Raw genomic sequence first — 144,179 nt, forward strand, 5'->3', positions numbered from 1 at the left:
TGAAGTTCAGTGCAATTATGACATGTATGACTTACAGGTTCTGATGTTACCGTCACCTCTGTTGTAAGTTCATTCACACCATTCAAGCTCTTTGAAACTTTTGTATCCTTCTTCTCTTCTTTCACAACATCTGCTTCTTCATCTAAAGCACGACCTCCTAAACTCTGTCTTGATGAACTCTGATAACGTTTTTCTAAAGCTTCCCACACCTCTCTAGAAGTCCCATTTATCTTGAAGGCATGTTTAATTCCCTCAGGCAAGGACTTCTTGATCACTGCTAAAGCTCTCTTCTCAGCATCAACCATAAGTTTCTCAGATTCATCCATCATCTCATAAGAAATCACTTTCACTCTTCCTTCAATACAACGTGTAGGAGCAACATATCCATCAATCATACAAGTCCACATCCTTGCATCCTCACTTTTCACAACTACCTCAAACTTGTCTTTCCAGTCAACATATTCTTTGACGTTTATCAACTTTGGCCAATTTTTAACTGTCTTACTAACATTGTCCATTTTAACCATCTTTAACACGTTTTACCGTAACCGTACTGATAAAACCGTACAATATTTTTCCGAAAACTGTTTTTACCAAATTACACCGTTAGAATCGTCTCAAAATTACGTATCCAATGATATATAATGGCCAAGCTTCATTTCGTACGAAATGGCCAAACACCCATTTCGTGTGAAATGACTTACATACACGCATAACTTTATATTTTGACACTTTTGACCCTATTACAAGCTACCGACAAGACCTAAACTGTTGACGTAGGCGATAGACATTATGCACCAACAAACCCCAAACCCTTTTTATCAGTACTCTTTTTCAAACTTGCTTGAATTTGAGTTCTAACTAATGAAGATTTTCCAAATTTGTCTAACTTTCCTTTAAGTTCAACAATTTGGTCTTGTGCAACGACCAATTCCCTGCACTTATCAGAAAATTCATTAGTTTTATCCTTTACAGTTTCATGAGCTAAATCAATGACCTGTAACAGTTCATTGACTTTGCTTGTTTCGTACGAAATGGCCAAACACCCATTTCGTGTGAAATGACTTACATACACGCATAACTTTATATTTTGACACTTTTGACCCTATTACAAGCTACCGACAAGACCTAAACTGTTGACGTAGGCGATAGACATTATGCACCAACAAACCCCAAACCCTTTTTATCAGTACTCTTTTTCAAACTTGCTTGAATTTGAGTTCTAACTAATGAAGATTTTCCAAATTTGTCTAACTTTCCTTTAAGTTCAACAATTTGGTCTTGTGCAACGACCAATTCCCTGCACTTATCAGAAAATTCATTAGTTTTATCCTTTACAGTTTCATGAGCTAAATCAATGACCTGTAACAGTTCATTGACTTTGCTTGTTAAACTGTCGATTTCTTGTTCATTTGATTTGAGTTCATTTAAGCAATTTGACTCTCTTTTAATCAAAAGAAGATTTGACTCTTTTAATTTTTCCAATTCAGCTAACAGAATTTTGTTCTGCTCCGATAGTCTGTTAACTTTACCTTGAAGTTCAGTGCAATTATGACATGTATGACTTACAGGTTCTGATGTTACCGTCACCTCTGTTGTAAGTTCATTCACACCATTCAAGCTCTTTGAAACTTTTGTATCCTTCTTCTCTTCTTTCACAACATCTGCTTCTTCATCTAAAGCACGACCTCCTAAACTCTGTCTTGATGAACTCTGATAACGTTTTTCTAAAGCTTCCCACACCTCTCTAGAAGTCCCATTTATCTTGAAGGCATGTTTAATTCCCTCAGGCAAGGACTTCTTGATCACTGCTAAAGCTCTCTTCTCAGCATCAACCATAAGTTTCTCAGATTCATCCATCATCTCATAAGAAATCACTTTCACTCTTCCTTCAATACAACGTGTAGGAGCAACATATCCATCAATCATACAAGTCCACATCCTTGCATCCTCACTTTTCACAACTACCTCAAACTTGTCTTTCCAGTCAACATATTCTTTGACGTTTATCAACTTTGGCCAATTTTTAACTGTCTTACTAACATTGTCCATTTTAACCATCTTTAACACGTTTTACCGTAACCGTACTGATAAAACCGTACAATATTTTTCCGAAAACTGTTTTTACCAAATTACACCGTTAGAATCGTCTCAAAATTACGTATCCAATGATATATAATGTCAAAAACCAAATTCGGGATTTTCCAGAGTCTTCTTTTTCTTTTTTTTTGTCCTAAAAATCAACCAAGTCCAACCGTGCAAACGGTTTGTCGAGATGAGCTACGAATCACTTTCTATTTTCAAAAACGTTAAATACTCTATACGTATCTAATTCCTCTACAAAAATAAATACTCCACCTTTTAATTATGCTAGATCTTAATTCCTCTAGCTAATTTTGCTGGCAAACCAAGTTAATTTCGATGGGTCACGCTAATTATGCTGGTTAACCAAGTTAAATATTCTGATAGAGTAATTAAAAGTATGCTGGTAGAGTAATTATAATTATGCTGGCTTATTAAATTCGTTGCACAATTACGCTGAACACTTAATTTCACTGGTTAATTATGCTGATCAGATTAATTTCGCTGGTCTGGTCAACTTCGCTATTACGACGACTGTTAATTTTGCCGATCACCATAATAATGTCGCTAAGGACAATTACACGGTTACCAAAGTTGCCTTTGGATTTTAATTTCGCCGGTCACCGAGTTGCTAGGTCACAAAATCGCTGGTCTGTCAGAGTATTTATCCGAAATCAGCAAATTTGCAAGAACCAAATCTTTTCAAAATTTCAGAAGATTTTATCCTTATCTCTTATCAATTTGCAAAAGACCAAATCTAAGCTGTTGTCACAAATATGCACCAACAAACTGATTACGTTTACGCATCAGTTCGTGTATAACTTTCCAGAAAGCGATTTAAAGCTCGAAATTGAACAAGAATTGATATGTACAAAAGATACACGTATTTATACAAATCCCAAGTATGAAATACAAGATTTCATTGGTTTTGTATTTGTATGATGGTCAAAGAGGCACAGATGTTACAGTCTCCCCTACTTTAGGAAATTTCTTCCCGAAATTTATTTGTAGGAGCCTGTCTAAATAATTGTGTTAAACAATTGTCTTGCGCGGAATCTAGAGTCTTTGTCTATTTGCATAGAGTAACCCATCAAAGATCTCCACGTAAGGCATAACCTTATCATTCCCTAAAAGGGTGTTTCCTTAGATAAAATAGGAAGTGGGAACGAGAGATTTGATTAAATGATAAGACCAAATTAAACAATAGTGTCGAGAGTATCCTTTAAGAATCTAACTATTAAACAGAAAGATCTTGTAAGGATTTGTATTTTATTTCTGTGACACCTGTGTCACTTCAACCATCAAACAAATACCAAACCAATGAAATATTGTATTTCATACTTGGGATTTGTATAAATATGTGTATCGTTTGCACATATTGATTCTTGTTCGATTTCGGGCCTTAAATCGCTTTCTGGAAGGTTATACGCGATCTGATGCGTAAATATAACCAGTTCAGTGCAACAAACACTTCGGAATAGTGAAATAGGCTTAACATACCTTAAATAACCCTTACATAACTTAGAAATAAGTTTTGGATGGTTTGGTTTGCCGAAATCAAGTTTATTCGCTTACAGGGACTAAATTCGACAAACTGCGAAAGTATGTCAATTTGTACTGTAACAGACCTTCCGGAACTTGATCATAAGTTAAATATGCCCTAAATATCCTTTACATAGCTTAGAAATAGGCTTTGAGGTGTTTGGTGCGCAAAAATAAACTTTATACTCATTCAGGGACTAAAAGCGTCAAAAAGTGCATAAGTTTGCATTTTCACGCATATTTTACGTTCTGAATACTTCAGGACTTCCAAAAATTTATCTAAGTATTAAAATATTTTATTTTAGTGTTTGGCATAAGAAAAATCCATTCGTCGCGAAATTTGGATCGTTTTTCGCGTTTATGCGCATTCCGTCGTAATTAACCGAACAACGCAACCGTACGACCAAACGAACCGACATCCAAGATATTTTTGAGCACATTTTAAGTTCCCTATACTTTAACTTCATTTTAGAGCTTTGAAATGGGGTCGGGGCTTAAACGTGTCAAAAATGCATCAAATACCAAGTTTTGGGGCTGCAGGGACCAAAACTGCCAATTTTGAAAGTTGCTGACCTGCAAGGTCCTTACGGTCCGTATGGACCTTTGCTTACGGTCCGTAAGCATGTCCCAGATCAGCAGAATTGGTTTCCAGCTTGTTCCAGCTATTCCAGACCTTTGCTAATGGTTTTTCATCAATCTATGGGCTATTTTTGATGGTTTTTAAGTGCCCATGGTATCCAAATACCATGTGCCCACTTGTACGGCTTAGATCGAAGCTCAATCTTCGAGAAACGATGTTAACGGCTCTTGAATTCCTATAAATACCCACCCTCATTCATTCCTCCAACTCAAACTTGATCTGATTTTGGCTCTCTACGTTGAAGTTTATGCTTCATACCTGAGAGTAAATCGGATCAAGAGCTTGCGGGGACCTTCTGTAAGTATTCTTTCGCGTTTTTCATTCGTTTTAGCGTTAAAGTCAAACTGCGTTTGACTTTCTGCATTGACCAGTTTATGGTCAATGCGAAGTTCGTTTGAACTTCATAACGTGAGCGTAATCACGATGGTTATAGTCCCTAGTGACTATACCTACTGATTTCCACGTTCTCTAGGCTCAGTGACGAGTCGTAGTTTCGGCCAAAATGCGTTTTCTCACGTATTTTGTAACCAAACTACTCTAGAGTATTAAAGCCATTTGTTTTAATACCAAACCTGTTTTCTAACTTTACTAAACATGTTCTAGCATGTTTAGCTCGTCGCTTTTAGATTTATGATTGTCTAGGGTCGTAAAGGTAAGCGATCTAAACAATCGCTTATACTTTCGAACCCGACCCATTTGGTCGACCATTAGGGTCCGACCAAACACATTAGGTGACCATAGTTGTATAGGGAATAACCTTCCGAGGTTATACCTTATGGTCCCGTCGTTTAAGTAGTTGTATGATAGGTAGTTTATATGCCTTAGGTAAATTACCAAAATACCCTTTTTACGCATAAATTCATTTTAAGCATATGTGACCTAAATTTTGACATCTAAACTGATTAGGAAACTATATTAGACATGTTAAGGCATATTCTACTTGTCATAGGACTAGTTAGGCGGTCCGAACGCGTTTTACGCGAACGACGCGTTAAAGTGGCATAAGCTACATAAACGGGTCGTAACGGGTCAAAAGCACTTAGGTTAGGTTTCATTTTAGTATGTAGGCTTTGTTAAACCATATCATGTGAGTTCCCATACTCATTTGGTTTACGAAACCTCATACTATCCAATCTCCCGATTTAGGTCCGGTTATTTATGTAGTTATCTATATAGGGTGCCGTTTGATTTCCGTGATCCCTCTAGCTTTGCTTGGTTGTTGTTCAAGACTTCTAAGCACCCTCAAGTGAGTACATAGTCCCCTCTTTGACTGTTTTCCAAACATTTTGGGGTGAAACACATGTGCCTACTTGTTACTTTCATGTTTTTCGTGTTTTCACATCGTATACTTGCTATGTTCATTAGTACATTATTAGTACATGATTTCATTATGTTTTTGCTATGTATGTCCATTGTGTGCATACTTAGTACATCGTTTTACATAACATTTCATGCTATGTATGTTCATCATACTTAGTACATTTTACATCACATGCTATGTATACCCATTGTGTGCATACTTAGTACATCGTTTTACAAGACATTTTATGCTTGGTATCATGCTATGTATGTCCATCCGTCGCATACTTAGTACATTGTTTGTGCATTCTTACCTATGGTTTGGTTGTTACATATTTCACTTGCCATACATGACATTATGTTTACACATTACTTGATTAACATTTGACAATGGTTTAGACATGGGCAATTTACATTGGTAGTTTATGTGGGTAAGTGATTTGAGTAACGAGACGTATGTAATGTGATACAAGCATGGTGGATACGCCGCTGGTACTTCCTATATATAAGTGCTTGTATTATATTACATGGCGTAGCGTTATTTAAATCATTCATTTGGATTTATACATTTTTACACAAATAACATATTTTCACAAGACATTGTTTTACAAAACAGTTTGTTTTATACAAACTCATTTTTACTTGGTTATTCATTTAACCTTACATCATTCTTTTTAACTATACATATCTATCATCGATTTTCAAACATTTTATAAAAGCAAACACTTAAACTGGATTCATGACAAGTTTTCATTAAACATTTTCGTAAACCAAAGTCATGAATCCTATTTTCACAAAACCTATGTACTCGCCGGCATTTTTATGCTGATGTATTTTCACATGTGTTTCAGGTACGATAGTTGATAATATTTGATGATGATATTGATGCATGCTCACATAGGATTGGATGAGGCCTTAGTGACATTAAAAGATGCAAGACTAGTTAATTTTTGTTATGTTTCTTTATTGTTAAGACATTGTAACTCATTTAATTCAATAAAACGAAATTTGTTTAATCCATGGTTGTGAAACAATGATTCTGTTACAACACTCCCCGACGTTTCCGCCACGTTTTGTTGTTTTACGTGGTCGGGGTGTGACAGAAAAGTTGGTATCAGAGCTCGAGGGTTATAGGGAATTAGGTTATTAGTAATGCTTTGACCTAGACTATAACCTTCCTAGGACCCTAACGCGAATTTACTTGCGTTTAGTCATAAAACAATACCGTCACTTATCCTTAAGTGACAACCACAACGAGAACATAAATTTAAATCTGCCTTGAAAACTAATCATCTGTTCTAGGATGATTGATTACTAGGTTTTGAACCCTTTGTTATAAGGTTTCGAACCCTTTAAGTTTTCAAAATTCCGTCAAAGTTTGGGTCTAAATAATGTGAACACGTGCAAACTGGAAGAGTGGGTGCCTGTACCCTGAGTTTTCTGTCTAAGGCTAGACTGTTCGTACAAATCCGTAGTATCGGACCAGTCACTCTTACCTGGGAACTCTTGCGGTGAGTGTCCACTTATAGGCGAGCATGTCTTCGCGATACATTATGGGGACCTATTTACTTTGATTCAGCCTTTGTGTGTCGTTTGTTTGCTTCGTGGTTCAAACAAATGACCATCACCCATGCTTTTGGTCGGTAATTTCCTATTCTTACCCAATGCCATTTCACTTGTTTCTCTCTCTTGTTTCCCTTTTAGAATGCCGCCACGACGCGACAATCAGATTCCTAATGAAGAACTGGCAGCTATTATTACACAGCAAATGACTGCTGCAATCCCGAACATCGTTGCTCAATGCAACCAAGCTCTCAACAACAATAATGCCCCCTGCAACTTCAAGACGTTCAACTCAGCTAAGCCATCAAAGTTTTCTGGGTCTCAAGGAGCGACTACACTTCTGCAATGGTTCGAGAGTCTAGAGAGCACCTTCAGACATGTTCAATGCCCAAACGAGCGAAAGGTAGATTTCGCATCTAGTGTCTTTGAAAAGCGGGCTTTGACATGGTGGAATGGTGTAATGAGAGATAGGGGTGCCGATGTGGCACTGGCTCAAACGTGGGAAGAGCTTCGAGCTCTGATGATGAAGGAATTCTGTCCTCTTCACGAGATCAGGGCCTTGGAAAGGGAATTCGACGATCTTAAGCAAGATAGCGGTGAGCATCGAGCCTACACGGATCGTTATGAGGAGCTGAGCCTGTTGTGTCCTTCCATGGTTACGCCTTTGGATAAGGCGATCGAGAAATACATTGATGGTCTCCCTGACCCAGTTCAGGACATTGTTACTGGTAGTAATCCTACCACAGTTAGACAGGCCATTGAATTATCTGCTACCCTAACCGAATCTCAGATCAGAAAGCGCAAACTTTTCCGGAAAGGTGACAAGAAACAAGCAGCTAATATTCAGGAGGAAACCAAGGAAAGCAAAACCGAACCCTCTAAGAAGTGTAAGGCTTCGCAAAATTGTGCAATTGCTGCACAACCCAACCAAAATACCCTTAACCAACTAGCTCCACCTCCTGCGAGGAAACCTTATGCCGGTACTGCACCGATATGCAACAAATGTAATGCACACCACTTAGCTCACCTACAGTGTCGTTTGTGTGCATCATGTGGGTGACTCGGTCACCTGGCAAATGTTTGTCGATTTACCCCAAGATAAGGTGGTCCAAACCAACCTCAAGTAAATCCTGCTCAAGCTCGTTTTCCCTCAGGTTCTTGCTTCAACTGTGGCGAAATGGGCCATTTCCGAAGAAATTGCCCAAAGATTGCTAATGCGAATCCAGCGCAAGGATGAGCATCAGACCGACTAGAAGACAATATTATATAGAAATAATCAAGCATTATGTGTTATTTTCTTTTATTGTCAAGGTCCATGAAACAATTGTTGTTGTTTATAAATAAATCTTTTTATTTTACATTGCAATGTACAAATGTGATGGCATGTATAAACAACGTATCCCCTACAAATACCGACAATCAAGGAGCCGTATTCCTTGAAGAACATACTACCCCCAAAATCTTTCTATTTTATAATCTCTTGCGTTTTCCCACGAAAACTCTAAGTACTCGTTTCTCCCAAGGAAATGAAGTACAAGGCGCAAGTTACAACTCTGTACGGATACCCAAAATACCACTATAAATTCTTAATAGGGTACCGAAGGGTATTTCCGTATATCCTAAAATTTTCGTACCTTAATTCGAATATTGCGTTTTCTTGAAAACGAAATCGAATCTTTGGTAGATCATTCTATCTCTATAGATAGATTCTTGAAAATGATTAAAGTGCCAAATGAAATCCACGAATTGGATTCCTGGTGTACTTTAAGTATCCGCGTCCAAAGATAACAAATTAAAAGTTAAACTTAACAATTTTGTGATTATGTGCTTATGTTCTCCCTTTATGTTCTTGGTGTGATCCAAATTTTGTTATCCAAATCCTCGTAGAATCTTCCATATCTTCGTATAAGGGATTCATAGTAGGATATCAAAAGGTACTACCTCAATCCTTAATGGGCTTCAACGTTATAGTTAAAACCCTTGGATTATAAAGTACTATTCCAATATTTAAAGACATCATGTACTGATGTAATTAAAGATTCCTCTTGGGTAGTTTAGTTAAAGAGATCATTCGTTGATCTAGTTAAAGAGATTGGTTCGGCAATCTAGTTAAAGATATCATGCGTTGATATAGTTAAAGAGGCCCTCTGGTGGTCTAGTTAAAGAGATCATTCGTTGATCTAGTTAAAGAGATTGGTTCGGCAATCTAGTTAAAGATATCATGCGTTGATATAGTTAAAGAGGCCCTCTGGTGGTCTAGTTAAAGAGATCATTCGTTGATCTAGTTAAAGAGATTGGTTCGGCAATCTAGTTAAAGATATCATGCGTTGATATAGTTAAAAAAGCCCTCTGGTGGTTTAGTTAAAGAGATCATTTGTTGATCTAGTTAAAGAGATTGGTTCGACAATCTAGTTAAATATATCATGTGTTGATATAGTTAAAGAGGCCCTCGGGTGGTCTAGTTCAAGAGATTATTTGTTAATCTAGTTAAAAGATCCTTTGGTGACCCAGTTAAAGGGACTCTATTGAAGTCTAGTTAAATCACCACAGGATTACTCGTTTGATCTTTTCAACTTCATGTCTCAAGCCCTCACAGTTTCCTCTAAATAAATTTCGGGACGAAATTTCCTGAAGTAGGGGAGACTGTGATACCTGTGTCACTTCAACCATCAAACAAATACCAAACCAATGAAATATTGTATTTCATACTTGGGATTTGTATAAATATGTGTATCGTTTGCACATATTGATTCTTGTTCGATTTCGGGCCTTAAATCGCTTTCTGGAAGGTTATACGCGATCTGATGCGTAAATATAACCAGTTCAATGCAACAAACACTTCAGAATAGTGAAATAGGCTTAACATACCTTAAATAACCCTTACATAACTTAGAAATAAGTTTTGGATGGTTTGGTATGCCGAAATCAAGTTTATTCGCTTACAGGGACTAAATTCGACAAACTGCGAAAGTATGTCAATTTGTACTGTAACAGACCTTCCGGAACTTGATCATAAGTTAAATATGCCCTAAATATCCTTTACATAGCTTAGAAATAGGCTTTGAGGTGTTTGGTGCGCAAAAATAAACTTTATACTCATTCAGGGACTAAAAGCGTCAAAAAGTGCATAGGTTTGCATTTTGGCGCATATTTTACGTTCTGAATACTTTCGGACTTCCAAAAATTTATCTAAGCATTAAAATATTTTATTTTAGTGTTTGTCATAAGAAAAATCCATTCGTCGCGCAATTTGGATCGTTTTTCGCGTTTATGCGTATTCCGTCGTAAAGTGGCATAAGCTACATAAACGGGTCGTAACGGGTCAAAAGCACTTAGGTTAGGTTTCATTTTAGTATGTAGGCTTTGTTAAATCATATCATGTGAGTTCCCATACTCATTTGCTTTACGAAACCTCATACTATCCAATCTCCCGATTTAGGTCCGGTTATTTATGTAGTTATCTATATAGGGTGCCGTTTGATTTCCGTGATCCCTCTAGCTTTGCTTGGTTGTTGTTCAAGACTTCTAAGCACCCTCAAGTGAGTACATAGTCCCCTCTTTTACTGTTTTCCAAACATTTTGGGGTGAAACACATGTGCCTACTTGTTACTTTCATGTTTTTCGTGTTTTCACATCGTATACTTGCTATGTTCATTAGTACATTATTAGTACATGATTTCATTATGTTTTTGCTATGTATGTCCATTGTGTGCATACTTAGTACATCATTTTACATAACATTTCATGCTATGTATGTTCATCATACTTAGTACATTTTACATCACATGCTATGTATGCCCATTGTGTGCATACTTAGTACATCGTTTTACAAGACATTTTATGCTTGGTATCATGCTATGTATGTCCATCCGTCGCATACTTAGTACATTGTTTGTGCATTCTTACCTATGGTTTGGTTGTTACATATTTCACTTGCCATACATGACATTATGTTTACACATTACTTGATTAACATTTGACAATGGTTTAGACATGGGCAATTTACATTGGTAGTTTATGTGGGTAAGTGATTTGAGTAACGAGACGTGTGTAATGTGATACAAGCATGGTTGATACGCCGCTGGTACTTCCTATATATAAGTGCTTGTATTATATTACATGGCGTAGCGTTATTTAAATCATTCATTTGGATTTATACATTTTTACACAAATAACATATTTTTCACAAGACATTGTTTTACAAAACAGTTTGTTTTATACAAACTCATTTTTACTTGGTTATTCATTTAACCTTACATCATTCTTTTTAACTATACATATCTATCATCGATTTTCAAACATTTTATAAAAGCATACACTTAAACTGGATTCATGACAAGTTTTCATTAAACATTTTCGTAAACCTAAGTCATGAATCCTATTTTCACAAAACCTATGTACTCGCCGGCATTTTTATGCTGATGTATTTTCACATGTGTTTCAGGTACGATAGTTGATGATATTTGATGATGATATTGATGCATGCTCCCCTAGGATTGGACGAGGCCTTAGTGACATTAAAAGATGCAAGACTAGTTAATTTTTGTTATGTTTCTTTATTGTTAAGACATTGTAACTCATTTAATTCAATAAAACGAAATTTGTTTAATCCATGGTTGTGAAACAATGATTCTGTTACAACACTCCCCGACGTTTCCGCCACGTTTTGTTGTTTTACGTGGTCGGCGTGTGACAATTTCTCCAGTGGATATTCTTTTAGAAGCGAAAATGAATGGATGATTCATTTTCTCCAATGGATACTTTTATCGGAAGTAGAAACGAAGGGTAATTGAGAAAGATATTCATTTCCCTGATGGATATTTCTTCGGAAGCGAAAATGAATGGATGATTCATTTTCCTCAATGGGTACTTCTTTAGAAATGGAAATGAAAGATAATTGAAAAAGATATTCATTTCCCTTATGGATATTTCTTCGGAAGCGAAAATGAATGGATAATTCATTTTCCTCAATGGGTACTTCTTCAGAAGTGGAAATGAAGGATAATTGAAAAAGATATTAATTTCCCTGATGGATAGTTCTTCGGAAACGAAAATGAATGGATGATTCATTTTCCTCAAGGGAGAAGTGGAAATGAAAGATAATTGAAAAAGATATTCATTTCCCTGATGGATATTTCTTCGGAAGCGAAAATGAATGGATGATTCATTTTCCTCAATGGGTACTTCTTTAGAAGTGGAAATGAAAGATAATTGAAAAAGATATTCATATCCCTTACGGATATTTCTTCGGAAGCGAAAATGAATGGATAATTCATTTTACTCAATGGGTACTTCTTCAGAAGTGGAAATGAAGGATAATTGAAAAGGATATTCATTTCCCTGGTGGATGTTTCTTCGGAAGCGAAAATGAATGGATAATTCATTTTCCTCAATAGGTACTTCGTCAGAAGTGGAAATGAAAGAATCGATATTGGATTATTCATTCCCAATGGATTTTTCTTTAGAAGTGAAAATGAATGGATAATTCATTTTCCTCAGTTGATACTTCATCATAAGTGGAATGGATTTATTTATTTTCCTAGTGGATATTTCTTCAGAAGTGAAAATGAACGGATGGTTCATGTTCCTCAGTGGGTACTTCATTAGAAACGAAGATGACAAAATTAATGAAGGATTATTTATTCCCTCAGTGGGTATTTCTTTAGAAGTGAAAATGAATGATCAATTCATTTTCCTCAGTGGGTACTTCGTCGGAAATGGAATGAATTTATTCATTTTCCTCAGTGGGTATATCTTCAAAACTGAGAATGAATGGATAGTTTATTTTCCTCAGTGGGTACTTTATCAGAAATGAAAATGAACGCGGTTCACGAATAGATTATTCATTTCCCTCAGTGGGTATTTCTTTCAGAAGTGAAAAATGAATAGCTAGTTCATTTTTCCTCAGCGGGTACTTCATCAGAAATGGAAATGAATATAGTTAACTTTTGTTTCTTGATTAGATTGATACATGACAAAACTTGTTGTGGTTTCCGTGAACTAAATTCCATAATTATTTATGCATCCATAATTACGTAATTCCTTGCACAGTCTGCACAGTTTATTTTATAATGTGTAGGGGAAAGATTTGGTCGAACAACCTTGTGATAACTTTGATTAGGTCAACACATAAACACGTAAGCACATAATAGTCAAACAATTGTTCACTTGGTTATTAATTTGTTATTAATTTGTCATTGATTTGTACTCGGGTATTCAAGGTATACCAGGAATCTAGTCAATGGATTTTGACTAGCACTTCAACAACCTCAAGAATCTATCTGTATAGATAGGATGATCTTACAAGGATTCGATTTCATTCTCAAAGAATCGCAACATTCGTATTAAAGCATAGGAAGAATCCAATTAAGGACTTCGATTTTTGCGCTTTAAATATCTACAAGGATCTAATTATGAAGAAGATCCTATAAGGATTTGGAATTCGTATAGCAGGAGGAGTTTAGGAACCTTGTACTAGGTAGGCTAAGACCACATACGAAGTAGAGTGTTTATGAAATCAAGGTCTAGATATGCTAAGACAACATATGAAGCAAAATGGATTCCTGAATTCATTGTGCTAAGCATGCTTAGACAGCATACGAAGCAGGGCGTTCTAGAAAATCGCACACTACGTATGTTGAGGCAACATACGAGCAAAATTGTTTTTGAAAGCTATGCTTGGAATCGTTAAAAAAAATATGTTTTTGAAAACCTTTCGTAATGTTTTTGAAATCATGTACTAAGGATATTAGGTAAACATTTTTATGAAATGTTTTAAAACTATGTGAGATGATTTTGAAAATGTGTATGAGGTTTTCGAAAACATGCATAATCTATTGAAATCACATGTTGTGTAAAATATCGTGAAATCGGGAAGATATGATATGTAAGACCAATCAAGGGCTTACGGAAGTACCCTTGGATATCCTATTAAGGATTTAAAGTGGTACTTTGGGTATTTGTCCATAGTTAAATCTTGCACCTTGTACTTTGTTTCTTAGAAGAAACGATTATTTAGGATTTTCGTAGACATCACGAGCAATCACAAAAATGGAAGAACTATGAGAGTAGTTTGTCTTGTAAGGAACACGGTTCCTTGGTGTCGGTATTGAAGGGGATAAATCGTTCATACATGTAATCACACTTGTTTTCGTATATCGCAATGCAAATAAATGTTTATTTATAAACCAAAATATTTGTTTCAAAGACTTGGATAACAAAAGAAAATAATACATAAAGTTCGATTGTTTCTAAACAGCATCGTCTTCCAGTCAGTCGAATGCTCATCCATGTGCTGGATTTGCATTAGCAAGCTTTGGGCAATTGTTTCGGAAATGGCCAATCTCGCCACAGTTATAGCAAGAACCTGGTGGAAAACCAGCTTGAGCAGGATTGTTGTCAGCTTGATTCGGTGCAGCTGCAGCTCGATAAACCCTAGCTGTATGACCAGTAAGTCCATAATTTAGGCATTTGCGGCATTTCACACTAGCATGATGATGAAGGTTACATTGGTTGCACGAGGGTGCAGTCCCGTTGTATGGCTTATTAGCAGGGGGGTTGAGCTGGTTGGTTAGGGACAACTTGATCGTTTTGAGCAACCACGATGAAGTTCTGAGAATCTTTGACTTCTTGGGGGACTCAGTCTGCTTATCTTTTGGTTTTGCTTCATCGGTGGGTTTCTTGTCGCCTTTTCGGAAAAGTTTACCCTTCCTGATCTGAGATTCAGTCAGGGTAGCGGATAGCTCAATGGCCTGTCTAACTGTAGTTGGGTTGCTACCAGTAACAATGTCTTGTACTGAGTCAGGGAGACCATCAATATACTTTTCAATTGCCTTATCTAAAGGCGTAACCATGGTCGGGCATAACAGACTTAGTTCCTCATAACGGTCCGTGTAGGCTCGATGCTCACCACTATCTTGCTTAAGATCGTCGAATTCCCTTTCCAATGCCCTGATTTCATGACGAGGACAAAATTCCTTCATCATTAGAGCTCGAAGCTCTTCCCAAGTTTGAGCCAGTGCCACATCAGCTCCCTATCTCTCATCACACCATTCCACCATGTTAATGCCCGTTTCTCAAAGACACTAGACGCGAATTCCACCTTTCGTTCATTTGGACATTAAACATGTCTGAATGTGCTTTCCAAACTCTCGAACCATTGTAGGAGCGCAGTTGCTCCTTGAGACCCAAAAAACTTCGATGGCTTAGCTGAATTGAATGTTTTGAATCACACGGAGCATTATTATTATTGTTATTGTTATTGTTATTGTTATTGTTATTGTTATTCGCCTGGTTTATCTGAGTAATGAGGTTCGGAATCATAGCAGCCATCTGCTGAACGATTGTGGCTGTGAGGGCAGCATTTTCAGTTTGATCGCGTCTAGGAGGCATTTTATAAAAAGAATAAGAAAACATGAGAAACGAGTGAGATTGACAAAAGAGATATTGAAGATATCAACTAAACAATAGGAAGGCAATCATTTGTTTGTTATTTTAAACAAACAATACGACGTACAGAAGCAGAACAAAGTAAAAAGGTTCTTATAATGTATCGCGAAGACATGCTTTAGCCTATAAGTGGACACTCATTCCAAGAGTTCCCAGGTAAGAGTGACTGGCCCGATTATGTGGATTTGTACGAACACTCTAGCCTTAGACAAAAAACTCGGAATACATGCACCCACCCTTCCAGATTGCACGTGTTCACATTAATAAGACCCACACTTTGATGAGATTTTGAAAACTTTGAAGGTTCAAAACCTTATAACAAATCATCTAAGAAGAGATGGTCAGTTTTCAAGTCGGATTCGTAATTCGTGTTCTTGTTGTGGTTGTCACCTAAAGATAGGCAACGGTATTGTTTTAAGATTAACACAAGATAACTTGTGTTAGGGTCCTAGGAAGGTTATAGTCTAGGTCAAAGCATTACTAATAACCTAATTCCCTATAACCATGAGCTCTTGTTGGTGCATACGTCTGTCGACTTCTTCTTGTATCGAGTCTTGTATTGTATTAGATAGATCAGGGTACGACATATGAGAAAATTGGGAAAATATAGGTTTTGGCTATTTCGCACGAAATAGAACATCTATTTCGTACGAAATGAGTTTACGCTATTTTGCCCGAAATCAAGTGTTGATTTCGTACGAAATGACTATTTCGCATGAAATGATTTCGTGTGAAGTGGTTTCGTGCGAAATCATGCTGCCTATAAATACCAGTCGTGTCATTTCGTTTGGAAGGTTCCGATTCCAGAGCCGAAGTGCTGCTGAAGTGTCTACTCGCTGTAAAACTTTGTAAAATCAATCAAATAGACAATTAAAGTGAATTGCAAGCTGTTTCGAACTCGATACGTTTGTTTCCGCCACTCGTATTGAGAAGAACACCTCTGAACGACTCGTTTCGGTCGTGAAAACGATGCTACAAGTGGTATCAGAGCTCAGGAGGAGGAGTTCTACCGAATTCAGCTTGATTTCATTGATTTTCTGACTTCTACACCTTCTTTTCAAATATTAAACAAGATTTAACGGTTAAAATGGTTTGAATTTCACACATTATAAGCGAATTACTGTTTTAACAAAGCCTTGAAAGAATTGGATCAAAATTTAAACTAAAATCTGATCAATTTGACAAAATTCAGATCGAGATGATGACATCAGCAATATTTAGCACGAAATAGAGACTTCATTTCGCACGAAATCACATTTAGAGTTATTTCGCGTGAAATTGTAGTTGATTTCGCACGAAAACAGTATTTCGTGTGAATTTTGGTTGATTTCGCATGAAACCAGTTATTTCGTGTGAGCTATTTCATACGAAATCACTATTTCGTACCAAAGTGTTCTTATTTCGTGTGAAACTCAGTTCATTTCGTGTGAAATCATCAATTCGTTTGAGTTTGAGTTGATTTCACACGAAATCATCCTTTCTCTTGACTATTTCGCTCGAAACTACTCATTTCGTGTGAAAGGTGTTTTCGTTTGAAAAGGGTATTTCATGTGAATTGGTATTTCGTGTGAACTCATCATTTCGTGTGAGATTTGTTTTTCAGGATTGATTCCGTTTGAAAGTGACTGATTGTGAAAAATTTGCTGAATCATGGAAGAGGAATTCTATGACGCTTTTGCTACAGCCCCAACTACTCCAGCTGCCATTGCTCAGAGCATGAACATGGAAAACGAAATTGGAACTTTACAAAAACCTCCGAAACTGATGGGTATTGAAGAGTATTATGGTTGGAAAGATCGATTCGAAAACTGGGTTCAAGCTAACCATTTGAGATCTTGGGAATGTATCAAGAAAAAGTACGTTAAACCTCATACAGATTTGCAAGTTATCAAAAAGATTTTTGAGATGACAGACAAAGAAAGAGATATGTATAAAGCAGAAAAGATGATGATCAGTTTACTCCAGCAAGCTGTGAAAGAAGACATCTTTATTTTGCTTCAACATGATGGTACTTCACGATCGATCTGGGATGCATGTAAAATTAAGTTTGAGGGTAGTGAGAAGTTGATCAGGAGTAAGAAAGCATTGCTTAAGAAAGAATTTGACTTGTTTTCGAGCTTACCAGGAGAATCTTCAAAGAAGCTGATTGAAAGATATTGCCATTTAGTGCGATCAATGTCATTGTTGGATATAAACAAAGATCAAGAAGAATGGGTCGATAAGTTAGCTGATGCTTTACCTCAGAAAGAATGGGGTACATATTTGATGATCTTGAAAAATACTGGAGAGTATGAAAACTTGACAATTTCCCAGTTCATTGAAAAGATTGAAAGACAAGATCTGGAACAACAAAAGATAGCTAGAATGAACAATCCAAGTGGTCAATAAGACATCAAGATGTACTACAAAGGAAGTATTCAAGAGGTTGAAGCAAGTCCAAAAGTTCAAACAGCTTTAAGTGCTGAAAATTCATTTGGTTCAGTAAATCAAAGTCCAAACAGCAGCAGTGGATTTTCATCATACCCAAGTGTTAATCCAAAGAGTTCAACCTCAAGTCATCAGTTTCAAAGCTCAAACAGTAGTAATGGTCAAGTTTTAAACTGCAACATCGCGTTGCATCTTTAGAATGGTAAAAATTTTTCTGAAGAGATTGCTAAAAGTCACATGTCATTACTTGCTACAGTGTTGGAATCATATGAGGGATTGGTTGCTGGTAGAATCGGAAATCCTATGCTGACGAAAGAAGATTACGATCAGATCGATGCAGAAGAAATGGAGCTCATGGACATTAAATGGTGTTTAGCTAGTGTTTTGAGGAGAGCTGAAAAGTTTAAGATGATTACAGGAAGAGATGATTTTAAAGATGCAAATGTTTCTACTTTGGGTTTTGATAAATCTAAAATTACTTGTTTTCGATGCAGAGAGAAAGGACATTTCAAGAGGGAATGTAAAAATAAAGAAACAAGTGGAGCACAGAATCCGTTTGGAAGCAATGATCATTATCGGAAAGCCATATATCAACAAGTTGCTCATCAACCGTATCAACAAAAAGAACCACAAACTGCACATGCTAAAATGATCGAAGAAGCAAATAAGAAAGCATATTTTGGTATCATTGATCAAGATGATGAAAAAGTTGCAGAAGGGTTCAGCTGGGACAAATACATTCCACCAGATTCAAAAGTTATAGCTCTCATCGCACAAATCATTCAAGAACCTGATTTGATGAAGGAATGGATGAAAGGAATTGCTGGTGATGAGAAGAATCAAGATGAAGATTTTGTTACTTTAGAAGATAGTTCAGAAAGTACTCAAGTCTTTGATCAATTATCATCTGATGACAGTGATGATGAAGAAGAAACACAAATAAATATGGGAAAAACTTTTTTATCTCCTGAAAGTTTTAAATTTTATTTTGCAGATCGATTGGAGAAGCTGAAGGAGAGACGAGCAGCAAAAGAACTGAAAAAGATGAAATGTAAGAATGTTGCTGAGACAAAGAAGAATGAAAAGTATGAAGAAGTTAAAGTTGCTGAGAAGTTAGTTAAAGCTGAGAATGTGATTCACGTTGAAAAAGTTGTTGAAGTTGAGAAGGTTATTTAAGTAGAAAAGATTGTTGAAGTCATCAAGCCGTGTCTAAAGTGTTCGGAATGTTGCAAGCAATGTGAAGAGAAAGATGAGAAGTTGAATGAGCTTGACAAGATGAAAGAAAAGTTACTGTTTGATCTCAATTACGTGAAAGAATCATATGATGTGTTGAATAGAACGGTAACTGGTCTACAAAAGACAAATTCTGAAAGAGAAGATGTATTGACAATGATGAATGTTGTGATGATGTCAAAGCAGAAAGCTATCAACTATTACATTGAAGAAAGTGCAAAGTGGAAGCAAGAGTTGGAAATGGAAAAGATAGAGAATGAAAGGATTAGAAGATTGTTACAAAGTTATTCTAGTTCTGATTATTTGATTGACAGAATTTATCCAATTGTTGCAGGTCTTGAAGCCTTTCAAGATGAGAAGCCGAAAGAGAAGGATACTGGTAAGAAACAGAGTGTCAGTTATAACAAGTGTCCGCCTCCGATCTGGGAAGGTTATTCTCCTAGAAAACCGAATGAGGAGCAAGTCAAAAAGGCTGTCAATATAAAGTTAAAATCCGAAACAACTGATGAGTTGCCAGAAAACATTGACGTCACATTCACATTGTCTGACACCGATCATGAGTCTGAGTTAATAAAGAAAGTGGTCGATCAGGTGTTGGATAAAGATGAGGAGTCGGAGTCAAAGTCTGAGTCTGAAAGTTCGGGATCATCATCAGTTGAAAGTCAAAAGTCATCGGTTAAGCAGGTTTACAATAAAGAATTCTTGTTATCAAAATCTAATTTGAATGACGAACCAATCAAAGTGGCATATACTTTGAATGATTCAGACAAATTATATTCTGATGAAGAATTTACAATAAGAAGTGTTCAAACTGAAAAGATCAAAAAGGTTTTCAAATTAACAGAAATTAATATTTCTGAAATAAAAGATTTAAATCTTAATGAAAAACCTAAAAAATACACTTCAAGAGATCAACAAAAATTAAACAAAATTCTAAACAAGAAAAAGAGTTACGGTTCTGGTTCTGGTTTTCAAAAGAAACTAAACCATAACGGTAATTTCAAAAAGAAAGGCTTAGGTTTTGTTCCACCAAAAAATTATAAAAATGAAAAAACTTATAAACCAAAAACTGTATTTGTTTCAGGGTCTAGTTCTGAGGAAGAAGATAAGAGCTCATTCTGGAAACAATCAAACAGAGAATTTCTTGCAAAGAGGCAAGAAGGAATGAAGAATGGAGCCAATCAGAGAAAAGAAACAAGAACCTGTTATCGATGTCAAGAAGTTGGTCATATTGCCTGGAACTGTCCAAAGGCAACCAACACAAAACAGGAAGTTGTTTCTAAACTGAAAGAAAAAGTTATTGATAAAACCGAACCACCAACGGAAAAGTTCAAAATTTTCAAAAACTCAACATATGAAGTTGGTGAATGTTCAAAAAGGTTTTACAGAAGAAGGGTGAATTCTAACAACCAAACATGGGTTGTTAAGAAATCTAATGTGATAATCGGCGATGAATCTGATTCCACAAAATCAGAGGAGCCTCAAGTTGTTACAAAAAAAAAAAGAAAACTCAGTTCCTCCAATGGATGATGGGAACTTTTCACCATTGAGGACTGAAAATTTCAAACAAAAAGTTGGAAAAGTTGAAATATCAAATCAATTCTATTCTGAAAAAAAGAATTTGATGTTGAGAAAGTGTTTAACGGGAATGTGAAAAAGATTTTTGGGAAAATGGTCAATGGGAAGGCCAAAGGGGTAAAAGATTTTTATGAATCTAAAAGAAATGTTGAAACTCCGAGTGAAATTGAAAAGGTCACACCCAAGGCTGGTCAGGCTTGGGTGTCTGTATTCTTTACTTAAAGTCCTGATTTGTCGGAGCTCCCAAGTTGGTAATCGTGGAGCATGAATCGGCATCATTCTTAAAAATTTGTATTTGAGAAAAATTTAAAATTTTTAAATTTTACAGGTTGTGGACTTGCCGGAACTCCCAGGTTGGTAAGTGTGGAGTAGGAATCGGCATTTTCCTGCAAGTGGTATTTATGTTTACAAGTGGTAGTTATTCTTAGAATTGTCATATTTCATTTTACATCGGATTAAGTGAACCTACAAGTGGTTGAAAGAGGTTTTCACTTACAAGTAGTTAATCAAGGTTATTAAGTTGAACTTGATTTAACTTTCATTCAAATGATTGGAAAACAAAGTGATGACCATAACCCCAATTTTACAAGTGATAAAATCAACAAAACTTATTTTTCGGAAAAACCATTTTGATTAAAACAAACTTAAGTGTTTTGAAATCATAATGGGAAAATAGTTTGTTGTCAGGGGGAGTTCTGATTGTTTATGCCAAGTGGATTGAGATTTGAAGCAATTCACAACAGTTGTCATTTTTTTGTACAGTTTATTTTCAAATTTTCCCACAAAATCAAAATTGAAACATATTTAGATTTTAGGGGGAGTAAAAATTTTAGAAAATTTCGAAAATTTGAAAAATACAAAAACATGATAAAACCAGTAAAAGCCGAAACATCGAAAAATTTGAAAAAGAGTTTGTTATGAATAAGAGGAAATGATAGTACATCAGTGGACTATCACAACACGCTAAAGAATTGTAAAGTCAAAAAATGTGATAAACAATCTCACTGCGGATATGCCAGTAGGTTTTTACACATTTAATAGATTGTTTTTGAGATATAAACATAAATTCAAATACTTACTTATCTCGTGGGGAACATCTATCGGATATATGGGTAACCCCCGAAATCTTGTTTGAAAGATTTTCTATTTCTGACATACTAGGTCTTTGTGCGTGATGATATCAGGACTTCTGATTTTGCGGGAGCAATAGCCTAGTCCTCGAATAATACTTTGCATAGCTTTAATCTTAAAGCCAACCCTCAGCACAAAAAATGATGAAACATTGAAAAATGCTAATCATATGTTGTTAAAGAAAAGATCCCCAAACGGGACACACCTAAAGTCGAGCCGTCATCTCTCTATATGAACGGAAGTTCTAGCCTGAGCTCTCACGGTTTCGCATTTACCCGTTTACAAATATCATTAGTGTACACTCACCTGTAAAACTAAATATAGAAGTCTGGATACGGGAGTATATTCTGAGGTGGGACACGCGAATAGGTTTAAGTGCCTTAAAATACTAAATTCGCATCTCGAAACAGTTGAACTTTGTGTAAAAATTTAAGTGGATCAGTATACTGACAATCTAAGTGAATTGTTTAGAACTTAAAATGTTTAAAGCTTAATGGTGTTAGTGATTTGCCTCAAAACTGATATGATCCTCTTACATAAACTCACAAAAATATTATATGTAAATATTTTTGCATTTCATTAAGATCAAAAATTCAAAAAGATTTTCAGTGTGTTTTAGCATAAAAATTTTGAAAAATCCAAAAAGATTTTTGACAACTGTTGGTTGAAAAGCTGATTTTCAAAATTTCGAGCGCTAAACATAATGAACATTTCATGAGGGGGAGTATGTGTATAATAAAGAAAGATTTTGAATGTTTTGTCTACAAGTGGTTCATCAGAGATTAAAATTGTAAAATCATTTTTTTGTTGACTGCTATCTGCATGTGGTATATAAATTTGTCAAATTTTAAATTTGTGAAATTTATTGTGAGGTAGAGATTTGTGCAGGACTTCATGGTTAAACCTGAGCAGAAGGTGTGCCAGGTTTCGGTCCCAGAACATTTTAAGGGGGAGTTTATTAGTAGATCAACATTCAAGGGGGAGATTAGTTGCTGATGCTAATGAACGTAAGGAATCAAGAGATCTGATCAAGAGAATGTAAGAGCCAGTTACAGATCTTGGGATGTAAGAAAGAAGAAAAGAGAAGACTAAGGATATTTTACACTGTCAGATACTTCAGAAAGAGCAAACAGACTGATAAAGACTGAAGACGTTGAAGACTCGACACTAAAGACTTCGTCAACATCCGAGGAGGAGTCTGTTGGTGCATACGTCTGTCGAATTCGTCTTGTATCGAGTCTTGTATTGTATTAGATAGATCAAGGCACGACATATGAGAAAATCGGGAAAATATAGGTTTTGGCTATTTCGCACGAAATAGAACATCTATTTTGTACGAAATGAGTTTACGCTATTTCGCATGAAATCAAGTGTTGATTTCATACGAAATGACTATTTCGCATGAAATGATTTCATGTGAAGTGGTTTCGTGCGAAATCATGCTGCCTATAAATACCAGTCGTGTCATTTCGTTTGGAAGGTTCCGATTCCAGAGCCGAAGTGCTGCTGAAGTGTCTACTCACTGTAAAACTTTGTAAAATCAATCAAATAGACAATTAAAGTGAATTGCAAGCTGTTTCGAACTTGATACATTTGTTTCCGCCGCTCGTATTGAGAAGAATACCTCTGAACGACTCGTTTCGGTCATGAAAACGATCCTACAACTCTGATACCAACTTTTCTGTCACACCCCGACCACGTTAAAACAATAAACCGTGGCGGAAACGTCGGGGAGTGTCGTAACAGAATCATTGTTTCACAACACATGGATTGAAGTTTCGTTTTATTGAATTAAGGTTGTTACATTGTCTCAAATGTAAAAAAAAAACAAAGCATGAACATATTGTCCTTCATTGTTATTAAGTCATTAAGGCCTTGTCCATTCCTATGTGAGCATGCATCAATATCATCATCAAACATCATCAACTATGGTACCTGAAACATATGTGAAAATACGTCAGCATAAAAATGCCGGCGAGTACATAGGTTTTATGAGTGTGTCAGATTCATGGCTTTGAGTTCATATTGCAATACCTCGTCCAACTATGAGAGTTGTCGAGTGAGTACCTTGAAAACAAAAGAGTTTGATATTGTCGTATGTTTCTATCAACTTTTACAAGTTGATATATATGTAAACCAAAACTTTGTAGCCATGAATCTTAACTGAAAACATTTGTTTTTGTAAACCAAGTAGTAAATCGTCGTTTGAAAGTAATCATTGTATGGTTTATATCTTTAAGTAAACCTTGTAGTGTAACTTCATTTTGAAAACATTTGCCCAAGTGGTCTAGATAACGCAACGACATGTAATGTGTTAAAAGCACTTATATATAGGAAGTACCAGGGGCGTATCCACCATTCTTTTATCACATTAGACATGTCCCGTTACCTAATCACTTTCCATAACCCAATCGTTCAATAGTTCAATTGTTCCAATCGTTCAATTAGTTCACATAGATCAAATAGTTCCAATGGTTCAATAGATCAAAATAGTTCACATAGTTCAGATAGTTTCAGTGGTTCAAATAGTTCAGATAGTTCTAGTGGTTAAAATGGTTCAAATGGTTCAAATAGTTCAGATAGTTCTAGTGGTTCAAATAGTTCCGATAGTTCCAGTGGTTCAAATGGTTCAAATAGTTCAGATAGTTCCAGTGTTCAAATAGTTCTGGTAGTTCTAGTGGTTCAAATAGTTCACATAGTTTAATATAAACCATAACATTCGTTTTGCAAACTCGAAAATTGTTTAGCACATATGAATCACCCCAAAACATTCGAAAACGGTAAAAGAGGGGAACTATATACTCACATTGAATTGCAAGGTATCCTCGATTAAAGTGAACTAACAAGCTCGGGCAATCAAGGAATCAAGTGGTTCCTAGTAGTCGGATCGCTAAGTTAATAAATCGACACCTAAATCGGGAGATCGGATAGAATGAGGTCTCGTAAACCAAATGAGTATTGGAACTCATGTGATATGGTTTAACAAAGCCTACATCCTAAATCGAAACCTATCCTAAGTGCTTACGACCCGTTACAACCCATTAAGGTAGCTTTTTTTTGAAACGATAACTTCATTCAACCAAAAACAAACCAGCTCGAAACCGAGCGGCCCAAACCCAAAACAAGCCACCCCTATTACATAATTACATATTTACACCAATCCTTCCAAGAAATACCTCTATCCTTAGATCTATTTTTATACAAAATATAACCCATCGATCTAATATCACAAAAAACCTTTTCAATCCTAAATGGCTTTCCCGAAAAAATCAAATCATTTCTAGCTCTCCATATCATCCAGCATGTAAGAATTGAAATTCCATGGAACACTTCCTTCCTATGCCCATCCAAGCCCACCCACTTGTGAACCTCAAGAATGTCCCGAAACGAAAAGACGAACAAATTAGAAGACTTACACCAAGCCTGGACCTTCTGCCAAATGACCGAAGTGACTCCACACGAAGTGAATAAATGGTCAACCGACTCTACCTCCAGGTTGCAAAGCGGGCAACTATCGTCTTCAATCTGAACTCCCCTCTTCTTCAACGCCTCCCTAGTCGGAATCCTGTCTAGCTCGGCTCGCCACGCGAAGAGATTACATTTCTTTGGCAGCCATTTACACCAATCCCAAACAAACCGAGAACTGAAATCCAAATTGATGAAAAACAACCTCTTCACCGCACCAACCGAGAACCCGATCGACCCAACACCGGACCACAACCATCTATCGGCTCTATCCACTAAATCAACCGATTGTAACAACGCATATAACTTGCTCCATTCAGCCAACTCTGAGCTCGAGTTAGGAACAGACCGCCACTCCCATTTTCCATTCGGATTGGAGACAGGCCGCACCATCCGATCCTTGACCTTGCAAAACTTGTTCGCTTCTAAACGGAACAAAGAAGGCAACTCATCTTTCAACGGGGTCGGAAGCAACCATGGATCCAGCCAAAACATTAACTCCCTCCCATTACCTAGATCCCCACACATGAAGCAACTTAAAGAATGATTATCTCCAACCTGATTTGAGCAAACCTTAACAATATTCCTCCACACCCCGTTAAGAGAAGACTTGAATGGTAAAAATTCCCAACAAAACTTATGACGATGAAGCGCATTAATCACTTTGACCCAAAAACTTTTGCTCTCATTCTTGTATCTCCAGCCCCATTTAGCAAGGAGAGCTTTATTAACGATCCCAAGACTACACAGGCCAATCCCCCCAGCCCAGGCTGGCGAAGCAATACGATCCCACGCCACCCAATGAAGCTTAGCACCATCATTATTGCCACCCCACAAAAACCTTCTAATCAATTTTTCTAAATCCTTAACCACACGCACCGGGGCCTTATATAAGGAGAAGAAATAATTCGGGAGACTTTCCAACACCGCCTTCACTAACGTCACTCTACCGCCTAGAGATAGAACCGACGCCTTCCAAAGGGAAAGTCTCGACTCAAACACCTCAAACACCGGCCTCCAATTACAAATCCTGTTCACGTTAGCTCCCACCGTAATACCCAAGTATTTAAAGGGAAGGTTGTTAGCATTGCATCCAAAAGAGTTAGCCACCAACTCCACTTCCTGTTGATCCACCCCTATGCCGTAAATGTTAGACTTATTGACATTCATTCTCAAACCTGAACAAATGTGGAAACATCTCAAAACCCGAATTACATTTAGAATATTCTCGACACACCATTCACCCATTATAATAGCATCATCCGCGTAAAAAAGGTGGGAGACACAAGGCCCACCATTCGTCAACGAGATACCCTTAAACACCCCTCTGCCTACCGCTTTATCAATAAAATAGGATAACGCCTCCATAACGACAAGAAACAAAAACAGAGATAACGGGTCCCCTTGTCTCATCCCTTTAAAGCAAGGGAAATCGAACGTAGGAGAACCATTAACTAGAACCGAAGCTCTAGCCGAAGAAAGGATGCCGCGAACCCAAGCACACCACCTTGACGGGAATCCTAACTGCTCCAAAACCCCTACCACGAAATTCCAATTCACATTGTCATACGCCTTCTCGAAGTCAATCTTTAGAATGAAGGCTTTTTTCTTGCTTTTTTTCAACCAAGTATGAATCTCGCTAACCACAAGAGGGCCGTCAAGAATAAATTTATCTTTCAAAAATGCCGATTGAGACTCCGAAATCACACTCCCAAGAACCAGTTTCATACGATTAGCCAGAATCTTCGAGATTACCTTATTAACCACTCCAACTAAGCTAATCGACCGATAATCACCCAAACCTACCGGATCTTTCTTTTTGGGAATAAGCGCGATAAAGGAAGCGGCACACCCCCGATTAATCTTACCTGTGAGATAAAAATCCTCCAGAATGTTCACAAAATCAGTCTCAAACAACCTCCAAAAATGTTTAAAAAACCTGAAATTAAACCCGTCCGGCCCAGGAGCCCTATCGGACCCACACTCAAAAACCGCCTTCTTAATCTCTTCACAACTAAACTTCTTCGTAAGGAAAGCACCATCCTCGGCCGAAAGACACATACAATTTTCCATCCCGATAGTGGGCCTCAACACCGCCGATTCTTTGAATTTGTCCCTGAAAAACTCGAACACAAACTGTGACAACTCGAGTTTCCGAGATCCCACTTTTGCATTTATTGCACGTTCACTGTTTGTTTAGTTGTTTACTTACACAATTAGTTTGCTATGAAACTGTATACGTTTTGATTCAATAAAGTGTATTGTGTTTGTGCATGGTTATATGTTAAAGTTTTGACAAACACATGAACTTGGTGACGAAATTGTAAATTATATTGTGATGGGTGTGTTTTATGTAAAAGATGATACTTAGGGGTGTGTAGAGTAGTTAGTGAAATTTTAATCACTCTTAACCCTAATCTCCTTCACTAATCATCAAACAAGAATCAACATACGTACTATCACATTCTCCAATCCTCTCTACAATCATCTTCTTCATCATTGGCACAAGCTCTCAATCATCACTCTTGATTCCTCTCCTTATCTAGAATCAATCCAAGGTAATTGTTTAATGATTGTTTGTTGTTATTAATCCTTGATTATGTGGTTCATGTAAACCCTAGTTCTTCACATAATAGTTCTGTGTTATTGATTGAATTCTGATTATTGTGAAATGATTTTGATTAGTGTGTAATCATTTGCCTGATGTTAAGCTACAAGATATGTTAGATTTATTGATTGATAATTGGATTACTGCAATGCATATGAATGAATTAGGGTTTCCTGGTCGTACAAACAAAAATGTAACTGTTGCACTGTAGTTGAATGTTCATATGATTGATGTTTTGCGCGATGTTTGATCTTGCATGTAGTCCGACTTTTGTTGATTAAAATAGTCTGAGTTTTTGTATATGTGATAAAGTGTAGGTCCGAGTTTTATGAGATGTTATGATCCGAATTATGTAAGTGTTATGTTGTCCGAATTTTGACAAGGGAAGCCTTGTCCGAACTTTTGATGTGGGATAGCTTATGTCCGAATTTTTATAAAAACAAAAAAGGTCCGAATTTTTATATAAACAAGGGGTCCGAGTTTTAGGGGGGCATGATGTCCGAATTTTTAAGTGATAATGCTTGTCCGAACTATATGTATTTGAATGGTCCGAAGTTATTACACATGAGTGGGGTCCGACTTTTGTAGTTGGATACAAGGTCCGACCTTTAAACCCTAAACATGGTCCGAGTTTCTGTCTTGTTAACTTAGTCCGACTTTTTGAATGAAACAAGGGGGGTCCGACTTTGTGGGAAGCACAACATGGTCTGACTTTTAGCTAGGGATGTTTGCCTTGTCCAAGTTTTAATGTATGCACTCATGATCCGAATTTTAGAAATGTTACATGCTCTGAGTTCTGTAAATGTTTGAAAAGACTGAGTTTATATTGATGCCAAGTTCAGAACCCTGTGTGAGGAACAACATGCTACTGTATGCTACTGTATGTGATTATGTGATACTGTATGTCACTGCATGTTATAGTATGTATATGCAATCTACGCCATGCTGATCTGTTTGGACATTAAGGAATTGAAAACCCTAATTGAACGTAGATACTTACATCGAGTTTATGTGCAATGTACCCTAGGTCGTGTGTAACGGGCCTAATCATTTATTTACACTAGAAGCACTAGCAAACCGAGCAAACCAAGGTGAGTTCACACTCTTACCAAGGCATGGGATTCCCGGGGTTTGGGAATGGGATTGAAGGAATGAGATCGAATAGATTTGTACTTACACTGTTACTAGACTATCTACCATTGTCCTCGGTTGTGCAGGACACATACGTAAAACCTACGTACACTTGTACTCATCACTGTCCTCAGGTTGCGAAGGACACTCACGTAAAACCTACGTGAACTTATACTCACTACTGCCTCGGTTGTGTCAGGCACTTACGTAAAACCTACGTAAACCCCCGCGTACCCCTGTCCTCGGCTTGTGAAGGACACTTACGTAAATCCTATGTAAACCTTGTACGTACTACTGTTCTCAGGTTAAGAAGAACACTCATGGTTACAAATAGTCTAGTGTATATACAACTATGGGAAACCCCCACCAGTAGAACATACCATCGGCCCAGTAGAGCCACCCGTTACGAAAGGAACTTACTGTTACAAACTTACTTACTGTGAACTCGCTCAACTAGTTGTTGATCCTCTGTTACATGCCTTGCAGGTCGTTAGGTACATAGAGCTCGCACAGGGAGGCACGGTCGTTGTGGAACATGGATCGTGAATACTTGGATTGAACATTATGACATTATATACATTACTCATGATTGGGCTTTTATTCATACGCTTCCGCTAAACATTTGTTATTACGTTTTGAACACCTTTCATATGGATTTGGTTTGATTAATTTACATTTACTTTCACCATATACATTGTTCTATATGATTGGTGGCTTGATCCTGGTCAGTCACGCTCCTAAGCGGTGATACTCCGCAGGTGGATTTTGGGGGTGTGACAGATTGGTATCAGAGCCATTGGTTATAGAGAACTTGGTTTTAATATGGGGAAAATGATTTTATTAAAACCAGACTATAACCAGTACAATGCTCAACGATCCACAACGACGCCTCGCTCCACGTGCAAGACTCAACATCCTAGGTAATAAGGTTTATGTTTATTGCCTACATGCTAGAATTACATAGAACTTTGCTCGTGGTATGCTTAGATTACATTGCTCACTATTTTTTATTGCTTGAGAACACTTGTGTGCTTACACTCTTCTGTCATCGCACTATTCGCGAACCTTTCTCACTTATGTTGCCTTTGATTTGAAGTTCAATGGCCGGACGTATTAACTTGACTCAAGCCCAGTTGACGGCTCTTATCAACGAACAAGTTGCTGCAGCACTTGCAGCTGCAAACGCAGGAGGTATACCCTGCAGTCGTAACTCATACTAGGATCTTTGGATCCTACATTCCTGAACCAACTCTTGTAATTAACCTTGTCCTATTCTTACACATTAGGTCAACACGCTCCACAACCTGTGTGCACATTCAAGAACTTCATGGACTGTCGTCCAAGCACGTTTAGTGGCACTGAAAGAGCGGTTGGACTCCTCCATTGGTTCGAAAAGCTCGAGTCAGTATTTGAGATGTGTGAATGCCCTGGGGCTCGCAGGGTGAAATACGCCACTGGTACTTTAGAATGGATTGCGCTAACTTGGTGGAATGCGCAAGTCCAATTTTTGGGATTGGCAGCTGCTAACGCCACTCCCTGGAATGATTTCAAGGAGCTGATCAAAAGGGAATACTGCACACGCGACGACATCCACAAGCTAGAGGTGGAGTTCTTTCAGTTGAAAATGTCTGGGTCGGAAATTGAGGCCTACACTAAAAGGTCAAATGAGCTGGCCGTTCTGTGTCCAACCATGGTGGACCCGCCCATCAGGCGTATCGAATTGTATCATAAAGGGCTGGCACCGGAAATTCAAAGCCACGTAACCTCGGCCAACCTTGCTAACATCCAGGATATTCAGCGCCTTGCTCATCGCCTCACGGATCAGGCAGTGGAACAAGACAGGCTACCTAAGCGCGTCGGCGCTACTGCTACCGTTACCACTTCTGCTACTCCTGCTACCCCCAGCGACAACAAGAGAAAATGGGAGGGGGATTCCAGCAAAGGTTCAGCTTCAGTTCAGTCCCAAGTTCAGCAGCGAAAGACTGACAACTATCAAAGCCCTGGTCAGCAATCTTCGGGCAGTCACAGGCAGGGTGGTTATCGAGGGAACCTCCCAAAGTGTAACAACTGTAACAGACATCACAGTGGCCAGTGCAACAAGGGTCGCTGTCGAAGGTGCCTCAAGATGGGCCATGAGGCCAAGGATTGTAGGAGCCCGCGGCCTGCGAATCAGAATCAACAGCAACACCAACCACCGCAGAATCAGCAACAGGGCAACAAAGGATGTTTTCATTGTGGCGCTGAAGGTCACTTCAAAAGACACTGCCCTCAGTTAAACCAAAACCAGAACAACAAAAACAACAACCAGGGCAATGGGAACAACAATAATGGGGGAAACAACAATGATGGGAACAACGGCGCTAGGGGTCGTGCATTCGTGTTTGGGCAGGGTGATGCCAGGAATGATCCCAACATAGTCATGGGTAAGTTTCTTCTTGACGACTTTTATGTTACTGTATTGTTTGATTCGGGTGCGGATACTAGCTATGTGTCTTTGAAAGTTAGCCAAATGTTAAAACGTGCACCAACTCCCTTAAACACCAAACATGTCGTAGAGTTAGCTAATGGTAAAAATCTAGAGGCCACACACATAGTTCAGGGTTGTAATCTTATCCTCGCTGGTCAAGCTTTCTCCATCGACCTCATTCCTATAGTTCTGGGTAGTTTTGACATCGTCGTGGGTATGGACTGGTTATCTAAGCAGCAAGCCGAGATCCTATGTAAGGAGAAGATCATTCGTATTCCTCGTTCTGGTAAAGAACCTCTCGAAGTTTAAGGCGACAAGAGTGGTGCTGTGGTTGGCATCATCTCCTTCCTGAAGGCTCAGAAATGTTTACGAAAGGGTCACACTGCCATTTTGGCACTAGTTACTGACGCATCAACGAAAGAGAAGAGAATAGAGGATATCCCAGTTGTACGCGAATTTCCTCAAGTGTTTCCTAAAGATTTACCTAGTCTACCGCCTCATCGCCAGGTCGAATTTCAAATCGAGTTAGCTCCAGGAGCAGCACCAATAGCCCGCGCACCGTATCGGTTAGCTCCAACCGAACTGGAAGAACTGTCAAAGCAACTACAAGAGCTCTTGGATAAGGGCTTTATTCGTCCTAGCTCTTCACCTTGGGGAGCTCCAGTGTTATTCGTGAAAAAGAAGGACGGTACCTTCAGGATGTGCATAGATTACCGCGAACTGAACAAGGTCACAGTAAAGAACCGTTATCCTCTTCCTCGTATTGACGACTTATTCGACCAGTTGCAAGGGCGAGCTTCTACTCCAAGATTGATTTAAGGTCAGGTTACCATCAGCTGAGAGTCCGGGATGAGGACATCTCCAAGACAGCATTCAGAACTCGCTACGGCCACTACGAGTTTCTAGTCATGCCATTCGGGCTAACAAATGCACGGGCAGTCTTCATGGATCTTATGAACAGAGTATGCAAGCCTTACCTAGACAAGTTTGTGATTGTTTTCATCGACGACATCCTGATCTACTCCAAGAGTCAGGAGGAGGACGAGCAGCATCTACGACTTATCTTGGAACTTCTTCGAAAGGAACAACTGTACGCCAAGTTTTCAAAATGCGACTTCTGGCTTCGTGAAGTCCACTTTCTAGGCCATGTGGTAAACAAGGATGGGATTCATGTTGATCCATCCAAGGTAGATTCGATCATGAACTGGCCTGCACCGCGTACACCAACGGAAATACGCCAATTTTTGGGTTTGGCAGGTTATTACAGACGGTTCATTAAAGACTTCTCCAAGATTGCACAGCCGCTTACGCTACTGACACAGAAGGGTATCACCTATCGCTGGGGTAATACACAAGAAACGGCTTTTCAATACTTAAAGGATAGGCTATGCAGCGCACCTATTCTCTCATTGCCAGAGGGCACGGATGATTTTGTGGTCTATTGTGACGCATCGATACAGGGGCTTGGTTGTGTATTGATGCAGCGGGATAAAGTTATTGCTTATGCTTCACGCCAACTCAAAGTTCACGAACGGAACTACACGACGCACGATTTAGAGCTGGGAGCTGTTGTTTTCGCGCTTAAGATATGGCGACACTACCTGTACGGTACCAAGTGCACTATCTACACCGATCATAGGAGTATCGAGCATATCTTCAAGCAGAAGGAATTGAACATGCGTCAACGACGGTGGGTCGAGCTACTTAATGATTACGAATGTGCCATCAAGTACCATCCAGGCAAAGCCAACGTTGTGGCGGATGCCCTCAGTCGGAAAAATACTACACCTAGGCGTGTACGAGCCTTACAACTCACAATTCAGTCTAGTCTTCCTGCACAGATACGAGATGCTCAGGTGGAAGCATTGAAACCAGAAAACGTCAGGGCTGAAGCCTTACGCGGCTCAAGGCAACGATTAGAACAAAGGGAAGACGGCGCCTACTATGTAACAGGACGCATTTGGGTTCCACACTATGGCAATTTACGGGAGCTGGTAATGGATGAAGCTCACAAGTCTCGCTACTCGGTACATCCAGGTTCGGACAAAATGTACCACGACCTCAGAACAATATATTGGTGGCCAAGCATGAAGGCCCACATAGCGACTTACTTCAGCAAGTGTTTGACCTGTGCGAGGGTCAAGACGGAATACCAGAAACCCTCAGGCCTACTTCAGCAACCCAAGATACCACAGTGGAAATGGGAAGAAATTTCCATGGATTTTGTTACTGGCCTGCCTAGATCCCAGCGTGGGAATGATACTGTTTGGGTGATCGTAGATCGACTCACAAAGTCTGCTCATTTCTTGGCTCTCAAAGAAACGGATAAGTTCTCTACCTTAGCAGACATCTACTTGAAGGAAGTTGTTTCGAGGCACGGAGTGCCAACCTCTATTATTTCGGATCAGGATGCACGATTCACCTCAGAATTATGGCAGGCGATGCACAAAGCCTTCGGCTCACGGCTAGACATGAGCACAGCTTACCACCCTCAGACCGATGGGCAGTCTGAGCGCACTATCCAGACGCTAGAAGACATGCTTCGAGCGTGTGTTATCGATTTCGGCAACAACTGGGAAAGACATCTCCCGTTAGTGGAGTTTTCGTACAATAACAGTTACCACACCAGCATACAAGCTGCTCCATTCAAGGCATTTGTGACAACTCGAATTTCCAAGATTTCTATTTCGCATTTATTGCACGTTCTTGTATTGTTTAGTTGATTATTTGCACAATTAGTTGCTATGGAACTGTAACGTTTTAATACAATGAAGTGTATTGTGTGATTATGCATGGTTATGTGTTAATTGGGATAGACTTGTCAAATGCATAAACTTGGTGGTGAAACTGTAAAACTATTTGAGATGGTGTACTATTGTAAAATCTATTAATTAAGGGTGTAAAGAGTTATTAGTGAAATGTGAATCATACTTAACCCTAATCTTATTCCCTAATCATTCACTAATCATCACAAGAATCAAAACACGTACCCTCACATTCCCTAATCCTCTCTACAACCATCTTCTCATCATTCTTGGATTCACAAGTTCTTTTGCATCAAGTTTGATTACCAATCCATCTAGAATCAAATCAAGGTAATTGTTTAATCATCGTTTGTGATTGATTGTTGATTGATTGATGCATGTAAACCCTAGTTTCTGTATGTGATGTTTCTGTGCTTATTGATTCTGATTAAATAGAATTGAATATGACAAGTTGTATGCCCAATAGATGATTCATGAAAGGATTGTTTGTTGTTGATCAATCGAGTGATTAAATATGAATTCTGCGATGCAAGTATATGTGTTAGGGTTCTTCTGATCACGTTAGAAACCAAAATGTAACTGATACTCATGAAACTAAAGTTTTGCTCGATGATTATTGTTTCATATAGTCCGAATTTTTGGTAAACAAGAGATGGGGTCCGACTTTTAACCCCAAGACCACCATGTCCGACCTTTTAAGGGACCAAGGGTCCGAACTTTTTGAATCCAAAGCCCTAGTCCGACTTTTAGGGATGTAAAGGGGGGTCCGACCTTTATTAGAGGGGTGGTGTCCGACTTTTGATCACCTATAGGGCTGTCCGAGTTTTATTAGTGGTCATGGAGTCCGATCCTTGTGATGATTTGTTTGTCCGACCTTTAATGACAATGGTGGTCCGAGTTTCCTTTAAAATGTTATATGTCCGAACTTATTGACTTGTTTATGCTCCGATCTTGTTTACTTGTATGTATGGCCGAGACAGTGAGCGACCAAATCCATAATGTTATTGCCTGATGAACTGTTATATTAAGTGTTATGCATATGATGTGATTTCATGATAATGAGCTTTTAAATGTGACAAAGAGCACGTGCCATAGACTGACAACATCACAAAGCTTGATCATTATTGGACCTCACCACATTAGCACATGAAACCTAGGAAGAACCAACTTGAGCCGTTGACTATAAAACTGATTGATCGGTTGTGATTGGGCCGCCATTTAGGATATGCATCTTTAGGTCACACAAGGCCAACAATCTTTAATTGAACTGATTCTACTTAACTCCAATTGGACCAACATAATTGCTTTATCACATGTAAGCCTTCACAATTAATTACTTCACCACATGTGTTAGTGTTTGGCACATGAAATTGAATTGTGTGTCAATGGCAGATTTGATGTTTATTACTATTCGATAATGTATGATCATGAATGATATGTGAAATAAATGGATATAAACTGATTGTGAATACGTGTATAATTATAGGCCTTTACTGATTAATTGGAACTAAATAACTTAACATACCGAGCAAACCAAGGTGAGTTCACACTCTTACTAAGGCATGGGATTCCCAAGGGCTTGGGAATGGGATTGAAGGAATGAGATTGACTAGATTCGTACATACACTATTACTAGACTACCATACCATCGTCCTCGGTTGTGCAGGACACATACGTAAAACCTACGTATACTTATGCTACTCGCTATCCTCGGTTGTGAAGGATACTCACGTAAAACCTACGTGAAATTATACTCACTACTGCCTCGGTTGTGTTAGGCACTTACGTAAAACCTACGTAAACCCCCGCGTACCCCTATCCTCGGTTGTGAAGGATTACTTACGTAAAACCTACGTAAACTTGTACGTGTTACTGTTCTCGGGATATGTAGAACACTTATGGTTACGAATAGTCTTGTGGTTATACAACATGGGAAGCCCCCACCAATAGAATGTACTATCGGCCCAGTAGCGCCATATGTTACAAACGAACTTACTATTACGCATTTACTTTCTGTGAACTCGCTCAACTAGTTGTTGATCCTCTGTTACATGCCTTGCAGGTCGTTAGATACATGGAGCTTGCACAGGGAGGAGCTGGTCGTTGTGGGCTTGGATCGTGATTGTTTGTTGAACACATTATGACATTACATACTTATTTATATTGGGTTTTACTTATACGCTTCCGCTAAACAATGATAACTTACTTATGATTTTGGAACACCTTTCATATGGATTTGGTTTGGTTTAATGGCAATTACTTTTACTATATATATTGTTCTATATGATTGGTGGCTTGATCCTGGTCAGTCACGCTCCCAAGTGGTGATACTCCGCAGGTGGATTTTGGGGGTGTGACAGATTGGTATCAGAGCCATTGGTTATAGAGAACTTGGTTTTAATATGGGAAAACGTTTTTATTAAAACCAGACTATAACCAGAACAGTGCTCTCAACGATCCACAACGACGCTTCGCTCCACGTGCAAGACTCAACATCCTAGGTAATAAGGTTTATGTTTATTACCTGCTTGCTAGAAATGCATAGAACTTTGCTCGTAGTATGCTTAGATTACACTGCTCATTACTTGCTATTTGCATGAGAACACCTATGTGCTTACACTCTTCTGTCATCGCACTATTCGCGAACCTCTCTAACTCATGACACTTTTGCTATGAAGATCATGGCTGGACGTATTAACATGACACAAGCCCAGTTGACGGCTTTCGTTAATGAACAAGTTGCTGCGGCACTTGCAGCTGCTCAAGCAGGTAGTATACCCTGCAGTTTAGACTCACACTAGGATCTTTAGATCCTACATTAACTCTTCTGTTTAACCTTGTCCTATTCGTACACAATAGGTCAACACGCTCAGCAGCCCGTCTGTACTTTCAAGAACTTTATGGATTGTCGTCCTAGCACATTTAGTGGCACTGAAGGAGCGGTTGGACTCCTCCATTGGTTTGAGAAGCTAGAGTCTGTGTTTGAAATGTGTGAATGCCCTGAGGCTCGCAGGGTCAAGTATGCCACTGGTACTTTGGAAGGAATCGCGTTAACTTGGTGGAACGCACAAGTGCAGATCTTAGGGTTGGCAGCTGCTAACGCCACCCCTTGGAATGACTTCAAGGAACTGATTAAGCGTGAATACTGCACTCGGGAAGACATCCACAAGCTGGAGGATGAGTTTTATCATTTGAAAATGACTGGGTCAGAAATCGAGGCTTATACCAAGAGGTCAAACGAGTTGGCTGTGCTGTGCCCAACTATGGTGGACCCTCCAATCAAGCGCATTGAGTTGTACCTCAAGGGTTTGGCGCCAGAAATCCAGAGCCACGTAACATCGGCCAATCTTGACAACATTCAGGCTATTCAGCGCCTCGCTCATCGTATTACAGATCAGGCAGTGGATCAGAACAAACTGCCTAAACGTATCAGCGCTACTGCTACCGCTACCACTACTACTACACTTGCTACTCCCAGTGACAACAAGAGAAAATGGGATGGGGATTCTAGTAAGGGATCAGCTTCAGTTCAGTCACAGGTTCAGCAGCGAAAGACTGATAGTTATCAGAGTCCCAGTCAGCACTCTTCAGGTAGCCACAGGCAGGGCGGATATCGAGGGAACCTCCCAAAGTGTAACACCTGGAACAGACACCACAGTGGCCAGTGTAACAAAGGTCGCTGTCAAAGATGCCTCAAGATGGGTCATGAGGCCAAAGATTGTAGAAGCCCTCGACCTGCGAATCAGAATCAGCAGCAGCCACCAGCACAGCAGAATCAACAGCAGGGCAACAAAGGGTGTTTTCATTGCGGTGCAGAGGGTCACTTCAAAAGGCACTGCCCTCAGCTGAACAGGAACCAGAACAACAATAACAGCAATCAGGGCAATGGCAACAACAACAATGGTGGGAACAACAATGGCAATGAAGCAAGGGGTCGTGCATTTGTGTTGGGGCAGGGTGATGCCAGAAATGATCCCAACGTCGTTATGGGTAAGTTTCTTCTTGACGACATTTATGTTTCTGTTTTGTTTGATTCGGGTGCGGATACGAGTTATATGTCTTTGAAAATGAGTAAATTGTTAAAACGTACACCAACACCCCTAAACACCAAACATGTCGTAGAACTAGCAAATGGTAAGAGTGTAGAAGCCACACATGTAGCCAAGGGTTGTAACATCGTTCTAGCGGGTCAGACTTTCTCCATCGATCTCATTCCTATAGTTCTGGGTAGTTTCGACATCGTCGTGGGTATGGATTGGTTGTCTAAGCAGCAAGCAGAGATCCTACGCAAGGAGAAGATCATTCGTATTCCTTGTGCGGGTAAGGAACCTCTCGAAGTTCAAAGCGACAAGAGTGGTGCTGTGGTTGGCATCATCTCTTTCTTGAAGGCTCAGAAATGTTTAAGAAAGGGGCATACGGCCATTTTGGCACTTGTTACTGATGCATCGATAAAGGAGAAAAGAATAGAGGATATTCCAGTTGTACGCGAATTTCCTCAAGTGTTCCCTGAAGATTTACCAGGTCTACCGCCTCATCGTCAAGTCGAGTTTCAAGTCGAGCTAGCTCCAGGAGCAGCACCTATAGCTCGCGCACCGTATCGTTTAGCTCCAACGGAATTGGAAGAACTGTCAAAGCAACTACAAGAGCTCTTGGACAAGGGCTTTATTCGTCCAAGCTCTTCGCCTTGGGGAGCTCCAGTATTATTCGTGAAAAAGAAGGATGGCACTTTCAGAATGTGCATTGATTATCGCGAACTGAACAAGGTTACAGTGAAGAACTGCTATCCTCTTCCTCGTATTGACGACTTATTCGACCAGTTGCAAGGGTCGAGTTACTATTCCAAGATTGATTTAAGGTCAGGGTATCATCAGCTGAGAGTCCGGGACGAGGACGTCTCCAAGACAGCATTCAGAACTCGCTACGGCCATTACGAGTTTCTTGTCATGCCATTTGGGCTTACGAACGCGCCTGCAGTTTTCATGGATCTTATGAACAGGGTGTGCAAACCTTATCTTGACAAGTTCGTCATTGTCTTCATCGACGACATCCTGATCTACTCCAAGAGTCAGGAGGAACACGAGCAGCACTTACGTCTTATCTTGGAACTTCTTCGAAAGGAACAATTGTACGCCAAGTTTTCAAAATGCGACTTCTGGCTTCGAGAAGTCCACTTCTTAGGCCATGTGGTGAACAGGGATGGAATTCATGTCGATCCATCCAAGGTAGATTCGATACGGAACTGGCCTGCACCGCGTACACCAACGGAAATACGCCAATTCTTGGGTTTGGCGGGGTACTACAGACGATTCATTAAAGACTTTTCGAAGATCGCACAGCCGCTTACGCTACTGACACAGAAAGGTGTCACCTACCGTTGGGGAGATTCCCAGGAAACCGCTTTCCAGTACCTAAAGGATAGGCTTTGCAGCGCACCTATTCTCTCATTGCCAGAAGGCACGGATGACTTCGTGGTTTATTGTGACGCATCGATACAGGGTCTTGGTTGCGTATTGATGCAACGGGATAAGGTTATTGCCTACGCCTCTCGTCAACTCAAGGTTCATGAACGAAATTACACGACGCACGATTTAGAGCTGGGAGCTGTTGTTTTTGCGCTTAAGATATGGCGACACTATCTGTACGGTACCAAGTGCACTATTTACACCGATCACAGAGTCTCGAGCATATCTTCAAGCAGAAGGAATTGAACATGCGTCAACGACGATGGGTCGAGTTACTCAACGATTACGAATGCGCCATCAAGTACCATCCAGGCAAAGCCAATGTTGTGGCTGACGCCCTCAGCCGGAAAGACACTCTACCTAGACGCGTACGAGCACTGCAGCTTACTATTCAGTCCAGTCTTCCCGCACAGATACGAACTGCTCAGATGGAAGCATTAAAGCCTGAAAACGTCAAAGCTGAAGCCTTACGCGGCTCAAGGCAACGAATGGAACAAAAGGAAAACGGCGCCTACTATGTAACGGGGCGTATTTGGGTCCCACTTTTTGGCGGTTTACGCGAGCTGGTAATGGACGAAGCTTACAAGTCCCACTACTCGGTACATCCAGGGTCGGATAAGATGTACCACGATCTCAGAACTACATACTGGTGGCCTAGCATGAAAGCCCACATCGCTACTTACGTCGGTAAGTGTTTGACATGTGCAAAGGTCAAAGTGGAGTATCAGAAACCAGCGGGCCTACTTCAGCAGCCCAAGATACCGCAATGGAAATGGGAATAAATTTCCATGGATTTTGTTACCGGCCTACCCAGATCCCAGCGTGGGAATGACACCATATGGGTGATCGTGGATCGACTCAGCAAGTCTGCACACTTCCTGGCTATAAAGGAAACGGATAAGTTCTCCACTCTCGCAGACGTTTATCTCAAAGAAGTTGTTTCGAGGCACGGGGTGCCCACCTCCATTATTTTGGATCGAGATGCACGATTCACGTCAGAGCTATGGCAAGCGATGCACAAATCTTTCGGCTCACGGTTAGACATTAGCACAGCGTATCATCCTCAGACGGATGGGCAGTCTGAGCGAACGATCCAGACTCCTGAAGACATGCTTCGGGCATGTGTTATTGATTTCGGCAACGGCTGGGAAAAGCATCTCCCTTTGGTGGAGTTTTCGTATAATAACAGTTATCACACCAGCATACAAGCCGCTCCATTCGAGGCATTGTACGGACGTAAATGCCGGTCACCTCTCTGTTGGGCAGAGGTGGGGGATAGTCAGATCACGGGTCCAGAGATTGTAGTGGACGCCACGGAAAAGATTGCACAGATACGACAACGCATGGCGGCAGCACGCGACCGTCAGAAAGCCTACGCGAATAAGCGTAGGAAGCCATTGGAGTTTCAGGTCGGGGACCGGGTTTTACTAAAAGTCTCACCCTGGAAGGGTGTGGTTCGTTTTGGCAAACGGGGCAAACTAAATCCACGGTATGTCGGACCGTTCGAGATCATTGAGAAAATAGGCAAAGTGGCCTACAAGCTAAACCTACCAGCTGAACTCGGTGCAGTTCACAATGTATTTCACGTGTCGAATCTGAAGAAGTGCCTGTCAGATGAGACCCTCATAATTCCTTTTAAGGAACTCACTATCGACGAGCGGTTGCAGTTCGTCGAAGAACCAGTTGAAATCACGGACCGGGATGTTAAGGTCCTCAAAAGCAAGAGAATCCCTCTTGTTCGAGTTCGTTGGAACTCCCAACGTGGCCCAGAGTACACCTGGGAACGCGAAGACCAAATGAAAGAAAAGTACCCCCAGTTATTCGGAACCAATGCAACCACTACTGAGGCTGAAGCTACTACTACTGAATTTCGGGACGAAATTCCAAATCAACGGGGGGATGATGTGACACCCCAGGAAAACCAGTAAACGATACAACTTACCTAGCTTCCTCAGTAACCGCATGTTAAATTTCGGGACGAAATTTCTTTCAAGTTGGGGATAATGTGACAACTCGAATTTCCAAGATTTCTATTTCGCATTTATTGCACGTTCTTGTATTGTTTAGTTGATTATTTGCACAATTAGTTGCTATGGAACTGTAACGTTTTAATACAATGAAGTGTATTGTGTGATTATGCATGGTTATGTGTTAATTGGGATAGACTTGTCAAATGCATAAACTTGGTGGTGAAACTGTAAAACTATTTGAGATGGTGTACTATTGTAAAATCTATTAATTAAGGGTGTAAAGAGTTATTAGTGAAATGTGAATCATACTTAACCCTAATCTTATTCCCTAATCATTCACTAATCATCACAAGAATCAAAACACGTACCCTCACATTCCCTAATCCTCTCTACAACCATCTTCTCATCATTCTTGGATTCACAAGTTCTTTTGCATCAAGTTTGATTACCAATCCATCTAGAAGCAAATCAAGGTAATTGTTTAATCATCGTTTGTGATTGATTGTTGATTGATTGATGCATGTAAACCCTAGTTTCTATATGTGATGTTTCTGTGCTTATTGATTCTGATTATAGAGAATTGAATATGACAAGTTGTATGCCCAATAGATGATTCATGAAAGGATTGTTTGTTGTTGATCAATCGAGTGATTAAATATGAATTCTGCGATGCAAGTATATGTGTTAGGGTTCTTCTGATCGCGTTAGAAACCAAAATGTAACTGATACTCATGAAACTAAAGTTTTGCTCGATGATTATTGTTTCATATAGTCCGAATTTTTGGTAAACAAGAGATGGGGTTCGACTTTTAACCCCAAGACCACCATGTCCGACCTTTTAAGGGACCAAGGGTCCGAACTTTTTGACTCCAAAGCCCTAGTCCGACTTTTAGGGATGTAAAGGGGGGGGGGTCCGACCTTTATTAGAGGGGTGGTGTCCGACTTTTGATCACCTATAGGGCTGTCCGAGTTTTATAAGTGGTCATGGAGTCCGATCCTTGTGATGATTTGTTTGTCCGACCTTTAATGACAATGGTGGTCCGAGTTTCCTTTAAAATGTTATATGTCCGAACTTATTGACTTGTTTATGCTCCGATCTTGTTTACTTGTATGTATGGCCGAGACAGTGAGCAACCAAATCCATAATGTTATTGCCTGATGAACTGTTATATTAAGTGTTATGCATATGATGTGATTTCATGATAATGAGCTTTTAAATGTGACAAAGAGCACGTGCCATAGACTGACAACATCACAAAGCTTGATCATTATTGGACCTCACCACATTAGCACATGAAACCTAGGAAGAACCAACTTGAGCCGTTGACTATAAAACTGATTGATCGGTTGTGATTGGGCCGCCATTTAGGACATGCATCTTTAGGTGACACAAGGCCAACAATCTTTAATTGAACTGATTCTACTTAACTCCAATTGGACCAACATAATTGCTTTATCACATGTAAGCCTTCACAATTAATTACTTCACCACATGTGTTAGTGTTTGGCACCTGAAATTGAATTGTGTGTCAATGGCAGATTTGATGTTTATTACTATTCGATAATGTATGATCATGAATGATATGTGAAATAAGTAGATATAAACTGATTGTGAATACGTGTATAATTATAGGCCTTTACTGATTAATTGGAACTAAATAACTTAACATACCGAGCAAACCAAGGTGAGTTCACACTCTTACTAAGGCATGGGATTCCCAAGGGCTTGGGAATGGGATTGAAGGAATGAGATTGACTAGATTCGTACATACACTGTTACTAGACTACCATACCAGCGTCCTCGGTTGTGCAGGACACATACGTAAAACCTACGTATACTTATGCTACTCGCTATCCTCGGTTGTGAAGGATACTCACGTAAAACCTACGTGAAATTATACTCACTACTGCCTCAGTTGTGTCAGGCACTTACGTAAAACCTACGTAAACCCCCGCATACCCCTATCCTCGGTTGTGAAGGATTACTTACGTAAAACCTACGTAAACTTGTACGTGTTACTATTCTCGGGATATGTAGAACACTTATGGTTACGAATAGTCTAGTGGTTATACAACATGGGAAGCCCCCACCAATAGAACGTACTATCGGCCCAGTAGCGCCATATGTTACAAACGAACTTACTATTACGCATTTACTTTCTATGAACTCGCTCAACTAGTTGTTGATCCTCTGTTACATGCCTTGCAGGTCGTTAGATACATGGAGCTTGCACAGGGAGGAGCTGGTCGTTGTGGGCTTGGATCGTGATTGTTTGTTGAACACATTATGACATTACATACTTATTTATATTGGGTTTTACTTATACGCTTCCGCTAAACAATGATAACTTACTTATGATTTTGGAACACCTTTCATATGGATTTGGTTTGGTTTAATGGCAATTACTTTTACTATATATATTGTTCTATATGATTGGTGGCTTGATCCTGGTCAGTCACGCTCCCAAGCGGTGATACTCCGCAGGTGGATTTTGGGGGTGTGACAGCATTGTATGGACGTAAATGCCGGTCACCTCTCTGTTGGGCAGAAGTGGGGGATAGTCAGATCACAGGTCCAGAAATGGTAGTTGATGCTACTGAATGAATTGCACAGATACGAAAACGCATGGCGGCAGCTCGTGACCGTCAGAAAAGTTACGCTGATAAGCGCAGGAAACCACTCGAGTTTCAAGTTGGGGATCGAGTGCTACTTAAAGTCTCACCCTGGAAGGGTGTGGTTCGTTTTGGTAAACGGGGCAAGCTCAATCCACGGTACGTTGGACCGTTCGAGATCATTGAAAGAATAGGCAAAGTGGCCTACAAACTGAACCTACCAGCTGAACTCGGTGCAGTTCACAATGTTTTCTACGTGTTGAATCTGAAGAAGTGCCTGTCGGATGAGACCCTCATAGTTCCTTTGAAGGAACTCGCTATCGACGAGCGGTTGCAGTTCGTCGAGGAACCAGTTGAAATCACGGACCGGGATGTTAAGGTCCTCAAGAACACTAGAATACCTCTTGTACGAGTTTGTTGGAACTCCCATCGTGGCCCAGAGTTCACCTGGGAACGAGAAGACCAAATGAAACTCAAGTATCCCCAGTTATTCGAAAACCGTGCAACCACTACTGAGGCTGAAGCTACTACTGCAGAATTTCGGGACGAAATTCCAAATCAACGGGGGGATGATGTGACACCCCAGGAAAACCAGTAAACGATACAACTTACTTAGCTTCCTCAGTAACCGCATGCTAAATTTCGGGACGAAATTTCTTTCAAGTTGGGGATAATGTGACAACTCGAGTTTCCGAGATCCCACTTTCGCATTTATTGCACGTTCACTGTTTGTTTAGTTGTTTACTTACACAATTAGTTTGCTATGAAACTGTATACGTTTTGATTCAATAAAGTGTATTGTGTTTGTGCATGGTTATATGTTAAAGTTTTGACAAATACATGAACTTGGTGACGAAATTGTAAACTATATTGTGATGGGTGTGTTTTATGTAAAAGATGATACTTAGGGGTGTGTAGAGTAGTTAGTGAAATTTTAATCACTCTTAACCCTAATCTCCTTCACTAATCATCACACAAGAATCAACATGCGTACTATCACATTCTCCAATCCTCTCTACAATCATCTTCTTCATCATTGGCACAAGTTCTCAATCATCACTCTTGATTCCTCTCCTTATCTAGAATCAATCCAAGGTAATTGTTTAATGATTCTTTGTTGTTATTAATCCTTGATTATGTGGTTCATGTAAACCCTAGTTCTTCACATAATAGTTCTGTGTTATTGATTGAATTCTGATTATTGTGAAATGATTTTGATTAGTGTGTAATCATTTGCCTGATGTTAAGCTACAAGATATGTTAGAATTATTGATTGATAATTGGATTACTGCAATGCATATGAATGAATTAGGGTTTCCTGATCGTACAAACAAAAACGTAACTGTTGCACTGTAGTTGAATGTTCATATGATTGATGTTTTGCCTGATGTTTGATCTTGCATGTAGTCCGACTTTTGTTGATTAAAATAGTCTGAGTTTTTGTATGTGTGATAAAGTGTAGGTCCGAGTTTTATGAGATGTTATGATCCGAATTATGTAAGTGTTATGTTGTTCGAATTTTGACAAGGGAAGCCTTGTCCGAACTTTTAATGTGGGATAGCTTATGTCCGAATTTTTATATAAACAACAAAGGTCCGAATTTTTATATAAACAAGGGGTCCGAGTTTTAGGGGGGGCATGATGTCCGAATTTTTAAGTGATAATGCTTGTCCGAACTATATGTATTTGAATGGTCCGAAGTTATTACACATGAGTGGGGTCCGACTTTTGTAGTTGGATACAAGGTCCGACCTTTAAACCCTAAACATGGTCCGAGTTTCTGTCTTGTTAACTTAGTCCGACTTTTTGAATGAAACAAGGGGGGGTCCGACTTTGTGGGAAGCACAACATGGTCCGACTTTTAGCTAGGGATGTTTGCCTTGTCCAAGTTTTAATGTATGCACTCATGATCCGAATTTTAGAAATGTTACATGCTCTGAGTTCTGTAAATGTTTGAAAAGACTGAGTTTATATTGATGCCAAGTTCAGAACCCTGTGTGAGGAACAACATGCTACTTGTCACACCCCAACCAATGGCGGAAACATCAGGATGAGACGAAGTGTGAAGATTGCTAGAGTCATCATAACGCTATTTGTGACAATATTTAATAAACCGATTTCATTTCATAATTCTTTTGTCAACATTACAAAGAAATCAAATAACATCAAGTTCAAAGGAAATACAATACAACATAATCAACATTGATACAACGATTAAACCTAAACGTCTATATGTGTATCTAGGCATCAACGCTACTCCATTTCATAGCATCATCGTCCTCAACCTGTAACATGTTTAAAATAAAGTTCAATGCAAAAGCAAAGGCGAGTATACAAGTTTTATACGTACATAGCAAAAGATAAGTTTGAACAATTCCTCATAGCAAGCATATGATTCAAGATAAACATTTAAACATGGCATGTGTCTAACATATCAAACCAAGAAAACGCAATATGCTCATGACATAACCGATGATAAAGGGCGGGTCGTTAATCCTATAGCGCTACATATGTCACGGTTTGGCTCGTACGAAGTTAATGATAAGTTCAACACATAAGAATCACCCAAGTTTAAAGTATCAAGCCATCACGTATACAAGCATGTTATAGGAATGTTCATGTGTTTAAGCAAAATGTTCATGTGTAAGTTTGTTGATAGATAAAACATGTTACACCCCAAAAGTGATAAAAGTAAAAGGGGAATACGAGTATACTCACAAAGTTTGCATATGTTTTCCGATTATCCAATGTGAAAAGTTGCCGAGGTTGGAAGGTTGAATGCGTAAGGGTTTAAGTTCAAGCATGTTTAGAGTCGAGATTTGGAATGAAAGTGACATGAAAATATTATATCAAAATATTCATCTTCACACATAACACTTGTATGACACTTGGTAACCTCATGGGTTATAATGATTTTATGAGTTGAACACCCATAAGAATCATAACAAGGTTTAGGTCCTTAGATGATAACCTACTACTTTGACAAATGAATATGATTTCAACATCAAAGATTCGAGTGTACATAGATAGTATGTAGGTCGTATATTATACACATATTATTAAGTCCAAATGTTCAAGTATTCAAGTAAGAGGTAGAAGATTACATCTTCATTTAGGTACCTCAAGTTGAGTCATGGGTGTCATGGATGGGGTAGGAAGACAAGGCTTCCATTTAGGTACCCCTTTGATGTTCATCACTACACTTGATGTAAAAACAACCAAGGAGGGTCATGAACTAAGGTCTTTACATGTATGTGAAGTAAACTAACTAATAGAAATCATCAAATCATGTGAGGATTGTATGTTTGGACAACCCAAGTTGTTCCATAATCACTCATGTATCAAAGACTATGTTTGACATGATTTGTGGGTTGAAACCCTAGACAAAACACCAAGTTTATGAGGTTTAATCCTCTGATTTCAAATGTCTCAACCTTGTTTTTAAGCTTAACCAACCATGGGATAAGTTGTAAGCATTAGGACATAGGCATGAGATGTGTTAGACACAAGTTGCATAGGTTTAAACAAGTTTTGAAGAACATAAAAATCAAAAAGAAAGTTTATGGACTATTTCGGGGCATTTCCAGGTCCGATTTCTCCAAGGAGAAGTCTAGGAATCGAACCCCATGATTATCCAAGCAAGTAGGAAAAAGAATCAAGTGAATCGGATAAGAATTGAGTGAGTTATGCTCATTTTCGTGAAGGGGTGTCAATCTGCTCGAACCTTTGCTTTCAGCTACGGTTTGGAGGATGTTTTGAGAGTTTTTAGTGTTGCAAAAGTGGTAGGGAGGCTGGTTATAAGTGGTATTTATAGGGGGAAGTATTAGGGTTTCAATGGGTTGGGCTTTGGAAGTGTTTAGAAGGGGTTACACCTTGAAACTAGCCCACAAAACCCAACTATATGGGGCTGAATTTTGCTGAATTGGGGCTGCCATATTTCTTTATTTTTTTTATTTTTTAAAACATTATAATGAGTAATTTTGTTAATTAAGTTGTGTAATAATATGCAACAATGTTTTCCCTAACTTGTAACAAGGTGAAATATGAAATAAAACATGATTTAACTAGGTAAAAAGTGTAATGTACAAGTATGTAACATGTTTGTAAGTGACAAGTATATGTCACATATTAGATGATTAACCGTTGTATAAATAAGCATATTATTAGGGGTTTTTAGGTATCAACAATATAAGGACAAGCATGGACATGCATCGTGAATAAGTATAAGTATGAATTACAAATAAGGATTCGATGTACAATGAATTCGAACGTATGAACATGTATGAATATGTAGATGGTGAATTTAAAGAAATACGAATTTTATTTATGATCCAAGTCTCGGATTTTACAACGAAAAGACGACTACAATAATACAAGATTTCCAAAAATAGCATTACAAGGCGAGCTTTCTAATTATGAAAAGTATGAAAAAGCAGGGCGTTACAGTCTCCCCTCCTTTAGGAAATTTCGTCCCGAAATTTATTCAAGAGGAAGACCTTGGAGAAAAAGCATTTTGGCTAAAAGAATCGAGACTTGGTGTCACACCCCGACCACGTAAAACAACAAAACGTGGCGGAATCGTCGTGGAGTGTTGTAACAGAATCATTGTTTCATAACACATGGGAAAATTGAAATGATGTTTTATTGATTTAAGAGTTACAATGTCTTAACGAACAAAGAAGTAATACAAAATTTAACTAGTCTTGCATCTTTTAATGTCACTAAGGCCTCGTCCAATCCTATGTGAGCATGCATCAAAATTATCATCAAATATAGTACCTGAAACACATGTGAAAATACATCAGCATAAAAATGCCGGCGAGTACATAGGTTTTATTGATTTAGGATTCATGACTTATAAGTTTAGAAAAAGTTGTTTAACAAAAGTCAGTCATGATCCTTGTAAAATGTTTTGTTTTATAAATCATTTGAAAAGCGATGATAGATATGTATATTTAAAAGAATAATGTAAAGTTAAATGAATAACCCAGTAAAATGAATTTGTGTAAATCAAACTGTTTTGTAAAACAATGTCTTGTGAAAAATATGTTATTTGTATAAAATGTATAAGTCCAAATTGAATGATTTAAATAACGCTACGACATGTAATATAATACAAGCACTTATATATAGGAAGTACCAGCGGCGTATCCACCATGCTTGTATCACATTACACACGTCTCGTTACTCAAATCACTTACCCAAACAAACCACCAATGTAAATTGCCCATGTCTAAACCATTTGTCAAATGTCATAGTAAAAACCATGTCAAAAATGTCTATGTCAAATGTTATCATGAAATGTGTAAACAAGAAGTCATGTATGGCAAGTGAAAAATGTATCAACTAAACCATAGGTGAAAAATGCACAAAACAAAGTATTGAAGTAAAACTCAGTTTAAATCAATGTTATGTTTTGTGGATGTGCATGCTATACTGATATAAACACTTATGCGGTATGTTAAACGCAATACATTCAAGCCTTGAGACAGCAGGATAACCTTAGAGTAAAGGTTATCAAAGTGAAAATGTTCACGGATTCAGTCATTCCTTACACCCAAACAAACCTAGGATGTCAGGAATGGGATTTGTCAAGTCCTATGGTACCATTACTTACTACCGAGCGGCGTAGCTAATGTTAATGAATGTAGTAAAAGAACCGTTTAAACAAACCAAATGTTTTACCGAATGTAAGCATGTGATGTGATGTGAATGTACTAAGTATGGACTAAATGAACATACATAGCATGAAAAAGGTAAATGTAAATCAAATGTACTAAGTATGCTAAGTAAACATACAAAGTAGAAAAGTCATGTAAATCAATGTGCTAGCATGCTCAGTAAACATACATAGCAGAAAAAGTAGTGAAAACAATGTGCTAGCATGTTAAGTAAACATACATAGCAAAAGAAATGTGATGTAAAACAATGTGCTAGCATGTTAAGTAAACATACATAGCAAAACATAATGAAATAGTGTACTAATGAAAATAGCAAGTATATGATATGAAAACATGAAAAGCATGAAAGTAACAAGTAGGCACATGTATTTCACCCCAAAATGTTTGGAAAACAGTAAAAGAGGGGACTATGTACTCACTTGAGGGTGCTTAGAAGTCTTGAACAACAACCAAGCAAAGCTAGAGGGATCACGGAATCAAACGGCACCCTATATAGATCACTACATAAATAACCGGACATAAATCGGGGGATTGGATAGTATGAGGTTTCGTAAACCAAATGAGTATTGGAACTCATATGATATGGTTAATCAAAGCCCACATACTAGAATGAAACCTAACCTAAGTGCTTACGACCTATTACGACCCGTTTAGGTAGCTTATGCTACTTTAACGCGCCGTTCGCGTAAAACGCGTTCGGACCGCTTAACTAGTCCTATGACAAGTAAAATATGCCTTAACATGTCTAATATAGTTACCTAATTAGTTTAGATGTCAAAATTTAGGTTACATATGCTTTAAATAAATTTTGGTGCAAAAAGGGCATTTTGGTAATTTACTTAAGGCATAAGAACTACTTATCATACAACTACTTAAACGACGTGACCATAAGGTATAACCTCGGAAGGTTATTCCCTATACAACTATGGTCACCTAAAGTGTTTGGTCGGATCCTAATGATCGACCAGATGGGTCGGGTTCGAAAGTATAAGCGATTGATTAGATCGCTTACCTTTACGACCCTAAACAGGCACAAATCTAAAAGCGACGAGCTAAACATGCTAGAACATGTTTAGTAAAGTTAGAAAACAGGTTTGGTATCAAAACAAACGGTTTTGATACCCTAGAGTAGTTTGGTTACAAAATACGCAAGAAAACGCATTTTGGCCGAAACTACGACTCGTCACTGAGCCTAGATAACGTGGTAATCAGTAGGTGTAGTCACTAGGGACTATAACCATCGTGATTACGCTCACGTTATGAAGTTCAAACGAACTTCGCGTTGACCAAAAACTGGTCAAAGCAGAAAGTCAAACGCAGTTTGACTTTAACACTAAAACGAACGAAAAACGCGAAAAAATACTTACAGAAGGTCCCCGCAAGATTGAATTCCAAGTATTTCTCAGGTATGAAGTGATAACCACTCCAACTTAGAGAAAATCTCAGAATTCAAGTGAGTTGGGGGTGAGAAGGGTGGGGGTATTTATAGGAAATCCACAACCGTTAGGATCGTTCCTCGAAAATCGAGCTTGAATCTCAACCTTACACTTGGGCCCAAGGTATTAGAATACAATGGGAACATGAAAACCATCAAATGGTATTGAAAACAAGGGATTAAAACCATCAAAACAGCTGGAACAGGCCAGATTCAATGTTTCTGAAATTCTGCTGATCTGGGGACTGCTTACGGACCGTAAGCACATGTCCATACGGTCCGTAAGGGACCTGCAGGCCAGCAACTTTCAAAAATGACAATTTAGCCCCTGAACTTGCAAAACTTGCATTTTGGCTCATTTTTGACACGTTTAAGCCCCGTTAACCCCATTTCAAAGCTCTAAAATGAAGCTAAAGTATAGGGAACTTGAAACATGCTCAAAAATATGTCGGATGTCGGTTCGTTTGGCCGTACGGTTGCGTTGTTCGGTTAATTACGACGGAAGTCGTAACGGACGCAAAAACGATCCAAATTGCGCGACGAATGGATTTTTGACAAGCCAATCACTAAAACATAATATTTTAATGATTACATAAATTTTTGGATGTCCGGATGTATTCAGAACGTAAGATATGCGCGAAAATGCAAACTTATGCACTTTTTGACGCTTTTAGTCCCTGAATGACCCAAAAGTTTATTTTAGCACACCGAACCCCTCAAAGCCTATTTCTAAGCTATGTAAAGGATATTTAGGGTGTGTTTAACTTATGGGCATGTTCCGGAATGTTCGTTACAGTTCAAATCGGCATACTTTCATAGTTTGTCAATTTTAGTCCCTGTAAGCGAATTAACTTGATTTCGGCATACCAAACCTTCCAAAACTTATTTCTAAGTTATGTAAAGGTTATTTAAGGTATGTTAAGCCTATGTCACTATTCTGGAGTGTTTGTTGCATTAAACTGGTCATATTTACGCATCAGTGTGCTTATAACCCTCCAGAAAGCGATCTAAAGCCCGAAATCGAACAAGAGTTTATATGTGCAAATGATACACATGATTATACAAATCCCAAGTATGAAATACAATATTTCATTGGTTTGGTATTTGTTTGATGGTTGAAGTGACACAGGTGTCACAGTCTCCCCTACTTCAGGAAATTTCGTCCCGAAATTTATTTAGAGGAAACTTGCGAGAGCTTGAAACATGAAGTTGAAAAGATCGAACAGCACTGGTTAGAGTCCTGAACTTCTAGTAACTTTAAATAACATAATGCTTGCAATGTGAGAGGGTCACTTATATACAAGTATATAAAGTGTTATTGGTGCGTCCACCGTACCTCTATTACATTATTCACATTTTGTTATGGTTGCCACTATTGGTTCTTACATAATAAGTCTTACCGCGATTTCCGTGCACTGAACTTCATAATTATGTATGCATCCATAATTATGTAATTCCTTGCATAGTCACGTAGTGCATCTTATAATGTGTAGGGGAAGGAAACAATGAACGAGCCGGTGATGATTGTGATTAGACCATACTGGGGTCCTTTAATTAAATCAATGAATGATTTAAATAGACTACCAAGGAGTTTGTTCAGCTATATCACCATATGTCATTCTTAACCAGATTCTGAATCAATCTTTTAACTAGACCACTAAAAAGGGGTCTCTTTGAATTATGGAATGGTACTATATAATCCAAGGGTCTTAACGATTACGTAGAAGCCCATTAAGGATTTAAGGTAGTACCTTATGAATATCCTACTACGAATCCCTCATATGAAGTTATGAAAGGTTCTACGAGGATTTGGATAACGAATATCCAGAGTATAAAAACACAAAATATGCATAAAAGAAAATGCAAAATGCATAAACACATAGTCACATAACCACAAAATTGTTTATCTTGATTTTTAAACTTGTCATGATTTTGTTAATTTGTTCTGCTAACAGAGCACATGTATTTAAAGCACACCAGGTATCCAATCAGTGGATTTTGATTGGTGCTTTAAACATTATCAAGAATCTAACTATGAAGTTAGAAAAGATCTTAAAGAGAAAATTCGATTTCGATTATAAGGAACCAAAATGTTCGAATTAAGGTACACAAAGAATCCAATTAAGGACTCTGATTTGAATGACAAATTTTCCACAAGGATCTAATTGTGAAGATAAAAGATCCATATGGATTTTGGGAATTGAAGATGTTTTGAAATCTTGCACTGGGTGTGCTTAAGTCAAAACATGAAGTAAAAATGCTTATGAAGTTGAGATGCTAGATATGCCAAGGCGACATATGAAGCGGAATTTGAAGGTTAAGTCAATGTATGAGGAAAAATATTTTTGAAAACTATGCATGGGGTTCTAAAAAAATGTGTGCAATGTTTTTGAAACCTTATATATAATACTTTTGAAATCATAAAGTAGGTGTATTAGGTAGGTAGATTTATAAAAATGTTTAAAAATTATGCGGGATGAATTTTGAAATTATGTATAAGGTTTTTGAAAACATGAATGATGCTTTTGAAATCATGCACTTGATATAAGTAATTATACTGTATTAATAACATTTGAAATCATGAAGGTTGTTTTGAAAACTTATGTTATACATGTTGAAAAAAAATCAGAACGTAAAGGGGTATGAGATTTGAAAATACCCTTAGTTATCTAACCAGGGATTTAAAGGCACAGATGTGCAAAAGCACGATTACTCATAATGTCACTTTATTTCATGTACTTCGTCTCCTACAATGAAACGAGTACTTAAAATTTTTGAGGAAATCATGAGCGATCACTTGAAAGGGAGAATCACAAGAGTAGTTTGTAAAGAGCATAGCTCCTTGATGTAGATATCATAGGGAAATGCCATACACATATGTAACTACATTTGTATATCAGAACTGCAAACAATGAATTTTATTTATGAACAAAACAGATTGTTTTACAATACAAGAAAACAGAAGAAACAAAAACATAAGACAGCAACATCTTTTGCTCGGCCATAAGCTTATCCAAGGCTTGGATTTGCATTGACAATCTTCGGGCAATCTCTTCGGAAATGGCCCATCTCGCCACAGTTGTAGCAAGAACGAGCTTGTGTAGGATTGTTGCCAGCTTGATTTGGTGCTGCTGCCTCTGAGCAAACTCTTGTTGTATGGCCAATAAGTCCACAAATTAGGCATTTGCGGCACTTTACACTGGCATGATGATGAAGGGTACATCGGTTGCACAAGGGTGCAGTTCCGTTGTAGGGCTTCTTAGCTAGTGGCGTTGCCACTTGGCTAGGTCCTGCTTGATTTGATATGACAGCAGCGGGTTTCCTTGAAGCTTTACGCTTCTTTGATTTTGGTGCAAGTTCGACTTCTGCTTCCCGCGGTGACTCTTGAGTGGCTCCATTTTTGAGACGAGACATGGCGATACCTAAATCCACAGACTTCAGGATTACCTCTCCTATGTCACACCCTGGCTTTGCGGAAGCGTGGTCAATTTGGTGTGACTTCTTAATACCATAGCTTAATCATAACAAGCTATATGAATTAAAAATATGCAAGATCATCCATTAAAAATAAAATAGTAAAACATTGTCTTAACGGGTTGTCACCCAACAACCATAACTTGTCTAAACATTACAAATGCAAACTTAACATAAACATGATTCAAGGACTGTGACTTGTCCAGGAAAGAGTCACAAGCCTCGAACCCTGGATGACCTCGGGCCTAATGCAGCGGGAAAAACAAGCCATACCGCGCCAGATCGTTAATTTCCTGAAATACATGTAAGTTGAAAAATCAACAATAATGTTGAGCGAGTTCATGCGAAAGTGAGTAAACAAACCTTTATCTTTATCAAAAACCTGGTATGTAGCAAATAAGGAAAAAGAGATCACCAATGGTTTGCAAGGCCATTGATATGTGTGAAGTGCAAGTAGGGATGACTCAAACCTAGCGGATTTATGCGTCGGGCACTAAGTCACCCCGAGGTCCGTTATGCTGGACCTGGGGCTGGGCTCGCTACACCCAGATAGATCTACCGCTCCTGTCCCTCGGTCCTACTACGAGGATTAATGGCCTCAAGTTGTGCCTACCCACTCACATGATCTAAGTAGTAAACCTCCTTACGCTAACCATACCATGTATAAACATATTCATAATCATTGTAACATGTATTTCACCCCCGCAGTTTAGAAAACTGAAAACAGTTAAGAGAAAAAGGGGGACATGAACTCACAGTGAGTGCGTCACAATACCAAGTAATCCAAATATCCAACTGCTGCGCAACGACCTACATGTGCTAATTCTATTAGACGGATGGCCGTGCCTTAGCTTTATAGTTTAATTTTTTTTTTCGGGAAACGGTTAGATAACCGTTCCGTGTATATACTTGGTAGTAAATCTCCTTCCCAAGGATGGGGGAATTAATACATGCGTGTTTATAATATTAAGTCTCACTTAATATATTTTATTTCTCATTCCAAAATATAATTATTTTTCTCAAAAATAATATATTTTCTTTTTACATAATACTTTCCAAAATAATACGTTGACAGCATATGCGTTTATGAATATTTCCGTATAAAGCGTAAGTTACGTTTTGGCGATTAAGTGGTAATAGTAATTACCATTGTAACTTATATGTTTGTCGTATAAGCGTTTGTATTATTTTGGGTTCGACAAAGTTAGTAAATATTATTTTTACTCTAAAAATAATATTTATACATTTTCACAAAATAATCATAAACAGTGTTGTGAAAAATATATTTATCGAATAAATATTTATCACGTTTAGTTTTTGTGAAAACCCCACCTCCGAATATTTGTAAATAAAGTCATGGCGAAATATATTTGATAATATGTCAAAAGTAGTCTAACACTTGTAAATAATTCTAAGTGTTAGATTTTAGAAAATTTCGCCAGAGTTTCCCCTGTAACTGGAGGTGGCCACGCTTTTAAGCGTATCATTTTCTTTTACAAAATCATTTCAACACTTCTTTTAAATCAACCAATCAATTTCCAACACATTACACAAGTTTCAACACTTCAAACTTGTAGACTAGTATGTAAAATCGCATTATTACATGAACTTGTAATTTTTCCGAAAGTCGTAATGTAGATCACCTTATATTTAGTGGATCTATGTATAAAATAATTTAGTCTTGTAAAAACCCCGTTTTTGGAACAAATCATCCTTTACAACTTCCCGACAACTTTTATAAAAATTGTTATTTTGTCGGATCTTTTGTTTCACAAGTGTTTATACACTTGTAGTTTATAAAAATCATCTTTGTTAGCATGTTATCCAACTTATATAAAACATGATTTTCTCAACACTTGGTTCTACGAATGTACCACTTGTACATACGTAGATCGGCTCGTTTAAAATACTATTTTTCATGTCAAAACACTTTTACACAAGTTCATGTTTCCCGTGTGGTGGAGTTTCACCTTTTAACCCTTGTACCGCTAGAAACAAGCTTATGTTAAGATACATGATCTTAACAAAGTCGGGTTAAACGATGATAAGTGCCACCACATCGTAGATCGGGCCTCAATAATCAACATATTCGAATACTACGACTTTTACACGCGTTATATGCTTTTAACCAACAATATTCGAGTTTTAGTAGACTTTTTAGATTCAAAAGATGGGTTACCGACTTTTAACCGTTAAAAATCCTTTTAACCACTTTAGATACGATCAAGAACAAGTTTTAAATGTTATACCTCTAGCTCGGGGCTAGGGAAGATCTTTGGCGAAAATGGCGTGGATAAAAGCAAATGAACGAGGTCCTTCAACTTCCGTTTGCTTCAAAGCTCCTAATGCGTGATCCCCGACACTTGTGTGAGCTTGGAATGGCAAGACAAGAACTCGAAAATGATGGATGGATTGTGGGTGCTCTCGGCCGAGAAGAGAGGGAGCAAGAGAGAGAGTAAAGTGTTGGTGAAAATGGATGGGTTAACTCTTGTGCTTAGGGTTGGTTTTATAGACAAAGATTGTGCCATCGTCCAACGGTTTTTCAAGCTCTCTAGATATCCACGAAATCTAATAAATTAATCAAAAAGTGTACTCTTTGGTTCCCTCTTGTTGGCCGAAATCCTTAGGGGGAAAAGACATCCGGTTCGATCTCGATTGTTCAGTTAGTGTTTAGTTACATTAAGTAGGTTACTTTTAGAGATTAACCCCGTTAGTTGCGTGACGCGTTATAAAGCGGGTGTTAGGGTAATCAAGGACCCTAACTGGCTCAGAAAAATACCAATAATATTTCTGGCAATATTTTTATGTTCCGGGTATAGTCCGGTTGTTCGGTTGGATAGAAATCCGTTAAAGTGCTTAAGTAATCCTTTAAGCGTCGTAAATAATATTTTTAGCGACAAAATCTATCCTGCAAAGTGTCAGGAATAATTCCTCATGTTTTGGCACTTTATTAGTTAGCTAGAAGCTAGTGTGTTGATAAAAGTGCTGTGTTTCGTGCTTAGAGTACGTTTTAGGCACATCCAATCTCTGTATCTTATTCCTAGAGACGCAATTATACAACCCTTGTATCCCTACACACACTATGGGTGTAGTAAAATATTTCTGGCTCATTCAGGCCTTTAGAGGCAGTGTTTGCCTGATGCTGGCTATATCAGCATGTTCACTAGGTTATCCGTTCAAATGCTACTGTGCTTCTGTGCATCATGTTTGTCACTAGAGTTCAGTAAGTAAATAATGTAGTGACGGAAAAATCAAAGTATGATGCAGATATGTACAAGTATCAACAATCAAGTAGCAGTTTATCAGAAATCTCAGTTAAGCACAGTAATTAGGCAACAATTAATAGTTAATTAAGTCGTACGGATACCTGGTTTAGTGAGGGTTGTCACATTCTCCCCCCGTTAAATAAATTTCGTCCCGAAATTTTAAATTCTGCTTGTAGAAGCAGGGTTCTCAGGAAATAAGTGGGGGTATTTCTCTTTCATTCGGTCTTCACGCTCCCAGGTGAACTCAGGACCATGCCTAGCATTCCAGCGAACTTTGACGAGCTTGACACTGCTCCGGCGGGTCTTGTTAACTTTCCAATCCGTGACCTCGATAGGTTCTTCAACGAAGTGGAGCGTGTCGTCAATATGAATTTCGTCGGTAGGAATGGCAACGTTAACTTGAGTTGGACTTCTCTTCAGATTGGATACATGAAATGTATCGTGAACATTATTCAATTCGGCAGGTAGGTCCAACTTGTATGCTACGGTCCCAATTCTTTTCAAAACCTTGAAAGGACCAATGTAGCGCGGATTCAACTTCCCACGCTTCCCAAAGCGTGCCACACCCTTCCAGGGTGATACCTTCAACAACACCATATCCCCAACCTCAAACTCCTGAGGTTTCCTTTTCAGATCTGCGTAGGTCTTCTGACGGTCACGAGCCGCACTAATGCGATCTCGGATTTGCGCAATCTTATCTGTAGTTTCCTGAACTACATCGGGACCTACCAATTGTCTATCACCTGCGTCAGACCAACAGAGCGGCGATCTGCACTTGCGTCCATATAACGCTTCGAATGGCGCGGCACCAAAACTGGTGTGGTAGCTGTTGTTGTACGAAAATTCAACCAGGGGTAAATGCTTATCCCAGCTACCGCCTAAATCCATCACACATGCTCTCAGCATGTCCTCCAACGTCTGAATCGTCCGCTCACTTTGACCGTCGGTCTGCGGGTGAAAAGCTGTGCTCATATTCAGCTTTGAGCCAAAAGCTTCCTGGAAGGATTGCCATATCCTCGATACGAACCTCCCGTCTCTATCAGAAATAATCGAGAGAGGTACTCCATGGCGTGTAACAATCTCTCTCATGTAGATTTCAGCCAATTTGCTTGTGTTATCCTTCTCGCGGATAGGTAAGAAGTGTGCTGACTTCGTTAAGCGATCCACTATCACCCAGATAGTGTCATGGCCTTTTGGCGTTCTTGGCAACTTTGTAATAAAATCCATGGAGATTTCTTCCCACTTCCACTGGGGAATTTTTGGTTGCTGCAGAAGTCCCGAAGGCTTCTGGTATTCCGCCTTAACTTTGGCGCAAGTTAAACATTTGCTCACGTAAATAGCAACATCGCCTTTCATCCTAGGCCACCAGTAATAATCTTTAAGATCTTGGTACATCTTATCCGCTCCAGGGTGGATAGAGTACCGCGACTTGTGAGCTTCATCAAAAATAATCTCTCTTAAACCACCAAACAGAGGAACCCAAATCCTTTTCTCAAAACACAACGTTCCTTCCCTGTTTGGCACCAAAATCTTCTCCATCCCACGGAGATTTTCTGTCACACCCCGACCACGTAAAACAACAAAACGTGGCGGAAACGTCGGGGAGTGTTGTAACAGAATCATTGTTTCACAACCATGGATTAAATAGTTTTGTTTTATTGAATTATTGAATTCAATGTTTTGGTACAATTTAGAATAATACAAATAATTGTTTCTCAGTTTTAAGTCACTAAGGCACGAGTCCATCCTACGTTTAGCATGCATCATCAATCATCACATAGTAGTACCTGAAACATATATGAAAATAGACACGTCAGCATAAAAATGCCTGTGAGTAACATAGGTTTTTGTGTATTAGATTCATGGCTTTAGATAATATGAGAAAAGGTTTTATGTTTTTCAAAATAGCCATGAATCTAATGTAAAAGTTTTGTTTCTGAAAATGTGTCGTTTTGGAAAACGGGTTTATAGTATAGACAAAAATATACTTTGGTTTTGAAAAGTTTGTACAAATAGTATACCATAGTATACTTTAGTTTTGAAATAGTTAAATGGATAGTATATCAAAATATACTTTAGTAATTAAAATAATAGTTTCGGTAGTATATCTCAAGTATACTTTGGTTTAAGAATAAAAGTATTGGTAGTATATCAAATTATACTTTGGTTTGTAAATAGCATATCAACTATGCTTTGGTTAAAAGTAGCATATCAACTATGCTTTAGATAGTATATCAAAATATACTTTGGTAAGCAGTAGCATATCAAACTATGCTTTGGTTTAAAAATAGCATATCAACTATGCTTTGGTTTAAAAATAACAAAGTAGGTGTGTTAAAACATATGTTGGATTTTTGTACATAGTATATCAAAATATACTTTGGTAGATCACATTTGAGAGCACATCAAACTGTACTTTTGTAGTATATCGACATATACAAACAGAGTGTGATTTGGTATTCAACAAAGCCTTAGTGTATCAAACTACACTTTGGAGACTATAGAAATACCACGAAGGCAATTTCTATTTGGTTTAAATTTGGTTTCTGACATTCCATACAACAGGAATGGGGTGTCTAGTCCTATAGCGCTATATCATACTACCAATCGGCTGGGTGAATGTATAAAAATGGTACAATCCAACAATTTGTTTATTAAGTTTTGGAAAATTAGTGTTTAAACCATAGGTAATTGTTTAATTTGTCAAAAGAATATGTATTAAGCATGTGTAATCATATAGTTTAAAATCAGGAAAATAACAGATAGGCATATATGTTTCACCCCAAAACAATTGAAAACAGTAAAAGAGGGGACTATGTACTCACTTGAGATTGCAAGTATCCTTGATTAAGTGTCCTAACAAAGCTCGGGAAATCAAGGAATCAAGTGGCACCTAGTATGGATCACTATTTTAAACAATCGGATCCTAAGTCGGGAGATAGGATAGAATGAGGTTCTATAAATCAAATGAGTATTTGAACTCATATGGTATGATTTAATAGTCCCAACATTCTGATTGAAAGGCCTACCTAAGTGCTTTTGACCCGTTTCGACCCATTATGGTAACATAAGCCACTATAATGCGTCGTTAGCGTAAAACTAGGTTCGGATGGTTAACTATGTGCTATGTCAAGTCTTACATGCCCAATTATCCCTAAACATGTTACTAATTCAGATTATATGTCAAAAATATGTTTACATAATCAAAATACGGATTTTAGCTTCAAAAGGGCATTTTGGTCATTTCCTATGGGCATACAAGCTAACTAGCATACGACTAACCAATCCTATGTGATCATAAGGTATAACCTCAGTGGTTATTCCCTATACAACTATGATCACTAACTAAGCTTGGTTGGATCCTAAAGATCGACCAAACGGGTCGGGTTCGAAAGGCTAAGCGGTTGTTTAGACCGCTTATCTTACGACCCTAAACAAGCACAAACTAATAGTGTCGAGTTAGACATGTCAAAACATGTCTAACCTACTGATTTGGTATCAAAACAAAGCGTTTTGATACTCTAAAGTAGTTCCGTTGCAAAATGCGTGCTAAAACGCATTTTGACCGAAACTTTGACTCGACACTACAACTAGTTAACGTGGTAATCAGCGGTTATAATCACGAAGGATTATAACTATCGTGATTACAATCACGTGTCAAAGTTCAATTGAACCTTGACTTGACCAATTGATGGTCAAAACCGAAAGTCAAACTGTTGGTCAAACTGTTTGACTTTCTGCTTAAACATAAAGAACAAGCATGAAAGAAGACTCACTCAAGTCCTTGCTATCTTTTCTACAAAGAAGACAAGTCCCAAAAAGCTTAGAAGAGACCTCCAAAGCAGATTAGAGAAGATAAGAGAGGAATGAGCAAGGAATGAAGTGAACTTGATGGCTATTTATAGTTGTAGTGGATTAACAAGATCATTCCACTTGTTTTTCTTAGCCATTAAGCATTAATCCTAGCCTTACATGTGTTACAAGCTGATTAGAAGCCTTGGTGAACACACAAACTTGCCCACCACACAAAGAAATTGCACAAACAGCCCCTGAATTTGCAAACTGTTGCTGAAAATGAACATTCTGTCCAGATGAGGCACTCGCGTAGCGCGACGGCATAGGCCATAGGGCTCGCGCTACGCTAGCATGTATCAGGTTCAGCAAAGTTTTAAAATTGACAGAAATGGTCCCTGCACGTGTTTAAAGCCTTTTTCGATGCGTTTAAACCCCGTTAACCTCATTTCAAGGCTCTAAAATGAAGTTAAAGCATAGGGGACTCAAAACATGTTCAAAAATATCTCGGATGTCGGTTCGTTTGGTCGTACGATCGCGTTGTTCGGTTAATTACGACGGAACTCAAACGGATGCGATAACGAACCAAATTAAGCGACGAATGGAATTTTTGCATGGCGATCACTAAAATAAAAATATTTTAGTGTGTACAAAAATTTTGGATGTCCAGATGTGTCCAGAACGTAAGATATGCGCGAAAATGCAAACTTACGCCGTTTTTGACACTTTTAGTCCCTGAAAGATCACATAAGCATGTTTTCGCACACCGAACCACTCAAAGCTTGTTTCTAAGCTATGATTAGGTTATATATGGTATGTTTAACTTATGATCATGTTCCGGACTATTCGATACCATACGAATCGGTATAGTTTCGCGGTTTGACGCAAATAGTCCCTGCGATCGAATAAACTTGTTTTCGCCATACCAAACCTTCCAAAACTTATTTCTAAGTTATGTAAAGGTCATTTAAGGTATGTTAAGCCTATTCCACTATTCCGGAGTGTTTGTCGCGCTAAACTGATTACGTTTACGCACCAGTGCGCGTATAACTTTCCAGAAAGCGATTTAAAGCTCGGAATTGAACGAGAAATGATATGTGCAAAGAATACACATATTTATACAAATCCCAGGTATGAAACACAATGTTTCATAGGTTTGGCATTTGTTTGGTGTTCGTGGTGACACAGGTGTCACAGTCTCCCCTACTTTAGGAAATTTCGTCCCGAAATTTAATTCTAGAGGAAACTTGTGAAGACAACTGTGATTATTTCGCTTTCAAATGAATCCTTCGTTTCCCAAGTAGAATTATGGGTCACGTTTGGATTCTTAGCGAATCTGTTAACTGCCAGAATGTTGCAGTAACAAACACATGGGGTTTCGAACGACGGATAGGAGGATGTTTCCTATGAAGACTATTATAGGAAATTTGTGTGTGCTCGAAATCAGAGTCAGAGATTACAAAATAGAATGACATTGGTCAAGGTCTAGGACTTCTAGTAATTTAAATAACGCTACTTTCGCAATGTAATAAGGAACACTTATATATAGGAAGTACCAGCGGCGTATCCACCATGCCCTTTTACATTGCTCCCGTCTCGTTAATCTCATCACTATAGGTCTTAACACATGACAAAACTTGCTGTGGTTTCTGTGCACTGAATTCCATAATTACGTATGCATCCATAATTACGTAATTCCTTGCACAGTCCGCACAGTTCATCTCATAATGTGTAGGGTAAAATCAAACAAACATGAAATGACTTGACTAGATCACCAAGGGATCTTTTTAATTAAATCAACGAACGATCTTTTTAACTAGATCAACACATGATCTCCTTATCTAGATCGTCGTATGATCTTTTTAAATAGACCATTTAAGGGATCTTTATAACTCGGAACCAAATAATCGTTTTGAATCAGTACTTTGGAATCCAAGGTTCTTACTATTTGCATAGAAGCCCCTTAAGGATTTAAGACAGTACTTTGAGTATCCTTCTGAGAATCTAACATATGAAAATACGGAAGATTCTACCAGGACTTAGATAACGAGCTTTGGAGTTACACATAAACATAAAATCACCAAATTGTGTATTCGTTAATTTAGTTATTAGCTCGTTTGTGAATTTGAAGTACACTAGAAATCCAATCACAGAGTTCAATTAGTACTTTAAAATATCCTCAAGAATCTAACTATGAAGATAGGAAGATCTTATAAGGATTTGGAATTTGTTTCTGTGATTTATAACATTCGTATTAGGATAAATAAAGAATCCAATTAAGGACTTACGATAGCACCTTTATCAAATCAAAGATTTGAAATGGTACTTCAAGTATCTGATTAAGGATTGCTCCTGTACTTTGTTTCTTAAAAGAAACTAGTACTTAGGATTTTTGGGGAGATCACAAATGATCATAGAATGAAGGAACCATACGAGTAGTTTGTTCTGGAAAGAACATGGTTCTTTGGTGTCGGTATTGTAGGGGTATGCCAACACACAATCGGATCAGTTTTGGAAATAAAATTGGAGCAACCATTTTATTTATAATAACTGAATTGTCCCAAATGTCAAAAGATAACAAACAAAGGAAATACAACAGACTAATTGTTCCCTGCTGCATTGTCATTTGCATTTGCTTCGTTTATGTTGAATACTCGTCCACATGCTGGATTTGTATTAACAAGTCTTGGGCAATTGTTCCTGTAGTGAGTAAGGTCACCACAGTTATAGCACGATCCAGGAGGAAACTGTGCTCGAACAACGGCAGGATTTGCAGCATTTTGGTTTTGGATAACATGGCGACATGTATTGACCAAATGTCCCAATCGCCCGCAGTGGGTACACTTCTGACACGGTGTCTGATTCACATGATGACGGTTGCATTTGTTGCACAAGGGTGCAGTACCAATATAGTTCTTCCTAGCACGAGGCTGTGCTGGCTGATTTGGTGCAACCTGATCATTCTGAGCGACTACTGCGAAGTTTTGTGAAGCCTTACGCTTCTTCGACTTCTTAGAGGACTCGTTCTGTTTATCCTTTGGTTTTTCTGGTGCTGACTTGTCAGAGGGTTTCAGATCGCCTTTTCGGAAAAGCTTACCCTTCCTGATTTGAGATTCAGTCAGGGTAGCAGATAGTTCAATGGCTTGTCTGACGGTAGTAGGGTTGCTACCAGTAACAATATCCTGAACTGGGTCAGGAAGACCATCGATGTATCTTTCAATTGCCTTATCCAAAGGCGTAACCATGGTAGGACATAACAGACTCAATTCCTCGTAACGATCAGTGTAGGCTCGATGTTCACCGCTGTCTTGTTTGAGATCATCAAATTCCCGTTCTAGAGCCCTAAGCTCATGACGAGGACAGAATTCCTTCATCATTAGAGTCCGAAGCTCTTCCCAGGTTTGTGCCATTGCTACATCGGCACCTCGATCCCTCATTATGCCATTCCACCATGTGAGTGCTCTTTTCTGGAATACACTCGACGCAAACTCAACTTTTCGCTCGTTTGGGCATTGCACATGACGAAATGTGCTTTCAAGACTCTCAAACCACTGTAGGAGTCCCGTGGCCCCTTCAGACCCAGTAAATGTGAGTGGCTTAGCTGAGTTGAATGTCTTAAAGGTGCACTGAACATTGTTATTGTTTGCCTGATTTATCTGGGTGATAAGGTTCGGGAGTACAGCAGCGAATTGCTGAACGATTAAGGCTGCCAAGGCGGCATCCTGAGCTTGATCACGTCGAGGAGGCATATTCTAAAAGGGCAAAGAAACATGAGGGAAAAACGAGTGAGATGTCATTGGATATTCAAAACTGGATGTTAAGAATATCGACAAGGCATAAGGATTGTGACCATTTGTTCGTTACTTAAAGCAAACAAATGACACCATGACAAATCAAAGTAAATGGGTCAACATAATGTATCACTGAAGACATGCTCGCCTATAAGTGAACACTCACCCCAAGAGTTCCCAGGTAAGAGTGACTGGTCCGATACTGCGGATTTGTACGAACACTCTAGCCTTAGACAGAAAACTCAGGGTACAGGCATTCACTCTTCCAGTTTGCATGTGTTCACATTATTTAGACCCAAACTTTGACGGGATTTTGAAAACTCAAAAGGCACAAAGCTAAAGATGAATCAAACTGGGAGGGTTCGAAACCTTATAACAAAGGGTTCAAAACCTAATAATCAATCATCCAAGGATAGATGATTAATTTTCGAAGCGGATTTGTTATTGTGTTCTCGTTGTGGTTATCACCTAAGGATAGGTGACATGTATTGTTTTAAGACTAAACACAAGATAACTTGTGATAGGGTCCTAGGAAGGTTATAGTCTAGGTCAAAGCATTACTAATAACCTAATTCCCTATAACCATTGGCTCTGATACCAACTTTTCTGTCACACCCCGACCACGTAAAACAACAAAACGTGGCGGAAACGCCGGGGAGTGTTGTAACAGAATCATTGTTTCACAACCATGGATTAAATAGTTTTGTTTTATTGAATTATTGAATTCAATGTTTTGGTACAATTTAGAATAATACAAATAATTGTTTCTCAGTTTTAAGTCACTAAGGCACGAGTCCATCCTACGTTTAGCATGCATCATCAATCATCACATAGTAGTACCTGAAACATATATGAAAATAGACACGTCAGCATAAAAATGCCTGTGAGTAACATAGGTTTTTGTGTATTAGATTCATGGCTTTAGATAATATGAGAAAAGGTTTTATGTTTTTCAAAATAGCCATGAATCTAATGTAAAAGTTTTGTTTCTGAAAATGTGTCGTTTTGGAAAACGGGTTTATAGTATAGACAAAAATATACTTTGGTTTTGAAAAGTTTGTACAAATAGTATACCATAGTATACTTTAGTTTTGAAATAGTTAAATGGATAGTATATCAAAATATACTTTAGTAATTAAAATAATAGTTTCGGTAGTATATCTCAAGTATACTTTGGTTTAAGAATAAAAGTATTGGTAGTATATCAAATTATACTTTGGTTTGTAAATAGCATATCAACTATGCTTTGGTTAAAAGTAGCATATCAACTATGCTTTAGATAGTATATCAAAATATACTTTGGTAAGCAGTAGCATATCAAACTATGCTTTGGTTTAAAAATAGCATATCAACTATGCTTTGGTTTAAAAATAACAAAGTAGGTGTGTTAAAACATATGTTGGATTTTTGTACATAGTATATCAAAATATACTTTGGTAGATCACATTTGAGAGCACATCAAACTGTACTTTTGTAGTATATCGACATATACAAAGAGAGTGTGATTTGGTATTCAACAAAGCCTTAGTGTATCAAACTACACTTTGGAGACTATAGAAATACCACGAAGGCAATTTCTATTTGGTTTAAATTTGGTTTCTGACATTCCATACAACAGGAATGGGGTGTCTAGTCCTATAGCGCTATATCATACTACCAATCGGCTGGGTGAATGTATAAAAATGGTACAATCCAACAATTTGTTTATTAAGTTTTGGAAAATTAGTGTTTAAACCATAGGTAATTGTTTAATTTGTCAAAAGAATATGTATTAAGCATGTGTAATCATATAGTTTAAAATCAGGAAAATAACAGATAGGCATATATGTTTCACCCCAAAACAATTGAAAACAGTAAAAGAGGGGACTACGTACTCACTTGAGATTGCAAGTATCCTTGATTAAGTGTCCTAACAAAGCTCGGGAAATCAAGGAATCAAGTGGCACCTAGTATGGATCACTATGTTAAACAATCGGATCCTAAGTCGGGAGATAGGATAGAATGAGGTTCTATAAATCAAATGAGTATTTGAACTCATATGGTATGATTTAATAGTCCCAACATTCTGATTGAAAGGCCTACCTAAGTGCTTTTGACCCGTTTCGACCCATTATGGTAACATAAGCCACTATAATGCGTCGTTAGCGTAAAACTAGGTTCGGATGGTTAACTATGTGCTATGTCAAGTCTTACATGCCCAATTATCCCTAAACATGTTACTAATTCAGATTATATGTCAAAAATATGTTCACATAATCAAAATACGGATTTTAGCTTCAAAAGGGCATTTTGGTCATTTCCTATGGGCATACAAGCTAACTAGCATACGACTAACCAATCCTATGTGATCATAAGGTATAACCTCAGTGGTTATTCCCTATACAACTATGATCACTAACTAAGCTTGGTTGGATCCTAAAGATCGACCAAACGGGTCGGGTTCGAAAGGCTAAGCGGTTGTTTAGACCGCTTATCTTACGACCCTAAACAAGCACAAACTAATAGTGTCGAGTTAGACATGTCAAAACATGTCTAACCTACTGATTTGGTATCAAAACAAAGCGTTTTGATACTCTAAAGTAGTTCCGTTGCAAAATGCGTACTAAAACGCATTTTGACCGAAACTTTGACTCGACACTACAACTAGTTAACGTGGTAATCAGCGGTTATAATCACGAAGGATTATAACTATCGTGATTACAATCACGTGTCAAAGTTCAATTGAACCTTGACTTGACCAATTGATGGTCAAAACCGAAAGTCAAACTGTTGGTCAAACTGTTTGACTTTCTGCTTAAACATAAAGAACAAGCATGAAAGAAGACTCACTCAAGTCCTTGCTATCTTTTCTACAAAGAAGACAAGTCCCAAAAAGCTTAGAAGAGAGCTCCAAAGCAGATTAGAGAAGATAAGAGAGGAATGAGCAAGGAATGAAGTGAACTTGATGGCTATTTATAGTTGTAGTGGATTAACAAGATCATTCCACTTGTTTTTCTTAGCCATTAAGCATTAATCCTAGCCTTACATGTGTTACAAGCTGATTAGAAGCCTTGGTGAACACACAAACTTGCCCACCACACAAAGAAATTGCACAAACAGCCCCTGAATTTGCAAACTGTTGCTGAAAATGAACATTCTGTCCAGATGAGGCACTCGCGTAGCGCGACGGCATAGGCCATAGGGCTCGCGCTACGCTAGCATGTATCAGGTTCAGCAAAGTTTTAAAATTGACAGAAATGGTCCCTGCACGTGTTTAAAGCCTTTTTCGATGCGTTTAAACCCCGTTAACCTCATTTCAAGGCTCTAAAATGAAGTTAAAGCATAGGGGACTCAAAACATGTTCAAAAATATCTCGGATGTCGGTTTGTTTGGTCGTACGATCGCGTTGTTCGGTTAATTACGACGGAACTCAAACGGATGCGATAACGAACCAAATTAAGCGACGAATGGAATTTTTGCATGGCGATCACTAAAATAAAAATATTTTAGTGTGTACAAAAATTTTGGATGTCCAGATGTGTCCAGAACGTAAGATATGCGCGAAAATGCAAACTTACGCCGTTTTTGACACTTTTAGTCCCTGAAAGATCACATAAGCATGTTTTCGCACACCGAACCACTCAAAGCTTGTTTCTAAGCTATGATTAGGTTATATATGGTATGTTTAACTTATGATCATGTTCCGGACTATTCGATACCATACGAATCGGTATAGTTTCGCGGTTTGACGCAAATAGTCCCTGCGATCGAATAAACTTGTTTTCGCCATACCAAACCTTCCAAAACTTATTTCTAAGTTATGTAAAGGTCATTTAAGGTATGTTAAGCCTATTCCACTATTCCGGAGTGTTTGTCGCGCTAAACTGATTACGTTTACGCACCAGTGCGCGTATAACTTTCCAGAAAGCGATTTAAAGCTCGGAATTGAACGAGAAATGATATGTGCAAAGAATACACATATTTATACAAATCCCAGGTATGAAACACAATGTTTCATAGGTTTGGCATTTGTTTGGTGTTCGTGGTGACACAGGTGTCACATATTCTTCCTCAAGGTTTCCCTCCTTGAGAGCTTCCTTCTGTGCTGCACGAACGCGTGAGGAAAGGTCGGTTTGAATTATCATTTCCATAGCCCTAACCCTTATGGGCTTGATTCTCTCTTTACGACTTAGGGCATCAGCGACCACATTCGCCTTCCCTGGATGATACTTGATCTCGCAGTCGTAATCGTTCAACAACTCGACCCATCGCCTTTGCCTCATATTCAACTCCTTCTGGTTGAATATATGCTGGAGGCTCTTGTGATCTGTGAAAATCGTACACTTTGTACCGTAAAGGTAGTGTCTCCAGATCTTCAAAGCAAAAACCACTGCGCCTAGCTCCAAATCATGCGTGGTATAGTTCTTTTCGTGCACCTTCAGTTGGCGTGATGCGTAGGCGATAACCTTTTGGCGTTGCATCAACACACAACCCAATCCTTGACGCGATGCGTCACAGTATACCACAAAATCGTCGGTTCCTTCTGGTAGAGCTAAGATTGGCGCGTTACAAAGCTTATCTTTCAGTATCTGAAACGCTTCATCCTGTTTGATTCCCCAATCAAACTTCTTATCCTTTTGCGTGAGGAGTGTCAACGGTTGAGCGATCTTTGAAAAGTTCTCGATGAACCTTCGATAATAGCCAGCCAAACCCAAGAATTGCCGAATCTCAGTTGGCGTCTTTGGCGTTTCCCAATCTTTGATCGCCTCGATCTTGGTTGGATCCACGTGGATTCCATCTCCATTCACCACGTGTCCAAGGAATTGCACTTCCCTTAGCCAAAACTCACACTTAGAGAACTTGGCGTACAGCTGTTCCTTCTTTAGCAACTCTAGAATAGCTCTAAGATGCTGCTCGTGCTCAGCCTTCGTCTTTGAGTAAATCAAGATGTCGTCGATGGATACAATCACGAACTTATCCAGGTATGGCTTACAAACTCGGTTCATCAAGTCCATGAACACAGCAGGTGCGTTTGTCAACCCAAACGGCATAACGAGGAACTCGTAGTGTCCATATCGAGTTCTGAAGGTTGTCTTCGGAATACTCTCTTCCTGTATCCGTAGTTGATGGTATCCAGATCGAAGATCAATCTTTGAATAGAAGCTCGAACCTTGAAGTTGGTCGAATAGGTCGTCGATTCTTGGCAGGGGATACCTATTCTTGATCGTCAGCTTGTTCAACTCTCTGTAGTCAATGCACATACGGAAACTACCGTCCTTCTTTTTCACAAACAAAACTGGAGCTCCCCAAGGCGAGAAGCTTGGTCGGATAAAACCCTTGTCTAACAACTCTTGAAGTTGTGTCGACAGCTCTTGCATCTCAGACGGAGCAAGTCTGTAGGGTGCCTTAGCCACAGGCGCGGCGCCTGGAACTAAGTCGGTGCGAAACTCCACTTGCCTTTGAGGTGGCAAGCCAGGCAAGTCTTCTGGAAAGACTTCTGGGTATTCCCTCACGACAGGGATGTCTTCGATCTTCGGCTCAGCAGCCTTTTTATCCACAATGTGTGCCAGAAAAGCAACACATCCTTTCTGCAAACACTTCCTCGCTTTCAGGCAGCTAATCATCCCTAACGGCGTCTCACGCTTCTCCCCATGAACAACCATGGTCTCACCATCATTGGTCGGGATACGAATAACCTTCTCGTGACAAACTATCTCAGCCTTGTTACTCGATAACCAATCCATCCCTACTACCACGTCGAAGCTTCCCAACTGGACTGGTAGTAGATCGAGAGCAAACTCATGCTCTCCCAGTTCGATTACGCAACCTCGAATCACCTCGTTAGCTTCTACTAACTTTCCATTCGCTAATTCGATCGAGTATGGAATATCTAACTTACTAGCGGCTAAACCAAGCATGTTCCTAAATTCTAGCGATACGAAGCTATAATCGGCACCAGTTTCACACAAGATAGATGCGAAAGTTTTGGTTGTTAAAGAACGTACCAGTAATCATGCCTGGATCCTGGCATGCTTCACAAACTCCGATGCTGGGTGTTCTCTCACGGTCTTGTTTCAACTCCGGGCATTCTCTCTTAAGATGTCCAATGTCCCCACAATGGAAGCATCCTAGCATTCGGCCATTTCCTTTCCTGCTTCCACCTTGAGCGTTGTTACGGTTTTCTCCTTGTTTGGGACTCTTCATCCCACAACCATCCTTGTTGTGCCTTTTCCTCCCGCACATAGGCTTCCGACATCCACATTCATGGTGATACTTGCACCCAGCACGTCTTGCTTTAGTTTCCAAGCAAATCTTATCATTGGCCTGACTGTGGTTAGGGCAATCTTTCTTGAAATGCCCTTTGTCTCCGCAGTCAAAACAACCTCGAATAGATCTTTGTTCATCATTATTTGTTCGGGTATCTTCGGTAAGCTTCCTTTTGTTCTTTCCAGATGACTCTACCTGAGTCTCCCTATCAGGGTTTGCAAGTTTTTCTAGTCTAATGGCTTCCGTAACGAGTGCCAAACCCATCTTGCTTGCAGCAATAGTTGTTGGTGGCGTAGATGCTGCCATTAAGCTCATGACTTCTGGTGCCAGTTCCCAAATGAATTGTCCCAATTTCCTCATTTCTGGTTCCGCTAAGTGGGGAATAACTCGTGCCAAGTCATGAAGTCTTTGCATGTATCCCAACATTTTTGGACCTTCCATTATCAGGCTCTGGAATTCCCCTTCCAACTTCTGGGTTTCCTCTTTGGAGCAATACTTCTCATGCATCATTCCCTTCAGTTCATCCCATGATAATGCATATGCTGCGGTTTCGCCCTTCATTTGAACCTGCAGGTACCACCATAGTCGAGCTCCATCTTGAAACAACCCAGAAACGTATAGGACTTGTTGTTCTGGCGTACAACCACTCATTCGAAAGATGGAATCCATACTTTCAATCCATTTCACAAAAGCTATGGCACCTCCAGTGCCGTCGAACTTCGGAGGCTTGTAGTTGAGGAAGTGCCAGTTAGGACAACCGTTATTTTCCGAGGTACCTCCGTTGCGCTCGGAGTGATGGGCCTCGTATTGTGCGATGACTGCAGCAATGATTTCCTGAAGTTCCGCCTCGTTGGTGGGTATGCGCATTTCGCGTCTTGGTGGCATCTTCTAAAAGATGTTTCACATAGGTTAGGTCGTAGCAGGTAAAATGTACGTATGTATTCAATAATATCCGCACATAACATCTCATGCTATCAATAAATCAGCCACATAACATCTCATGTCATAGAACATAAACCATAGATCAAACATCACAAGTGATGAGAATACTACGATTGCATTACCACAAATCGAGACCACAATGTAAAGCTTATATGTACATAACTGTATCATACAACAATAATGACTTAGTAGGGGACGACCCTAGGCAAGTCGTGCGATTTCTGGACATGTTAAGGAATCTCGGGTCTCTCCATTTTCAAATTCCAGAACTCCACCTTAAGCTTCTGAATTCCAGTCCTAGAACAACATTTCTTCTAAATCATTTCCTTGAGCTCGTCCCAGCTCAGTGCATAAGTAGCATCCGTGCTAAGGGCCTGAACATGATGGTCCCACCATGAGAGTGTGCCGTCTAGTAATGACCTTGAGGTAAAGGTATCACTCCATTTGGGGCGAACAGTTTGTCTTTCTTAGAATGGAGTCAATCTTTTCGGGCCAACGAACAAATGCAATGGCGCTTTCTGTTTCGTCGAAGTTCAAAGGCTTGCAGTTTAGGAACTGCTTATAGGTGCGGTCAGCTAGGGATTATTTCCAATAGTGCCATTGCCGTGCTAAAAGCGGAGAGCTTCATGTCGTGCAATTGCCTGTGAGTTGCGTTTTTGCAGCTCGGCTCCTATCCTTGGTAACATACTGGTGTTTGTGTCACGCCTGGGTGGCATTCTCTTCTGCCGGAATGGCATGAAGTGGGTTAGACAACTTTCCAATTGTCTATGAGATACATAGCACCGTAAGCCATCATGTACTCACCCAATTTTACACATAAATATACTCAATGTATGGGTGGGGAAAATAAATTTTCTGAGCCCTCACATAGGCTTGCCAATTTGGCTTGTTGTTTGAAATAGAATGAACTCGAGGCTTCATCGCCTTGGTCATTTATGTTTGAGTTATTTCCTGCTACATTGGTTTTCATTAGCTTGACCCGCAGAGTCCACCAGGATTTCTGTGCACTACAAGTCGTTATTACGTGGGCCCCCGTAATAATAAATTGTCTTGCACAGTTACCCCAGGTTTTCTCTCGTCCAAGCAGATGATCAATCAAGGAGCAACAGCAGGTGCATCGGCATGAACAGGGTCATGCTCCAATGCGGTGTTAGGAGCACGCCTGGCTCAGGGGCCACGGCTGGCTCCGGATTAACAAACTCCATCTCAAAATTAGCTGGATCAACCATCATGGAGGGTTACAGGATCCTCCAAGGGCTGGTTTAAGTGTATGAACTTAAGGTCAGGGCCTGGATCAAAACCAGATGGAAGAACAGGATTACCCTCAATACTGTGATCAAACTCAAAGCTATGTGCGGGAAACGGCGCAGCTGATGATGTCGTATCAGGGTCGGCGTCGTGTGAATGGTGCTGCACTCCCTGTATGCGAAAATGCGGATGTCAGGAACTCAAATGAGTCTGGGACAGGGTAATGGGCATAAGTTTCCCCTGCAGGAGCGTCCGCAAGCAGTAGGTTAATTCAAGCAGCAATAGGGCCTCGCCCTCAAATGGGTCCTTTTTCTAGTAGATCGTTATCGTCGTCAGAGGCCACGTCAGGGGGGCATATCAACAATAGGATAAGCGGCAAGGGGTACAGGAACAGGGATCACCACGAGTGGCAAATTCCCAACAAGATGGCCATCAGTAGGCTCTGCTACGACATCAGGCAGCGCAAAAGGGGCTGAAAGTTGTCATCGTCTATGCCGGTAGTATCGGAAATGTACACCTCGTGCTCCGCTGCAACTATGTCGTCTGATACTATGGCCATGGGATTCGTAGTGTCCATCCTTCTAACATGACGTTTGTAACACAAACACATATACGTATAATAATCAATCATATATTCATGTAAACATGTAAGTCAACAATAAACAATCAAATAATTCTCCTAGTCCCACTAGCCTCCCAGTCTCCTAGACTGACATTCCTAGTCCCACTAGCCAAATTCCTCCCAGTCTCTAAGACTGCTCTATCATCCACCTCGACCTCTTAGATCGAGCCTCGGCCTCCAAGACCGAGCCTCAGCCTCCAAGACTGAGCCCAAAAACAACAAACATCTACCTCGATCTCTAAGATCGAGCCTCGACCTCCAAGACCGAGCCTCAGCCTCCAAGACTGAGCCTAAAAACAACAAACATCTACCTCGATCTCTAAGATCGAGCCTCGGCCTCCAAGACCGAGCCTCAGCCTCCAAGACTGAGCCTAACATAAATAACATCTACCTCGATCTCTAAGATCGAGCCTCGGCCTCCAAGACCGAGCCTCAGTCTTCAGGACTGAGCCTAATAATGAATAAATGAAATGTGCTCAACATTTGTTTGTAAAAACGTTTTGGATCTGGACTTAAGTGGTATGCAGAAAATGTTTTCGTGAGAGCCCTAGTGATCATAGTCTAGACTCGAGAAGGAATCCTAGTTCGCTATGATCAGAGCTCTGATACCAAGCTGTCACACCCTGGCTTTGCGGAAGCGTGGTTAATTTGGTGTGACTTCTTAATACCATAGCTTAATCATAACAAGCTATATGAATTAAAAATATGCAAGATCATCCATTAAAAATAAAATAGTAAAACATTGTCTTAACGGGTTGTCACCCAACAACCATAACTTGTCTAAACATTACAAATGCAAACTTAACATAAACATGATTCAAGGACTGTGACTTGTCCAGGAAAGAGTCACAAGCCTCGAACCCTGGATGACCTCGGGCCTAATGCAGCGGGAAAAACAAGCCATACCGCGCCAGATCGTTAATTTCCTGAAATACATGTAAGTTGAAAAATCAACAATAATGTTGAGCGAGTTCATGCGAAAGTGAGTAAACAAACCTTTATCTTTATCAAAAACCTGGTATGTAGCAAATAAGGAAAAAGAGATCACCAATGGTTTGCAAGGCCATTGATATGTGTGAAGTGCAAGTAGGGATGACTCAAACCTAGCGGATTTATGCGTCGGGCACTAAGTCACCCCGAGGTCCGTTATGCTGGACCTGGGGCTGGGCTCGCTACACCCAGATAGATCTACCGCTCCTGTCCCTCGGTCCTACTACGAGGATTAATGGCCTCAAGTTGTGCCTACCCACTCACATGATCTAAGTAGTAAACCTCCTTACGCTAACCATACCATGTATAAACATATTCATAATCATTGTAACATGTATTTCACCCCCGCAGTTTAGAAAACTGAAAACAGTTAAGAGAAAAAGGGGGACATGAACTCACAGTGAGTGCGTCACAATACCAAGTAATCCAAATATCCAACTGCTGCGCAACGACCTACATGTGCTAATTCTATTAGACGGATGGCCGTGCCTTAGCTTTATAGTTTAATTTTTTTTTTCGGGAAACGGTTAGACAACCGTTCCGTGTATATACTTGGTAGTAAATCTCCTTCCCAAGGATGGGGGAATTAATACATGCGTGTTTATAATATTAAGTCTCACTTAATATATTTTATTTCTCATTCCAAAATATAATTATTTTTCTCAAAAATAATATATTTTCTTTTTACATAATACTTTCCAAAATAATACGTTGACAACATATGCGTTTATGAATATTTCCATATAAAGCGTAAGTTAAGTTTTGGCGATTAAGTGGTAATAGTAATTACCATTGTAACTTATATGTTTGTCGTATAAGCGTTTGTATTATTTTGGGTTCGACAAAGTTAGTAAATATTATTTTTACTCTAAAAATAATATTTATACATTTTCACAAAATAATCATAAACAGTGTTGTGAAAAATATATTTATCGAATAAATATTTATCACGTTTAGTTTTTGTGAAAACCCCACCTCCGAATATTTGTAAATAAAGTCATGGCGAAATATATTTGATAATATGTCAAAAGTAGTCTAACACTTGTAAATAATTCTAAGTGTTAGATTTTAGAAAATTTCGCCAGAGTTTCCCCTGTAACTGGAGGTGGCCACGCTTTTAAGCGTATCATTTTCTTTTACAAAATCATTTCAACACTTCTTTTAAATCAACCAATCAATTTCCAACACATTACACAAGTTTCAACACTTCAAACTTGTAGACTAGTATGTAAAATCGCATTATTACATGAACTTGTAATTTTTCCGAAAGTCGTAATGTAGATCACCTTATATTTAGTGGATCTATGTATAAAATAATTTAGTCTTGTAAAAACCCCGTTTTTGGAACAAATCATCCTTTACAACTTCCCGACAACTTTTATAAAAATTGTTATTTTGTCGGATCTTTTGTTTCACAAGTGTTTATACACTTGTAGTTTATAAAAATCATCTTTGTTAGCATGTTATCCAACTTATATAAAACATGATTTTCTCAACACTTGGTTCTACGAATGTACCACTTGTACATACGTAGATCGGCTCGTTTAAAATACTATTTTTCATGTCAAAACACTTTTACACAAGTTCATGTTTCCCGTGTGGTGGAGTTTCACCTTTTAACCCTTGTACCGCTAGAAACAAGCTTATGTTAAGATACATGATCTTAACAAAGTCGGGTTAAACGATGATAAGAGCCACCACATCGTAGATCGGGCCTCAATAATCAACATATTCGAATACTACGACTTTTACACGCGTTATATGCTTTTAACCAACAATATTCGAGTTTTAGTAGACTTTTTAGATTCAAAAGATGGGTTACCGACTTTTAACCGTTAAAAATCCTTTTAACCACTTTAGATACGATCAAGAACAAGTTTTAAATGTTATACCTCTAGCTCGGGGCTAGGGAAGATCTTTGGCGAAAATGGCGTGGATAAAAGCAAATGAACGAGGTCCTTCAACTTCCGTTTGCTTCAAAGCTCCTAATGCGTGATCCCCGACACTTGTGTGAGCTTGGAATGGCAAGACAAGAACTCAAAAATGATGGATGGATTGTGGGTGCTCTCGGCCGAGAAGAGAGGGAGCAAGAGAGAGAGTAAAGTGTTGGTGAAAATGGATGGGTTAACTCTTGTGCTTAGGGTTGGTTTTATAGACAAAGATTGTGCCATCGTCCAACGGTTTTTCAAGCTCTCTAGATATCCACGAAATCTAATAAATTAATCAAAAAGTGTACTCTTTGGTTCCCTCTTGTTGGCCGAAACCCTTGTATCCCTACACACACTATGGGTGTAGTAAAATATTTCTGGCTCATTCAGGCCTTTAGAGGCAGTGTTTGCCTGATGCTGGCTATATCAGCATGTTCACTAGGTTATCCGTTCAAATGCTACTGTGCTTCTGTGCATCATGTTTGTCACTAGAGTTCAGTAAGTAAATAATGTAGTGACGGAAAAATCAAAGTATGATGCAGATATGTACAAGTATCAACAATCAAGTAGCAGTTTATCAGAAATCTCAGTTAAGCACAGTAATTAGGCAACAATTAATAGTTAATTAAGTCATACGGATACCTGGTTTAGTGAGGGTTGTCACATCCTATTTGCTGGGTAAATTTGGCTGTTTTCTCGGTCATTTGACCGTTGCTGAGGTAAAGAGACATTCTAGAAGAAAATGAAAGATATAGGAAGAAACAAATGAAATGTTATCGGATAAACAAAACTGAAAGGCAATGCATACGAATTGCGATCATTTGTTTGTTACCTAAGGCAAACAAATGAGACAGTGACAAATCAAAGCAAGCGGGTCATAATAATGTATTGCTAAAGACATGCTCGCCTATAAGTGAACACTCACCCCAAGAGTTCCCAGGTAAGAGTGACTGGTCCGATACTACGGATTTGTACGAACAGTCTAGCCTTAGACAGAAAACTCAGAGTACAGGCATTCACTCTTCCAGTTTGCACGTGTTCACATCATTTAGACCCAAAATTTGACGGGATTTTGAAAACTCGAAAGGCACTAAGCCAAATATGAGTCAAACTAGAAAGGTTCAAAACCTTATAACAAAGGGTTCAAAACCTAGTAATCAATCGTCCTAGAACAGATGATTAGTTTTCAAGGCAGATCAAAATTTATGTTCTTATTGTGGTTGTCACTTAAGGATAAGTGACGGTATTGTTTTTATGACTAAACGCAAGTAAACTCGCGTTAGGGTCCTAGGAAGGTTATAGACTAGGTCAAAATATTACTAATAACCTAATTCCCTATAACCATGAGCTCCGATACCAACTTTTCTGTCACACCCCGACCACGTAAAACAACAAAACGTGGCGGAATCGTCGGGGAGTGTTGTAACAGAATCATTGTTTCATAACACATGGGAAAATTGAAATGCTGTTTTATTGATTTAAGAGTTACAATATCTTAACGAACAAAGAAGTAATACAAAATTTAACTAGTCTTGCATCTTTTAATGTCACTAAGGCCTCGTCCAATCCTATGTGAGCATGCGTCAAAATTATCATCAAATATAGTACCTGAAACACATGTGAAAATACATCAGCATAAAAATGCCGGCGAGTACATAGGTTTTATTTATTTAGGATTCATGACTTATAAGTTTAGAAAAAGTTGTTTAACAAAAGTCAGTCATGATCCTTGTAAAATGTTTTGTTTTATAAATCATTTGAAAAGCGATGATAGATATGTATATTTAAAAGAATAATGTAAAGTTAAATGAATAACCCAGTAAAATGAATTTGTGTAAATCAAACTGTTTTGTAAAACAATGTCTTGTGAAAAATATGTTATTTGTATAAAATGTATAAGTCCAAATTGAATGATTTAAATAACGCTACGACATGTAATATAATACAAGCACTTATATATAGGAAGTATCAGCGGCGTATCCACCATGCTTGTATCACATTACACACGTCTCGTTACTCAAATCACTTACCCAAACAAACCACCAATGTAAATTGCCCATGTCTAAACCATTTGTCAAATGTCATAGTAAAAACCATGTCAAAAATGTCTATGTCAAATGTTATCATGAAATGTGTAAACAAGAAGTCATGTATGGCAAGTGAAAAATGTATCAACTAAACCATAGGTGAAAAATGCACAAAACAAAGTATTGAAGTAAAACTCAGTTTAAATCAATGTTATGTTTTGTGGATGTGCATGCTATACTGATATAAACACTTATGCGGTATGTTAAACGCAATACATTCAAGCCTTGAGACAGCAGGATAACCTTAGAGTAAAGGTTATCAAAGTGAAAATGTTCACGGATTCAGTCATTCCTTACACCCAAACAAACCTAGGATGTCAGGAACGGGATTTGTCAAGTCCTATGGTACCATTACTTACTACCGAGCGGCGTAGCTAATGTTAATGAATGTAGTAAAAGAACCGTTTAAACAAACCAAATGTTTTACCGAATGTAAGCATGTGATGTGATGTGAATGTACTAAGTATGGACTAAATGAACATACATAGCATGAAAAAGGTAAATGTAAATCAAATGTACTAAGTATGCTAAGTAAACATACAAAGTAGAAAAGTCATGTAAATCAATGTGCTAGCATGCTCAGTAAACATACATAGCAGAAAAAGTAGTGAAAACAATGTGCTAGCATGTTAAGCAAACATACATAGCAAAAGAAATGTGATGTAAAACAATGTGCTAGCATGTTAAGTAAACATACATAGCAAAACATAATGAAATTGTGTACTAATAGTGTACTAATGAAAATAGCAAGTATATGATATGAAAACATGAAAAGCATGAAAGTAACAAGTAGGCACATGTATTTCACCCCAAAATGTTTGGAAAACAGTAAAAGAGGGGACTATGTACTCACTTGAGGGTGCTTAGAAGTCTTGAACAACAACCAAGCAAAGCTAGAGGGATCACGGAATCAAACGGCACCCTATATAGATAACTACATAAATAACCGGACCTAAATCGGGGGATTAGATAGTATGAGGTTTCGTAAACCAAATGAGTATTGGAACTCGTATGATATGGTTAATCAAAGCCCACATACTAGAATGAAACCTAACCTAAGTGCTTACGACCCATTACGACCCGTTTAGGTAGCTTATGCTACTTTAACGCGTCGTTCGCGTAAAACGCGTTCAGACCGCTTAACTAGTCCTATGACAAGTAAAATATGCCTTAACATGTCTAATATAGTTACCTAATTAGTTTAGATGTCAAAATTTAGGTTACATATGCTTTAAATAAATTTTGGTGCAAAAAGGGCATTTTGGTAATTTACTTAAGGCATAAGAACTACTTATCATACAACTACTTAAACGACGTGACCATAAGGTATAACCTCGGAAGGTTATTCCCTATACAACTATGGTCACCTAAAGTGTTTGGTCGGATCCTAATGATCGACCAGATGGGTCGGGTTCGAAAGAATAAGCGATTGATTAGATCGCTTACCTTTACGACCCTAAACAGGCACAAATCTAAAAGCGACGAGCTAAACATGCTAGAACATGTTTAGTAAAGTTAGAAAACAGGTTTGGTATCAAAACAAACGGTTTTGATACCCTAGAGTAGTTTGGTTACAAAATACGCAAGAAAACGCATTTTGGCCGAAACTACGACTCGTCACTGAGCCTAGATAACGTGGTAATCAGTAGGTGTAGTCACTAGGGACTATAACCATCGTGATTACGCTCACGTTATGAAGTTCAAACGAACTTCGCGTTGACCAAAAACTGGTCAAAGCAGAAAGTCAAACGCAGTTTGACTTTAACGCTAAAACGAACGAAAAACGCGAAAAAATACTTACAGAAGGTCCCCGCAAGATTGAATTCCAAGTATTTCTCAGGTATGAAGTGATAACCACTCCAACTTAGAGAAAATCTCAGAATTCAAGTGAGTTGGGGGTGAGAAGGGTGGGGGTATTTATAGGAAATCCACAACCGTTAGGATCGTTCCTCGAAAATCGAGCTTGAATCTCAACCTTACACTTGGGCCCAAGGTATTAGAATACAATGGGAACATGAAAACCATCAAATGGTATTGAAAACAAGGGATTAAAACCATCAAAACAGCTGGAACAGGCCAGATTCAATGTTTCTGAAATTCTGCTGATCTGGGGACTGCTTACGGACCGTAAGCACATGTCCATACGGTCCGTAAGGGACCTGCAGACCAGCAACTTTCAAAAATGACAATTTAGCCCCTGAACTTGCAAAACTTGCATTTTGGCTCATTTTTGACACGTTTAAGCCCCGTTAACCCCATTTCAAAGCTCTAAAATGAAGTTAAAGTATAGGGAACTTGAAACATGCTCAAAAATACGTCGGATGTCGGTTCGTTTGGTCGTACGGTTGCGTTGTTCAGTTAATTACGACGGAAGTCGTAACGGACGCAAAAACGATCCAAATTGCGCAACGAATGGATTTTTGACAAGCCAATCACTAAAACATAATATTTTAATGATTACATAAATTTTTGGATGTCCGGATGTATTCAGAACGTAAGATATGCGCGAAAATGCAAACTTATGCACTTTTTGACGCTTTTAGTCCCTGAATGACCCAAAAGTTTATTTTAGCACACCGAACCCCTCAAAGCCTATTTCTAAGCTATGTAAAGGATATTTAGGGTGTGTTTAACTTATGGGCATGTTTCGGAATGTTCGTTACAGTTCAAATCGGCATACTTTCGTAGTTTGTCAATTTTAGTCCCTGTAAGCGAATTAACTTGATTTCGGCATACCAAACCTTCCAAAACTTATTTCTAAGTTATGTAAAGGTTATTTAAGGTATGTTAAGCCTATTTCACTATTCCGGAGTGTTTGTTGCATTAAACTGGTTATATTTACGCATCAGTGTGCTTATAACCCTCCAGAAAGCGATCTAAAGCCCGAAATCGAACAAGAGTTGATATGTGCAAATAATACACATGATTATACAAATCCCAAGTATGAAATACAATATTTCATTGGTTTGGTATTTGTTTGATGGTTGAAGTGACACAGGTTCACACTTGGGAGTTTTGAAACGTTTAGAAAAGTACGAAATTTTGAAGAACGATAGGATAGGAATTTGTTTGACTAAAATGGGTTGAGGCGTTTAAGCATAGGTAAAACGGGTATGCGTGCGCATAGGCAAAGGAGTTTAAATAAGTTTGAATGTGAACGGGGTTCATATGAAAGAAAGGATAATGGAGAATAATAGGAGTATGGGGTGAACAATTGACACTAAATGAATGCAAGTATATGAATGATATAAGTATTAGATAGACGAAAGTAGCGTGTTAAAGATGAAGTCTCGGCATGGATAATCGGATATGATGCGTTTGTGAGTTGTTTAAAGCTTGTATTAGGTCCAAAAGGTCTGTAAAACACTGAATTTCTCATGGCACGTTTTACGAAAGTTTGGTAACATGGTGAAAACACTTATATATAGGAAGTACCAGCGGCGTATCCACCATGTTTTGACCATGTTACGTCCGTTTCGTCTTCGGTGTCATGTTACGTTCCGTGTATTACCATACGCAGTAGCACACTCTATGGTTCTCATACGCCTATCACTATAATCCCATGTGCACCCGTGATTATTTTGATCGTCGCATGATCCACATAGCTTGTACTAGTTGTGTATGAATCGGGGTATACATAAAAAAAATTTAGAATGTGTACGTACAAGAATGTAGTATATAAGCAAGTCCATGTTTAAGTATGTGTGGGACCCACGCAAGCGAATCCCTCGGGTTGCGCTCGCGTATAGGTACGAATGTATGAATCATGAGTAAGGATGAAAGTATGAGCATAAGTTTAAGTATGAATACGCATGTATGTATGAGCATAAGTTTAAGTATGAATACGCATGTATGTATGAGCATAAACATAAAACGTGTAAGTAGTATGTGTACAAGTAGAAGCGTAAAACGTATAAGTAGTATGCGTATAAGTACAAGCATAAGACGTATGAACATAGGTGTAGGTATGAAAAATAAATATTGCGTAAATAGTGTTTGTTGGGACACCACGGATCTAAGTGTATAAAACATTCAAAAGGTCGAGTATGTAAATACGAATGATATAAATGATGTTATCGCGAGGTATCGACCAAAATGTGTACGATGATATGCATGTATAGTTGTTTAAATGAAACATTGAGTTTATTGAATCAAAATTAGGTTGACCTTGGTTGAAAGGGTAGAATATAGTTGTGTATGTAAGAGGATATAAAGTACTAATTGGTTAAGCATAATGTATTTTTGTAATGATTGAAATGCTACTTTTGTTAAAAAAAAAAATTTCATGTAAGTCAAAGATTGTCGGTTCCCATGAAGACTTCTTGCCCGCGTGTTTTGTAAATTGGTGTAGGAAAAAGGTTTTCGTTAAAAAGTAAGTTCGTTTCATCAAATAAGAAATTATGAATTTAGGAGATCCTTGTGAAAACTAGGATCTTTAGAAGGGAAATTTAGCAAAAGGACTTAGAAATAAAAATAAAATAACAATTGATTTGTTGGTGTTGGAAAGGGTATTTGGTAAAACAATCATATAACTTCTATAAGATCTTATAAGTATTCGGGAAAGGTTGGTTGGATTTTGATTAAAAGTAGAAGGTGGGCGTGTTTTAGTGATTAAGTCGAATATGAAGTTCATGGGCAAGAGTTTCATTGAACCGATTAAATTGATAGGTAGCATTTCGTAAGGTTTTGAAGTTCGAGCAATAAAACGTTTTAAGACATGATTATGAATTTCGCGTATATGAGTTGAGTGAAAATAGATTGTAGAATAAAAAGTATGTTTGATAAAACAATGTATTTCGAAATCTGTATGAGTGGGTATTTTTAAATAACATTAAACAATTTGGGTATAAAGTATGATCGAGTTTGCATAATAAGATGTTTCGAAAGAGAAGTTTTGGTAACGGTCACCTAAGTTAGGGAATCACCCCTAACTCGTTGGTGAGGTCGTTTTAAGGAAAAGGGAGTGGAGCTAATCGTCAAGGTAAGGAAGTCACTCCCATCTCGATGATATTTCTCCACTTGTCGTTACAAGGAAAACGAATTTAAATTATATGAAATCATGCATATGTATAAATGTATGGAAAAGGTTCAATATGTTGTGTGTGTGAAAAGAGAAATCGAAAGTAAACTCGAGTTTGAAAGATTGCATCGTATAAATAAATAATAGAAACACATGTTTGACCAAAGTTTGGAGTGTTCCAAACGGAACTTTGACTAACCAAAGTGGTCGAAAAGTCTTTTGAATTTGAGGAGCATGCTTTGGCCTAATAGGTAAAATACTCTCGCCGACAAGTCGGTTAACGGTATTTACCCTTTCGGTTACTACATGTCCCAAATCAATCGAAATTTCGAGACTTGGCGGGATTTATGAAAAAATCAAGGAGTGGAACTAGTCGCCAAGGTGCGGGTTTCACCCCTAACTTGACAGTTTCGTATCCTAAGTGTGGTTGGTACTCGTCGGGTCAAAATTTAATTTCAACACTTTGACGAGGGTCCACTAGAACTAGGTCCGAGTTTACATGAACCACATAATCCGACTTTTGTTGATTAAAATAGTCTGAGTTTTTGTATATGTGATAAAGTGTAGGTCCGAGTTTTATGAGATGTTATGATCCGAATTATGTAAGTGTTATGTTGTTCGAATTTTGACAAGGGAATCCTTGTCCAAACTTTTAATGTGGGATAGCTTATGTCCGAATTTTTATACAAACAACAAAGGTCCGAATTTTTATATAAACAAGGGGTCCGAGTTTTAGGGGGGGCATGATGTCTGAATTTTTAAGTGATAATGCTTGTCCGAACTATATGTATTTGAATGGTCCGAAGTTATTACACATGAGTGGGGTCCAACTTTTGTAGTTGGACACAAGGTCCGACCTTTAAACCCTAAACATGGTCCGAGTTTCTGTCTTGTTAACTTAGTCTGACATTTTGAATGAAACAAGGGGGTCCGACTTTGTGGGAAGCACAACATGGTCCGACTTTTAGCTAGGGATGTTTGCCTTGTCCAAGTTTTAATGTATGCACTCATGATCCGAATTTTAGAAATGTTACATGCTCTGAGTTCTGTAAATGTTTGAAAAGACTGAGTTTATATTGATGCCAAGTTCAGAACCCTGTGTGAGGAACAACATGCTACTGTATGCTACTGTATGTGATTATGTGATACTGTATGTCACTGCATGTTATAGTATGTATATGCATTCTACGCCATGCTGATCTGTTTGGACATTAAGGAATTGAAAACCCTAATTGAACATAGATACTTACATCGAGTTTATGTGCAATGTACCCTAGGTCGTGTGTAACGGGCCTAATCATTTATTTACACTAGAAGCACTAGCAAACCGAGCAAACCAAGGTGAGTTCACACTCTTACCAAGGCATGGGATTCCCAGGGTTTGGGAATGGGATTGAAGGAATGAGATCGAATAGATTTGTACTTACACTGTTACTAGACTATCTACCATCGTCCTCGGTTGTGCAGGACACATACGTAAAACCTACGTACACTTGTACTCATCACTATCCTCAGGTTGCGAAGGACACTCACGTAAAACCTACGTGAACTTATACTCACTACTGCCTCAGTTGTGTCAGGCACTTACGTAAAACCAACGTAAACCCCCGTGTACCCCTGTCCTCGGCTTGTGAAGGACACTTACGTAAATCCTACGTAAACCTTGTACGTACTACTGTTCTCAGGTTAAGAAGAACACTCATGGTTACAAATAGTCTAGTGTATATACAACTATGGGAAACCTCCACCAGTAGAACATACCATAGGCCCAGTAGAGCCATCCGTTACGAAGGGAACTTACTGTTACAAACTTACTTACTGTGAACTCCCTCAACTAGTTGTTGATCCTCTGTTACATGCCTTGCAGGTCGTTAGGTACATGGAGCTCGCACGGGGAGGCACGGTCGTTGTGGAACAAGGATCGTGAATACTTGGATTGAACATTATGACATTTTATACATTACTCATGATTGGGCTTTTATTCATACGCTTCCGCTAAACATTTGTTATTACGTTTTGAACACCTTTCATATGGATTTGGTTTGATTAATTTACATTTACTTTCACCATATACATTGTTCTATATGATTGGTGGCTTGATCCTGGTCAGTCACGCTCCCAAGCGGTGATACTCCGCAGGTGGATTTTGGGGGTGTGACACAAACTTCTTAATAAGACTAGGCTTCTCACACCAAACGCCATCAATGGACAACCCAAAAATCCCATTATTGGCCTTCCTTCTATTTACCAGAGAGTGGAAATATTTAGAATTCTCATCCCCATCCCTTAACCATCTATCCCTCGATCGCTGCTTCATATCTTTAGACAAATTAATTTCAAATTCCTCAATCATATTCTTGGCTTCTGACATGGCCCAAACCTCCTCTTCCTCCAAATCCCTCTCCTCCATAATGAGTTCAAGATCATAAAGGTCGGATTTAGCCATAGAAATATCTCCCTCTTCTTTTTCCTTCATTTCATCCCTCCAAAGTTTGATCATGTTCCTAACAAACCGAAGCTTATTGCATAACACTATATCTGGAGGCCCGCTTCCGCAAAAGTCATTAGCCGCACTACAAACCACCTCCTCAAAACCATCCCGTCCAAGCCACGAATTAAAGACACGAAAGGGTTTCGGCCCAAAATTAGAGTCTTTAGTAGATAACAAAAGCGGGTAGTGGTCCGAGAAAAGGTTAGGCAACGCACGAAGACATGCAGTAGGCCATTTACTAAAAAAAAATCGGCGCTCACCAAAAACCTATCAATCTTACTCATTTTCTTCCCACAATCCACCCATCTCGTAAACTGCCTGTCAAACATCTTATACTCCAAAAGACCCGTGTTGAAAATAAAAGAGTTAAAGTTGCTAGCACACCGAGGCTTAAACATCGTATTTTTCCGTTCCTCGGGGTACCTAACCGCATTGAAATCCCCGGCCAACAAAAAGAGACCCGAAAGCCCATCAACCACCCCTTCCAAAAGATCCCAAAGGCCTTTTTTGGCCGAAATACCTTGCGGAGCATAAACATTAAAGATGCTCAGCCAAGACCCACAACCATTTAGAACCCCCTTAATCAACAAAAAGTTCTTATCTTTAACAACATCATCTGCCATAAAAATCGACGGATCCCACACACATATCAGGCCCCCTGACTGACCCGAGGCACCCACAAATTCCGAGCTAAAACCCTTATCCCCCCAAATTTTAGCTAAAAGCGAGTCCTCCACCATCGCTAATTTAGACTCTTGAATGGCCAAAAAATTGACACTATATTTTGATTTTAAAGACCTCACCCATCTAGCTTTATGATCCCCCCCCCATACCTCTCACATTCAAAGATAAAAAATTCATGGGATAACACCATTAATACCTTCACCTGCAATAGACTCCTCCACCAGGTTTTCCTTGTACCGAAGATCCACTCCAAGTTGAGCCCCCAGATTAATAGTCGCAGCCACTTCATCGACCAAATTGAAACCTCTTACCACCTCCTCATTTCGAGTGACGTCGACAGGAACCGAAGCCGCACGGTTTAGATCCAAAGAACCACTTTTTTCTCCTGAGACAGAAGCCCCAACAGTAGCGCTCTTCGCCTCCGACATGACCTGGAAGGGGTAAGGACCGTTACTTGATAATTCATCCATCCTAAAAAGGCTATCCTTCTCCACTTAAGTCTTCTTCCTTTTTCTGGGCCTAACTAGGCCAGATGAGCCCAATGGAGACGTAAAAAGGCTGCCCCTCCTATTCTTTGAAACTTTAGGCCCACTTGCTTTTTTCCTTTTAATGTTACTGTTTGCCCCGCCGCCAAAGCTATTAAAAAAAAGTACACCCAACCTCCCCATCATTAGGACCCACATTGGAATTGGCATCATTCTCCAACTTCCCAGACAAGGACTTTAATGAATTTTCTCCAACCACCTTGGAACCCGAACCGGCAAGCAACTCATCATCCACCGATTCATCTCCCCCACCTTCCTTGTACCTCTCCGGTTCCTTCCTGACCTCTGATGACGACTCTGATTCCGGTTGGCTCTCCGATGCCGGTGGACTCAGGCAATCCGGGACCCACTCATTTTCTTCCTCTGAAACCCATAATCTGAACCATCTATCCCTCCATTTTAGTCTCACAAACTCCTTAATCCTAGCCTCGTAACCAGCTAGAACCCCCATACACTTCACAGTAAGATCCTTATCTCCCCCGATATCTTTAGGGACGAACACCGGTTTGCCAAACATATTCCTGACCAGCCTGAGAATCTCCGAATTGAAAAGATGTAGCGGAAGACCCTGAATATGCAGCCAAGCGATCCTTTCAACCGCTAGAACCTGACCATCCCACAAATCTAATTTTGAAAACCACGGTCCCCATAACCCTTTGTTGTTTAAGAAAGCTTCAGCTTCTTCCATGCAATCAAAAGAAACGAGAATAGACAACCCCCCAAGTACTGGATTTTGACATACTTCACCTTACCGATTCTGAGAAGACGATCGAAGAAAATGAGCGTGTCCAAATCCACAGTCCTTCCAACCACTGCCTTCCGACGTAAGTCCGCAAAAGCATTAACTTCATTCGTTACCTCCAGTACCTTCTCCTGATGACTACTTCCGGTCGATCTTTCCGGCCCCGACGATCCCATCCCAGCCGCCACAGGGTTAACCACATCCCTGTAAGACCTCACATCTCTTTGAGCAGGGAACTTCATGTATTCCTGGGGTCTCGAGCCTCCTAAATCTTCGCGTTCATTCTTTACCTCCTGCACGTGTTCAAGACCATTGTTCTCCACCGGGAACCGAGCCACATTCACCTTCAACTTGAATCCCCCCATGTTAACCCTGTTAATGCTCTTCTCCAGCTCCTTCCAGTTCTTAATAGCCTTAAAAGAAACAAACCCAAAACGGTTCCCGAGCTTATCTCTCTTCTTGGCCACGAAGCTCTTTATAACCTCCCCATACTTCTGCATGAAACAGGTCACTTCCCATGGGGTACACCCCTCCGGTAAATTCGAAACCAAAAATTTTGTCACCTTGAACGCAGGACCCTCCATAACTACTAACAGCGGCGAATGGAACCGGGAAAAACTGATTAGAGAGGGAAGTTAAATCAAAAACCACTGCCGACAGGCTGGTTCAACACAAACTTCCCATGCTAACCCGAGAGTCCGTCGTCGTCGAGCCACCGAAAGCAAAAGGAAGGAACAGCAACGACACTGCAACGACAGGGAAAACCAACGAAAAACCGACCCCAGAGGGCGAATGGAGATCGAAACAGAACTGAAATAGGGATAGAGGAGACCTCAAGGTGCGAAACCGAGATATCCTCACTCACTATTCCGGTTAGTTCTCCCTCGTCGAGCACTTCCGGTAGCCGATGGGATTCTAGAGAGAGAGGAAGAGGGAGAGGCTTTGTAGAAGGTTTATAACGTGTCGTTCGCGCAAAAGCACGTTCGAGACGCCTAACTAGTCCTATGACAAGTATTATATGCCCTAACATGCTTAAATATGTTGTATAATCAGTTTAAGTGACAAAAATTAAGTTACATATGCTTAAAATCCAATTATGCATGAAAAGGACATTTTGGTCATTTTCCTAAGGCATATAAACTACCTATCATACAACTAATTAAACTAAGTGACCATAAGGTATAACCTCGGAAGGTTATTCCCTATACAACTATGGTCACAAAATATGCTTGGTCGGATCCTAACGATCGACCAAACGGGTCGGATTCGAAAGTCTAAGCGGTTGTCAAGACCGCTTGACTTACGACCCTAAACAAGCACTAGACTAAAAGTGACGAGTTAAACATGTTAAAACATGTTTAACTAAGTTAGAAAACATATTTGATATCAAAACAAACTGTTTTGATACCCGAAAATAGCTTCGTTGCAAAATACGCATAAATACGTATTTTGACCGAAACTTTGACTCGTCACTACACCTAATCAACGTGGTAATCAGTAGGTGTAGTCACAAGGGACTATAACCATCGTGATTACGCTCACGTTGCAAAGTTCAAACGAACTTTGTGTTGACCATAAAATGGTCAAAGCAGAAAGTCAAACATTGTTTGACTTTCATGCTTGAAATGCATAAAAAGCATGAAAGAAACTTACAAAGGGTCCAAGCTAGGAAGATTTGAACTCAAAATACTCAGGTATGAAGCTTCAAAAGTGAGAGCTTCAACTTAGAGCAGAATTGAGATCAAATGTGAGGAGGAGTGAAGGTTGAACTTGGTGGGTATTTATAGGAATTCCTGAGTTTACAAGATGATTACATGTGTTTTTGCAAGAATCTAGGCATGATATTAGCCATACACATGTTACCCACTGATTTAGAATACTAGGGGAGTCCAAAACCAGCTCAAGGTATTGAGAAAAATGCATAAAAGACCCTGAAATTTGAGTTGGTTGCTGAAAACAGGTCTGATGAAAAAGTGTACCACAGGCGACACGCAGAAGAAACCACAGATTCTTCCGCGACACTCCTGGCTGAACCTGTTGAAACTTGTTCAATTTTGGTGCACTTGATTTAAGGCATTTTCGACGCGTTTAAGCCCCGTTAAGCCATTTTCAAGGCTCAACAATGATGCCAAAGTGTAGGGAATGTGAAATATGCTTGAAAACAACTCGGATGTCTATTCAGTTGGTCGTACAATCACGTTATTCGGTTAATTACGACGAAACACGAACAGACGCGAAAACGATCCAAATTGCGCGACGAATGGAATTTTAGCTTTCCAAACACTAAAATAAAATGTTTTAATGATTACAAAAATTTTCGGATGTCCGGATATGTTCAGAAGGTAAGATATGTGCGTAAATGCAAACTTATGCACATTTTGACGCTTTTAGTCCCTATTGATCAAATAAGTTTATTTTTGCACACCAAACCCCTCAAATCCTATTTCTAAGCTATGTAAAGGATATTTATGGTATGTTTAACTTATGATCATGTTACGGAATGTTCGTTACTATACGAATCGGCAGACTTTCGGAGTTTGTCGAAAATAGTCCCTGCGATCGAATAAACTTGTTTTCGACACACCACACCCTCTAAAACTTATTTCTAAGTTATGTAGAGGTTATTTAAGGTATGTTAAGCCTATGCCACTATTTCAGAGTGTTTGTCGCATTAAACTGATTACGTTTACGCATCAGTTCGCGTATAACTTTCCAGAAAGCGATTTAAAGCTCGAAATGAACAAGAATTGATATGTGTGACAACTGTGTTCTGTAGTACTGGTGCGATGTAAAACAATGTTGATTATTAATAAAACAATGTGCTTTGGTGTTATTATATGTGTTTTTGTGTTATTATGTGAGTATTTGTGTTTCGTGATTTTGCAATTCGATTCTATTCCAATTTCAAGCTCTAAATCACTTTTTGGAAGGTTATATGCGCACGAATGCGTAAATATAACCAGTTTAACGCAACAAACACTCCGGAATAGTGAAATAGGCTTAACATACCTTAAATAACCTCCACATAACTAAGAAATAAGTTTTGGATGGTTTGGTGTGTTGAAATCAAGTTTGTTCGATCGCAGGGACTATTTGTGTCAAACTACGAAACTATACCGATTCGTATAGTAACGAACACTCCGGAACTTGATCATAAGTTAAACATACCCTAAATAACCTTTACATAGCTTAGAAATAGGCTTTGAGGGGTTCGGTAGGCTAAAACAAAATTTATTGATCAATAGGGACTAAAAGCGTCAAAAAGTGCATAAGTTTGCATTTTCGCGCATATCTTACGTTCTGAATACATCCGGACATCCAAAAATTTATGTAAGCATTAAAATATTTTATTTTAATGTTTGGCATAATAAAAATCCATTCGTCGCGCAATTTGGATCGTTTATGCGTTCGTTACGACTCACGTCGTAATTAACCGAACAACGCAATCGTACGACCAAACGAACCAACATCCGAGATATTTTTGCGCAAGTTTTGAGTTCCCTATACTTTAACTTCATTTTGGAGCCTTGAAATGGGGTTAACGGGGCTTAAACGTGTCGAAAATGGACTTAAAAGCATGCAGGGGCTAAAACTGTCATTTCTGAAAGTTTGTGCTGATCAGACAAGCCCAGGCGGTCCGCCTGAGTTTGTGTGTATCCTGACTCGGGCCGCATGGCCTCCCCAGATATGCAATTTTGTTGCAAACAGCTGTTTACAGCTGTTAATCAGTTCAAAACCACTTGCAAATGGTTTTTGAACAATCTATGGGCTGTTTTGGGACTCCCATGGTTTTATAAATCAATGTGCTAAAGGTGTACGGCTGAGATTTGATCACACTTTGCGAGGAACAATCTTAACGGTTCACCAAATCCTATAAATACCCCCCACCCTCCACTCATTTCCCTCACATTTGAATCTGATTCTACACTCTCTAAGTGGAAGTTTGTGCTTCCTACCTGAGAGTGAATCGGGTTCGAATCTTGCGGGGACCTTCTGTAAGTATTCTTTCGCGTTTTTCTTTCGTTTTAGCATTAAAGTCAAACTGTGTTTGACTTTCTGCTTTGACCAGTTTATGGTCAACGCGAAGTTCGTTTGAACTTCATAACGTGAGCTTAATCACGATGGTTATAGTCCCTAGTGACTATACCTACTGATTACCACGTTATCTAGGCTCAGTGGCGAGTCGTAGTTTCGGCCAAAATGCGTTTTCTCGCGTATTTTGTAACCAAACTACTCTAGGATGTTAAAACCGTTTGTTTTGATATCAAAACCCGTTTTCTAACTTAACTAAACATGTTTCGACATGTTTAGCTCGTCGCTTTTTTGTTTAGTGCTTATGTAGAGTCGTAAGTCAAGTGGAATAAACACCCGCTTAGACTTTCGAACACGACCCGTTTGGTCGGTCATTAGGATCCGACCAAACACGCTTAGTGACCATAGTAGCGTAGGGAATAACCTTCCGGGGTTATACCTTATGGTCACTTAGGTTTGATTAGTCGCATGATAAGTAGTTTATGTGCCTTTAGTAAATTACCAAAATACCCTTTTCATACACAATTGGTAATTTAGCATATGTAACCTAAACTTTTGACACGTAACTAATTATGTAACATAATTAAACATGTATGGGCATATAATACTTGTCATAGGACTAGTTAGACGTCTCGAACGCGCTTTTGTGTGCACGACGCGTTAAAGTAGCGTAAGCTACCTTAATGGGTCGCGATGGGTCGAAAGCACTTAGGTTAGGTTCCGATTTAGGATGTAGGCTTTGTTAAACCATATCACATGAGTTCCAACACTCGTTTGGTTTACAAAACCTCATTATGTCCGATCTCCCGATTTAGGCGTCTATGGTTTGACTAGTGGTTCGATTATTAGGAGCTACTTGATTTCTCTGGTTTGCTCGAGTTTGTTGAAGTTCTATTTGACCAAGGATACTTTGCACTACACGTGAGTACATAGTTCCCCTATTTTACTGTTTTTAAATGTTTTGGGGTGATTCATATGTACGAAATGTTTTCAAGGTTTAAACGATGGTTTCAAAAACAATTAAAACGATTTTTACAAAACTAAGAACGATTTCGATAAAGTGAACGAACTTGTTGGTTGTAGTTACATAACGAATGACATTCATTAATTTTGGACGAACCGACCAGTATTAGGTTATGGTACCATAGGATCTGACAAATCCCGTTACTTTACTACACCCATGGTTATGTGTGGGGGTTGTGGGTAGCGACTGAATCTGATATTTGTTAACTTACCCTTTGGTGGTTTGTTAATACGAGAACGAGTTGAACGATGGACGAGTCACGAAGGTTTGAATGTTGTTAGCGAGACGACCATAAATAGTTTTTCACAATTAAAACGATGATGATTTAAACGATTCTAAACGAGTTAACGATTTTCAAACGATTTTAAACAATTTGGGTGAACGATTGGTTTTGATTAGTGTTTAGATAACGGGACGGGTGTAATGTGATGAAAGCATGGTGGATACGCCGCTGGTACTTCCTATATATAAGTGTTTTCATCATATTACATATCGTGGCGTTATTTAGTTCACTTGGGTAAACGATTTTGAAACGATATCATACAACGATGTTTTACTAAGAGATATAAACTAGACGAGTTTTTAACAAGTTTTTACAAGATGTTTTACAAGTTGGTTTTCTAAAAACAAATGTTTTTGGGTTAAGAAGCATGGCTACGAGATTTTATAAATCATAATCAACTTGATTTGAGTTGGTTAACTATGTTGCAATACATTTTTCAAAACAAGGTTTGTATTTTGATTCTTGTAGTCTAATAAAATACCGCAACATATAAACGAGCCATGATTCCGATACTCTTATAAAACCTAAGTACTCGCCAGCATTTATTTGCTGACTAAGTTTTTACATATGTTTCAGGTGTCGATGCTTGATTGATTTCTAGGATGCATGCGTCACATAGGATCTGGACAAGGCCTTAGTGACATACTAACTATGATAGACGATATAAAACTTGTTTGTTCTAGGTGTTAAGACAATGTAATGTTTAATATTATCAATAAAACGAAACTATTTTTGAATCCATAGTTGTGAAACAATTATTCTGTTGCAACACTCTCCGACGTTTCCGCCACGGTTGTTGTCCTACGTGGTCGGGGTGTGACAGAAGAGTTGGTATCAGAGCCAATGGTTATAGGGAATTAGGTTATTAGTAATACTTTGACCTAGACTATAACTTTTAGGCCCCCAACTCAAGTTTTCTTGCGTTTAGATTTTAAAACAATACCGTCACCTATCCTTAGGTGATAACCACAATGAGAACGCTAAATTCGAATCCGTTTTGAAAACTAATCATCCGTTCTAGGATGATTTATTACTAGGTTTTGAACCCTTTGTTATAAGGTTTTGAACCCTTTAAGTTTTCGAAATCTCGTCAGAGTTTGGGTCTAAATAGTGTGAACACGTGCAAACTGGAAGAGTGGGTGCCTGTACTCTGAGTTTTCTGTCTAAGGCTAGAGTGTTCATACAAATCCGCAGTATCGGACCAGTCACTCTTACCTGGGAACTCTTGGGGTGAGTGTCCACTTATAGGCGAGCATGTCTTCGGCGATACATTATTTTTGATCTATTTACTTTGATTAGTCACTCTGTGTCGTTTGTTTGTTCGAGGTAACGAACAAATGATCGTCTTTCTGCTATTTTGAAGGTATTTTCAATACCTCGTTTTCTTTTCAACCTCACTCGTTTCTCTTATGTCCTTATTAGACAATGCCTCCTCGTCGTGAAGCACAATCTTTCACTATTGAAGAAATCGCAGCCCTGGTCTCTCAGCAAGTGGCTGCTGTACTTCCAGGCGTTGTGACCCAAGTCCACGAGGTATACAACAACAACAATGCGCCGTGCAACTTCAAGAGCTTCAATTCTGCTAAGCCTCTAAAGTTTTCTGGGTCGCAAGGAGCAACTGCGCTCCTACAGTGGTTTGAGAGTATCGAGAGCACATTCAGACATGTTCAGTGTCCGAATGCGCGGAAGGTTGAATTTGCTTCTAGTGTGTTTGAGAAGCGAGCGCTTACCTGGTGGAATGGTATTATGCGCGATAGGGGTGCCGAAGTGGCATTGGCACAAACGTGGGATGAGCTTCGGGCTCTCATGATGAAAGAGTTTTGTCCCCGTCACGAGATTCGGGCTTTGGAACGAGAGTTTGACGATTTAAAACAAGATGGGGCTGAACACCGTGCGTACACGGATCGTTTTAAGGAACTCAGTCTGTTGTGTCCCACCATGGTTACCCCTCTAGAGAAGGCAATCGAGAGATATATCGATGGTTTGCCCGATTCCATTCAGGATATTGCGATCGGTGTTAATCCTACTACCCTTCGTCAAGCAATCGAGTTGTCTGCTACCCTGACTGAATCTCAAGTCAGGAAGGGTAAACTCACCCGCAAGGGTGATAAAAAGAAGGCGACTGATTCTGGAAAAGACAAGAAAAAGGGTAAGGGTAAGGATAAGGAAGATGAGACGACAAAGAAGTCGAGGAAGCAGAAGGATGCTCAGAATTTCGCTGTTACGACACAGACTAATCAGAACCCCCCGGCTCAGCCTCCTGCGAAGAAGGCGTATGCAGGTACCGCACCTCATTGTGCACGCTGCAACGGTCACCACGTTGTACAGCAAGCTTGCAAGCAATGCACAACGTGTGGTAAGCTTGGGCATTTGGCCAATATTTGTCGTCTGGGACAAAATCAGGCTGCTCAGGTTCAAACTCCGGTTCAGGGGAATGCTGCAAGATTCCCACCGGGTTCGTGTTTCAATTGCGGAGAGTTTAGTCACTACCGCAACAACTGTCCAAGACTGGTGAATGCAAACGCGAATGCTAATGCAAACCCGAATGCGAATGTCAACGTCAATGTGAATCCAGCACGTGGACGAGTGTATAACATCAATGAGGCAATCAACGATGCAGCAGTGAACGATTAGTATTTTGTATTTCCTCTGGTTGCTATCTTTTAACATTTAAAGACAACGCGGTTGTTATATAAATAAAAATTTGTGGTTTTTATTTTTGTGAACCAATGCAATTGTATGAATGTTTGATGCAACCTTATGATGTCAATACAAAAACAAACCACTCGTGTGATTTTGTCATTTTTTTTATGATCACTTGTGATCTCCCCTAGAACCTTAAACGCCCGTTTCTTTTGAGAAACAAGAGCCCAAAGCTATCTACGAAAAAGATATGTTGCTTTCCTACCACATGTCACCGAGGAGAAAGTCAAGAGCAAGAGTATTCAGGATATTCCGACTGTTCGGGATTATCCAGAGGTGTTTCCTGATGAACTGCCTGGTTTGCCTCCAGTTCATCAAGTCCTGTTTCATATTGACCTTGTACCCAATGCCAACCCGTCTACGAAAGCACCTTATCATCTTGCACCGTCGGAGATGCAAGAGTTATCGAAACAGCTTCAAGAGTTATCTGATAAAGGATTCATCCGTCCGAGCTTTTCGCCTTGGGGAGCTCCTGTCCTCTTCGTGAAAAAGAAAGATGGACCTTTTCGAATGTGTATCGATTATCGTGAGCTGAATAAGCTCACCATCAAGAATCGTTATCCCCTACCTCGAATAGATGATCTCTTCGATCAGCTGCAAGGTGCTTCATGCTTTTCCAAAATCGATCTGCGTTCTGGGTATCATCAACTTCGTATTCTCGAAAAAGATATTCCCAAAACTGCTTTCCGCTCAAGATATGGGCACTATGAGTTCACTGTCATGCCCTTTAGTTGACAAATGCTCCAGCCATCTTTATGGACTTAATGAATAGGGTCTATAAACCTTATTTAGACAAGTTCATCATTGTGTTCATCGACGATATTTTTGTCTATTCGAAGTCTCGAGCCGAGCACGAGCAACACCTTCGCTTAACATTGGAACTCCTAAAGAAGGAACAACTTTTCGCTAAATTCTCCAAGTGTGAATTATGGCTTAAAGAAGTTTAATTCTTGGGTCATATAGTCAATGAGCAGGGTATTCATGTGGATCCATCCAAGATTTGTTGCTATTAAAGACTAGAATACACCAACAACACCTACAAAGATTCGATCTTTTCTTGGTCTTGCTGGTTATTATCGTCAATTCAATTTCAACTTCTCAAATCGCGGTTCCACTCACTGCTTTGACTCAAAAGAATAAGCCTTTTGAGTGGAGACCCAAACAAGAAGAAGCGTTCCAAACGCTTTTTGATCTTCAAACTCGTGTTCTTCTAGCTCAGCAATTTTGTGTTTCACAAAATTTAATGGGTACGGAATTACCACATCAGCTTGAGCTCGAAACGAAGGACGATGAGTTGCTCTATTTCAAGGATCGTTGTGGATTCCAAAACAAGACGACCTTCGCACCTTGGTAATGGACGAATCTCGCAAGTCTCGATATTCTATCCATCCTGGTGCTGATAATCTTGCAAAGATTTATGTTGATGAGGTTATATCACGACATGATGTTCCTTTGGATATTCACCCGACTTTTCACGTGTCCAATTTGCGAAAGTGTTTAGCTGACGCTGATCTTCACATTCCTCTCAACGATATTCGAATCAATGAAACAATGCACTATTGTCGAGAAACCCGTGGAGATCATGGACCGTACTTTCAAACAGATGAAGAACAAACGGATTCGATTGGTAAAAATTCGCTGGGAATCCAAACGTGGCCCAGAGTTTACTTGGGAACGTGAGGACCAGATGAAGGCGAAATATCCGCATTTGTTTTCACAAGCTTCCTCTAGTTAAAATTTCGGGACGAAATTTCCTGAAGTAGGGGAGACTGTGACAACTGTGTTCTGTAGTCGTGGTGCGATGTAAAACAATGTTGATTATTAATAAAACAATGTGCTTTGGTGTTATTATATGTGTTTTTGTGTTATTATGTGAGTATTTGTGTTTCGTGATTTTGCAATTCGATTCGATTCCAATTTCAAGCTCTAAATCACTTTCTGGAAGGTTATATGCGCACGAATGCGTAAATATAACCAGTTTAACGCAACAAACACTCCGGAATAGTGAAATAGGCTTAACATACCTTAAATAACCTCCACATAACTTAGAAATAAGTTTTGGATGGTTTGGTGTGTTGAAATCAAGTTTGTTCGATCGTAGGGACTATTTGTGTCAAACTGCGAAACTATACCGATTCGTATAGTAACGAACACTCTGGAACTTGATCATAAGTTAAACATACCCTAAATAACCTTTACATAGCTTAGAAATAGGCTTTGAGGGGTTCGGTATGCTAAAACAAACTTTATTGATCAATAGGGACTAAAAGCGTCAAAAAGTGCATAAGTTTGCATTTTCGCGCATATCTTACCTTCTGAATACATCCGGACATCCAAAAATTTATGTCAGCATTAAAATATTTTATTTTAATGTTTGGCATAATAAAAATTCATTCGTCGCGCAATTTGGATCGTTTTTGCATTCGTTACGACTCCCGTCGTAATTAACCGAACAACGCAATCGTACGACCAAACGAATCGACATCCGAGATATTTTTGAGCATGTTTTGAGTTCCCTATACTTTAACTTCATTTTGGAGCCTTGAAATGGGGTTAACGGGGCTTAAACGTGTCGAAAATGGACTTAAAAGCATGCAGGGGCTAAAACTGTCATTTCTGAAAGTTTGTGCTGATCAGACAAGCCCAGGCGGTCCGCCTGAGTTTGTGTGTATCCTGATGCGGGCCGCATGGCCTCCCCAGATATGCAATTTTGTTGCAAACAGCTGTTTACAGCTGTTAATCACTTCAAAACCACTTACAAATGGTTTTTGAACAATCTATGGGTTGTTTTGGGACTCCCATGGTTTTATAAATCAATGTGCTAAAGGTGTACGGCTGAGATTTGATCACGCTTTGCAAGGAACGATCTTAACGGTTCACCAAATCCTATAAATACCCCCCACCCTCCACTCATTTCCCTCACATTTGAATCTGATTCTACACTCTCTAAGTGGAAGTTTGTGCTTCCTACCTGAGAGTGAATCGGGTTCGAATCTTGCGGAGACCTTCTGTAAGTATTCTTTCGCGTTTTTCTTTCGTTTTAGCGTTAAAGTCAAACTGTGTTTGACTTTCTGCTTTGACCAGTTTATGGTCAACGCGAAGTTCGTTTGAACTTCAGAACGTGAGCGTAATCACGATGGTTATAGTCCCTAGTGACTGTACCTACTGATTACCACGTTATCTAGGCTCAGTGGCGAGTCGTAGTTTCGGCCAAAATGCGTTTTCTCGCGTATTTTGTAACCAAACTACTCTAGGATGTCAAAACCGTTTGTTTTGATATCAAAACCCGTTTTCTAACTTAACTAAACATGTTTCGACATGTTTAGCTCGTCGCTTTTTAGTTTAGTGCTTATGTAGAGTCGTAAGTCAAGCGGACTAAACACCCGCTTAGACTTTCGAACACGACCCGTTTGGTCGGTCATTAGGATCCAACCAAACACGCTTAGTGACCATAGTAGCGTAGGGAATAACCTTCCGGGGTTATATCTTATGGTCACTTAGGTTTGATTAGTCGCATGATAAGTAGTTTATGTGCCTTTAGTAAATTACCAAAATACCCTTTTCATACACAATTGGTAATTTAGCATATATAACCTAAACTTTTGACACGTAACTAATTATGTAACATAATTAAACATGTATGGGCATATAATACTTGTCATAGGACTAGTTAGACGTCTCGAACGCGCTTTTGCGTGCACGACGCGTTAAAGTAGCGTAAGCTACCTTAATGGGTCGCGATGGGTCGAAAGCACTTAGGTTAGGTTCCGATTTAGGATGTAGGCTTTGTTAAACCATATCACATGAGTTCCAACACTCGTTTGGTTTACAAAACCTCATTCTGTCCGATCTCCCGATTTAGGCGTCTATGGTTTAACTAGTGGTTCGATTATTAGGAGCTACTTGATTTCTCTGGTTTGCTCGAGTTTGTTGAAGTTCTATTTGACCAAGGATACTTTGCACTACACGTGAGTACATAGTTCCCCTATTTTACTGTTTTTAAATGTTTTGGGGTGATTCATATGTACGAAATGTTTTCAAGGTTTAAACGATGGTTTCAAAAACAATTAAAACGATTTTTACAAAACTAAGAACGATTTCGATAAAGTGAACGAACTTGTTGGTTGTAGTTACATAACGAATGACATTCATTAATTTTGGCCGAACCGACCAGTATTAGGTTATGGTACCATAGGATCTGACAAATCCCGTTACTTTACTACACCCATGGTTATGTGTGGGGGTTGTGGGTAGCGACTGAATCTGATATTTGTTAACTTACCCTTTGGTGGTTTGTTAATACGAGAACGAGTTGAACGATGGACGAGTCACGAAGGTTTGAATGTTGTTAGCGAGACGACCATAAATAGTTTTTCACAATTAAAACGAGGATGATTTAAACGATTCTAAACGAGTTAACGATTTTCAAACGATTTTAAACAATTTGGGTGAACGATTGGTTTTGATTAGTGTTTAGATAACGGGACGAGTGTAATGTGAGGAAAGCATGGTGGATACGCCGCTGGTACTTCCTATATATAAGTGTTTTCATTATATTACATATCGTGGCGTTATTTAGTTCACTTGGGTAAACGATTTTGAAACGATATCATACAACGATGTTTTACTAAGAGATATAAACTAGACGAGTTTTTAACAAGTTTTTACAAGATGTTTTACAAGTTGGTTTTCTAAAAAACAAATGTTTTTGGGTTAAGAAGCATGGCTACGAGATTTTATAAATCATAATCAACTTGATTTGAGTTGGTTAACTATGTTGCAATACATTTTTCAAAACAAGGTTTGTATTTTGATTCTTGTAGTCTAATAAAATACCGCAACATATAAACGAGCCATGATTCCGATACTCTTATAAAACCTATGTACTCGCCAGCTTTTCTTTGCTGACTAAGTTTTTACATATGTTTCAGGTGTCGATGCTTGATTGATTTCTAGGATGCATGCGTCACATAGGATCTGGACAAGGCCTTAGTGACATAATAACTATGATAGACGATATAAAACTTGTTTGTTCTAGGTGTTAAGACAATGTAATGTTTAATATTATCAATAAAACGAAACTATTTTGTGAAACAATTATTCTGTTGCAACACTCCCCGACGTTTCCGCCACGGTTGTTGTCCTACGTGGTCGGGGTGTGACAATATGTGCAAAAGATACATGTATTTATACAAATCCCAAGTATGAAACACAAGATTTCATTGGTTTTGTATTTGTATGATGGTCGAAGAGGCACAGATGTTACATATACATACATGATGAAACAAGTTAAAATATATTATTTTAACAAATATTCCAATAATTAATAAATATAATTTTGAGTTAAAATATTATTATAATTACATTCTTGGAATAACATTAATGACATCCAGAAATGTAACTCAAAGATACTAATTAAGATTAAATGTCAAGGCACGACCCACCCGTCTAATAAACCGTAGCACGTGTGTAGGTAGTCGTGCGACCTAGAAGAAGAAGCTTTGAGTTATTTGATCGAAGACCGCAAGACAGTGAGTTCACGTCCCCCTTTTCTTTTAACTGTTTTCAGTTTTATAACTTCGGAGGTGAAATACATGTTACAAATGATTACGATTACAAATGGTATGCTAAGGGATGAAGTGTTAGATCATGTAAATGGGTAGGCGTTAACTTGGGACCATTAATCCTTTTATAAGGATCGAGGGGCATGAGTGATAGATCTATTTGGGTGTTGTGAGCCCCACCAATTGGTCCGCGAATTGGCCGCATGTGGTGACTATGTCGTCCCAGCCGGGAGGCCCGGTATGAAATACGCAAAGGATTGAGCCTTCTTACACCGTTACACACATATTAATGACCTTGTAAATCATTAATTGATCTGTTCATATTCGCTTTCATACCGGTTTACAAATACATACTTACAAATGTTTACAAGGATTATTTGTGCACACATACAAAACACATGAACTCGCTTAACTTTTGTTGATGTTTTCAAACTACATGTATTTCAGGGAACTGATTATGGATCTGGCGGGCGTTCAAGATTTCAAGTTGTGTCTTCAATAAACAATGTCATCCAGTGTTAGGGGGTTTGAATCGTGTATTATATCTTTGATAGGATACATGGTTCAAAGCCTCGTTTTTATTAGTGTCTTTTGTGAAGTCCAGTATGGAATTTAAAACTTTGGTTGTTATGTATTTTAAAACTTGAAGTCTTGGTTTGTTGTTAAACAATGGTGGTTGTAATACTTTGAAACTCTTAAATGGATGAACATCGAGGTTCTATCATATAGTTGTTTGTTATGGTTGAATGCAATGATATTAAGCAAGACACACGTATCACGCTTCCTCAGAAGTTAGGGTGTGACAGAAATCGACGATCGGGGTTTTGTGTTGTCCAGGATGTTCTCAGTTGGGTTGGGGCTCCACATGTGCATACCGCAATTGTCGATCTTCACTTGCAAATGAATGGGGGTTGAAGAAGACGCTACTGGATTAGGGTTTGCATTTGGGGAATATGATGATATGTGTCGCTGCTTGTATAAGGTTAAACAATGTATTTTCTTTTATTATTTTAATTAATAATTTGTTATAATAAAACTTCTAATGGCCATTTTGCCATTCATTAAATAGATGAAAAAGACAAAAAACCAGGATGTTAATTAAAAAATTTGAGTTGATTTTACTTTTTGATGAAAATGACAACAAAATTGAAACCACAGGGACCCAAATTCAAAATATTTGAGTTTTAGACTAAAGTGACAAAAATGACCAAACCTCAAGGACCATTTTGACAATTTACTCTTTTTTTATGTATGTTTTGATGTTTAAAACTAGTGCGCGGTATGTCCTACTAAGTTAAGCACATCTGTGTAGTTGTGTAGTGGAGTAAAATGCAAATATAAGAAAAAGTTAAATGCGATTTTAGTCCCTGTGGTTTTGGCCATTTTAGTCCAAAGGCTTTATTTTTCGCCTGTGGGTCCAAAAAGGTTTCATCGTTGCCATTTTATTCCACTGGGTTAACTTCATCCATTTTTCTGTTAACGAGAAGGAAAATTCGGTCATTTTATATGTAATTATGTGAACTAGAAGGGCAATTCGGTCATATAAAATGACCGAATTGCCTTTCTCGTTAACGGAAATAATGGATAAAGTTAACCAGGTGGATTAAAATGGCAACGGTGAAACCTTTTTAAACCCACATACGAAAAATAAGACCTTTAGACTAACCTGATAAAATGGTCCAAAATCACAGGACTAAAATGGCATTCATATATGATAATAATGAAACTTAATGAACAGTAGTAATATATATAATAATTTAAAATTAGAATTAAGAGATGAGTTAATGGTATCGGGTGTAAGTACCGATCTCAAATTTACTAAACCGGTTTATTTTCGGTACCGGTTCTGCACACGTATTCACCGGTTTTTACCCCCAAATACCGGTGCCGTACCAGTACCGACCGGTACCGAACCGTACCATAATGAACAGTAGTGATTTATTATTAAACTAAAATTAGAATTAGAATTATTTAAAATTAGAATTAAGAGATGAGCAAATGGTATCGGGTGTAGGTACCAGTCTCAAATTTACCAAACCAGTGTATTTTCGGTACCGGTTCTGCACAGGTATTCACCGGTTTTTACCCTTAAATACCGGTGCCGTACCAGTACTGACCGGTACCGAACCGTACCATACTAGGTATATTCGGTACCGGTACCCACTTTTGGGGATTTTGGTAACGGTATTTTCGGTACCGGTTGGTACCGAGCTCATCAAATCCTGTAGCAACGCAGCAACGCAAGTAATTGCACCGTTTAGATTACTTTTCATACACACAGTAAGTAAATTGTATTTCGTTTGAATGAGGTTTTTATATACACAATAACTTATTTTGCTTACTTTTTTGTTTTTTTTCTGTAATGAATGAATTGTAGCATGTAAAATTAACTTGAATAATTAGAATATTGATGAGCAAATTGTATCAAATCCTGTAAACGAACTGGTATCGTATCGGTACCAAATTTAATATACTAAATCATTTTCGGTACCAATTTGGTACCCACCTTTTGGCGTTTTCAGAATCGTTACTTTAGGTTCGACACCGGTCTAGCACCATACCTGTATTTATTGATTTTTACCTTCAAATACCATACCGTATTGTACCGAGAATTTTCGGTGCCGGTACCTAATTTCGATGATTTTCCAGATCGGTACTTTCGCTTCCGTTACCGGTACCGAGCTCATCCATATTTTAACGTGTTAGCACCATAATAACTGAACTGAAAACAACCGAATTTCCAACGTGTAGGACGTGTGGGTCCTATTATTATATAGTAGGTTATTTAAAATCGTTTTTTTATGACGGAGTGATTATCCTTACCACGTAATTTTATTTATGTTTTAATATTCGGTATCTGTTTGCCGTTGCTGACACGTCTTTTGTAGTCATTGGGTCCCGCCGCAACGCACGAGAGGAAAATAACTAGTTTAACTCAATAAGAAAACTCGGGGGCTTTATTGTAGTTGTTACAAAGGTGATGTAGCAAATAAAAATACATCTCCAACGGTCACAAAACCCCATCACCGTTTCACGTATTTCTTCTTCTTCTTAACGTTTCAGGCGTCTCTTTCAAATCACTCGGATATCATATCTTTTCCTTTCTCTCTCTCTCTCTATACAATCAATGGATGTTGCTGTGATCGACTGGAAAGACTCAAAGTTCGAAAAAGACATACTGTACGAAGACTTTAACGCTCCTCAATGGATTGATTTCTCCAACGACGACCCTGTTGTTGTTGACGATGAAGCCTGGTTCTGTAGACCTGGTAAGTGTGTTTTTCTTCACGTGAATTGTTTCTTGTTTTCGCTTCTCAACTTTCTCATCTCATTTTGTTTTCTTTTGGATTTACAGAGTGTAATCATCCCAAAACGGTGGAAGATTTCTTTAGTCCTAGATCCTCCAAGGTTTTGATTCATCTGCCTGATTTTGTGAATTGATTTGATTGAAAATGTTTATGAAACCCTAGATTAGTTGTTTCATTAATTAAATAGTAAGAATTTTAATTAGTATCCTAACAGATCTCCGATTTTGTGTTAATTATTTTATGCTTCCAGCTTCAAAGATCTGCAAGTGTTTCTGAGATCTTGGGTGATCGAAACAGAAGGTATGAACTGTATTATCTATCTGATAGGGGCGTTCATAAACATGGGCGTAGCTTTTAAGGGGCGGGAGGGGGCGGCCGACCCCCGAACTTTTCGCTAGTATGTACTTTTCGTATATAAAATTTTGGGTATATACGTTTTCGACCCTCCAGTTTTATAGAAATTTTTAGATCCGGTCGCCTCTGGTCGGAAATCTCAAGCTTCGACACTGTCATAGACTGTTTAATTCAAGCTAAATCGGCCCGGTTAGTAGTGAACCAGTTTGGTTTACGGTTTAGAAAACTAGGTTTGGTTTTTGGTTTGAAACCTGCAGTCAATAGTGACAGTTATTTTTTTTTTCTTGGTAGGCCTTAGTGCTCAAAAAGTAAAAGGTTTGATCTTTCTTTTATATAAAACAACCTATTATTTTACCCAACTTTCGAAACTGAACCATGTTAGTCGGTCTGGTTCGGTTTTGGTTTCCTAATAACCGTATTTACCAGTTTGGCCCAGAAATTCCATTAAAACAACCACTAATTTCTGTTGGGATCTATGATCTTTAAACACTAAATCAATGTTTATTTCCATTCCCCAGAGATGTAGCTCTGAAGAAAAGAGGTTACCCACCAAAGAAAGATTCAAAATGTTCAGCACAGGTTCATGACAGTGAGAATCAGGACCCAAATTTCACCACCCCTCCAACTCACAAATCCAAATCATTAAAAGAAATGATCAAATCAAGCTCAGAAAAGAACCCTGTATCATCACCAACTGAAGGAACCGCGAGGCCGAGGCTGTTGAAAAGCACATTGTCAGCACACAATCTGTTTGCAGGAAGAGATATATTAAACCAGGTAACTGAGTTTTGTAACGAATTAAAACGACTGGCAACTCGGACAAAGGAGGACAAACAGGAAGTGGGAACCTTGATGGAGAGTAAGAGTGAGAGGAAGCCATTGTTGGAGGTAAAGAAAGACAAGTTTGAAGAAATTCAGAAGCAAGGAAATGTTAAGGAGAAGCTTACAGGGAAACAGTAAGTTCTAAGTCCGCAAAAATAAATATTTCTTTTTGTGATTGGTCATATAGGGGGAGGGGGTGTTCTGGATTTGCATTATATAAAGTCAAAATGGTGTTTTTTGATATACACATAATTAATCAGGTATGGATTTGCATCTATGAATTTCCTAAATAATCAGACTTTTCCAAAAAGATATCTTGATTTTTACAAATTTTGCTTATTCACTAAGACGATATGGTGTGGAGGGGCATGAAATGGTGGCATTATTCAACATGTGGATGTCACGTCAACACGCGTCAGAAAAGTGGCGTGGTGCAAAAAAGGGAGGAGTGGGATCGGCGTGGAAGAGTGGCGCAGTTTTTTTTATTATTTCATATTTAAATGTCGTATAAAATCTATAATTTTTTTTTTTTAAATAGCATTAATAATAATAAAATCTATAAAAGGTAGGTTCACAAGAAGTTGGCCGTACGCCAACATGTTTGGATGGGGATAACGGGGTTGGTTCGGTTGAGGCGAAGTAGTGTTCGGTACTTCGTCCACACCATATGGGTTGTTCAGATCGAAGTTGCGACTGTGTGGATGCATTAACTTTTATAAAAAGTAGAGAGATTTTATAAAGTTTAGAGTTGGTTAGAAGAGAACACGGTGAAAAATGGTGGAAAAAGTTGAGTTTTTTATATAGGTGAGTTAATTTTTTTAATTGAAAATCTTTTTTTTAAATGTGTCGTTGGGGTCCAACGGCTATAACCCACACCAATAGCCCAACGCCACGTCGACACCACAATTGCCTCCACGCCGGTGGAAAATGCCCCGCCCCAACGGCAACGCTGTCTTCCACGCCGTTCCCGGGGTGTGGTGTGTCCGACGTGGAAAGGCATAACGCCACAAAACCATGCCCACACCGTGTGGTCACATGTACTTTAAACCAGTAAAGCCGATAACCTTTTGGTGAATTGGCAGCCCCATGACCTTCAAAAGTGGACGTCATGGATTCGAGTCTCCCCTGGAGAAAAATTGCTCTGGGTTGAGCCATGGGTTTTTTACCATAGTGGCCTTCGGGCGGTGGGTTTCCTCCGGAATGGTGGTGGGCCGGTTCACCAGCACCGTTTGCGGGCATGGGTGGATTTATTTGCCATTGGGTTTACCCGGGTGATTGGGCTTTTGTTGGTCGTTCAAAAAAAAAACAAACAAACTTTAAACTAGTAAAATACACACCCAAACACCCCCATAAGTTCATAAGGCCTAGTTATGAGATTTGGGTGTATGTGATCAAATTTTCTAGTTTGGTTAGTTTATCTATTAGTCCACCATGCCAAACTCTGAGAATCGGGTGATTCAGATGGACATATCCTGTGTGTGTTTATTTGTTTTTTGTTGATTAAATTTATGGATAAAAATATTTGTCTATGCAGAACGAACGCAGAGTTAGAAAACAGCCCGATTTCATTAAATATGAAAAACATAAGGGGCAAAGATGAAGCAAGAGTGTTACAGCAGATTCGGACGAATCCTCCATCGCCTCAATGCTTTTCAGCTAATCGTGGAACTACTACAAAAACAACTCCGTCCAAGGCTTTTCGTCCTAGACCTCAGGTACGTTTAACAAGTGACTGACCTTTTTGTCTAAATTTGAATTATTTAAAAGACTTATATGTGTGAAACTGAAATATCAACACAAGTACGATTTTTTAAATGCTTATTTGTGTGAATTTGATAAATTAAGATGCTGCTTGATAGCATTTATCAAGAATTAAAAGTGCAGCCGTTCAAAAAAAAAAAGAACTAAAAGTGCAGTGATTGATTTTGTGTAATGGTGATGAATACAGGAGAGAGGGATGCTTCAAGAGATAGAAAGCAAAGAAGTGAAAAAGGAAGTCAAAGTCAAAGCCAGTAATACTACAATACAGAATGAAGCAAAAGGGTTGGATGTCTTCTGGTTTTTCAAGCCCTGCACCCTTTCTAGCTAAACATATTTACAAATATAATTGTTTCTTACATTATTTTTTATATCTTTTAAATTCATTGATTCTTTTTTTTTTAAATTTGTTTTCTGTACCTATAAAGACCCCCACAATGGGTCAATAAAAATGTCAATATTACATGGTATTTTCATGTGTATCTTATCCATTGCTTCGTGTGCTTGTATTCCCAAAACTGACATGTGTATGATCTTTGTGTAATTGTGTTACTTGCACATATTAATCCATTGGGGGTGGCTAAACGTACCCCCTATGTGAGAGGGGTACGTCAGCAACACCCCAAATTGTTTAACGAAAAGCTGTGATGTGTTAAGAAACACCCGGTTGGTAATTTCAAAGTGAACATATAGTTTTGTGTACAAATGAGATTTAAATTACCTCTACATCATGATGAGAGCAATTAGGGTTACTACATCATCATACAATATAGTATTAGTGAATGTTCAATATAAAAAATCATGAACGTTTTTGGTTAAAAATTGATTCAATGACAACTAGCCATATTTATTATCTATTATCTATTACTACATATAAAAAGCATATTAGAATGGCAAGGAATGGTAATTTGCCAATGTGTTGAAAACATCTTCAATGCACGATGTACAACACTTAAAGCACCAAGAAACACAAATAATTTACCCTTCAACTGGTTCACACGGGTCACGATCTCAGCCGTCCACTTCAGTTCACACGGATCAACTTTTCAATTCCTTTCTCTCTCACAACTCACACATCTCACAAAACCGTCAGATCTTCTCTCTCTCTCGGCGACTCAAGAAAACCATGCCAGATCTCTCACCAGATCCGTTTCATGACCAGATCTGTGAGGATTCCACCGCCTATTCCCCTCCGTGTTGTTACGCTGCTTCAATCGTGTGACAACTCGAAATCTAGAACCTTTCGTTGTGTCTTGATGTAGCTTGCTTGTACGTTATGTGATTAGTTGAATGACTAAACTTAATGATAACGTGAACCTTTTATGTGATATGTGCTTTGTTATGTGTGCATTGTATATTTATGTGTACATGTTATATGTGAACCGAGAACCCAACACGAAACAACAAGGACCCGACTCGAGACCATGTGGTCTCGAGTGAACCGTAACCATTAGGCCGGTTTGGGCCTTTGGCCGGTTGGGCCATTTGGGCCGTAAACCCTTAACCGAACCCATTAAGGGTGCAACACTTGGAACTAGTATATATACCACACCTTAGTTAAACCTTGCCATTTGTTGAACAAGAACACACACACTCTCCTACTTTCTCTCTCACTTAAACTCTAGAACACAAACACATCTCCAAGCTCTCGGATCCAATCGGTTGGCACAAGAACTCTCGGATTTGGAACTTTGGATCGACACACACACACACTTCACCAACCGGTTAGTATTTATCATGTTTATGGTTGATTTTTGTTGTGTTTTGTGATGTATGAATGAGATGATGTTTATTGTTAGTGTTTACATGATGTTCATGATGAATATAATGATTTTAATGTGCACAAAGTTGATAACCGGTTAACATATATTATATGGTGAGTGGTGATACCATGTGTTTAAATGAAGTTCGAACTACTAGTTATTAATGTTCATGAAATCGGGTTGCACTTGTCATGAAATCGGACTTACATGAAAACCGAGTTGTGTGCTATGCTAAGTGTTTTGATACTTGTTCATAGTTTTGGTTGAATAAGTGTTAAATATGTTATGAACTTGATGAATATGTGTTTGAATATATGAAGAACACTTTGAATGATAGTTAAAGATGTGAAAACCCTCATGATTTTGATCCATTTTTACTAATAGCCTGATTAGGAAAACTTGTTAGTGAAATTCTATTGGTTGTTTCCTGATTTGGGCCTGATTACATTGTACCATTAAGCTGACTATATCTGCATCAACACGTGAACATGAAAACGACAGCTTACGACTCGCAATCACCCGGTTGCGACTCGCAACCACAGCGTGACAACTCGAGACCACGCGGTTGCGACTCGCAACCATAACAGGACAAGCCGAGACCACAGGTTACGAGTCCGTTTGCGACTCGAGACCTTAGCATGATTAACCGAGACCACGGTTGCGACACCGGTTGCGACTCGCAACCATTTATGATCAGCACAAACAGCATGACTCGAGACCATGCTTGCGAGTCCGGTTGCGACTCGAGACCACACTTTTGGGCCTAAGTTAATGGGCCGGACTGATGGGCTTCTGTGTTAACTGCTATTACGTGTTTGGGCTTAAGTAATTGGGCTGAACTTGTGAACTGTATGTGCTACTGTTGATTGAAAATACTGTGAATTGTTAAACGTGTTTGCTATACATACGTGTACATTGCTGGCTTGAATCTGATTATGAGTGGTATCCATGTTAGGATGTAATTGACTACTTGCGACTTGATTGACTTTCTGTGATTAACTGCCGAGCAAACCAAGGTGAGTTCACACCCTCTACAAAGCATGGGATTCCCTGGGTTGGGAACGGGGTTAAGGAACGTGGATTCCTCGTCCTCCTTGGGTAGGACGTCAGTGGTTCAGGAATGTGATTCCTCGTCCGGATGGACGGATAAACGTACTAGACTAAAACTCTATCACGAAGTCCCTCCTTTTTGTATCGACTAATCGCCGGGCCAATGGCGAGCGGGTCATTAGTTAGATAGCGCTATTTAGGTCTGACAAGCCTCACACCGTGCCGCAGAGGACGGGCGTGAACTAATGGATCTGGGGCACGTCAATGATGATAGACATTGATGTTTTCAGGGCACATAAACATGACTACAGTCAGCAGTCGATATGGTAACGAGTCTAGTGTACGCATGGGGTAGCCCCCACGGCCGAAATGCCTGATAACTAACATGGGGTAGCTCCCACGGCCGGAGTGCCGGAGTAACTGGGAATGAACATGACACGTTTTTAAACTATGGGGTAACCCCCACGGCAGGATGCCAGTTAAAGGAAACTGTTTTTGAAACAACTAAAACGAACACCCAACCGTGAACTCACTCAACTAGTTGTTGACTCGTTACTACATGCTTTGCAGGACCATAGGTACTCAGCTGGAGCTTGCATGGAGGAGGGTCGTTGTGGGACACGGATTGCTACGTGCTATGTTAAACTTGAAACTTTTGAACTTATGTTATAACTTTAAACTTATGCTTCCGCTTGCAACTTAACTTGTTTATTTTGAAACACCAATCGTATTGGTTAAACTTTTTTAACTGCTTATATGCTTGTTCAGTATGATTGGTGGCTGGATCCTGGTCAGTCACGCCTCCAAGCGGTAGTACTCCGCAGGTGGGATTTTGGGGGTGTGACAAATCGTGGCTTCTCCTTTATTCCATGTATCATACTTCTCCAATTGAATCGACAAGTACAACTTTTAACTTTTTTCTCAAGAACTCAAAACTACCCATTGTCTTTTATTTAGAAATCGTCAACCTAAAATCAAAGCTTTGATTTGATTTTGTTTTTAGGGCTTTGCTGATGTAAGTAACCATTGAGTCAAGATCAATCGGTGATGAGTGTACCGGTTGATAGAAGGGTCGAAACTGAATCACCTTTCATGGTTCAGCATTGGGTGATGACAAGAAGCGGAAAGAAGGGGGTCATGTTCCTTAGGGTCTGTTTGGTATTGGGTAATGGAATGGAGGGGGGAATGGAATGGATGAGGTAATGGAATGGATGAGGTAATGGAATTGATTATTACCATTCCATGTCTTGTTTGGTTACCATGTGAGAATGGAATGAACCATTACTTTTTGTTGTTTGGTATACGAGAAAAGACGAATGAATAAAATCGATGGTGGGTGGTAACAGGCGGCGATTGTCACACCCCAACCGATGGCGGAATCATCGGGGCGCGGCACTGAGCGAAACAGATTGTTCAAAGAAATTCCATAACAACTATTATTACCAAATAGTTTTAAATATCACGTCCCATACCGTGACCCATAAGATAAATCTAGTTATTACAGACATAGATATTCTTCAGACAAAACATGTTCCGACAACTCAGATTTAAACATATAAATATAAATTGTCTTGGTTTCTAGACTCTTCCTAGCTTCGGTTTCATCACCACACGTCTAAGCATCCTAGCAACTTAAGCATCTGTCACATACGTTAAAATAAAGTCAATACATAAAATGTAAAGGTGAGCATACAAGTTTGATAATAGCATATAGAGTTTCGAATAGTTTACGCATAACCAGCACGTACACAGATAGCAATGATGCATGTAAATTATTGACATGGACCTATCAATACCAGTGACTGCGGGTTGACTGTCCGAGACAGTTCGCAATACATGATCACCACCGTAAATCATGCAAGTAGATTGTCCTTAACAACCCCCGTGTGAACGGGTGCTGAGTCCAAACTATAGTACTACGTTGCTAAGGCAGGTAGACAGCTTTCCACGTGTAAACATAATAACAAGCATACATTTAATCACGTAATACATGCGATCGGTTAGCGTTCAAATAGTTTGTATAGTGTGTTCGTTTGTGATTTTGATAGGTAACGTATGTAACACCCAAAAGTGCTAAAGCAAAAAGGGTTCGAGTATACTCACAGTGATTGATTGTGGATTGAAGGGAGCGCTGAGAGTAAGATTAGCCTGAATAGTTCGATAGCATAACGATAAGTAACGCGGAAAAGTAAACAAGTATGGATGGATCAAATGGGCTGGTCGATCGAACGGCAGGTTCGATCGAACGACCTGTTCGATTGGCTGGTATATCCGATTGGACAGTCCTGTTCGATCGGCCGGCTGACTCGATCGGCTGGACCATTCGAGTGGATTGTTTCTTCCTGTGGTGTGTTTGTGTTAGAGGATTTGAACTTTGGAAGTTTTTGTTGCAGTATTTGAGAACACTGAAGTGTTCCTACCTTTTCGAGTCGTTCGATCGAACGGTTCGTTCGATCGGCTAGCTCACTCGATCGGCTAGGAGCTTCATGTTAGTCCTCAACTAAATGTCACTCGATCGAATAGTCTGTTCGATCGGCTGGCATTCCCTACTACGAACAAGTTGTGAAAACGATTAAGTGTTGAAGCATAGTATCTCATGATCCGAACAGTAATGTTTACCCATCGAGTGACCCATTCGATTGAACATTACTTCGTCAATACTATTCTTCAACAGTTTGGGAGTGTGGGGCCATGTGCTAGCCGATCGGCCGGCCCGGTCGATCGGCTGGCATATCCGATCGGCTGGGCTGTTCGACAGCCTAGCCGTTCGGCCAGCATTTCTGACCTGGTCGGCCTTTCGTCTAACGCTTGGTTGTTTGTTTATTTGTTATTCTTTCAAGGTATCTTGACAACGTGTTGAACTATGATAACCTTCGTTCCCACCTATTCCCTTGGCTCGAACAGGAATCACCCAAGTCCGGCCGGTTGAACGGTTTGGGACGTCGGTTTAGAGTTTAACCGATATCGGTGAACCTTGTTCATAGAACCCGAATCTTGAACCTTCTAAACCATTTGAATGATTGGTTAGCCGGTTCAAGCTCCGTTCCTACCGGTTTGAAAGCATTGAGTGTAAAAGAGTTGAAAGAAAGTTGGAAATCCTTCTTTCAATCCTTTACATTATGAAAATGTTTAGATCCATGATGGATCTTAGCTTGTTTATGTGGAAATCGGTTAGATCTAAGCTAATCATAGTGGAATGAGGCCAAAACATGATGTTCTTCAAGAACACCATGATGACATCACCCAAGAACACTTAGATCTTGGTGATTTCACGGTTAGAATCCAAGTTTTGAAAGATAGAAAGGTGTAGATTCAAGTAATGATCAAGAACGTACAAGAATTAGAGTGAAAACTTACCGGGATTGGGAGAAATCTGAGAAAAGGTGAAGAAGATAGTTGGTTCGGTCAGAGCTTTCCAAAAATAGAAAGTATGACAATGACAGCCCTATTTATAGGCTTCCAAAAGGGGAAAGTGACAGCCGATCGGTTGGGAACTCCGATCGAGTGGGCAGCTCGATCGGCTGGCAAGGTGCTTAGCCGATCGGCTGGCCTGTTCGATCAGGATGTTTCCTGTTCGATCCGCCACGCACTTCCAGTATTTTGCGACGATTTTCGACGTTTCGATTCCGACGTTTGATGTTATGATTTCGATAGAGTTCCTATTCAAATTACTTTTAATCCCAACCACTATATCTAACATACAATCTTCGTTAAGTCACGTTTCGATGTCCGTTTCGATTTGAGTTTAATTGCCTTTCGAGTTTCGATTCGATTTTCGATTGATTTGCTTGAGTACCACACCAAACATAAAGTAAGCATGCACAAGCAACACATAAGGCACACACACACGTATATCAATAACACAATTCAATAATTCAATAATTCGAGTCTCGAGTTTGATTGATTGTTAGATCGGTTTGATTACTGATTAGATTAACTTTATCGCATTGTTACTTCCTATCATTCACAGTCGTAGATCGGTTCGCATTGAAACACGTTTGATTACCTCGATTCTTGCTGATTACAACACTTACTCCACATAATACAACTAAAACACAAGATTGACTATCTACAGTCAGAGAAAGTCAAAGTTGACTTGGACTTTGACTTTGACTTTGACATTCGAAAACACGGGGTGTTACAGCGATGATCGAAGTTGCGAGTGACCGATCTCGTGCCACACAATAGGCGATCGACATCTTCTACCATACAAAGCCTCAAAAGGTGCCATTTGGATGCTGGCATGATAGCTGTTATTGTACGAGAATTCCACCAATGGCAGGTGTTTGTTCCAACTACCACCAAAATCTATAACACACGCCCGGAGCATGTCTTCAAGAGTACGGATCGTCCTTTCAGTCTGTCCGTCGGTTTGAGGGTGGAATGTAGTACTCAGATTAAGCGACGTACCAAGGGCCGCTTGAAACGTTTCCCACAATCGCGAAGTGAACCGAGCGTCACGATCTAAAATGATATAACGAGGCGTACCATGATTACGAATGATCTCATCGGTGTAGATTTGGGCTAGTCGCTCCACCTTGTAGTCTTCTCGTATCGGCAAAAAGTGGGATGATTTCGTTAGACGATCAACTATGACCCAAATACTGTCGTGACCTGATGGCGTGGGCGGGAGCTTTGTTATGAAATCCATAGCTATACTCTCCCACTTCCATATAGGTATCGGCGGTTGTTCGAGTAAGCCAGAAGGTCTTTGATGTTCAGCCTTGACTCTTGCACACGTTAAACAGCTTCCAACGTACAGAGCGATATCCCTTTTCATACCCGGCCACCAGTACGTATAACGAAGGTCCTGGTACATCTTATCTGCACCGGGATGAATAGAATACCGGGATTTGTGGGCTTCGTTCATGATAATCTTTCGCAAATCGGTCCGCTTAGGGATCCAAATTCGGTCCAGATAATAGAATATCCCATCTGGTTTGCTCACTAACTGAGCTCCATCGTGATAGATCCTTTCTCTCTTCAATGTACGCTCGTTAAAGCAAGCATGTTGAGCTTCTCGGATGAGGGTTTCGAGGTTGTGCTGTGCTTGGATATTTCGGGTACTGAGCACGTAACTCTTTCTGCTGAGAGCGTCAGCAACCACATTTGCCTTGCCTGGGTGGTAACGAATCTCACAGTCGTAATCATTGAGAAGTTCTACCCATCGGCGTTGACGCATATTAAGTTCTCTCTGATTAAAGATGTGTTGTAAACTCCTGTGATCAGTGTAGATTGTACACTTTGTGCCATACAGGTAGTGTCACCAAATCTTCAATGCAAAGACAACCGCGCCTAGCTCGAGGTCATGGGTTGTATAGTTCTTCTCGTGGATCTTGAGCTGACGAGATGCGTAGGCTATAACCTTGTCTCGCTGCATGAGAACACAGCCGAGACCAAGGTTAGAAGCATCACAGTAGACAATGAAGTTGTCGCTTCCGTCGGGCAGTGTAAGAATCGGTGTGTTGCACAGCATATGTTTGAGGGTTTTAAAGGCAGTCTCTTGTGCGTTTCCCCACACAAAATGCTTGTCCTTATGGGTAAGAGTGGTAAGCGGCACAGCGATCTTGGAGAATCCTTCGATGAATCGTCGATAATAGCCCGCTAGTCCGAGGAAAGAACGAACTTCTGACGGGCTCTTAGGCGTAATCCAGCTTTTGACAGCTTCAATCTTCGCAGGACCGACATGGATACCTCGACTATTCACTATGTGACCCAGAAACTGAACCTCCTCCAACCAGAATTCGCACTTGGAGAACTTGGCATAGAGTTGGTTTCCCTGGAGATGTTGCGCGTGTTCGGCCTTCGATTTGGAATAGATCAAGACGTCGTCGATGAACACGATGACGAAATGGTCAAGGTATGGATTACACACGCGATTCATCAGATCCATGAAAACCGCGGGTGCGTTGGTTAAACCAAAGGGCATGACAACAAATTCGTAATGGCCATAACGGGTTCGAAAAGCAGTTTTAGGAATGTCTTCCTCCTGAATCCGTAGCTGATGATATCCTGAACGTAGATCGATCTTAGAGAAGCATGCTGCACCTTGGAGCTGGTCAAACAAATTGTCAATTCGGGGCAAGGGGTATCGGTTCTTAATGGTTAGCTTATTCAATTCCCGATAGTCGATGCACATCCGGAACGACCCGTCCTTCTTTTTGACGAAAAGGACTGGCGCGCCCAAAGGAGAGGTGCTTGGACGAATAAAGCCTTTTTCGAGTAATTCCTGGAGTTGGTTCGAGAGTTCCCGCATTTCGGATGGTGCGAGTCGATAAGGGGCTTTGGCAACGGGGTTAGCTCCAGGAATGAGGTCGATGCGAAAGTCGATATCACGACTTGGTGGTAGTCCGGGAAGATCATCAGGGAACACCTGAGGAAATTCACGAACCACTGGAACATCTTTGACTTCAACTTTCTTTTTCTTTCCCTTCTCCGCTACTACGATGTTGGCCAAGAAGGCTCGGTATTCCTTGCGGAGATACTTGCTGGCTTGAATACATGACATAAGCTTGAGGCCTTTCGACGTTGTTTCACCGTAAACACATAGAAAATCACCATTCGCGAGCGAGAATCGAATCATCTTTTCAAAGCACACAACTTCAGCATGGTTTTCACGAAGAAAGTCCATGCCTATTATGACATCAAAACTTCCGAGTTGCATCGGAATAAGGTCGATCGGAAAGATGTGATTGTTGAGTTCGAGGGTACAATCACGGAGTACTGAGTTAACAGCAATAGTTCTTCCTGTAGCAACTTCGACTTCGAATGAAGAGGATAGATAAGAGCGCTTACGACTAAGGAGCTTCTCGAATTCAAATGACACAAAGCAGTTATCGGCTCCAGTATCAAACAAACATGATGCATAAATACCATTCACAAGGAACGTACCATTAACCACGTTGTTATCCGCCTGAGCCTGGCGGGCGTTGAGGTTGAAAGTTCGGGCATGGGCTGCTTGCTGCTGTTGCTGGGGCTGCTGTTGTTGCTGTTGCTGCTGGGGCTCTTGCTTGACTACCCTGTTCGGGCATCTGTTGGCAAAGTGGTTAGGGTCACCACATGCAAAGCAGACTCTAGCATTGACTGCTGGTGCCGGAGCTGCTGGTTGGCCTTGAGGAGCAGGGAGTAGAGCTTGGTTGACAGTAGCTTGAGCTGGGGCTTGACGAGGACCATAACGGCAGTTCGCAGTGAAATGACCGTAGAGGTTGCAGTGAGCGCAAAAACGACAAGCTAGGCCCACTGGGTGATGATACGAACATGTTGGGCAGAGTGGGTGAGGGCCTGTGTATGCACGCTTTGCTGGCGGTGCATTGATCACTGGAGCTGAACGCTGGTGCTGCTATGTTGTGCTGGTACAGATTGTAGGGGAGCAGCAGTGGTCGCGGCAGCACAACTCTTGTTGCTGGAGCTGTTGTTGTTATTCTTCTTCTTCCTTCTTGAAGACTTGGAGGATTGAGCAGGTGGGTCGGTGGGCGTTGCAGTAGCTTGATGCAGGGACTTGGTTTGCTTATCCCAGAAACCTGACTTGACTCGCTTATCGTTGATCTCAGCGGCAAGTAGGTAGGTTTCTTCGATCGTTGCTGGCTTGGCGGCGTGAACAAATCAGCTACACAGTCGGGTAGGGCTCGGATATACTTCTTGATGGCTTGATCGGAGGTCTTGACTTGATCAGGACAGATGATACTAAGCTGCTTGAAGCGAGCAGTGAGAGCAGCGTTGTCTCCATCCTTCTGCTTGATTTCCCAGAACTCGTCCTCCAGCTTTTGGCGTTCATGAGGAGGGCAGAATTCTTCGATCATGATCGCTTTCAACTCCTTCCATGATAGCCCGTAAGCTGCATCATTTCCGCGCTTGTTTCGTTCGGCCGTCCACCAGTCTAGAGCACGGGACTGGAAGACGCCTGTAGCATTGAGAGTACGGAGATGCTTAGGACATCCGCTCTGGCGCAGAGTGACTTCGACCGAGTCGAACCAGTGAAACATGGCTGTCGGACCATCTTCGCCAGTAAACTCTTTCGGTCCGCATGCCTTGAACTGCTTGAAGCTGAAAGCAGCCTTTCTTGAATCCTTGGAGATCTCAGTTCGGGATTCTTCTGACGACTTGCTAGCGTTTTCATACACCTCACTCACAGCTTTCGCCACGGTTTTGGAGATGATAGCAGCGAGACGTCGGTCTCTCTTTTCTTGGCGGGTCAGACGTTGACGGGATCCAGACGACGACATGGTCTGCAACAGTCATCGTCACAGGACTCATCACAACGTAATCGAATCTCTCCTCACACGTCTACCACTATGTCGAGACACATAAGCACGTAAACACATATGCACAAAACCACAGATGCACGTAAGCACAGAAGCACATAAGCACAAAATCACATAAGCACGAAAGCACAGAAGCACATAAGCACAAAATCACATAAGCACGAAAGCACGTAATCATTTAACCACAGGAGCGGTCAGAAAACAGAAACCTATCCTTCAAAGTTCGAGTACCGTTCGAATATTGTATCGAATAACCTAACTTAGTCGTGTAGCACAGTATAGTATGATATCGTCTAGCTTCGCGATAGCTGAGTGTCGTCTAGGGATAGAATAATAATGCGAGTCGCGTGTGTCGATTGAAATTTGGTAGCAGAATCGAATAACATCCCGAAATAAGACAGAGAAGCAATTATAAACACAAAGCAGAAAAGGCACACATAAACACATAAAAATCAACAAGAGTACCAGACGACTTTGTTACATTTGAAACATATAATTTCGAGAGATAGATTGTCTACGGCTACTAGACATCGACTACCCAAGACAATTCGACTATTCGCAGTAGACTTGTCGTCACTTTCGACTCTAGAGGTCGTGTTTCTGCCTCGATTCTCGGGCATTCCACACGCGTTCCCTAGGTCATACTTGTGAGTTCAGGTCGTTGGAGTCCGTCGATGCCTTGGTGAGATAAGTAAGTACAGAACAAACTGCCAAGGTCAGGGTTTCACCCCTTGGCTTAGCAATTTCCTCCTTGTTTTTAATGAAAATAGAGGAAATTATGCATCAATATATGGATTTCACTCCTGATTTGTAATAATCCCCCTTGTTTGTTGGTAAAAATTAATGAGATGAGCATGAATAACGAAATAAAATCGGCATAAGTCAGGCAGTTTGGTCAGGAGTTTGCGGCTTTCACACCTATTCCCAACTAAACCTACCGACTTTTATTTGAAACTTCGAGTGCAGTGATAGGGAAGGATCGCAGAATTCAGCACATAAACTGGGTCTGATGGTTCCTAACTATAGTATAGGTCTCTAAGACAGCGACCCAGACTAGGTCGTGTCTGCCTAATTCCCTATAGTTATGGCTCTGATACCAATCTGTCACACCCCAACCGATGGCGGAATCATCGGGGCGCGGCACTGAGCGAAACAGATTGTTCAAAGAAATTCCATAACAACTATTATTACCAAATAGTTTTAAATATCACGTCCCATACCGTGACCCATAAGATAAATCTAGTTATTACAGACATAGATATTCTTCAGACCAAACGTGTTCCGACAACTCTGATTTAAACATATAAATATAAATTGTCTTGGTTTCTAGACTCTTCCTAGCTTCGGTTTCATCACCACACGTCTAAGCATCCTAGCAACTTAAGCACCTGTCACATACGTTAAAATAAAGTCAGTACATAAAATGTAAAGGTGAGCATACAAGTTTGATAATAGCATGTAGAGTTTCGAATAGTTTACGCATAACCAGCACGTACACAGATAGCAATGATGCATGTAAATTATTGACATGGACCTATCAATACCAGTGACTGCGGGTTGACTGTCCGAGACAGTTCGCAATACATGATCACCACCGTAAATCATGCAAGTAGATTGTCCTTAACAACCCCCGTGTGAACGGGTGCTGAGTCCAAACTATAGTACTACGTTGCTAAGGCAGGTAGACAGCTTTCCACGTGTAAACATAATAACAAGCATACATTTAATCACGTAATACATGCGATCGGTTAGCGTTCAAATAGTTTGTATAGTGTGTTCGTTTGTGATTTTGATAGGTAACGTATGTAACACCCAAAAGTGCTAAAGCAAAAAGGGTTCGAGTATACTCACAGTGATTGATTGTGGATTGAAGGGAGCGCTGAGAGTAAGATTAGCCTGAATAGTTCGATAGCATAACGATAAGTAACGCGGAAAAGTAAACAAGTATGGATGGATCAAATGGGCTGGTCGATCGAACGGCGGGTTCGATCGAACGGCCTGTTCGATCGGCTGGTATATCCGATTGGACAGTCCTGTTCGATCAGCCGGCTGACTCGATCGGCTGGACCATTCGAGTGGATTGTTTCTTCCTCTGGTGTGTTTGTGTTAGAGGATTTGAACTTTGGAAGTTTTTGTTGCAGTATTTGAGAACACTGAAGTGTTCCTACCTTTTCGAGTCGTTCGATCGAACGGTTTGTTCGATCGGCTAGGAGCTTCATGTTAGTCCTCAACTGAATGTCACTCGATCGAATAGTCTGTTCGATCGGCTGGCATTCCCTACTACGAACAAGTTGTGAAAACGATTAAGTGTTGAAGCATAGTATCTCATGATCCGAACAGTAATGTTTACCCATCGAGTGACCCATTCGATTGAACATTACTTCGTCAATACTATTCTTCAAAAGTTTGGGAGTGTGGGGCCATGTGCTAGCCGATCGGCCGGCCCGGTCGATCGGCTGGCATATCCGATCGGCTGGGCTGTTCGACAGCCTAGCCGTTCGGCCAACATTTCTGACCTGGTCGGCCTTTCGTCTAACGCTTGGTTGTTTGTTTATTTGTTATTCTTTCAAGGTATCTTGACAACGTGTTGAACTATGATAACCTTCGTTCCCACCTGTTCCCTTGGCTCGAACAGGAATCACCCAAGTCCGGCCGGTTGAACGGTTTGGGACGTCGGTTTAGAGTTTAACCGATATCGGTGAACCTTGTTCATAGAACCCGAATCTTGAACCTTCTAAACCATTTGAATGATTGGTTAGCCGGTTCAAGCTCCGTTCCTACCGGTTTGAAAGCATTGAGTGTAAAAGAGTTGAAAGAAAGTTGGAAATCCTTCTTTCAATCCTTTACATTATGAAAATGTTTAGATCCATGATGGATCTTAGCTTGTTTATGTGGAAATCGGTTAGATCTAAGCTAATCATAGTGGAATGAGGCCAAAACATGATGTTCTTCAAGAACACCATGATGACATCACCCAAGAACACTTAGATCTTGGTGATTTCACGGTTAGAATCCAAGTTTTGAAAGATAGAAAGGTGTAGATTCAAATAATGATCAAGAACGTACAAGAATTAGAGTGAAAACTTACCGGGATTGGGAGAAATCTGAGAAAAGGTGAAGAAGATAGCTGGTTCGGTCAGAGCTTTCCAAAAATGGAAAGTATGACAATGACAGCCCTATTTATAGGCTTCCAAAAGGGGAAAGTGACAGCCGATCGGCTGGGAACTCCGATCGAGTGGGCAGCTCGATCGGCTGGCAAGGTGCTTAGCCGATCGGCTGGCCTGTTCGATCAGGATGTTTCCTGTTCGATCCGCCACGCACTTCCAGTATTTTGCGACGATTTTCGACGTTTCGATTCCGACGTATGATGTTATGATTTCGATAGAGTTCCTATTCAAATTACTTTTAATCCCAACCACTATATCTAACATACAATCTTCGTTAAGTCACGTTTCGATGTCCGTTTCGATTTGAGTTTAATTGCCTTTCGAGTTTCGATTCGATTTTCGATTGATTTGCTTGAGTACCACACCAAACATAAAGTAAGCACGCACAAGCAACACATAAGGCACACACACACGTATATCAATAACACAATTCAATAATTCAATAATTCGAGCCTCGAGTTTGATTGATTGTTAGATCGGTTTGATTACTGATTAGATTAACTTTATCGCATTGTTACTTCCTATCATTCACAGTCGTAGATCGGTTCGCATTGAAACACGTTCGATTACCTCGATTCTTGCTGATTACAACACTTACTCCACATAATACAACTAAAACACAAGAGTGAGTTGTGGTGGGTGGTGGCAACAAGAGTGAGTTGTGGTGTTGGTAATGAATGGCGAAGAGGGAATGAAATGGAAAAAAAACAGGGGGAATGGATGGAATGATTTTGAGGGAACGGAATGCATTTTGGAATGGGTGATTCCATTCTATCGACCAACCAAACACTATTTTCTTCATTCCCTCTCAATGATTCATTTCATTCCACCTCTCATTCCTGCATACCAAACGCTTATAGAGACAGCAAGTTAACCCGCCTTTTACAAGTATGGAAGACTGGAAACATTTTTTTGTATATATGATATTGCCTTTTAATTTACCCATAAGTTTATTAGGTTTAGATTTTTATTAAGCCCAATACCCAATTTCGTTAAAGTCTAAGGGCATGTTTTTTTGGAGCTCGAACATAGTATATGAATTCTCAGTTCCGGCCCTGAAAGGGATCAACTAACCATCAGGACAACATGAATGACAATGGATGTATTTGTATATAATATAGGAATAATGTTTGTTCGTAAAACTGAAATCGAAGTAAATTATCTGTAACAAGTTAAGTTTTAATGTGTGATTAGTTTTTTATGTTTCTTAGTTTGTGAGATGGGTCGATGAAATAAATAAACGTAATAAAAAGATTAAATGTTCGATCGGTTAGATTAGAAAAATATATAAACATAGATAATGAATTGACTAAATAGAAAAAAATAAATAAACGAAGAACACTCTTTCGGTAAATAGTTCAAAAAAAAGACACCAAAATGATAAATACTTTTGCTACCAACACTAAACTAAAAAAATGGTAAATTACATTTTTCGTCCTTTATGTTTGTAGCGGGTTGTAATTCAGTAATTACACTCACAATCCTTTATTTGTAAAAACCATGACACTCTACATCTTTTATCATTAACCAGGTTAAAATTTTCAGTTAAATTAGGTCACATAAGGGTAATTTAGTCCTTTTACCATTCTATTATATATATTAAATCTAAACTCGTTTATCTACCTCATTTTTCTCCCTCTACATGGTGGTGTATCACTGCCCTAACACTGCCACCACTGTAAGCGCCACCGCCGCCTCATTCTCTCCTTCCACGAATTTCTTTTCTTTTAGCCATCTTAACCACGAATACCTCTAATCGACATTAGTTTCTATTTTCTTGCTCGATTGCAACAATGGAGTGATCTACATGAATAGATCTACACCATCTGCTCCGAAGGTAGAGATCTGGAAACTGACTCAACGCGAATAATCATAATCTGCAGGCAATGAAACAGATCTGAAGGTGGGAATCGGCTCAACGCGGTGATGAACTTGCTCGTTCGTATTTGAACTGTTAAAGGTGGAGATCTGATGATTTATTTGGGTTTATTTTGAATGTTTTGACATTGGGTATGTAGATCTGGATGAACCTGATGTTAATTTAGCCGGAAATATAAACGTTGCATTTACTTTACCACATGACAAAAATAGGTACAATTATTAGAACATAAGAGGAGAAAACAGAGAAGTAAACAGGGAAGCACAACTTTATAACATTAGGAACACACTAAGGTATGGGAAGAAAGAGTAGCAGGAAAACTGAGCGTATCCTATACATCTCGTTACCTGGTGAATCATTTTGTTTTGTTTAGGAATCAATTGTTTGTTTAGTGACCGGTGGTGGTAGTGTGGCTTGGTGATGGCAGGCAGTTGGGGTGATGTGTGTTGGTGGTGATGGTGCAGGTGGTGTGTTGGTGCAGGTGGTTGGGGGTGGTGTGATGGCAGCCTGGCAGGTGGTGGTCAATGCCACCGGTGATTTCAACTGTTAAGAGAGAGAGAGTGTGACAGGGGGAAGATATGGGGTGATTATATGTATTCAATTATGTATTTTTTGTTTTATTTAGTTAAAAGATTAAATTACCCTTAGTTAACCAAAGTTAATTGAAAAATATAACCTAGTTAGTGCTAAAGGACGTGAGTGTAATTATTGAAGTTAAAGGTCATCTGTTGCAACCCGTTACAAACATAAAGGACGAAAAGTATAATTAACCAAAAAAAAAAAAAAAAAAAACCCTCTCAAAAGTTGAATCTCTCTCTCTCTCTCTCTCTCTCTCTCTCTCACTCACACGTCCCACCTACTCCACCACCTGCACGCATCTCCAGCTTCATTTCTTCTCAAGCTCCAGCTCTTCTTCTTCTTCTTCTTCTTCTTCTTCGTTGAGGAATCCAAATGGCGAGTTTCGGCGATTTAGAATACGGCTCACTGAGCGCAAGTTTGTTACTGCGATGGTGGAACAAGATCGATGAATCTCAACAATGGCAGGAGGGAGTTTTTTACGGTCTCTGTGCTGCCTACGCACTCGTTGCCTTAATCGCTCTGGTATCTTTTTCATTTTATTAGCTTCTAATTTCTTTAACCTAGGCTACAAGTGTCGATGTTAACCTAGCGTGTTTAGTAGTAGGAGAGGTTTAATGTTGTTGTGGAGTTAGGTTTCTTTTTGACTGATTGTACAGCTTGGAACAATGCATGTTCTTATGGTTTACTGGATGTTTCTGACTTTGTGTCAATGGTTATTACTAGTTGAATACGCCAAATGCGTAGGGCTCGCCTGTCTGTCGCCTAGGGGCAAGGCTTGAAGGGCTTGCATTGCATGTTTCCTAGAGGCAAGGGCGCGAGGGGCTCATCTGTCGCATAGGTGCAAGGTGCGAGGTGCTCACATGTCGCCTAGGTGCAAAAGGCTCGTTTGTCGTCTAGGTGCAAGGCGCAAGGTGTTCGCCTGTTGCCTAGGTACAAGTCGCAAGGTGCAAAGGGTGGGCCTTAGTGCACTGCAAGGCACTTAAAAAGAGATGGCTTATTTAGGCGAGGTGTATAGTATTACAAATACAATTTTTAGGGGTTTTAGATGTGTTTTCAGCTTCTTTAGGGCTAATTCCAGACTTGTTTAGGGTTGGTATAATTGTTTCAAACCTGTTTTACTGTTTAGATGATTCTAGACGCGTACCTTTTGCGCCTTTGACTACATCGTATTTTAGGTCAATGGCAACAACTTTCATTCCATTCTAACACTAGGTTGTATGATTACAATAACTGGATTGGATTTGCTGCTTCTTAAATGGACGTTTTATGTTTATATCTGAATATTCAGGTGCAACTTGTTCGGATTCAACTAAGAGTACCTGAGTATGGTTGGACAACACAAAAGGTTTTCCACTTGATGAATTTTGTGGTCAATGGATGTAAGGTTGCTATTCTTTTTCATCATTTATGCATCCTTTAACATAGATAGGTCTGTCTCTTTGATCCTTCCTTCATACGCCTTTCCACAGTAAGGGCTGTTGAGTTTGGATTCTACTGGAGTGTTTTTCACGACAAGCCAAAGGTAAGTTACCCCGTTTCATCTTCATTGATTTTACTTTAATCTTAAATACAAGCCATAAAATTATACAACGACTGGAATTATCATATTATCATTTAACTGTAGGTGTTAGACATGATACTTTTGGATCTTCCTGGTCTTCTATTTTTCTCAACGTACACGCTGCTTGTATTGTTCTGGGCTGAGATATACCATCAGGTACTTCACATAAAGAGATTCTGTATATTATCTTACCTTTACTGACAAAAGGTTATAATTTATAGTTTTATACGCATGGTTTTGGTCGATGTCAGTATACATGATTGACATGCATTGGCATACTTCAATAGATTACGAAAATATCACAATCTATTTTCTGAATATCAGGCAAGAAGCCTTCCTGCTGATAGACTCAGACCTGCATATTTCATCGTCAATGGAGCTGTATACATCATTCAGGTAGTATGAAAAGAATATGAATCTCTTACTTATGAGTTATGATTGCTAAAGAACATTATTGCAGTAACAATAAAGATGTTTTAAAAATAATGATATAGAAAGCTGTATGCAGTTATGCATTAAAAATACAAGTTGGGAGACTTTTGGCCCGTTCTTCTCTTTTCTAATTTTTTCAGTTTGACCCCTTTGGGATAAAACACATTCATAAGAAACGGGGCAAAATTTTCCACCTCACTACTGCTGGGCTGCAGTTGTACTTTCATAATATGTTCTAGTTGTTTATGAATTTCAGGTTTGCATCTGGATATATATGAGCTTCAGTGACGTTCCTGTTGCTCTTGAGATTGCTGAAATCTTCTTTTCGGGTGAGAACATAGTACAAGATTCACCACAAATGTGTTTGATGTATTTCAAAGATTAGAAATGCTTCATCTGTTGGTTTTCTGCTGCTGCATTTGACATCATCTAAAAATAGTTTCCTGGTGTATGCAGTTATCTCGCTTTGTGCTGCTCTTGGATTCATTATATACGGTGGGAGGTACCTGCTTATCTAGTGCAAATAGAACTTTGAACATCCCGATGCTTGATACTGTGAACACCCCCCCCCCCCCCCCAAAGCCACGCAAAAAAATAACTTATTTGTTTACATATATATATTTTTATCTTGCAGCTTGTTTGTCATGCTTCAGCGCTTTCCGATTGAATCCAGAGGTCGCCAGAAAAAGCTTCACGAGGTTTGCATCTGTCATCTGTATGACCTGTGACAGGAAGTGTATTTTGGCCTGTGGATGATGAAGAATCTAATTGCTTAAACCTTCCGGTGGTCGTTTTTGGCAGGTGGGATTTGTGACAGGAATTTGTTGCACATGTTTCTTAATAAGATGTGTGATGGTAAGCTTTAATTATCCAAAACATTAATCTGCTGGTCATTTGTGATGCTTTTTATTTAATTTTTTCCCCTGCAATAATCAAATTGATTTTGTGCGCTAGGTTGCTATCTCCGCATTTAACAAGGACGCCGATGTCCATGTTCGGAATCACCCCATCCTTGATCTTGCTTACTACATGGTAACTTTATGTCGCATTTTGCGTGATTTGTTGATTTTATGTCGCATTTTGCATGATTTGTTTAAGCCCAAATCGACCCATTCAAAAGTAAATGGTTGAAATTAGCATACGGGTTCTGTAATCTTACTACATATATTTGCTGTTTTCTCATTTACCCAGATTGTAGAGGTTGTGCCGTCTGCTCTTGTGCTTTTCATCCTCAGAAAACTGCCTCCTAAACGTGTGTCAGATCATTACCACCCAATCAAATAATCGCAACGATTGTAGCGCCTTTTGTCGGATTGGTGAGCATAACACCTTTTTCTATGTCTATGCTTTTCATTGGTTATGGTGCATCTGTCTTTGTGTTCCTTTAATCACGATAATAAGATTCTATTCATGATCAGTAGAGACGAAATGTTTACTTGTTTAGGTATTTGTTGACTCATTAGAAGCAGATTTTGTTTCCTGTTCTAAAAAGAGTTTTTTGAGATGAAAGATGGGTCGTTTGTAGACGTGGTAAAATGGATAGGTCAGGCATGATGGATAACATGTCACAATGGTTTCGGGTCAAAACAAGTACTTTTTGATACGGGTCGAGCATGATCGATAACACGACTGTTTTGAACATATACTTGTGCATAAGAAGCATGCTATGTAATATATCTGGTCAAATGAAAAATGGGTTTATAGCGTGTATAATCAAGTAATCAACATTTTTCTTTTTTATTTTTAACAAAAGTATTTGGAACCTATTTTTGCATATTTAAATATCTTTAATATATATAGTTTTTATTGCTAAAAACTGGTTTATACATGTGTTACATAGGGATTTGGAATTGTAATTTGTCAAAAGAACCTGACATGAGGAATTGAAATCTATCCCGTAATAATTTGGGTTACCACTTCTGCCATCTCTACCACATACATCTAACCGTACTCTCTGACACCTAAACCATCCTTCAATCTTGCATGTCGTAAAGGCACACCTTAACGCAATGTCGACGTAGTCAATGTCTTTATCTAGACCCCTCCCCGCTATGACATTCAAATCCTCTAGACTATGAGAAACAATTTATTTGGAAAGGATGAAACTTCACGAGGTCCCTTCATATTAAAATTGACAGATATGACGTCCCGTGACAAAGAAGGTCCAAAATTAAAATAGAAGATTAAATGAACAATCAACATATGGAGGCAATACATGAAATATTCTTTTTGTTGTTTTGTCATTTTCAACATTTTGAACTCGTTATTTGAGATGATGCAAGCCCCCTTTCATAACATCAACAAACAAGCCTAGATGTCAGCCTTTTTGAACTCGTGTGTGCGCGTGCGTGTGTTCATAAATACTAGGCTCGTATAACCTTTTGTGCATCTCAAGTAGGCTGTGTGCAACTCGGCTCTCGTTTACATCCCTTGGCCTCTCCCACAACAGCGCACCTGCCAATGCCACACCCTCCACCTTTCCCCCTTGCCAGACACACCTTTCTTCCACTGCGTCATCTGTTGTCGTCATTAGTGTTGCCGCCACCTCCACTGCTGACACCATCGTTGCGATCCATTGCTACTAGTCATAAAAGTAAATATATCATGTGAACCCATTTTGAAACTTTTTTTAAATGTCCAATTTCAAGGTAAACCTGTTTTGGTTCGAATCTATTATTAATTTGAAACGAAAGAACTCGTATAGTTAGGAAACCATTTTTGTTGAAATGCGTTTCTACCCAAAGCCAATTGGACTAGAACCTGTTCTTATTTGGAAGCCAACTTGCCCCAACCTTTTTTATCTGATGATGTGGGTACTCGGAAATCCCATTCTGCAAAGCCAAGGTTAATAATAATCGCAAATAAGCAACAAAGAATAATAAACATAAACTGAAAACAAGAAGCTGAAAGTCGGAAGCTGGAAGCTCCCGACGAGAAGCTAATACACCATTAGCAGGTGACACGGAACTAAAGTTACTGTACAACATTGGAACTTGAACTCAACAGGTCAAAGTGATTAGACTTCTCCCTAAGACACATAAAGGTGTCCTCGAGACGCACAAACCTGAATTTTACCCAAAGAGGCAAAGCCAACCCTGCAAGCAACGTCAAGGGAGGATAAGCTTACCAAGACAAGAAGGTATGAGCTGGCACAAGGCTCCATTGGGCAGAGTAATCTGTCTATAAAAGGAGAGTTTTTTTCAGCCTAAAGTAAGTTCACTTCTCTCATTCTCACTCTAAACTCTTATCGTACCATTTTCCTAAGACTTTTAAGAACAATCCACTGATTCTCACGCTAGTGTCCAAACGCGGGAGGCCCCCTCTCGTGTTAAGACTAACGGGGTTCTTTGATTGCAGATTCCGACCAAGGAGCTATCTTTTGGAGTTGATCCTGGACCTTTTCTCTGCCATACTCTTGTTGTTTAAACAAGTGGCGCCCACCGTGAGGCTGTGCTACATAGAACAATATTTTCCGGTAGTTCAACCCTGTTCCTAAGTTATCACCTCTATTTTGGCCAGAAAGGATCATCATCCGAAGGAAGTTTCGAGCAGTTCCCTGCCTCCGTGTAGCCCTCCGGCTACTCCCGGAGTGGCAGCTGCTCCACCAACACGGACGGACTTCAGGTCTCACCGGCAACACAAGATGCACAACAGTTTCAGACACCTCCCTCTACACGGGCTGTTCCATCTTCACCGAGGGAAGTACTCTTCCCGGTTGAAACCATGGAAATAACCCTGGAGGGGTGAGGAGCAACTTTATACACTTGAGGGAGCTCTTAATCGGGTATGTTTGAGAGGAACGGACCAAAGGAGTTAGGGTACGTTTATCTTATGATGAAGGGTTATTGAATTTAATCACCCCCAACTATTGGCTATTGGCCGCTGCCACCCTTAACTATCACTTTGACGCCCGTCACCTCCAACTTAACACTTAGTGTGTCCTTGATGCGTGTCAGTGTGTATATGTTTTTAATATATAATTAAGCCCTTTTTACACTTTTAGCCAAGTTTTAAATTTATAAAACACGATATTTACTAACACTAAACACACATATGGGCAAGTGCACCCATCGTGGACGTAGTATAGTGTTGGTAAGATACCGAGGTCGTCCAAGGACACAAGAGCTTTTAATACCGGTTTATCCTCAACGTCTAATCAAATCAAAAAGTTAGAAAAAATGTTTTAAACTAAGAAAAGTAAAAACTAACTAAATGCTGAAAAAATAAAATAAAATAAAAACAGATAGACAAGATGAATCACTTGGATCCGACACGTGTATTAGTATAACCTTTGATTATTTTCGCACTTTTGCACTTGTTTAAGAGATTATCTTAGTTATTGTAGTAGGCCCCTCTTTTGAAGGCGACGTTACCCTCAACCCAGTAGTTTGAGTCAGCAAGGATACAATCCTAAAGGGTCGGATTATTGAAAGATAATGAATTAAGTTATTAATGCAAATTATGGTAGGCCCCGCTTTTGGCGGTGACGTTACCCTCGGCTAAGTAGTCTGAGTCAGCAGGGATACAGTCCTAAATAGCCGGGTTATAGTATTAATAGTAGTTAACTTATGAGGGGGTCAAAGAGTTTGGATCCCCGCCATCCAATACCTATGGGCATTGAAGGAGATCCTACTAAATTTGACCCAGGTCCCAAGCAGGACCTCTAAACGCTGAACAAGGGCAAGACCCTTACCAAACCGTTCCCTTAACCCCCGACCAGGTAGCCAACATACCTCCATATAGACCGTGGAGATATGAATGGTGAAAATCTTTTATTTTATATAGACAGTAAAATAATGCCAAGACACCACGGACAAACGATAAGGAAAGATCACCTTCAACATAAGTAACTAGTTATTAAAGTCATTAATACAAAACCAAATAAAAAGTGCAAAAGATTAAAAATAAAAAGTATTATACTAAACACTTGTCTTCACCAAGTGATGTAAGAGACTTAGGCAAACATGGCCTTGATTGTCAAGATCTCTTACGATCAATCTTGGATCCCGAGACGACTCACACACTCTACGATGGACAATGGATGATGGTGGTGGATGATGGTGATATGGTGGTGGTGGGTGGTGGATGAGGTGTGAGAGAGGTGGTGTGCCAAGGGATAAGAGAGAATGAAACCAAGCTCCTCTATTTATAGGCTGGACAGAACGCTGGACACGGCCCCGTGTCCGCTGGACACGGCCCCGTGCCCGTCTGACACTCTCTCTCTTCATTAATTGTAATTGCGAATTACAATTAATGCGCCTGCTGTACTTTCAACACGCCCCCGTGCCCGCTGGGCACGGCCCCGTGGTGAGCAATGGAAGCTTCTACTGGTTTGTCTTTTCTGCTGCTTCCTGGGCACGCCCCCGTGTTCGCTGGACACGGGGCGTGTTCAGACTCTGTTTTCTTCTCTTTGTTTTGGGAGGTGCCGTTGAGGGTCCGGGCAGTCCACTTTTGTTCCTTTTCTTGTATTTATGGTAGAATTAGTGGTCTTTTTGCTTCTTTTGTGATTTTGAGCTCATTTCATCCTGAAAATACAAAAGGAAGACAAAAACACTCTTTTTCCAACATTAGTACTTAAAAAGGGTTAGTTTTATGCCTTAATTGATGTGTTTTATATGTTGCATTTTACACACATCAAATACCCCCACACTTGAACTTTTGCTTGTCCTCAAGCAAAACTCTTTTAATGTGGCTTACACTCCCAAATGGAATAGGTAGAAGAGAAGTTTTTAGCTTGTCCTAGAGTGTCGGGAATCCAAGGTTTTTATAGGTTTTATTTTTATTTTATTTACAATCCTATTCGTTATGATTTATTTTGAACTTTTCATAAGATAAACTACTTATTTTAGTATAACCTGCCTTATTAAAATTCCATTTATATACAAGTTCACATACCTCACGGGAGATCACTCAACACTCGGCCGAAGGTGTATATTTAAGTGAATCGCTCGAGAGCGGCACGGACTTACGTTTTCCATAGGCTTGCCAATCGATCAATCCTCCTCCTTTTTAACTTTTTACCTTTGTAAATATCAAGAGGACTTTTGGGGTGAAGGCTTGGGTTTAAAGGTGGGTGGTTGGTTAGTGGTTAGTAAAAAGGGCGAAAATCGTAACAAGTGTCGGTTTTCATAAAATACCTTATTTTTAGTGACATTTATTTTTGAAGTATTTCTCCAAACAAGCTTTTGTAGCTTTTGTTTGTTTTTGACTTCATTATTCATATATTTTTTTTTTCGTCACATAGAAGGTATGTTTATGAAAAACCGAGCTTGTTACTAAAATAAAGGTGAAAAAATGAAAAAGGTTTTTTGGTGGGTAAAAAAAAAAATAGTTTTGGGGGTAATGAAATGAAAGGTTTAGGCTCAAAGGGGTTTTTCTAGGGGGATTTTGGGTAGGTAAAAAAATTGAAAAATAATGGTTTTGAAAGAAAAATAGTTAGTCCTAATGCCTCCATCATTTACTTACTTGGGTTTAAGTTGGTAAGGACCGGGAATGTATCGTCGTGGCAAGTTCTAGATTTGTAAAGACCGAGCGGCTATTCACACAAGAAACGAAAAATGAGCATTTAATCTAAATATGTGTATTTTTATGCTCAATAAAGGCTCAAAACTCACTTTTGTGGGAATGGGTTTTTAATGTGACCAAGCATATATAATCGAATTTTTAACTAGACTTGTTATACCGTTTCATACTTTTCTTATGTTAGTTCTTTTTATCACGACGCTATCGGTTGTAAAATAAAAAAATATAACCCTTTTATAACTTGTTATTCCCAACTTAAACTAAGACAAGTAAATAAAAAAAAATGAAAAAGTTTTTGAAAAAAATTTGGGGTGTTTAGCGGTTCCAATAGAGTTTTGTGTAAGGCTTGTTTTAGGATTTTGCAAAATTTCAAGGTTTTAGCATCCCCCCCACACTTAAATTACACATTGTCCTCAATGTGTCCAAAAATAAAGTTTTTGGTTGATTAGAATGTGAAAAAGTGTGTTTAAAAACAAAGATTTGTGTTACTGGCACTCTGGACACGGCCCCGTGTTGACCGGGCACGGCCCCGTGGTCAAGTGCCAGTAACAAAAATTATAGAATTGAAACAGAAGCCTGGACACGGGGGCGTGTCCGCTGAACACGGCCCGTGTCCAGTTACCTGAACTGGGTGATTTCCTGCAGGGGGCTCAGCACGGGGCCGTGTTGGTTGGGCACGGCCCGTGTTGAGCCTTCTGTTATGGAGATTTTTGTCGGTTTGTTCTGTTCTTCTGCATGGTTCCATTTTTTTCTCGTTCCCTTTTTCATCCATTACCACCATGAGTCCATAATCCATAAAAACCATCATAACATTGCTAATAGAGACATTACATAAAGATAGATATTAAGCTTATGGAGTTCTAGCCCTATGTTTTATTTTAATTTAGCAAAATTTCCAAGAATCTACTGATCTTGGTTAGATAAGGCTTTGTAGAGCTCCACTTTTCGGGCGCGGTTCTCCTCACATGTCGGCAAGCCACTCCTCTACCTCCCTTGGGAGGAGGAAGGAGGGCTCGTTTGCATTTGTTTGAGGAGTTTCAACTTCCGCCGGAACTTCTTGTGGGTTTTCCATAGGAGGTTCCGCGGGGATGTCTCCCCACCCGGTAGGGTTGTTAATACCGAGTGCCAGGTTCCAGTCTTGTTGTGGAAGAACTGGTTCCATAGGGGGTGCCACCAAAATGTTTAACCTTTGGTGCAAAAGGTTAATCTCTTGGAAGCTGCTTTCCAATCCCATTGTAAGATCGTTAATACGGTCAATGAGGACCTCCTCCACGGATGTCATTTCGTCGAGAGCTTCCCTTAGCGCTATCACGTAGTGCACAAGTGTAGCTTCAACGGAGGGCCTCCTTCCCCTTCGGCTGTTTGAGGAATGTACGGATGATGTTTCGCTGTTTTCACTCGCCATTCTACGAAAAATAAACCAGAAATAGTTTATAAGACGAAACAGCTTCTGGACACGGCCCCGTGCTCACTGAGCACGGCCCCGTGTTCATCTTTCTGCAGAATTTTGGAGCAAGGAACCTTGGTTTTTCAAGTTATTTTCTGAGTTTGTGCAAGCTTTTTGACAGTAAATAACTCTAAACAATGCTACATAACATGTTTTTACCAAGATTCCATGACCAAAACTCCTTGTTTCCTACCATAAAGATTGAAAATTCAAACTTTTCATGGTGGCTTTTGAAGAAAGATGAAGAAGAAGGAAATGTCTAGAAGAGGAAAGGACAAGATGGGTTGTTGGAAACTTCTTTTAGACTTACCTAGGATTGTTTGAGAGAAGATTCCTTCAAATCTCTGTCCCCAAGTTGGTCCAAATGTGCAGGAATTTTGGCTGCATTTATAGAAAATGACAGCCTGCTGCACACGGCCCCGTGTCCGCTGGACACGGCCCCGTGTGCAGATGAAATTCTGACACAGTTTGTCCGTATTCTGACGTTCTGATCAGATGGGAATCTTTTGGTGGACACGGGGGCGTGTTGGCCGAGCACGGCCCCGTGTCGGAAAGCTGGCTTTATGAAGTTTTGTCTTTATTAAGGAGCTAATTTGTATCGGGTGGCTCCTGACTTGTTGGAACAACCCCAAAGTGCCTAAGATACCTTAATTGTCCTATACTAAGGCGAGAACGCAAGAGGTTGTCGGTGAGGGTAATTCCTATTTTCATTCTAGGTGGACAAGTCCAACCCTTTCCCGGGCTCTCGTTAAAGAAGGTGTATGCCGAATCGCTCAGGTCTATGTATGCACCGAACGAGGTCGATGGGGAGTCCTTCACGGCACAATCGGCACAGGGACGACTATCGTCCACGTCTTGTTTAGGAAGAAAGGTATTTTCGGGAGCAACGAGGTTGTCAGAATGCGGTTCCAACATTTCCTCATGGTCATCTTCTTGGGATGGATCTAAAAAATCCTTCCTAAGTTCTTTTGACCAATTTAGAAGTAGTTCTTCTAGTTGAAATAACTCGTCAAGGAGCATTTCTCCTAGAATATCTGGCTGGGCGCATTCGAGGGAGAAATAGTGTTTATTTTTACTTTCGCCCCTCTTAAGGTTACAAGGAATCGGTGGGTCTATGTAGTGTGGCCTATAAGTGAGGAAGAAACATTTTAATTCCTCGTGTTCGCCTCCACATATTCGACACCACAAACCATAAGAGTGCCGAAAGTAAAAAGAATCACTATCACTCATGTTTGTATCAGAAATTACCAACCGCCGGGATCGAACGGTTCTGTTTTCAGCAACTGAATCTTGGGCACGGGGGCGTGTTGAGTGGACACGGCCCCGTGTTCAGCCTACTGTCTGATATAAAACAGGATTGCCAGTTCCAATGATTGGGCACGGGGCGTGTTCAGCGGGCACGGCCCCGTGCTGAGCTCTGCAGAAGCTGAAAAATCTAAAAAAAATCCTAAAAATTAAAGAAAAATAAAAAGATGATTAGGCCGTTGATTCCTAACTTTCTTAAAATCCTTGTGTCCCCGGCAACGGCGCCAAAAACTTGATGCGTGTCAGTGTGTATATGTTTTTAATATATAATTAAGCCCTTTTTACACTTTTAGCCAAGTTTTAAATTTATAAAACACGATATTTACTAACACTAAACACACATATGGGCAAGTGCACCCATCGTGGACGTAGTATAGTGTTGGTAAGATACCGAGGTCGTCCAAGGACACAAGAGCTTTTAATACCGGTTTATCCTCAACGTCTAATCAAATCAAAAAGTTAGAAAAAATGTTTTAAACTAAGAAAAGTAAAAACTAACTAAATGCTGAAAAAATAAAATAAAATAAAAACAGATAGACAAGATGAATCACTTGGATCCGACACGTGTATTAGTATAACCTTTGATTATTTTCGCACTTTTGCACTTGTTTAAGAGATTATCTTAGTTATTGTAGTAGGCCCCTCTTTTGAAGGCGACGTTACCCTCAACCCAGTAGTTTGAGTCAGCAAGGATACAATCCTAAAGGGTCGGATTATTGAAAGATAATGAATTAAGTTATTAATGCAAATTATGGTAGGCCCCGCTTTTGGCGGTGACGTTACCCTCGGCTAAGTAGTCTGAGTCAGCAGGGATACAGTCCTAAATAGCCGGGTTATAGTATTAATAGTAGTTAACTTATGAGGGGGTCAAAGAGTTTGGATCCCCGCCATCCAATACCTATGGGCATTGAAGGAGATCCTACTAAATTTGACCCAGGTCCCAAGCAGGACCTCTAAACGCTGAACAAGGGCAAGACCCTTACCAAACCGTTCCCTTAACCCCCGACCAGGTAGCCAACATACCTCCATATAGACCGTGGAGATATGAATGGTGAAAATCTTTTATTTTATATAGACAGTAAAATAATGCCAAGACACCACGGACAAACGATAAGGAAAGATCACCTTCAACATAAGTAACTAGTTATTAAAGTCATTAATACAAAACCAAATAAAAAGTGCAAAAGATTAAAAATAAAAAGTATTATACTAAACACTTGTCTTCACCAAGTGATGTAAGAGACTTAGGCAAACATGGCCTTGATTGTCAAGATCTCTTACGATCAATCTTGGATCCCGAGACGACTCACACACTCTACGATGGACAATGGATGATGGTGGTGGATGATGGTGATATGGTGGTGGTGGGTGGTGGATGAGGTGTGAGAGAGGTGGTGTGCCAAGGGATAAGAGAGAATGAAACCAAGCTCCTCTATTTATAGGCTGGACAGAACGCTGGACACGGCCCCGTGTCCGCTGGACACGGCCCCGTGCCCGTCTGACTCTCTCTCTCTTCATTAATTGTAATTGCGAATTACAATTAATGCGCCTGCTGTACTTTCAACACGCCCCCGTGCCCGCTGGGCACGGCCCCGTGGTGAGCAATGGAAGCTTCTACTGGTTTGTCTTTTCTGCTGCTTCCTGGGCACGCCCCCGTGTTCGCTGGACACGGGGCGTGTTCAGACTCTGTTTTCTTCTCTTTGTTTTGGGAGGTGCCGTTGAGGGTCCGGGCAGTCCACTTTTGTTCCTTTTCTTGTATTTATGGTAGAATTAGTGGTCTTTTTGCTTCTTTTGTGATTTTGAGCTCATTTCATCCTGAAAATACAAAAGGAAGACAAAAACACTCTTTTTCCAACATTAGTACTTAAAAAGGGTTAGTTTTATGCCTTAATTGATGTGTTTTATATGTTGCATTTTACACACATCAGTCCTGACACCACGTCGTTAACTGATCACTAACTTTTGATGTTGCTTTTAATCTTTTGGGGGTGTCATAGGGATCTTAGGATGGTTTTAGGGATCTTTTGACACCCCAAAAGTATAGTAACAAGCTCAAAAGTTAGTGATTAGTTAACAATGCGGTGACAGAACAATGTAAGTGTTAAGTTGGGGGTGGTGGGCGTCAAAGTGATAGTTGGGGGTGGCAGTGTGTCACACCCCAACCGATGGCAGAAACATCGGAGTGAGACGAAATAGATTGCTCATTGGACACAACACTAAAAGTGACGATAGAATTAAGATAAACCGATTTCATTTCATAACAATTGTCAAATTACAATACAAGAAATTTCAAATACAACATGATTCAAATACAACAACAATACAACATAACATAGTACAAAAATTTGATACAACAGCTAAAATCTAAGATTTCTAGATGCGTATCTAAGGCCGTGTCGCTACGTCCAATTTTAATTCATCATCAACCTGCAATATGTTATAAAATACATGGTTCAATACAATGTATTGGCGAGTATACAAGTTTTGATACATAGCATAGTAACAAAAGTTTAAACGAATCCACATGGCAAGCTAGCTATTCAAGATAAACATTAAACTGGCATGCGAACAAACAAGTCAACCCAAAGTTTAACGCAAGTAAAAGAATCTTAACATGACCCAACGTTCATAGGCAATGCGTTACACCTACAGCGCTATACATGTTAAGGGTAGGCTCGTACGGAGTTAATGACAAGTTTAACACAAAACGTACAAACCCAGTCTAAAGTATCAAGTATAGCGTATGCATGCATGTATTTGGATTGTTTGTGCATTTTGTATAAAAGTCTAACTGTGTAGGTTTATAAGTTAACATATTGCACCCAAAGTGTGAAATTGAAAAAGGGAAGGCGAGTATACGCATAGTTTTGCTAAATCTTCAGTAGTAATCCCGTGAGCGTAGTTTTGGCAGGAGTAGGATGACGTAGTACAGGAACACCGAGGTTATTCTACCTGACGAGCGGAGGGATGGTGGAATTAGTAAAGGAACACCGAGTGTCACACCCCCAAAATCCACATGCGGAGTATCACCGCTTGAGGCGTGACTGACCAGGATCAAGCCACCAATCATATTGAACATAGTATAAAAAAATAAATGCAAAACCTAAACACAATATAATTGGTGTCCAAACAAAACATAGTTTAAGTTGTAAGCGGAAGCATAATGTTTAAAACCAAAGTATAAGTTCAAAAGTATGGTAAATGTTTAACATGGCATAAGACTATCCATGTCCCACAACGTCCACGCCTCCTCGTGCAAGCTCCTGAAATACCTAACGACCTGCAAGGCATGTAACAACGAGTCAACAACAAAGTTGAGCGAGTTCACAGTTGGTGTTCATTATTAAATTGTTTCAAAACCAAGAGTTCATTTGTAAGTTGTAAGTTAATCCGTTTACCCTGTTTCCCAAACATATCCATAGTTGGTGGGGGCTTCCCCATGTTAACCACTAGACCTGTTTACCATATCGACCACTGACTAAAGTAAGTTGGTGCCCTGACGTCAATGTCTATCATCATTGACTAGTGCCCAGATCCATTAGTTCACGCCCGTCCTCTGCGGCACGGTGTGAGGCTTGTCAGACCTAAATAGCGCTATCTAACTAATGACCCGCTCGCCATTGGCCCGGCGATTAAGTCGATATAAAAAGGAGGGACTTCATGATAGAGAATTTTGGTCTAGTATCCGTGTTGTCACCCTTCAGTAAAGAGGGTGTGTACGTAATCCCCAAACCAGGAGATTACGCAGGTTCCAATTATATCTTTATCACGTGTTGTCACCCTTCAATTAAGAGGGTGTGTACGTGTCCCAAACCAGGAGATCACGCAGTTTCAGTTCAAATCCTTTACCCATTCCCAACCCCTGGGAATCCCATGCCTTGTAGAAAGTGTGAACTCACCTTAGGGTGCTCGGTTGAACTCTTAAAATAGCTAACGGTCAGGGTTGGTCAATCACGTCCTAGTATGATTAACATTTAGTCAAATAGTGGTTTCAAATAGAGCACAAAGTTCCTACATGTATTCTAACATGTTGCACATAAAATATTATAATGTATATATGTACACATGCATGCAATGTGTCGCTGTTCGAATTAGCGACCACATATTCGTCACAAATCATAAGTAAATCTTGTCACAAAATTTTAGCTTTTAAGTGCATTTTCGGACAATTTGCGGTGCATTAATCGGGACCGTTCGGGCACCGGATAGTTCCCGAAAAATTACAGAACATTTCAATCGAACCAGAGACCATTGTATTAAATTTTGGTGACCAAATTCCTTACGGATTTTTCGTGAAAAATCTTGCGCCAAACCATGATCAGATTTGACGTAATCTGATCACGTTTGCCGAAAAATTTATTTAAAAATATCCGTGTATCCGATTGGCGCGAAACCAAAAACAAAATCGCATGTCCGATCCCTAGAATCTACAGTAACATTTTCATATTCAAACAGTAAACACACACCGAGTTATAACGCAAAATGTTCGCTGCATTTTCTGCAGAAAATGGCAGCTCATAGCAGTTTTACAAACAATTCCGCTAAAAATACCTAGACCTGTCCGAAAAATATGAAACCACTCCTGTTTGAAAGATATTTCCGGATACTTGGTTTTAGACTCTGAAAACGTAAAGTTTCGATTATTTAAAGTCCCGGAACAGGCTACGCAAGTCAGCGTATTTTCTGCAGAAAAACTCAGCTTTCGTTGCTGAAACGAAATAGTTTATTTAAAATAGAAAACGACGTCCAAAAATCATGATTCCAGTGCCATTAGAAGTGTATTTCGAAATAACACGTTATAGACTCGAGAAAATCCAGATTTCGTTAAATTATGACCCCGTTACAGCCACCCGAAGTTGGCTGTAAACGCTTGACAGCTTACCGTTTTCGTTACCCGATCCCGCAAACAATTAACTAGCGAACCCGTGACACATAAACATAATTGCAGCAGGTTATAAGTCATCTATATCAGCTTCATCATGCCAAAGTATCAACATCATCATAAATCTCATCCCTAATTAATACATGTGTGTCTAAACATGCCTGAACAATACTACTAATCTTCATATGTAATTTTTATGGACACTAAACTATGGTTTGTCACCGTGAACATCAAGAACCACTAAAAACTTCAAATCACAGCCAAGGTACACAATAAGGTCATGCATGAAAATCATAGTTACTGTAAAACACAAGACATGACTCGTAATTCATAACCCTAGTGGTTTAACTAACCTCATGTTTAATTATAACATCAACAAAAATTATATCTAGTAACTTTATACTACTAAATCATCATATAACAGAAAACGCAGCCATAATACAAGAGTTCTATCTATCGAAAACATATATAAGTTCAAAGAAAAAATTATAATACTCAAGATGTGCTCACCTAGTGAACGTGTGGCTCGATCAAAACCGCCTAGAAGTCGATACTCGGAGTTCTTGGACTTGAGCGTTGTTCACAGAGGATGGGAAAAGGGATCGCAGGTATATTGTATGTAGGTTAGGGTTTTGAAAGATATGAGGGAACATGCAACTGAAACTATACGTTTCCTTAAAATAATTAAAATTAATGTGGGGGCGGTTTGGGATCAGGTGAGGGCCAACACAATTAAAATAGTTGTGGGTTGACTTGGGCCATAAGGATTCGAAAAGGCTGCACCTACATTTGCTATTCTTACATGATTGTTATTATTATGACTATTATTATTATTATTAATATTATTTATTTTAACAATCAACTAATAACAAAAGTATGATTAATCAACCTCAACTAATATGAGGTAAAATAATCAAGTTTTAGTTCGGGACTCATAGGTTTCGACTTACTAGAGTTATGCCATGGTTCAAACGGTTCGAGTCGGTTTAACACGATATGAATATAATGTAAATTTGATAAGCATATATTTAACTCGTCAAATATGATTTGATTTAGAAAAGTGAAACAAACGGATTTTTACCTCGAAGTTACGGGTTGTCACACCGAGGTTACCCTACAGGGTAAACGAAGGGGTGAGTTGGAGTTGCGGAAAATTAAGTTATAAAATTTAAAGTACTTAGTATAATACGAAAGTATTAGATAAAAATAAACAGAAAGCGTATTCTGTTCTGTTAGGATCTGAGTTTCTTATGATTGTGTTTTCGTTTGAGAACTAAAGAAGATGAAAGAGTAATTGCAGCGAAATGTAAATGGAAACAAACTTTCACACACAATCAAACAGGAGAAATGCTTTCAACACACAAGTTTATCATTGAACCGAATGATTGAATATATTTCAAACTTCAATTACAATTGCATGCATGTATCACAAACTCCCCCTCAGCCTGAGCTCACAACAGTTTGTTCGTACAGGATAACAAGTGATGAAAGAGCTAATAGAACAGTACTGGGTACTGTTCTATTTATAGGCACGAGCAAACCACTGTGGCATCTTTGCTGACGTCACTATGAAAGTGACATCTAACCTCCTAACAACCTGTAACTACTGTTCTAATACAACTACTGCCTATTACAAACTACTGATTACAATACAACAGATAATAGACTAAACTACTGCTTCCCATTCCACTATTATCTTCCTAGCAGTGCTTTGTCTTCATCAGCAGTACTTGAAACATGACAGTAGATTGAGCATCAGTGCTTTCCTTCAACAGTCTTTAGAATCTTCATCAGATGTTGAATGAACAACAGTTGTTGTATGCGGACAGTAGATAGAGGTCAACAGTTGTTAGGGCCACTTCCAAAGGGAAAGAATGGATACAAACATCTGCTTATTCTGGATCCACTGATCTGATCCAGTTTTGTCTTTAATCAACTGTTCTTTTGTAGGGTTCAATCCCAACAATCTCCCCCTGGAATAGATGATGCCAAAACCCTTCATTATTGTGAATCTTTATTGCCACATCAATAGTTCCCTTATTTGCCCTTTGAATTGTAATTCAAAGTCAATGGAA

The 144,179-nt window shown here is 39.5% G+C and overlaps 3 protein-coding genes across 3 annotated transcripts; 2 read left to right on the forward strand and 1 right to left on the reverse strand.

Annotated features, from left to right (window-relative positions):
* Positions 1 to 790: 790 nt before the first annotated feature.
* LOC110931403 lies at positions 791 to 88,177 on the reverse strand. Its single transcript, XM_035988060.1, has 6 exons — positions 87,718 to 88,177; positions 87,112 to 87,598; positions 25,181 to 27,524; positions 1,570 to 2,061; positions 1,172 to 1,362; positions 791 to 935 (listed from the first exon to the last, which is right to left on the reverse strand). The coding sequence occupies exons 1-6, from the start codon at positions 88,175 to 88,177 to the stop codon at positions 791 to 793; spliced, it is 4,119 nt and encodes a 1,372-aa protein (XP_035843953.1).
* Positions 88,178 to 106,077: 17,900 nt separating this feature from the next.
* Positions 106,078 to 109,740, forward strand: LOC110928900. Its single transcript, XM_022171952.2, has 6 exons — positions 106,078 to 106,283; positions 106,370 to 106,422; positions 106,573 to 106,622; positions 107,195 to 107,632; positions 109,033 to 109,213; positions 109,447 to 109,740. The coding sequence occupies exons 1-6, from the start codon at positions 106,142 to 106,144 to the stop codon at positions 109,585 to 109,587; spliced, it is 1,005 nt and encodes a 334-aa protein (XP_022027644.1). The 5' UTR covers positions 106,078 to 106,141; the 3' UTR covers positions 109,588 to 109,740.
* Positions 109,741 to 126,230: 16,490 nt separating this feature from the next.
* On the forward strand, positions 126,231 to 129,457 carry LOC110928901 (tobamovirus multiplication protein 1). The gene is made up of 11 exons (XM_022171953.2): positions 126,231 to 126,477; positions 127,244 to 127,334; positions 127,425 to 127,477; positions 127,580 to 127,672; positions 127,841 to 127,912; positions 128,205 to 128,277; positions 128,405 to 128,450; positions 128,583 to 128,646; positions 128,750 to 128,803; positions 128,903 to 128,980; positions 129,140 to 129,457. The coding sequence occupies exons 1-11, from the start codon at positions 126,328 to 126,330 to the stop codon at positions 129,230 to 129,232; spliced, it is 867 nt and encodes a 288-aa protein (XP_022027645.1). The 5' UTR covers positions 126,231 to 126,327; the 3' UTR covers positions 129,233 to 129,457.
* Positions 129,458 to 144,179: the final 14,722 nt, after the last annotated feature.

The sequence above is a fragment of the Helianthus annuus genome, chromosome 3, assembly GCF_002127325.2.
Source record: "Helianthus annuus cultivar XRQ/B chromosome 3, HanXRQr2.0-SUNRISE, whole genome shotgun sequence".
Classification (NCBI taxonomy): domain Eukaryota; kingdom Viridiplantae; phylum Streptophyta; class Magnoliopsida; order Asterales; family Asteraceae; genus Helianthus; species Helianthus annuus.

Excerpts from the sequence above, each read along its gene's own strand:
- LOC110931403 (XM_035988060.1), bottom strand. The coding sequence starts at position 88,177 with ATGGTGGAGGACTCGCTTTTAGCTAAAATTTGGGGGGATAAGGGTTTT. Across the intron at positions 2,062-25,180 it reads AGCCATTTAGGATTGAAAAG|ATGGTTAAAATGGACAATGT; the intron begins GTTTTTTGTGAT and ends AACGTGTTAAAG. Across the intron at positions 936-1,171 it reads ACTGATAAAAAGGGTTTGGG|GGAATTGGTCGTTGCACAAG; the intron begins GTTTGTTGGTGC and ends TGATAAGTGCAG.
- LOC110928901 (XM_022171953.2), top strand. The coding sequence starts at position 126,328 with ATGGCGAGTTTCGGCGATTTAGAATACGGCTCACTGAGCGCAAGTTTG. Across the intron at positions 127,673-127,840 it reads GGGCTGAGATATACCATCAG|GCAAGAAGCCTTCCTGCTGA; the intron begins GTACTTCACATA and ends TCTGAATATCAG. Across the intron at positions 128,647-128,749 it reads GCCAGAAAAAGCTTCACGAG|GTGGGATTTGTGACAGGAAT; the intron begins GTTTGCATCTGT and ends CGTTTTTGGCAG.
- LOC110928900 (XM_022171952.2), top strand. The coding sequence starts at position 106,142 with ATGGATGTTGCTGTGATCGACTGGAAAGACTCAAAGTTCGAAAAAGAC. Across the intron at positions 106,423-106,572 it reads TTAGTCCTAGATCCTCCAAG|CTTCAAAGATCTGCAAGTGT; the intron begins GTTTTGATTCAT and ends TTATGCTTCCAG. Across the intron at positions 107,633-109,032 it reads GAGAAGCTTACAGGGAAACA|AACGAACGCAGAGTTAGAAA; the intron begins GTAAGTTCTAAG and ends TTGTCTATGCAG.